The 144,179-nt window shown below is 37.5% G+C and overlaps 2 protein-coding genes across 3 annotated transcripts; one reads left to right on the top strand and one right to left on the bottom strand.

Annotated features, from left to right (window-relative positions):
* Positions 1–35,259: 35,259 nt before the first annotated feature.
* On the bottom strand, positions 35,260–47,939 carry LOC145989271 (uncharacterized). The gene is made up of 3 exons (XM_083124598.1): positions 47,785–47,939; positions 38,576–38,711; positions 35,260–36,141 (listed from the first exon to the last, which is right to left on the bottom strand). Exons 1-3 carry the CDS (start codon positions 47,861–47,863, stop codon positions 35,892–35,894), a joined length of 465 nt encoding a protein of 154 aa, XP_082980724.1. The 5' UTR covers positions 47,864–47,939; the 3' UTR covers positions 35,260–35,891.
* Positions 47,940–52,734: 4,795 nt separating this feature from the next.
* On the top strand, positions 52,735–128,100 carry LOC145989270 (ranBP-type and C3HC4-type zinc finger-containing protein 1-like). 2 transcript variants are annotated; one of them, XM_083124596.1, is made up of 11 exons: positions 52,735–52,837; positions 65,391–65,511; positions 67,530–67,649; positions 77,654–77,789; positions 91,393–91,553; positions 96,398–96,579; positions 107,972–108,083; positions 110,610–110,789; positions 118,179–118,265; positions 121,106–121,249; positions 127,284–128,100. In XM_083124596.1, the coding sequence occupies exons 2-11, from the start codon at positions 65,452–65,454 to the stop codon at positions 127,362–127,364; spliced, it is 1,263 nt and encodes a 420-aa protein (XP_082980722.1). In that variant the 5' UTR covers positions 52,735–52,837; positions 65,391–65,451; the 3' UTR covers positions 127,365–128,100. The 2 variants fall into 2 exon arrangements, with proteins under 2 accessions (XP_082980722.1, XP_082980723.1); XM_083124597.1 differs by lacking the exon at positions 52,735–52,837 and adding an exon at positions 56,723–56,741.
* Positions 128,101–144,179: the final 16,079 nt, after the last annotated feature.

Here is a 144,179-nt window from a genome sequence, read left to right as displayed (position 1 = left end):
TAACACTCCATCAAAGATTTGATTTTTGTTATTCAGCATCGCTTTTCTGCAACTTTTGGCTAATCGCGACAATCAGGATAAATGATGATATGATGAAATTGATGAAGTGACACTTGCAAAGAACACCAATGTCCAGGCCGGGATTCGTGACGTCGTAGTGTGTCACGGATGTCCGCACACCAAAGAGTCCGGCTTGACTATATTCATTAATCTGTCTGTCTTCGTGAGCCTAAACAGGAAGCAAGGCGACATTAAGCATCAAAATACGAGCAAATTAGAGACGTAATTCTGAAGAGGAAGCTCAGACCACGTGGGAAACTAGTTCATCGAAAGACCTTGGCCTTCTTGAAAGTCCTTTCCGCGAGAGCGGCGTCTGTTCCTGTTCGGAGCCGTGCGAGATGGTCGAAAAGGAATCTACGGTTTTAGAAAGTTTCCAACTGGACTAGAAATAAGGTCAGAGCATTACAACATTACGGATTATGTAATGGAGCCATTTTTTCTTTCTTTTAAGCAATAATCGCTGCGACAGAAAGCAAGGAGATTGAGTTAAAAAAAGAGGACGCACAAACCAAAAGACAAATTGGAAGTTGTGTTTTCTAGAAATGCTACAAAAACTCACACGAAGGTTCATTGTGACCTCCCCGATGGCATAGCGTTCATAGTGACTCGTCATGTTATAATCAATGTGTCACGGGTTTGATACCCGATAGACACACATAGTGTTTCGGATCCCACTGCAAACTGTAGGTCCAGTCCCGATTAGCCTATCTGTGCATAAAGTGGACTTGAAACTCAAGAGAAAACTCATTGATGGGATGGAAAAGGTATGAAATATCCTGGAAACTGCGTTCTTGCAGATAAACAAGGCTCTGAAGCCAACGATTAATATATGGTGTTGTGTGTTGTCAGGTGTTCGTGATTGTCCTTACGTTCCTATCTTATATGATCATTAGGGCGCGGGACTTTATCTTGTAACATATTTTTCATTTGGGTTCATATCTAATATTGGGGTGAGATCTTTACATATCTGATGAAAATCAGCCGAAATAGACAAACTTGACAAATCATATTTTGACTTATTTCACCAATTTCGCGTTTTTACAACATATTTCTTTAATTTTGTTGTAATAAGACATATTTCTGTAGAATTTCGTAATTCTCTCGCACATAATCGGTTATTTCATATTTTTTTCCTTCGTAGCTTTAGCACAACGGATAGTTCATATTGTCGATGGCAGGATATGGAAAGGCAGGAAGAAAGGTGCCGTCTTTTCTTAGTACAGAACAATAATAACCAACTTTTTTTATCCAGCCGACAATTGATACCCATGCAAACATTATTGAGGATAAATGTTCTCTCTCATTGTTGCACGGGAAGTAAAGAAGTTTCGTTCTCATTTCTTTGTCTTTTTCGCTTTTCACAAAAATCAGTCAAAAGTAAAAATAACATTCGGTACATTACAGCCCCTAGTCTACTCTATCGGGTATGGGAGAAATTCGAGAGCACTGTTATACATATTTTTGACTGTACTGGGAATATTTCTGCTTTTTTCTGACATATTTGTAATTTTTCATGACATATTTTCCAATTTATATGACATAATTACATACATATTTTACAGTTTTATACGACATAAAGTTCCGGTCACTAATGATCACCATCCATTATTCGCGGAAGAAAAAAAACTAAAATAAGCCAAATAAATTCAAACAAACCTGTAACATATCTTTCAGTCTGTCCAAATGAATCGCATCGTAAGTATAAGGGATTCGATTTGGATGGAATATCCTTACACTTTACATTTTAATTGTAAATACAAGACGAGACCGACATACTGCTCGAAAGAATCACCGGAAGCACCAGGTAGGTAGGGGGTGTTTGCGTGCGTGTGTATGTGTGTGTGCAGGATGTGATCCTTCAACATGAACAACTTTTACAATGATTAATTGATTGATTTGGTGTTTTAAGTCCACTTTATGCACAGTAAGGCTAATCGGGACTGGACCTATAGTTTAAAGTGGAATCCGAACCACTATGATCCCCCACCGGGTATCGAACCCGGGAGGCCCAGAAAACTTTTACAACGTGTAGAAAACATCAATACGAAAAACTTTTCTTATGTTAGTAACTTTTACTCTTCAAGGCCTCTTTCGAATGCTACCATTCTTCGAATAACGGCTTTTTCCATTCACATACTACAGCCGACTAACTAACTTTACTCTCTAGCCTTGTAAACCCGAAGGTTCATGGCTGCAGCAACACAAACCTTCCATCTGTCTGTATCCTGGAGCAAGATCAATATACTCTTTTCCATCCCTACCGATTTCCTTTAGGTTCATCTCAACGTTTCCTCTCCATCTTCGTCTTGGACTTCCTACTGGTCTCTTACCATCAGGTTTCCCAACAAATCCTGTAAAGTCTCCCATTCGTGCCACATGGCTGCCCACCTAAGTCCTCTTAATCATTCTAATAATATCTGGACATGAATACAAATTATGTTGTTCTAAATTATGTAACTTTCTCCACTCACCTGTCTCCTCGTCCCTTTTAGGTCCTTAATATTTTCCTAAGGATCTTATTTTCAAAGGTCGATATTGCTGCTACAACCACTTTTGTCTTCTTCTTCTTCTAAGAGAACCAAACCCATCTAGCTTAACCTAACCACCACAGATTATTTACTACCCCAAAAAGCTACCAGCCAATGAGAATGCTTGAAATGGTTGTAGCAGCAATCACTACATTTTCAAATACAAATAGGGCCATGTACACTACAGCTATACACTAAAATAGAAACATAACATTTAGATGCGCGTCTATTTATTGTTGGTTTTTTTTGTGAGAGGAGAAATTAGTGAGCAGTGGGTATTTTTAAGCGAGGGACTGTTCAGATTCTCATTAAAACTATGATCTCAGCCCACAGCTTCAGCTTCTGTTTAAGAGAAATGTAAAACGAACGTATGACGGAAAGTAACCACAGACTCTCAAACGACCAACATATTCGCTGCACGAACCCAGTCTGCGTTTTGCATTTCTGGTTTTGTAATGCGGTTTGACAGTTAGTGTAAAATTTACATCGACTCATCGCTTGTGGCTCCGAAAGAAATGCCATGCATTCGGAATGACATTTCTCATGTTTACATAATAGACAATCGTGCATTGTGCACTGTCATCCTACCTGCCCCTTCCCCCAAAAATAGTAGTGAATGAGCTCTGAAGAACAACGAGGAAGAATAGTGCAAATCGACTTAAGGGTACACTAACACTTTCACCGGCCGTTAACGTCAATACACAAATGTAAGTCAACCAATAGTCATGATTGTTAAATCTGATTTTTTAAAAAAACATGTATTGTTGCTCATCAATACGGTATAACGTAATTTCTGAGGCAGCTTTATACTCAACTACCGCATGGATTTCAATTATACAATTAAGTAGGCAAAATAGGCACTATAATAAACACAAAACCATAAAAGCACGAACTTGTAATAAATAAGTCCATATCAATAACAACCGGTAATTTCGTAATTTGGACAGAATTTTCAATTATTTACTTCTTTTACTCATTTCTACCTCTACGGTAATCGCGACGATGAGGACGAATGGTGAATTGGTCTAATAGGAAGAAACGTCATCTGAGATTCTGAGTTCGAGTCCCGAGTTGGATATGGATGTTTCTTGTGTGTGTGTCCCTGAATTGATTTTATGTGATTATCTCATCGTTGCGATTAGGGCAAAAAGTGGACGAAAAAAGACGTCAAGTAAGAAGAATACAAATACAATGACAACCTCCGTGGCGGAATGGTTAGTGTGACGCGCTACGAAACCAGAAGTCCCAGGTTCGAACCTTGGATAAGCCATAGGTGTATAATTGTGTTTGTCCATACATTCATTTCATTAGTTCATCGTTAATCTCTATCGAGGTGATACACCTAAAGCAGCTTTCAGATAGAAGTGACAGGCGACAACTGACATGCAACATGGGGAGTGGGAGGGGTGTCACACCGAAAGTGACCCAAGCCTTCTATTCCGTAAAAAAAGCAGAAAAAAAAGCATTTGCCGAGCTGCGGTCGTTGTGGAACCTGTTCAGTCCAAGTGACAAGCGACAAGTCGCAGCGGTATGAAAGGTTGCATTGATTTCTTAAGGTTAGTTTCCAAGTGACACGTGTCGCTTGCGGCTTGTCACTTCAGTCTGTGAGTAAAAAAACTACATGAAGTAACTAAAAGAGACTGGAATGTTAAGACCATGCCTTCCCAAGATTCGATCTCAGGACCTTTCTTTACTTCCTAACACGTTGCGCTAACCACTCAACTACAGAAGCTGGCAAAACAACCGAGTTCTTGCAGTGCAGGAAGAGAAAACGCCAACTCGCGGACAAGAAATCAAATTAAAACCTGCCACTCCGTTTCGAGAAAGAATACGGAACACAACTCGGATTATGTGCACAGTGTAATGGAGAGAAAAACAGATTCTGGAGAAAATCCACGTATGCATTTCACGAAACTGTGCGCATGTGCACAACGGAGCCGTTTCAAAAATCCGGAACATGTAACTTCAGAAGTGAGAGCGCTCTGGGATGCGTCAATATGAGAAACCTCGAGCGTTACATAATGTAACCTTCCGCGATACAGAACCGCAGAGCCCACAAGGAAATAAACATGCTACTGAAGGTCATTGCAAACGCAACCGATAGGTCACGCATAGAAATGAAAGCGAGGCGGGAACTTTCAAAGAAAACAATCCTTGCGTCAACAGGAAGAAATTGACTATCTCTTTCTTTGTCTTCGAGTTGTAGCAAAGAAAAAAAAAGTAGTGTCAATTGATAGCCAACGGGAATTTACCATTGGCTACAGACTTTTAAATGCCGCGTGAAGCCATTTGCACTTGCTTTCGCTACAAAAAATAAACCGGGAACTAGAAGGATCAAGTAAGGCAAGTTGAAGAAAACGATTGAAGAAGAAAAGTAATGAAGAAAGAAAAAGAAGAATCACACGAAAAGAAAACGTAACTTAAATAAAATACTGTAAATTTACAGTAATAAACGTTTCCCGCCATAAATTTTAACGTAATAGAACACGTGGGCATCAAGTAACCAATCAATTTCAATCACCCACTCCTTAGGCTGTTTCTTATTGGATCTTCCGCTGGCGCGCGTTTTAGAGTTCCAACGATTGGCGGGAACAGGAGAGTGATATTTTACAGACTATAGAAACGGCAGGAATATCGAAGTGGATGAGAAAAATCAAACTGTGAAAGTAAACTTGAAAGTCAAAACTTAGAGTGAGTAAAGAGAGGCAGAAAATTGTAAGAGCAAAGTGAAAATACACATAAACAGTAAGAACTTCAACAAGATAGATAAAAAGCGACATGATTATACAAATGTATTCGAAGCAGTGGCGTAGCAACATATCGCGAGGCTCCCATTTGAAATCTCAATGTGAATTGATACAAAATCTTTAGGGATACGTCAGCAAATTATCATATTTAAATAATAATAATAATAAATTACTGACGAAAATGATATTTAATAATTTCATTTACCCTGAAAATGTTTTTCTCTATTTCCCGGAAGCTGAAATCTGAAATCAACGCAAGCATTTAAATGCCTCACACTTGCTTCGTGGCAGTTGGAGAACTTATTAAAATCGAGAGTGCAAAGTCAACAGAAAGAAGAAAGTAAAAAATGTCCAAGCAAGTTTCCGTAAATGTTTGACGTGAGAAATACGGCGATAATTTTTCGTCCTTTAGGACCCCTTGAGGCTTAGGGCCCGCCTGCCTCTATGTTACGCCCCTGATTTGACGTATTCATTCAAATTATAACGCTTAACTAGAATTTAAAACCAGTTAAAAACAGAATGTCATTTTATTGGCCACAAAAATTAGCCTTTTCCATATTATTTTCACTTCCATTTATTACATTTTTTCGTATCAACCCCATGGGACGTGAAGCCCTTTCAGGCGCGAGGCCCCGGGCGGTCGCCCACTTCGCCCTTCCCTTGCTACGCCACTGATTCAAAGGTCACGCAGAAGACAAGAATGTGGGAAAAGAAAATTAAAATGAGAAGCTAGAAATATAAAGCAAATATCATAAGAAGCCAATAAATGCTAAAGAGTAATAAGATGTGGGAGAAAATATTATTTAGATGTAGAAAAAGCTAATTATACTATCAATAAAAATATTATTTGCATTCTTCTTATATTACGTCGCTTTTCTGTCTCTTTAGGCTAATCGAGACGATAAGGATAAGACGAAATTGACGGTGTTTCCCAAAGGAATGATCCTGTCCAGGCTAGGACTCGAACCCGCAACCTTCGATGGCGAGATTGTCCGCCGATCAAGAGAGAGAAAAAAAGATTGACCTAGATAGACACATGTTTCTATGATGATAAAAACACACATAGTTGTAGTAATGTTTTATTTTTTCCATTTCTTGCAATGATATCTTCAGCAAATTCTTTGAACTTGATTTCTAAAACGAGTAACAGTTAAGTGGTATTACGGAACGGTAACCTCTATCAAATTTGGATACAGAAGGGATACTCGTATGTTAGTAATATCCAGTTTTGTAGTTTTTCCATGCGAATAAATAGTCAACAATTTTGTTACGTTCTCCTAAATTTTCAAAATGGACGTGAAACTGAATTCTTCAACTGATTTTCACAGAAGAAAAACGTGTTGTCAAGAACAATACCACGGCGGTTAAACCTTCACCAAAATGTGGTATGGATGGGGAGAAAACGCTGGTTGGGGAGAAAACGTAGCATTACGATTATGGTACTATTATTTTACTTATTCTCTTTAACTTCTGATGGCGCAGAAAAACGTATGAACGGAAAGAGGACAGCTTGAAGATTTTACTTGTCGTAGGAAAAGTCGAAACTCCCATTTGACTAGCGGTAACCTGGAATTCACTCCCGACGAAGGTCAAACTCAGTACCAGCAAAGCGCAGTTCTGTCGTCTTCTACGTTCACATTCATATAAATTCTAACTCCAGTAACATTATTTTCAGTGCTTCATCCCCCCCCCAACATTCCCGCCAAACACATGTTTTAAAATTTTCATCCATGTACTTCCAACATTAATTTCATACACACTCATACCCAAACCCACACACCCTTACATTTTCTTCTAAATGTTTATAACGCTCAAACTTTCTTTATTTCATTGCTACTATAGAACACTTTATACTGTATACTCAAGTAAATTCATATCATTTTCCTTAGATGTAGCTTTTGTATATTTTTTACCACATATGGCATCGAGTCATTATTTGTATTAATATTGTTCTAAATGAAATGTTGTATGGCTTTATTGTAACCCTATTGAGATAAATAATAATAATAATAATAATAAAGTTGTTGCGTTAATTTTTCTCCACAAGGAAAGCATGGGATTCTGGATATTCATATTCATCATATTTTTCAAACATCGTGCCTTGCTTAATAATCAACTAAAAACAACACTTGCAACATGGGGAAAAATTCATAATATCTTATATACTCGGAGTTTTTTAGTAATAGCGCTCATTCCGACGATATTGAAATAAATATACATCTGGTACGGAACCGTTACTCTTCGCCTTAAGACCGGCGGTGTTTTGAGTGCAAAACATCTTGGAATGGACTAGAGAGAAATAGAGAGAAAATAGAGGGGGAGAGACAAATGAGAAGTAGGAAGATGAACGAAGACAGATTCATTCAGACACTCAATGAAATTGAATTATCAGAATGTTCGTAAGTATACTGTACAATTTTGTCACAACCTGATTAGTTTACTTGTCCCAATAGTGCTTTCTAATTCTTTCATGTATAAAATATATAAATCTTTGTCATCCTCTCTTGACTGTTTGTTAATCTCTCGCGTCGACTAGAGTTAAAAGTTATTACGTAATAAAGTTGCCGTTGCAGGTTGCTGAGCAACAGGTATTTACTTACCTACATGATCTGGCTTTCTTCAGGCCGCTTGCACAACTATATACACCTGACATCGACACAGTTTCTTGTAAGTGGTACTCGGCTCGGGCGTTAAGTGGTTGACTTTCGATCTTGCCCAGGTTCGAGTCCCGGCTTGGGCATGAGTGTTCACTGTGACTGTTCCGTCATCAATTTCATCACAGCACTCATCCTCATTGTCGCGATTAGTTGTAGAAAAGGATATCCTAAGTGGTTGTTCTTTAGTTCTTATCAATTGTACCACCCCTGGTTCTGTTATAATCCACGTGTTATAGATAAGTAATTCGATATTATTCATTGTTACAGATAAGAAAGATAGATTAATCATAATTTACATTGGGGTGTGTTAATTATCAGAGTTTCCTTTCGTCCGCCATATTTTGATTGATTGATTTGATTTTACTTCGCTTTTCTGCCACTTTTGGCTAATCGCGAAGATGAAGATGAGTGATGATATGATGAAATTAATGAAGGGGCACTCACAAAGAACAGCCATGTCCAGGCCGGGATTCAAACCCCAGATCCCTGGCGTCGTGTTACGATATACTAACCATTCCGCCACGGAGGTCGGGTCCCAATATTTTATCTTTCTACTTCAGTCGTTAGATCTGCGGTGATCCAGTGAGTATGGCATCTGACTGCCACGAGGGGGACTAGTGTTCGATTCTCGAGATTGGTGACTTCGGGTGGGACTTTCTCCCTGCATGGAGCGGCTCTGGGGTTCAATTTGTGAGGTAAAAGCAGCCGGAGCGTGGTGCTCATCACATCACCTACAAACAGCAGAGATTGTGAATGTGTGTGGTCTTACCTCCTCATACCCGCCACAGTGATCAGTCGAGTTCAGTGATATGCTCACAATCTCAAGTTTCTTAGTTCGAATCCCAGACTGGTTGTGAGCGTTGCTTTGTGAGTGTCCCTTCATCAATTTCTTCTAATCATCATTCATCTTCATCGTCGTAGTCTAAAGAGGCAGAAAATGATGTAAAAAAGTTCCCGTAAGTCTTCATCAGAAGACAGCCAAGTTTGCCAGCAGGTTCACTTTATTCGTCGGCAAGTTAAATTCGGACTGGCCCTATATACGGTAGTTTAAAACAGTGCTCCAAGTGCTGGGATGGTGGCATTGCCTCCCCCCCTACTGGAGCAACATGTTCGGATAGCATCCCCTTATTGTCTCCATGTCAAACTGTAGGCGCATCCCCCTAGATAACCCTAAGGCTCCATCAAACATAGCTCCTGGGGCCTCCGCGATGGGGCAGTGGTAGCGTCGCTGCCTTGTAATCAAGGAGTCCCGGGTTCGATACCCGGTGTAGGCACATAGTGGTTCGGATCACACTTTAAACTGTAGGTCCAGTCCCGATTAGTCTTACTGTGCACAAAGTGGACTTAAAACACCAAATCAAATCAAACCAAATATCGCTCCAGCCACCATTTTCCACTTCAAGCCTATAAAGTGAAGAGTGTGCACATTGGAAATCAAATGGATGAAACAGATGGGAAGAACGTGAAATTATTTGACGCCAATTTTCTTCTTCAGTAAGGATAAATGGTTAACACTCTCGCCTTCGGTGCAAGCAGTTCCGAGTTCGATCCAGAGTGAGAACCGTAAAGGCGCGAAGTTGATTCAGAGTAGCGAGAACAATTGGAGAACGAAAAAGCAGACTCCGGTCAAGAAGGGTAGATAACAGCGACGATGGTACTCGACCATGCGTCACACAACGAAAAGCTGTTTCGCATGTCTTGACCCTCAGAAAATTGCACGGAGTTTAGATGAAGAACATAAAACATGAAGGAACAGCCATGAACTGGTCGGAACTCGAACCGGTGATCTTCGGAAGCGAGATACTGAGTCGATCTCTCGCAGCACGGTATTTCGAGTGGTCGAGAACTCGAGGCATTTGCAACTCGAGATGGATCGTCCCGGTACCAACCCTTTGTACAACAGACAGATTCAGAATATATGCCTGTGCAAAACAAATAAAACCCACGGTACCATCAATCCTTCCGTTTGACAGTAGTGTATCAACAATGACAGCAGCTGCAATGTTCATTTGCCATTCACGTCAATGTACTTACCGTATGAGGTTATTGTCTACTTGCGGCAGAGATCGCTTGTCACTCCGCTCTTAGCAAACGCCAACAGTGGACTGGATGCTGTAGTAAGAGAACGTTCCTACATCTTGCCGGAAAAGCGACAAGATAAGTCACTTTTCCTTTTTTTTCTACAGCGGACCAATATACCTCCTTTCTTGAGTCCAACCCCATGACGGAGTGGGCCACGGTCATTGTCCATTACATAATGCATTACCCCCTTCCCCCTGTCTCCTTCCTGAGGAGGGGGCCATAATTGCAGTTGTAAGAGTACACTCAGGTCAGCATCGTCTACGTGAAGCCGTTCTCGCTTGTGATTGGCCGATGGAGAGCGGGGAAAATATTGCCAAATTCAAACGTTCGCCTCCTCCGTGCGCTGACATCGAAAGTGTTTCCTAAAGGCTCATATGGTGTGTGTGGCTTATGTAACTGCATCTCTCTCTCTCTCTCTCTCTCTCTGCTCTGCTCGAGACGGGGAAGAGAAGTATCTCCCACGCGGGGAGAAGTACATTTAAACTAGTTTCGGAACAGATTACGAAATTTCTACCGCCGCGTGGAAACAGGAGTACATCTGATGTTTAGAAAATGAATGTAAGCCTTGTTTTGTTGTGTGTGATTTCTTATCTATACATTTACAAGACATACAAAATACGTAGGTTCAAATTAACAACATAACTTTAATGCCTGGAAGCCATTCACGTACATCTTACACACTGTTACTATAACAACCAATCAATAACATGCTATATAATACAAATTCTTCTTCTTTCTCTTATCATGCGTCTATCATCTCCTCCTGGAGTCTCTTTTTTTGTTTTAAGTGCTGGTCTCACCGTATCTATCAGGAGGTCTCCTACGTCTATTCGATCTTCTGATTGGTGTGTGCCCAGCGTCTGTATATGGTTGGTTTTGGTTATCTCTTCCCTCTGCATCCTCCGGCTGTCCTTCTGGTATCGATTCATGGTTTGGATCAGGTAGATCTGTTGATGAGGGGTTTGGTTCACACTCACGTTTTCGTAGCCACCTGACGTGTACCGTTCGTGTCGATCCGTCGAACAACTGCACTTTATATATCAGGCTGTTGCCAACTCTAGACAATACCATTCCTGGTACATGCTTCGGAGAATTTACCTTCGGGGTCTGCACCCAGACTGGATCATTCGGAAGATATGCAAGAAAAGTTTTGTCAAGTCTCTTCCTCTCTACTCGGCCCCGCCGTGATCCAAGAAATGGTGGGCGATCCACTCGCCTTTCCCGTTCAGTCATATATTTATGTCTCTTGTATCGCAGTTGGTCACTTTCCCTTGATTCAACATCCTTATCTCTCATTGCCTGTGTTCGAATTCCAGCTCTCTCTTCTCTCGCCTTCTGGGCCAACTGCCTCAGATGCTCTTCTTTCTTCTCCTTTCCTTTCGGGTCAAGTTTCTTCTCCAGCTGTGCCCTCAAACCTTCACTTTCCGGTATTTTAGTATTAATATCTGCGTTATCATTTCGTTCGGACCCCGTATTTGTGAACAATGTGTTACATTGTGCTAACAGTTTTCTCCAACCCGGATGAATACTGTCCAGCCATGAACGTCCAATCAACGGATAACGCAGTTCTTCTTCACACAATATAACCGGCAATTTATACAATACATCATTCAATGATAAATCAACCAAGGTTTGACCTTTCAACTTTAACTTATCATTATTCACGCCTCGTAACGTTAGTGAAGTACAATGTGTTCGCCGATGTGGAAACAATTGTTTGAAAGACTTGTTATTAAACAGAGTAACCGTAGATCCAGTATCTACTTCACATTGTACAATTCGCTTATCAATACACAAATCAACTACGCAAGGTTCTGCCGACACAAGAACATTAGTGCCATCTATAACTTGTGCTCTTGGCTTGAAACTAACACTCCTTGCTTTTGAACGAGTGAGTGTTGCATCTTCCACTTGTGAATTGTCTGTGCTTGATGAAATAGTGCAAGTATTATCTTCTGGCGGATGAGAATCACTAACCTCAACGTGCAATAAAGACAAACCATGAAATTCGTTATGTATGTTTTGTTCAACAATAGCGTCTAAATGTTTAATATTAGACGTGGGTATTTGATCACTTGTAATTGTCTTACTCGCAACTCCACCATTATTTTTCCTAAACTTGCATTTTACATGCCAATGACCTTTCTTTTTGCAAAATGAACATATCGAATATTTTGCTGGACAATGTCCAAGATCATGTCTTCTGGAACATCTATCACATTCTTCGGTGCTTTTATAACTTCTATTCTGAGGATTGACAAAGTTCTTTTTGTGCGCTTGCGAGGACTGGAAACATGGTTTAAATTTCTGTGTCCCAGCAAATGCAACTACATTAGAACTACATTTCTTTTCACGATGTGTGAACATTTGTGTTTCCCGCTCAATTAATTCCATTTGAAGCACAATATCTTGACATTTTGCTGGAGTCAATGTAGGTTCAGACAGTAATTTCTTTCTAATGGCGTCAGACCGAACGCCTACAATTATTTGCTCTACAATGGCTTCCTGTAAGTACTGACCAAAACTACATTTAAGTGCTTGTTGCTTAACACGTACCATAAATCGTGTTGCATTCTCACCACTTTCCTGCGTGCATTGCCTGAACTTGAAACGTTCCACATATTTGTTTATTTTCTGGCCATAATGTTTAAGCAGGCTGTCTTTGAGGGTCGAATACGTTTGACGATCGACTGGTTCAGGTGCAAGGATGTTCTTCAACACTTTGAAAGCTTCAGACCCTATAACTGCAATCAGTATGGGTACCTTCCTGGCTTCATTAACATCATGAGCCAAGCAAGACTGTTCGAACCTCGTTAAATAATCTTCTATTTCTTCCGAATCTGGCCGGAACTCAGAGAATAAATTCAAACCGAACATATTCATAATTGTGGTCAACTAAATATCACAATATCGTAAACACAATCCGTATCACACTGATTTGAATTTGCCTTGTACAATTATTGTAATCAATACACAAACCGTGTAATCTTGGTTCTTACCGTAGAAATTGATCAAGCCGACACAATTTCTCCTTGCATAAACCTATGCTGGAATGATGATCGTCGCGTACTCTTCGTGACGTCTTCATCCATACTTCTTCTTACGAAGAATCACCAAGAATATCCTGTACGACTGCGCCATAGATGTAAGCCTTGTTTTGTTGTGTGTGATTTCTTATCTATACATTTACAAGACATACAAAATACGTAGGTTCAAATTAACAACATAACTTTAATGCCTGGAAGCCATTCACGTACATCTTACACACTGTTACTATAACAACCAATCAATAACATGCTATATAATACAAATTCTTCTTCTTTCTCTTATCATGCGTCTATCAATGAAAAAACCTATCTTTTTCTCAGTTGTCGACAGATATTTCCCTAGGCGTGGGGAATGTAGGGAATTTTCACTCGCTGTAGGGATGTGTTACTCTATACAAGGAAATTTTATTATGTTCATGAAAACTTTACTCCATATGGAAAATATTTTACTCCCTTGGGGGAAATATTACTCGGTGTAGGAAATTTCCAACCGACGCAGATATATTTTACAATATCAAGAGATATTTTACTCTGTATAAGGCAAATTTCACTCGGTTTGTCCCATCTGGGAAGTGTAATTTGGGTTTGGAGGTGTAAGGGTGAATTTAAAGCCAATACCCATAAATTGGGCCCTTATGAAAAATTTTAGGGGTGATAAGGAAATTTTGGAGGCGTTAGGAGAGTGTTGTGGAGTTGTTGCAGCGTAAGGTAGCGTCACGATTCAGGGATTTTACACGGTTGAAACATTTCTCAGTGCAAGTGTGATGAAATGGTCTCAGTCACGAGCTACGAAGCCGGAGGTTCTAGGTTCAAATCCTGGGTAATGAATGAACTCTTCATTATCTTTGCTCCCTCATCTATTTCATGAAATCATCATTCATCGTCATCTTCTCTAATAATCTATAGAGAACAAGAGGATACGTAATGTAAAAAAGGAAAGTGAAATTTTGCTAGGTGCTGTGAATTTTCCACAAGTGCAGCAAAATTTCTAAGTAATTCGAGCTAGAAGGGTAATGGGATTTGTCCTCAGGAAAGGGTAATTTTTATCTACTTTAAGGCAATTTTCGAGGAATATACATACCGTCAATTCTTTAATTAAGAAAGCCCCCTTCAAGTAGGCCCGTAGCAAGAATTTTATTTCGGGGGGGGCTTATCCCTTATCAACAATCACCATCAAAAAGACGAAAAAGTGTGGTGGTAGAAGTCCTGAAGATGAATTTCTCAGTACATTACAATTCATTAAACAAGATGTTTAACTCTGCTAAGGAAGTAAAATTAATTACAACTTTACACTATTTAAAATAAATATTTGTAGGATTTCGGGGGAGGCTTTAGCCCCCAAGCCCAATCCTTGACTACGTGTCTGCCTCCAAGGTGTGTGTGTGTGTGTGTGTGTGTATGTGTTGCATCAGAGGCGCAAACCATGAATTTTTGTCTGGGGGGGGCAAGTACCAGAATAAACGTACCAATAATAATAATAATGCTAATAATAATAATAATAATAATATTATTACTAGTAGTAGTAGTAGTATCAAAGACGTTATTACCCTCGTAAAGTATGCATTTGTGTTCGAACAAACGATTTGAATTATTTCCTCAAAACGTTCAATTTCACATTAATAATGGAAAACAAGCACACAAAGTATTTTTGAAAGACAGAAAATGCTTGATAAATGCATTTCGAATATCATTATTTTTACATTAGCATGTATAACTTTCATCGATATATGTTTCATATATATGCACCATGGAGCGACATGGACACTAAATTGTGTACGTATTCAAAGTTTATTTAATACATATTATATACAACATATATTATTTAAATACATTACGCAACCAATTCATCCATCTCACAATAAACCAACAGCAAAAATTACATAAATTGTCTCTCAATGTACACGCTTCCTTTCCTCAAAACAATTGTTCATGCATTTAAAACAAAATCAATTAAGACAAGTGTTATTTCTCTGTCTGGTGATTCCAATGCATTTAAATAGCAATGATGTATTGCGAGCGAAGCAAGGAAGAACATTTTTGGATCCAAGTTTCTTGGAGGCTGAAATCAAAATTGATTCAATAGGGCGCAAATAATTTCACGGGACGCCAATGCGTTCTCTCTTTTACAACTTTTGTGACCCCCCCCCCCCCCCCCGATGATGTAGTGGTAACATAATCTCCTTGTGATCAAGGGGTCCTGGGTTCGATATCCGGTGGAGGCACATGGCACAGTAATTCGGATTCCACTTTAAACTGTAGGTCCAGTCCCGATTAGTCTTTCTGTGCGTAAAGTGGACTTAAAACCACAAATGATTCAATCAATTTTACAACATATTTTCATTTTGACCGTTCGGCGCCCAGGGCCGACTCCCCCTAGCTACGGTTCTGAACTTAATAAAAATGAGAAAAGCAGGTAATGCGATCGAAGCGAGCAAGAAAAGTTTCCGAGAAGTATTTTTATTTGCAGAAAATTTGAAGTTGTGGGCGGTAATTGCCCCCTGCAGGTACACTTAGCCTTCAATGTTTGCCCCCCCCCTGCCCCGCTAGAACTCATTTCCGTCCAAGGTTGGGGGGAGCAATGCCTCCCCTGCACCCCCTGTGGTTGCGCCACTGTGCTGTATTGTTCTCTCCTCGACATGTCAGAGATGACTCGTATTTTGGAAGAGAATGTGACAAGAGTGACATGAGGTTTCTCACGTTGTTTGTCATGGAAAATGTTGCATAGAACAAGCCTTTCAAGCTATCAGGTAAAGATATATTTTTTACACCGAACAATATTACGGGCCTTGAAATGCTTAGGCATACAAAAGAGTTTCGTGTTACAGGTCGAAATCGTTTCCACATGCCTACGGTATTTCGGTACAGACAGTGCCAACGGTAGATATTTCAGAAGCTACAATTAGCTTAAATTAGCTGCGAGTCTGAGAAACGTATGTTCTTCTATTTGTTATGAAAGAATTATAAAAATTGACAACCAAATTCAGTGGCATAACCAACGGCATGGGTGTATCTTGGGACCTAACTCTGGGGTATCAGAATAGAACTTAACACGTTCACTGTATCACTGGTGATACATGTAAGCATGTTCCACCAAGTCATGTGTATCACCGGTGATACATGCTATTACAATCCCATGGAGCCGTGTGTATCACCTGTGATACGTATACATTTCAAGTCTAGCACGCCGCATGTATCACTGTTGATTCAAGCATTTATATAGTAACCCATTAGGCTACCTGTTTAGCCACGACTCTGGGGGATTGTTCGGTGTTCTTGGTTTGGCTGTGAGGCCTATATTTCAGGATATACACAGAAATGTATGAAGCACTGTTTTTAGTGGGAAAATGAAACGAGCATGCTTTTTAATGATTTATATTGTCCTAAACTGGTATACACTAGATGCTCAGAAACTATAAGTCTGTATTACATAATCAGTTTTCCCCTCTGAGTCCTTCAAAACATACAATACCTTGTAATTCGCTGCAAAGAATGTAAACATTCTTTTTACTGAATATAGATAAACGTACCATGTAAATGTTTTCCTCATTGTAAATACATAGAATACTGGCAGACACGTCTTATGACTGTAAATAACCACAACAATGGTTTACATTATTTTAAAATGATATAATTTTTTTCGTAATAATTTACATTACTATAAATACATGCTAATATTTCATGGAAATGTGTGCAAATAATTATGAGCCTTATAATGAAACAAATACATGTATGAAATATGGAAGCCATACCAGAAATTAGGAATAAGCTTTGTTGAAACATTCCAAACAAAAGTAAGGATGCCCCTCACATTGATCACAATATGTCGAGACCTGAGCAGGATTTTTTTCTTTTAGACTGATCATTCCTACCTTGCTTTGCAAATTTATAACCCATATTACATCTATCCCTAAGACGTTTTTTTCCAGGCCTTTCTGGTTTCTTCACAAGTAGGTGTTTCGTTGTCCTTCTTCTTTCAATGATGTTATCACCAGCTGTTTGTTGTACAGTAGGAACAATGTCATGTTTTCCAAATAGCATGTCCATTATGACTTCCTCCCGAAATTTCTTTATAGGTATGGGATCTTTATTTGAATATTCATTGTCTATACAAGAAATATGAGTTGACCAAAGTTGTTCCCCCACAGGATTTCTACCATATGTTTCCTATATCACTTCAGTGTTTTACGTAGAGCTGTTGCATAGCTGGAGAGCTGATCAGAAACATCTATGGAAGACTTGCCTTTGTTGTAATCCAACACACAGTTAGGTTTTCTTTTCTCTGGTCTGTTCTCAGAAGTTCTTTGGTAATACTGTCTGACTGGTTGTGTGGCCCGTACTTAGCATCAGCACATCTCTTCGATCTTTCCACTTCAAAAATGTTATCCCTCAGGATCTTCTTGACCATAAACTTCACCTTTCGATAGATTTTTGTTTCTCACTTGAGTAGGCAAATACTTCCTGTTCTTACGGACAGTCCCAACAAGATGAGTCTTGTATGCAGACAAAAATGTGCCAGTGGCAAGCTGGTATACCAATTATCGGTATATAGAGTTCGACCTTCATTGAGCAGTTCTTGCATTAGATCTAAAACTACTTTCTCAGGAGCTACCATGACTTGATTCGCATCTTTACCAACATACACTTTAAGGTTCCAAGTATAACTTCTCAGAGTACACAGTTTGTACAATTTTATCCCATACTTATATCGTTTTTGGAGGTTATACTGACGGAATGATAATCTTCCACGCCAAGGCATTATCGTTTCATCGATGCACACTGTTTGCCCTGGAGTCAATACCTCTTTATACTTTTGGATAAGTATATCCAAGACATTTTGAATTTTGTAGAGTCTGTCTCCTGGTGGACACTCAGTGTTACTGGAAAAGTGCCACATTTGAAGCAGTAACTGGAACCTGTTTCTAGACATAATGGATCTTGGAAGAGGTATGTTATACATGGGTGAAATTTTCCAGTAATCTTGTATGGATGATGCTTTTACTAACCCCATCCAACCCAATAACCCTATAAATTTCCTCATCTCAGACCTGTCTGTTGGCTCCCAACTATGCAGTCGAGCATTTGGCTGTACATCATCTGTGCTTGTAACACATTGTGTCCCATAAAGGTTTGTCTGGTCAACAAGAAGATCCAGTAAATCGTTAATGAGGAATGTATAGAAATAATCACTTGGCTTTCCCTCAGCTAACAACGACATTATTTTAGCATTTACACCGCCTGCTCCTGAATATGGAAATTTGGATTGATTTCCAACAGGATCACCCCAGACAATACGCTGGTCAAGTCGTCTGCTGGTCCCGCGCATGGGTGCGGCCATATTGGCAATAAACAACCAGTTGCTACGGTCGTTGCTAAGGTCGGTAACATGGCGTTGGCTATGGAGCGTTGCTGAGGTTTTGGAAAGATGAGCCGAAAACAATGAAGGAGGGAGGGTTAGCATGTAAGGAGAACCACTTTTGTAGTTTCAGATGCACAAGATAAGAAGGCATCGTCAAAGTAAGGGTGAAAGCAAGCATGAAGAAAAGAATATGATGTTAAGGAAAGCGATACTTAGATGTCGCACGTGTTGTGACTAGCACTTTTTCGAAAATTTTGCAATAGCTTTGTGTATGTGCGAAGAGATGTTTATTATCTTTCTTTCAGTGGCGGCAATTAGGGGGGCCGAGGGGGCAATTCCCCCCACTTTTGCCCCCGCACTATGTTAAATCTTATCTACAAAGGGAAATATACTGTCTTTGCCTCCCAGTTTTAACACCTTGCCCCCCCCCCCCCCGGTTTTGGAACCCAATCGCCGCCACTGCTTTCTTTATATTTACGTGAACCAGATTAAATATTTTACATAACCAATGTAGCCTCTATTCCTTTGTTACGAGCCTATTACGAGGGCAAAAGGGTTGAACACAACATGTGCCCTTTCCTCCGTCCATCATTATCTTGTTATTATTTCAACTTATCACTTTATCATGTTCTTTTATGCAAAAATATTAGAATGAAAACAATTTGTTGTAATTAATAATGGGCTGCCAAGCTGAAAACACCTTCAGGTCGATCAGTAGGCTCCAGGCGCCAGAAATGTATCCAGTAGCGTAACTAACATGCTCTGCGCCCCCCCCCCCCCCCCCGCGCAACTTTCAGTTGTGCGCCCATACTCGTCTAAAAATATACAAATATATTTCTTTTCTAAAATATTAATTCACGCCCACATTTATATTAGGTATATAAAGACATGAAAATGCATACATGTAATTTGAATCAATGTAAAAACTGATACGAGAGGTTAAGACAACAGAGAAGCTGTAAACAATTATATATGATAATTATATATGAAAACAGACTGTTATTACAAAAATTACGAGATTGTCAAAGATCATTAGCAGTCCTCTGCATTTTTTCATGGAAGCAAATTCTTTTGCTAGTTTTCGAACTCGATCGCTCTCACTCCTGGCATTGTGCTTCTCAAGTAATTTTTGATGAATTTTAACTTGGCAAATCTTCTCTTTTCCGTTTGGTAAAAATTGTAAGTAGGATAAAAATTAGCGTTGCCAGTGTCTTCTCTTGCCTGTCGTCTACCCTTCGGCTACGTAAACTATTCAGCTAATGACTTTTTTTTTTCTAATCTGGTAATCCACTTTCTACTTATGATTAACATTTTCTGTTTGCAGTTAGGGGCATAAAATATAATATGTTCGGTTGAAAATATATTTTAACGCCGAAAGTGAAGTATCGGTCTTTCTTAGTTTATCATTCTTACTGCGCCCCGAAGCTCGTGCGTCCCCACCCGCGCACCGCGGGGGTATTATTTACGCCACTGCATTTATCACATGTTCAATCTTTCGTTCAATAGTCCTTAATGCACACAGCGATATGCATAACTCGAAAAAGGGGTCAATTTCCAAGAAGCGGGAAGATAAGCTTCTAGGGGAGAGATTTCTTTCGTATTATCTCAATTCCTCATAATCTATAATTGGGAGTAAAATATTTTCGGTTAGAAATCGCTTATTTACGAGTTACGATTATTCAGAATTTCTGGAAATTCAAGAACACAATATATTTTGGAAAGTGCCATTCGTTTAAGATGTAAATGCGAACCTAATTTCCTGAAATAACAGACGTGATACACCTTTAGTTTACACATTTACTTTGGATGCAATAATAATAATAATACGGTGGAGGCACATAGTGGTTTGAAGTACAATTTAAACTGTAGGTCCAGTCCCGATTAGCCTTATTGTGCATAAACTGGACTTAAAACACCAAATCAACCAATCAATAATAATAATAATAATAATAATAAACCATTGTTATCTTCATATGCATTTATTATTCTTGTTGATATTAGTAGTAGCAGTACTCGTCCCTCGTCCCTATTTATTTGTTGTTGCTGTTCCGGCTATTGACTGAAATCACTTTAGACACTCCCAATATTACTACTACTACTATTAAAATATGTCAATGGCCTGACTACCCCTTCAAGAATTTCTTTCGACGTCTATGACTATGTACGTACAACACATGTGTATTCTTCCGATCGAGAAAATGCATTGTAGTTTTTGAATACCCATTAGTGCAAAGGCACGAAATATGCCTAACGTGCACAATGATTGTAATCATACGCATAGCAATAAGACTTATCTGACCACAGACAAAGAACCTTGCGACTTACGTTCATTTACCCGTCAGCAAGCCTGTGTAGCGGAAACCGAAGAAATCGTAAATTGCCGGTCACTTTCATGGAAAGTGCCTGCTTTAGTTCTTCCATTTCTTCTTTAACTTGTCACCTGTAAGCAATCTGTATTTTATGTACGTATTCTTCTAAATCTAATCTTTACAATGGTGGAAGATACATATTACCATTTTCGTTGAAAACCCCTGTCACTAAAAACAAAAGGTATCCCTTGCGGTCCGCTTCCAATACTCACTGCATGGGGAAAATACGGACAGCGCGTTGTATATTGCCAGGTATACTGTTGCTATGGCAACAGCGCCGGAAGTGACGTTCACTAGACCAGCGTATAGCACTAAATTCCTCATTATTTGGATTCCAAGGAGGAGGACCAGGAGCAACCACAGGAAGTATCTTTGGGGGAGGAACTTGACCTGGAGTAGCAACAGGATTTAGGTTAGTGGGAGGAACTGGATCAATTTGGGAAGCAGCATGAACAAGTGGCATAGAAACTTGGCTCGAAGTTACGTTATATAATAAATTAGGTATGGCACCTCCATAACAAGTCAGCGGAGGCTGTGAATGTTCCCCTTTTTGTCCAGGCTTGTCAACACTGAAAGTGGCTCTTCCACTCACATGGCAGGGAGATGAAGTAGTTTCCCCTTCTCTACCAACAGATGAACTTGCTCCAGGTAGTCTTGCTTTAGCTACATTTGAAGTCTTGAGGAATGAATGTTCTTGATCACTTACATCACTAGTATCACAGTCACTATCTTCAGCAGGATCATAGTCCTTATCCAAGTCTGAATCGTGATCCAAGTTTTCATTACTCAAATCAGACAGCAGAATATCTACTACAGATTGATCTGAATCATCACATCGTTGCAGGAACGTTTCTTCTAGCCATTACTGCTCACGTGCGAACAAAATTACAGAAAAGTATTATATATGCAATATATATACACTATGTATCACGGGTGATGCATGTGACACCATAGACAAATTACACTATTTCCCAATCCCAGTAGGCCACGTGTATCACCAGTGATACGTATTAAAGAAAAGGTCATAGACGTATTGATCATTAAAGTTATAAAAAAAATTTCAAAATCCACCAATTTCTACAATGTACCTGATCATTTCTGAGGCTTTGGTCTATGGGGACATTTTTGACAAAATAGGGTTGGCTGGGTGGGCTAAAATTTAAAAAAATATCCATGGCAGCCAATGTGTTAACTTCGGGGGTGCAGAATCAAAAAGTTTTCAAGGCCATACAAATATTATCCATATTTTGATAAATAACTGTTACATTTGCAAAATCATAAAAATTACTCGCTCCTTTGCTCCTCGGGTTCGAGGAGGTAAACAAAAGTACCACTAACTTGTACATTTTCATAAACCTCAAAATTTTGGGGGGGCAAGTGCCCCCAACAGGGATAGGGGGAGCCGGAATTAATATTAAAAAAAGGTTGACTACTAAAAATTAGGAGACATAACCCTTCCGTCACGAAAATCTTCGTAACGTCCCTGATCAAAGTAAGTTATATTCATATACGTTTCTGATTGTTCTCAATTATAACAATATCGATAATAATTGCGACTGTATTATATATTATTTGTGTATTGCTGTGGAGAAACTCCAGACTCTTTGTGGTGATCACTTTATGAAATGAATCTGCTCGAAAACAAAAAAAATTGCAACAAGTTTGCAATCTCATATCTTAAATATTATTCACTATAGTTCTTACTCCCTTATCTCGGCTGACGTAATAAGTTATCTATTGGGTCTGATATTGAAACTTCCAACAAAAATGTATTGTTAAATGATAGGAATACGAGTGTCACAGGGTCAAGGTAGTAGTAAATTAAGGTAATTATAGTAATTATAGTCGTTATGTAGTTCCATAAACATTTCGACATTTAACATGCATGCCTTCCCTCTTTCTTCAATACATATTTCTCATCCTGAGGGCAATGTAGGAAGTTGATTTATGCTGGTAACAAAAATCTTAATAGAAAATGTTTGATCTTTCTAACCTCTAGAGAAAGATGTATGTGCTTCAAAAAGTGAAGATCAGCCCTTTTTCAGAATTAACAGCCTAACAAAATGATCTCCCAGAGGTAGAGGTCATGCAGTAAGGCAGTTAGGCAGTTAGTGGTCTCTTACACGTAAGAGAGAGAAAATCGGAAAGGTATGTTGTAAGTTCTCTTTTGTGCTCAGCGGAACTTTGTATGTTTTGCCTTGTGAAACGTTGCTCTCAGAATAACTGTCTAATATCAAACGTTGGCTCAAGTAAAGTAAACGATTTACTTTTTGCCATGGAAGCAGGGGCGCAGCCACAGAGGGGCCATGATGGGCTGTAGCCCACTGCAAAATATTTCTAGCCCACACTTCTGACTACGAAAATAGCAAGAATCACACACATACAGCTAAAGGTTGATGGAAAGAGAGACAGAAAATGAGAACTAAATAGAGGGAGAAAGAATATGAAACAACAAAATAGAGACGAAGAGAGAAAGAAAGGCGAGAAAGGAAGAATTTGGTAGAAAAAAACTAGAAAAAGAGAGAAATAGGGGGAAGAAGAGAAATAAAATACGAGAACCCAGAGGAAAGAAAAACATAGAAAAATGGAGGGAGAATAGAGATAATATTAGTACAGATTACCACCCAAAGCAGAATCCACTTGAAAATATGCTGTGTCTTGAATCCACACGAATGAAAATTTCCGGTGACGCCCCAATAGGGAAGGGTTCATTTATGGACGTCTATCAATTCGAACTTAGGGTTCCTGGCTTCGCATTAACTTATGTATTGTTATTGACATTATTTATATCAAATTTTATGTTTAAATCCTGAACGCAGAGTAATATGAGAATACTTTAACACAAACACATGTGTTCTCCCATCCAAATACAATACCTAAGATAATTTCGATGGCACAACAGACCTCTGCGAGTCAAAGCCTGACTTTCGAAACCGGAGCCCGCTACTTCATCCTTTCAACACCGAATTTTTGGGTGCTCCTTCCGGATATCGAACCTGGACCTCTCACACCGAAGACAAGGGCGCTAATCATTTCGCGACGTGAGAGCCCCATTAAAATACAACACATACCTTCAAACATTATAAGAGTGCATTGCAAATTAAATACGTCATTCTTGTAGCACAGCAATTATACAGGGTGATCCATTTGGATATGGGGTCATTCCATGTCAAATCAAACAATTTTTAAAAAATTGGTTGCATGGCCATTTTAGAAAAAAAATCATTTTTAGTATATAGGTTTGTACATGTTTCTATATATCAAAACCAATGTTCAAAAAAAATTATTGTCTTTAGTTCTCCTGGGGCAGCCATTTTTCCAACATGGCGCATGGCTTTTTTTGTTCATGTAGCAATATACAGAAACCTTAATATCTCAAAAACCATTAAAGCTAGAGACCTGAAACAAAATTCATTTTGTAGCTAATGAAGTATACTTCCTATGATATTCAGGTATGTTTTGCTTGAAATTGCATCGTAAGTACGAAAACTATGGTGGAAAATGGGGTAACAATAGTTAAAAAATTGCATTTTTAAGCCCAATTTTTTTAATGAAGGGGTTTAGTCTAAGGCTTGATTTTTTTTCATGTGTAGACCTACCTACAGGGTGTCTGTAAATAAAATATCAGTGCCTAGAAATGCACCCCTTTTTTACAGCATGGGCTCAAACATGGCCGTACATTGAATTTTGACAGTTTTTGGGGTTAAATATCTCAGATGGCTCCCCTTTAATAATTCTCAAATTTGGCACATAGGAAGCCCTTCATGAACCTAACTCACAGTAAAAATCTCAACTTTTAGATTCAACTCGTTTTGGTCAATATGAGGTAACGTATGTCACCTAATTTCTGATGTTGCAAAGTAAGGTTAAACTACATCCCATACTTAAAATAATGAAGTCTTTTCTTTTTTTTTAAATTTGGGTTAAATAAAGGCTCAGCAAATATAGTAACATAAGGTTTTAATACTTGACTTACCATAAATTGAAATTAGAATTACAAATTTGCTGAGCCTTTATTTAACCCAAATTTAAAAAAGAAAAAGAAAATACTTCATTATTTTAACTATGGGATGTAGTTTAACCTTACTTTGCAACATCAGAAATTAGGTGACATACGTTACCTCATATTGACCAAAACGAGTTGAATCTAAAAGTTGAGATTTTTACTGGGAGTTAGGTTCATGAAGGGCTTCCTATGTGCCAAATTTGAGAATTATTAAAGGGGAGCCATCTGAGAAATTTAACCCCAAAAACTGTCAAAATTCAATGTACGGCCATGTTTGAGCCCATGCTGTAAAAAAGGGGTGCATTTCTAGGCACTGATATTTTATTTACAGACACCCTGTAGGTAGGTCTACACATGAAAAAAAAATCAAGCCTTAGACTAAACCCCTTCATTAAAAAAAAATGGGCTTAAAAATGCAATTTTTTAACTATTGTTGCCCCATTTTCCACCATAGTTTTCGTACTTACGATGCAATTTCAAGCAAAACATACCTGAATATCATAGGAAGTATACTTCATTAGCTACAAAATGAATTTTTTTTCAGGTCTCTAGCTTTAATGGTTTTTGAGATATTAAGGTTTCTGTATATTGCTACATGAGCAAAAAAAAGCCATGCGCTATGTTGGAAAAATGGCTGCCCCAGGAGAACTAAAGACAATATTTTTTTTTGAACATTGGTTTTGATATATAGAAACATGTACAAACCTATGTACTAAAAATGAAATTTTTCTAAAATGGTCATGCAACCCCCATTGGATGGTTTGGCATGGAATGACCCTATGGATAAAATAAAACATTAATAGAAACGTAAATGTGATAGTAGGAAAATTTTCGTGTTGGTGTTTTCGTGCGTGAAACATGGGAGTTTTGCTGTAGTGTGTTGGCAAAAATGAAGTTTGGACTGATTCCGCCTAACAATAAAAAATAATTATCTGTGCACTGAGCAAATATGTTGAGTTGTGTTTTTATTAGATGGTGCACCCCCTCACTGGGCACAATTGGTTCGTGATTTTCTTGACCAATATTTCAATCGTCGTTGGTGTGGCCGTGGGAGACCAATTGCTTGGCCTCCCAACTCCCCAGATTTAATCCCTCTCACCCCAGAGATGTTACACCAGACGTGGAATGAATTGAATCACCGTTATGAGTTGTGCAGGGTTCACAATGGAGGCCATGAAGATAACTGAAAACTGTACCAAACTGTTAGTAGTGTATAAAAATAAAAACTCCCACCTTTCAGTCTTTTGTATACAATATTTCAGGCAATTAGATTTGACCAAAAATATTTCACATCCATTTTATTTGTTCCATACCCAAACGGATCACCCGGTATATGAAAATCTCATCAACCGTAAATGTGTGGATTATACGTACCAATTGAGATTATATAACAGAGTAACCCTCTACTTTTATAAGTCCATTTTAAGCACAGGTAGGCTAATCGGGACTGGATCTATAGTGTTTAAATTTGGAACCGAACCATATGTGACTTCCTGGGATATCGAAACCGGGACATCTTGATTACAAGGGTAGTGGAGAGCCCATATATTTCTCTGCGATATATCCATAACGTAATTTGCTCATTTCATGTCGTTTTTCCACCCCTTGCATTAATAGCGGCGATAAGGATGAATGGCGTCAAAAAGTTTGTTTTGAATCCACTTTATGCTCAGATGGGCGAATCGGACCCGAACCAGCATCTTAAAGTGGGGGGTCGAAACAGGGAACGTCTTGTTACAAAGCGGCAGCGCTGTCACAATGCCAGGACCGAGGATGAACTATGATTAGATTGCACTGATGAAATAATACACGTTCGTGAACGCAGAACCCCCTATGAAGTTACGGATCGGGTTGGGCGGCTCCGTGAATTAGTTCCGGGACACGCCACCACGCGCCTCTCAAGTCGACTTTCCGGTTTGTTAATGCCACCGAGATGAAAACGTCAACGTGCATGCCTGGAGATCTTTACCCTCACAAGGAAGCGATCGTTGGGAATTATATAACAACAGCCAACTCCCTCTCGTCTTTGCCGGTTACGCACGCACACGATTCCAAAGAAGAAGAGGGGAAATGCGCGTCAGGAGGTTAGAAAACGTACGTGCAACCAGTTTTTGCTCCTCGCTTGGCTCTACAGGCTAATGGTTGAATGGGCCAGAGAAAGAAGTTGCGACCAAGACTGCGTGGAAAATTATGCTCCGAAGTAAAACAAGGCAAATTTAAATTCAGGAAATAATGGAAATTGGAACACCACATTGGCATAGCCATAACGAGAGAATTATTAAACTTTCTAGGCGGAAAGAAAATTCAAACTGCCCTGTGATCACTCGTCTATACTCATCGGCGTGCCCAGAAGGGCGCTTGGTGGAAGTTATAACCCAATCTTTAGCCCGGCCTTCCCTTTTTTTTATATAAAAAAGTGCTGCAGAATGTGTGCTTCCGAAACCGCTAGGGGTCCCGGGTTCGAATCGCGGCCTAGGCATGGAACTGTCCATTCATCAATTTCATCGTATCAGCACTCATTCCCATCGCAAATTAGCCAAAGGTGGCCCAAAAGCAAATTAAAATAAAGCAAATCAACCAATCAATATGCTGGTTGAGTTTGATGTGCAGAATGTACCGAAATTGCCAACGAAATGCTACTGTTGGAAAAACGTTTACTGAAAATATTATTGGAGGGGGTGAAATGGGTGAGTTAACGAGATTTTTTTATTATTTGTGCATGTTTTCAATAACAAAAAATTGCAGTTGGTGCTTTGCAATTTCCCTGCAATATAAGTCCAAACTTAATGTCTCCCGACCAGTGGCGGCGATTGGGGGCGGGGGGGGGGGTAAAAAAATCTTGTTCAAATATTTGAATCAAACATAGTTAAGAGTGTGTTTCATTTTTAATGTCTGTGACTGTACGTTGTATTTGTTCTCTTCTCGACATGTCGGAGATGACTCGTATTTCAGAAGAGATTGTATTTTTGTTATTGAACGTCGCTTTTCGCCACATTTGGCTAATCGCGAAGATGGATGTGATGACATAGTGAAATTAGTGAAGGGGCACACACACAAAAAAAAAAAAACATCCATGCCCAAGCCTTACCGCCCGGTGCTAAACACTCCGTCACGGAGATCGGCGGAAAAAGCTAACAATAAACGCTCAATGAACCTAGCGAGCACACCGAGAAGTCATTCCGCGCAGTTGTCAACTCGGCTCTTTTTGAGCCAGATCTGGTTCTTAGATCTTAGCTCGTATGTTATGACCATCTGCCGCCCAGATAAGGAAGGACAGTTTCTCTCCCTGTTACCATGAAAAACTGTCAGGGTGCTGCTGCTGCTGTCAGGTTACGTTTCGCGTCCATCGGGCACAGACATTTTTCAGTGTACACATACTTTGTCACCAGAGGTGCCCATCCCCCCAAAGTTGTTCATCAAAATCCCCCTCCAAAAAAATAAATTTTCATCACAATTCTTCCACATACACACACACGATATAGTTTGGATAAACATGCAGTAATTGACTTTTCTTTCAATGTAGATAATAAAAAAAATAATTTTCGAAGCTTTTCGTAAGCTTTAGACATCGAAAACTGACAGTATGTTACAATTATCCAGTCAGTCGTTGCACAGTAACGCATACAAGCGAAAAAAAATCATGCCTGAAATCATCCAATAAAACTAAGTCCGCATGGCGGAAGTTCAAAGCCGACTCCTAAATACCACAAAGAAAACACTAGACATTGTTTACCACTATAGGCCGAAATGCCAACAATCGAAAGGCACATGACATTCGAAACCTTTCATTGCAGTTGAAATTAAAAGACTAAAAATAGAAAAAGCACATCTCACTTTCATGTTTGCTGACATAAAACGTACAAAACTGCACAGGCTCACTGAACCTTATTCTCAACAGTTTGTCTGCTTGACAAACCCCCCCCCCCTCCCTTTTCCAAATCGATTCTCAAGACATAAGAATTGGTGTTTCACTTCAACCCCATCGACACGATCATACAGAAAAACTACTTAAAAACCATATTTAAGCATCAATAACAAGTCAATCAAACGAAACGATCCCCCCTATTTTTGTGTAGATATATAGAATTGGTGGCTAAACCGTAAAGTTTTGTCCCTCAAAAAAATTCCCATGACGAAGGCGCATCATAAATCCCCCCTCTGTGGGCACCCTGCTTGTCACCATTACGAACATACGCAAATCACTATTTATTGTCTGGTTCATTTCACCTTCGACTGCATGTTCATACATTATTTTACTATTTTTCTAGTAATTAGGAGATGTGGCGACGTGTCAGACGCCCATTTTTGGACCACTAGCAATAGTGTTTTGGTTTGAGTTGCTGTTTTAAGTCCACTTTATGCACAGTAAGGCTAATCGGGACTGGACCTACAGTTTAAAGTGAGATTCGAACCACTTGTGCCTCCACCGGGTATCGAACCCGGGACCCCTTGATTGCAATACAATGACGCTACCCCATGTATGTATTTATTGATGTAAGAACTTTCAAAAACGTTGTTCCTTATGCGAATGGTATTCGAAACTCATGGTTGCTGCTTTGGTAACAAATAGATCTCAAAGTTCTGGGTTCGAATCACGGCCGATTTGAAATTGTTTCTGAGGATGGAACACAGGCAAGGGTTTGGAAAACTAACCTGTATGTTATTCCTTGAATCCTGCCTCTAGTTCTAATTTACGTGCGATTTAGTTCTTTTTTGCTAATCGTATTTGGCAACACTGTCAATCGGTCATCAATATAAACGCATCACTGCTGTTGTAGAGTTCACGATCTTTATTGCTGACACAAGGAAATGGAAAACTGACATTTATTCAACTTTGACGGCTGACGCTGTTGTCTCGAAAAAACTATACAATCTACAATGCTGCCGTTAAAGGTAGTAAGTATCCTCATTGTGCTGATGATTACACAACTACCATTTTCACAGTTGCCGACCAGGACAGAATTTATTGTTATTATTTTTTCAATGCAAGATGAAATTCGTGCGTCACTGGAGAAACTTTCGTTTCGTAATGATATTCACACTCTTTCTGACAAAGCAAAGCTATTCAACAATAACCTACTTCTTTGAAAAGAGTTGTGCTGAAATTCTTTTTGGATACGGTAAACTTTACGACACGCTTGTGTCGAGTGTTCATGGCAAATTAAAAATCATAAAAGAAGCAGTTTTACAGGTTCATTGATATAATCTTTCGCATTGTTACATAAGTCTTAAGAAATGCTAGCTGACATCTTATTCCTTCTGATTAAGCAGAGGAGCACCTTCTTTCGAGATTCATCAAATTCACCTCCCCCCCACCTTTTTGGTGGCAAAGGAATTGGGTAAGGATAGAAGAGTTCAACAACATTGTTAGGAGAAAATAGCTACTAGCACCGAAATAATTTACAATTTACTTCACTACATATAGGCCCTATGTTACTTGTTTTGAGTTTGTTCATGTTTAGAAAAGTTATTGTATGCCATTGTTCATCGAGGCCTGCACAAGACCCGGAAGAAACCAGTCTGCAAGAAGGCGCGCCTACAATAATATGCAACACGCACGTCAAGCCCAGGTGTTCGACATCGCGCAATCGAGCTTCACTCCCCAGCTGGGCACAGGCCTCGATGCCTGCCAGTTTTTTTTTTTTTTTACCCCGATACTAAGCAGTCACGTGAGACTAGATATAGTTCCTGCAGGTAGGCGCAAGCACTACTGTCAGTGTTGCCAACGGCCATTATATTTCACTACGCATGGAGATATTTGAATTTATGGTAGTCGCAGGTGCCTTGAGGTTGTATAAAACCATTGGCGTAGCAAGAGGTCGAAGCTCCCCTGATAGGAGGAATTATCAGGATAGGAGAAGTCTCAGTTCTCCTAGGCAATATCAACTTCGGGATGCTGAACAGACAGGAAGGCATTCACCAGCCAGAGATGACTTGACCTCTGAACAGGAGGAAGCCCTAGAGACAACCAGGGACTTCCTGCATAACCAAACAACACACTCTAGTCAAACAAACTGTCTAGGTGCTTCGTTCCCATTTAGGCAAGGGGCCTCGGAAAAGCAACCACGAAGACCTATCCAGGAACTTAAGGTAAATTTTCAGTTGTCCGAAACAGAGGAAATAAATTTGCAAAGTGATCTGAAATCTGCACGAGCATCTAAGACCAGTTACAAATCACCAGCAGTGTCTGCAAAATTAATGGAAATACCAATAAATTGTGTAATTGATACCGGGAGCGAATGTTCGATTCTAAGTCATTATTAATGTAATTGTAGCCACAACCAGCCATTCTAAGTAATTACATAAATTTCCTGGAAGAATCTGACTGTTCATGAGGGACTCAAATTTGTTTCTTGCGGACGCATACTTTACGATTTTGTTACTCCACTGCGTCAAATATTTAATACTACAAGAACATTCAGACGTAACAACAAAATGAGATTCACAATTATCATTTAAGTCCTAAAATTAAAAATTAACTGCTACAATTAATGTGCAATAAAGTCAAAATTTCTAATTAAAAAAGTCAAATTAGCTGTATCAATTGATTACACCAAACAGTTCACACTTATGGAGCAAATGACTATCGTTTTAAGATTTGATGATGTTGAAGAGCTAGTAGGTAGAAATTTTGGGCCCATAGACAGGATTGTGGTTTAGCGCACTCTCTTCCCCCCGCCCTATCAAGCACAGACGTATTATAGGGGATATCTTAAGCAACTAATTTGGATATTGAATTGGCAAAATTACACCAGAGAGAAAATCTGTCTAATTGATTCATTTATTTATTTGGTGTTTTAAGTTCACTTTATGCACAATAAGGTAATCGGGATTGGACCTACAGTTTAAAGTGGGATCCAAACCACCATGTGCCTCCATCGGGTCAGGTATCGAACCCAGGACCCCTTGATTACAGGGTTGGCCCAGCCCACTTTCCCCACATGGGTTTTTCAGAAAAGACCACCTCGAAAGAACCCACAAAAAAAAACAGTCAAAAAGTTGTTTTTCTTACTGAAAATAATGTAAATTATTGCCTCAGATGCTTGTAAGGTTCTAAAATCGTCAATTTTTTTTGGAAAACTTGAAAGAAAAGGCTTAGCAGAACTTGTAATATTAAAAATAATGGATGTAGTACAAATCATAGGGTTTTTTCAGGCTATTTTCCTCAAATCATGCTAGAAATAGAATTTTGACAGAAATAAAAATAATATGTATCCAAGTAACAAAAAAGAAAAAGTATCAGACATTTTTAGATAAAACGTTTGCATTGATTGATGCAGCATAGTTGTACAAAGCTTATAATTTTGAAATGTGGTAGCACTTTCGTTATCAAGCACTTCCTTATTTGGGAGAAACCACATGTCCTTACTTGTGGCATAATTAAATGGGAACACTCTTTAAATAAATGTTCTCATTTCTCATCATAATGGGTTGCTTCCTATGCAAGATAAATGTTATTTATGTAGAAATTTTCAGCGAAAAATGCAGGCTCGACCAGGACTCAAACCCGGGTCTCTGGCATACCATGCAATTCCACTGAACTACCGAGCCAGCCTGATTTCTCAGTGGTAGATCAATAGCACGGTATGCCAGAGACCCAGGTTCAAGTCCTGGTCGAGCCTGCATTTTTCGCTGAAAATTTCTACATAGTATATCTCCTGTGTATACCTAATCTTCAATAAATGTTATTTACGTCTGGTTAGAAGCTCTATACCCATGTAAGTCATGCACCTTCATGATCAACCAGAATTTCAGTTTTTTCTTTTCTTTCTTACATTTTTTCAGGGTGTAGGTTACTCAAGTAAATGCAGTGTATGTGTATACTTTCATATCTTGATCGTTTTTGACATTTTCAAACAATTGCCTATAGTTTTCACCTTTGTGCATGAAACTTACAGGAGCATTACGTATTTGCACTTTAATTTGATAATAAAATTATCAAAATATGATGCATGATTTAGGGTGGATGGGCAGAGAGCGATAAGTCATCTATTTAGTGGCCATGATAACTGTTGTAAATCTAGAATCATTTAGTTAAATTATATCTGCAGCTAGAAAACTAGTGAGCAAAGTAGGACAATGTGTTTCAAGATAGTGGATGAAAAAATATTTTCCCCATGTTGCAGGCTCTATGCTATGCCCTACATTTTCGGAGGTAAAGCAATTAAACGGTCATTTTAGAGATTTCATTGGTCCGCAATTTTGCAGTAAAACTTTTAAAATAATATTCCATAGCTTAGGAGTGGTGGTAAAATCACAAACCTTGTATTTACGATAAAGCCTTTGAGTTGCAAGATATCTTGAAGGATTGGTCTCACATTGTATTTGAGAAAAATTAGTCATCATGCTTAAAGATAGTAGACAACAGACTGGCTTAACATGTCTTTTGAGAGCTTTAAATTATGCTCATATTTGACTTACATTTTCATAGATTAAGAAATACAAGTCTCAGCAACATTACAGCATCACTTGGGCTTTAAAGTTTTTAATATGAACTCTGTGATATAGTGTGTGTTTGGGACCATGATAACTGTAGCAAATTTTGAGGTTTTTAGCTAAAATTTATCAATTAGATAAACTTCAGGAATGATTTTGTTTTGCATTTGCATTTGTTCAAAGTGTTTGAAGATTATGAGAAGAAAAATGGATTTTTCATGTGCTGAGGTAGATTTCAAATTCTCACGACACTTTCAAATGCCTAAACTACATTTTTAGGATTAAGAAAAGAAATTCTTTTAAAAATTTTAGGGCATCACTTAAGTTATAGTGTGACAATAAATGTTTTGAAATATAGTGCTTGTTTGGGGAGCGTTGGGGACCAAATTGGGGGTCACTAATGTCTTGACCATGGAAAATGCCATTTTCATAGCAGCCAGATATTTTGGAGGATGTATAAGGTATTCCATTTGGACGAAATCGCCAAGACAATTAAATATGGCAAACTTATAATTTGGCATGGTTAATACGTGCAGGAGATATTTATGCTTGAAACACCAGAAAAATAATGAGAAAACCAACTGTGATAAACTGTGAACAAACTGTATTGAACCAGATTTAAAACATTGCATAGTACTTTTGGATTATTTAATGGTCTATGGCATATGAAATAAATGAGATAAAAAATGTGTTTGTAGCTGTAGCATAAATCATTCCAACATAGGCACAACACTACATTTACAAAATAATTTGTTTCATAAACTGAAGTTCAGAATTGACTATTCACGAATACTAAAAATTTGCTGCATCTTGAAAAACATATACTTTAACATGATTAAATTTGAGTATCGTTGCAGGGGGGAAGAAAGTACCGAACCTAATTAGTAAAATTAGAAGTCTCACTGTAAAAAAGTTATTGCTTTTTTTTCTGGGAAGAATGGTTCCGGCACTATTCAAGTTGATTTGTTGTGTTACTGCGTTACTTCTTAATGTGTTCATCTCAACAACTAAGCAAATTGTGCTATGTTCCCAAACGATGATGCATCCAAGTATACCTAGGTATATATTTATATACAAACACACATGTTTATTTCTCTTGTTTCATTGATTAATTTGTTGTATTTTACTTCTCTTTTCTAAAAACACTAATAAATTGCCTTGGTCAGCAACTTAGTGTTTTTAAATATGGAAACAAGGCTTAATTATATTACAATTCTCTTTTCTGCCACATTTAGCTAATCAGGAAGATGAGAATGAGTGATGATATGATGAAATTGATGAAGGGACATAACAAAAAATACCCATGCCTAGGCCGGTATTTGAATCCGGGACCTCTGGCATTGTAGGCATTTCTCTTGTTAAAATAAAATATTATTAGTCCTCACCTATATTAAGGTGCCAGTATAGAGTACCGTTGTTGACTGCCAGGAAAGAAAAGCACTGGTTATAACATATTTTGTACCCCCCCCCTCCCCCCTGGTAGTCTGATTGTTGGATACACCAAAGTATGTCTCTCCTCAAAGGTAAAGGTAAAGTGTTCCCCTGTGCTTAGCACCACACCATGAAGGCGTATAGGGGGTGTGGGGGTAACGCCCCACACTTTCTTGATCCGGTCATGAGTGGGGGTGATGTGATCAGCATCACGCCCCTGACTGCCTTTACCCCCCCCAGGGTTTCCCCCAGGTACCCATGTTATTCGATGCTGGGTGGGCGCTTTGTGTGAGCTTTGGGACCACTTGACATGCTTGGTCACCAAAGCATGACCTTAATATAGTTCTAACATACACCCGCCGCAAAATTACTTCGGACCTCATAACAAAAGCACAAAAAATACAGAAAATTCATGTGAAAAGCTATTATTTCGGATTCCATAAAAAAAATTCATTCTATGTCAAATATTTAGGCTTAGTTTCCACGGAAACCTTTCTAACAATGGAAAGTTGAATCTCACTTTTAGCCATTGTTGTTTCCATGGAGATGATTTGAAATAAATAATTACCTAATTTCAAATGCCCATATCTTCATTGCTAATTAAGATATAGAAATGATTTTACATGCAATGGATTCAGCTCGATGCCTTCTATCGGATTCCGTAGAAAATCTCATTGTTAGGACTTAAATTACTTCCAAAGTCTTAGTGATTCCATGCCAACGTGTATCCAAATGGTTCTGAAAAGTAAAGGCAAAATGACTCCATATGCATTCTTGCTGTATCTAATAGCTTAATAATAGCTTATCACATAAATTTTCTGTATTTTTTGTGCTTTTGTTATGAGGGTGTAATACCATCGCAGAAAATAGTGTAGGAAGAGTGGATACTTTTCACTCTGGTCTAAGGGTGTCAGCACTTCAAATCTGGTCCTCTCTACAGCCTATAAAAGGATTCCACATTGTTGTCAAGAGTCTCCATGGCCTGTAGCAGCAGGGTGGGACTTCTTAGAGAATATGAAAGAACTCATCAACACTACAGAATGATACACAACTTTCAAGTACAACAACCAACCGTGGTAGTAAACAATCCCAAACCAGTACATTAGAATGTGGTTCCAGTTTTAAAATAACACACGTACAAGATCTTAGGTTCAAAAATTTACTGTCACTAATCAAGATGCACAATCTCTCTGGATTTTCTCTAACATCATTTCTATTCTGAATTTCATAACAGGCTGTCCATGCTTTGTTTTCCTGGATATTTTTTTCTGTTTTTTCCTCCTGTTAATTACATATTGTTTCATTGCTTCCTCCTTCTCTGCTTTTCTTCTGGCTGCTTCCTCCCTCCTCTCCTTCTTCTGCTGAACAATCTTCTCCTGTATCAACTTTGCCTTTTGATATGGTTTTAACTTTGAACCACGTCTAGAACAAAAAGAAACACTTGGTTACGCTTACTTCCGTTGCATTCTCTTTTTTGTCACACCTTTTCTTTCTTCACCCCCATTCTTTGCCATATTGTACATTTTCTCGCCCCTATCTTTCAATACCCATAACAGTTGGCTTCTGATCTCCCATAACCATAGCCTTGTCATGTATGTCGTAAATTATCACAATGTTTGCTTTATTCCATTCCAGCTTAGGAATTGTAGCTTTCCTGGCTACGTGATTCGAACAAGGGTTCTCGGGTTACCATTCAGGTTAAGTCAATGTTAGCATCCAATGTTTCAAGCACTCCCAACATTGGATGCTAACATCGATGTTAACCTGCGAACACTTATCCTATTCATTCCAGCTGTGAAAATTATCAATTAAAAAAATAAATTTAGGCCCTCGTGGGGTTGTCATCCTACAGTGCTCCCTCAAGCACCACACTTCACCCTTTAGTCTGCCCATGCAATAGGGATATTAAATTTAAATAACATACTTGGGGAAACCTTTTAAGAGTTTCTACACACACACACAAATTGGTGACCCCTAACGTCATACTGTACTGGGATAACCACTCATGAAGGATGGCCAGAGTTTCTAAGAAATCGACGCCTTTCACCTTTGCAACTTTTGAATACAAGTTACCCGGTGAGCCCGTTAATAATTCTTAATTTCGCCGCTGGATGGCGCTGGAAGCAAGGGTTGGTGCACAGTCTCAACTGTTACGTCAGTGTGTTGCCATGACTGTACCTGTCAAAATGCCGTGGATGTGCAACCGAGTGCGAGTGATCATGATATTGGGTTTGTTTGGGAAACATGTTGACCTTCAAACCAAATAAGGAGCATGTGCAGCACGTCCTGCTTTTCTTGTTCAATCAAAAGAAAAACGCGAGTGAAAGCCATCGTATCCTTGTGGAAACGTATGGTGACAATGTCCTAACGCAAGACGCGTGTGTGCGTTGGTTTCGACGATTCAAAAGTGGTGATTTCGACTTGAAAGACAAAGATCGCCTGGGCCAGCCGAAAAAATTCCAAGATGCCGAATTGCAAGCATTGTTGGACGAAGACGATATGCAACCACAACAACAACTGGCAGAGAAGTTAAATGTTGGTCGCCAAACCATATCTGATCGTCTTCATGCCATGGGAAAGATCCATAAGGCAGGAAAATGGGTCCCACATCATCTGAACGACAGACAAATGGAAAAGCGAAAAACGGTGTGTGAAGTGTTGCTTTCTCGGCATGAAAGAAAGTGTTTCTTGCATCGGATAGTGACTGGGGACAAAAAATGGATCTACTTCGAGAACCCAAAATCCAAAAGGACATGGGTTGACCCAGGACAACGTTCAACATCGACTGCAAAACCAAATCGCTTCGGAAGGAAGACAATGCTGTGCATTTAGTGGGATCAGAAGGGTGTGGTGTGCCATGAGCTTCTGAAACCAGGTGAAACAGTGAATGCCGTTTGCTACCGTCAACAACTCATCAATTTGAACCATGCATTGATCGAAAAGCACACAGATTGGGCAACAAGACACGGAAAAGTGATTTTGCAGCACGACAATGCCTCATCACACACAGCGAAAGGCATCAGACACACCATTTCTGTACTTGACTGGGAATTCTTGCCCCACCCGCCATACTCACCAGACTTAGGCCCTTCGGACTGCCACTTGTTTTCTTCGATGTCTCACTCACTTTCCCAGCAACACTTCAACAATTACGAAGATGTCGAACAATGGCTTGCTGACTGGATCACCTCAAAATGTGAACGATTTTGCTGTAAGGGCATCCACAATTTGATGGACAGATGGGCACAATGTATAGCTAGCGATGGCGCATACTTTGAATAAAGCATTTGTTACCTTTCTCCCCAGATACACTTGTCTTCTTTCGGTTCAATTAAGAATTATTAACCAGCACACCTGGTATGTTTAAATTAGTCCAAACACCTCATGAGCTACTGGAAATGACCCCACAAGCCACCGGTACCTAGATATCAACAGTTTGGCAATCTCTGACATAGATTATTTGGGACGGAATCTTCAACTTTAAAGTGGGATCTGAACCACATTGAAACATGTTTCTTCCAGAAATCAAATCTGGAACTCCTTGATTATAAGGTGACAATGTATGCAGTATGTACTATCACATCCTCCAGAGTTGCTAGTAAATTTATGCAAGTGGAACATTATGTCATCCATAGGCAAAGAGTTACCAACGACTAACATGACACTAGAAACATTTTAATGCATATTTCACCTTTTTTGTGCTTATGCTTATACCCTCTGGTTATGAACGAACAGCACATTATCAAAGACTGAGACCAGTAGGTAATCAAATATTTTGTCTTCAGCAAGATGATTTCCATTGGTATATTATAGATATCATCACAGCCACTAGTAAACACAAATAAAATTTACGTACTGTTTATCTGCCAAATCAGATCCTTCTTTTGACTTTTTCTTAAATCTTGGAACATAGGCACCTGGATCAGTTTTCCTTAATTCTTTACGGTATTTGTGAAGAGTAGTTAACTTCTTCCTTTCTTCCCACTGCTGCACTGCAAAAATAACAAATAAGTTTGCATAAAAAAAAACGTTGCATAAAAAAATATACATTTCAACATATGATCACCATGCAATAACACAGGGTGGCGATATTGTATCTACCAATTTGATTTCGCAACCTGCCAGAATGAACATGCACATGTGTGGCATACCTACATCCGTGGAGAGTTGAGAATCAGGCAATTAGTACAGTGCAGACGCGGATTGTGGCGTTGGAAGCATTAAATGCCTATGTGTATGTGTATTTCATAACCATTTATGAGGTTGTGTTGTTGCATGTGTAGCTTGCAAAAGTTCTGGGAAACCAGACCGAAACGTCGCAGATAAAATCAAACAAAAACCACTAAAAATAACTGTGTTAAATTATTTTGCATGTACAAAAAGTGGTTATGCGAACCTTCAAGAAGAACATTATTAACCATTTAAAGTTACTTTAAGCACTCACCGTCTTTCTGTTGTCATTTGAAGTTGGCAGATACAATATGCGCCACCCTGTATTTTCAGACTGGACATATTTTGATAAAATGCTTTGATATTTTGCACAAAATTTGGAATGTTTGCTAAGTTTAGAACATTTTTGCAAAAAGCAGAATAAAATGGGTAAAAGAGCCAGCCATCAAACTATTCACAGTTTGAAGGACATGTCTGTTCGTATGAATGTTTGTCTGTCAAAGCATGAAGAAAAAAAAGGAAGGGAAAAAACCTGTAATTTGCAAAGTAAAGTTCTGCATATCACTTACTACTTCACATAGCAAGTCTGGTGTATCTCACATATAATTATGTTCATGTAAATGTAGCAAGTTCTGGGGTTCTGTTAGCAAAGCTTTTTCAAAAGTAAAGTACTTCTAATGCATACAGTCATCCAGTTGGTTACACAGTATACCAAATCTCCTCTGATCTCAGTTCCTATCATGTCATGATTTTTGCAACTTTATAGGAAAACTTGGAGCACATTTAAAATACTGAAAATGACCATGGAATAACACGTCATCACCACATGGCAGCATTTAACACATCATTTCTTGAAAGCCAGAGATGATATTTAAGTTGTTTTTTATAACTCAAATTTCAACACAATACAAATATTAGAAGTTCTCCAAAAACAGGTTAAATAGATTGGTTAAGAATTTTAAAGTGTGGAATACGTTTCTAAAAATTCTAAGAATGAGAATTATTCATCATAGAGAGTTGTGGAGGTTTGTTTTGTTTTCCATCAGTGAGATGGGAAAACAGGTAAACAAATAAAGGGTGTCTGGTTACCATGATGGCTGAAAATATTTACCTGGCACCTGAATTTACAAATTTATTCTAAAAAAAATTGATTCCAGTGGCGAAGCATCCTATGTGGCCTGGGCCAGGGCCTACCCTAATATATTTGTCTATTACGGATTATTTTATTACTTATAATTTCATTAAACGGCGCTTAATAAAAGGAAACTGAAATTCTACGTCTTCCGATAATTACTGCAAGTTTCCAACTCTGCTTGGAACTCGATCTGTGCATTTAGCGAAGGCCACCTGAGAGTCCCTCAGCTGGTCCCATAACAACCTATGTGATTCGTGCGGGAAAACATAATTTCAGGGGCACATTCACCTGTAACGTACACGTGGCAAAGCAGGCAGTGGACGCACAGAGCTTGTTGAAGCAGAGTTTCCAACTTTACATGGAAGATTCAGTGTGTGCCAGGAGCGGGGCACACCCTGCTGCTAACACATTGCGAAAATGTGTTGCTAACAGCTAACACCTCTAAACCTGGCCTCCTAACCTATCAACATACGCATTATTAGAATTCTAACTGCAAATAATGCATGTAAGTTGGTTACCAATATTAAGTTTGGTGCTTCCTGCTTTTTTAAGGAACCACTTTTCGTGAAGTGTTAGCTGCTGGATGTGCCCCACACCAATCTAGATTCAGAGAAGGAAATTATTATAAAATTATTACTTTGAGGAAAGGGATATTGAGGCGAAATTTTCTTTCATGATTAGTGACATAACTGAAAACGCGCTACTTTTAAAAGGGGGCAAAGTACAGTGCAAACGTATCGAGAGAATCCATGTTTCTGAAATTTTCTGGTCGGTATGTTACACAGAAAGGTATTTAGCATTTCATTATTTTGTAAATCGTATTATAATTTTAAAAAAGTTGCGTGTTAAAGAAGAATTATATGCATAAAAGAGTTAAAAACAAATAATTGACTGATAGATTTAGTTTATTTTACTTGGTTTTCTGCCATTTTTGGCTAATAGGAAAGATGAGGATGAGCGATGATATAATGACATTGACGAAGGGACACTCACAAAAACAAGTATGCTCAGGTGGGGATTTGAACCAGAGGTCCTTGTCGTAACATGCTGTTATAACCAATTCGCAGAGGAGTGATCCATTTCTTTAATGAGAGAAATATTTACGAGACTGTTATTGAAGTAGTAAATAATTTTTACAAGCAGTTAATATAACAAATGCAAGAGTGCTAGGGCCGGACAGAACGGATTTAACATTGGGTAACGCATGGTCAGAACACTGAGTCCCATCGTCATTGATTCCTGACCTTCGAGACAGAAGAGTCTGTCATCTCAGATATCTAATTGAGACCAGATTAAAGGAGAATCTGAACCAGTGCCTCCATGGGGAATGGAACCTTCTGCTTGTTGATTATAAGGCGAGAGCGTTAATCACTACATTATCCTTTTCAATTCATATCCCGACTTTTTCGAACAGCAGTACATGAGATTCAGGCAATATGTTATATTTTATTTTCTAGGGACTATATTTAAACATACTACTTTTTAAAACATTCACAGCTCATCCCTCCTCTGCTCCGTCCTGTGCCTACACTTCCAGAGACAGCACACTTCGAAACTGTTTGATTCATGTTTCGAGTTTCCATACAAAAAAAGTAACAACTACAGTATATGTTATTTTCCTGTAGTTATTACGGTTATTACACGCATAAGAAAACGGTTTTTCATTGTGATGTTTCAGGAGAACACACGTTCCCTTCATCAGACATTTATTTTCATTTTGACTTAAAGGGAGCGTGTGTTCTCCTGAAACATCACAACGAAAAACTGTTTTCTTATCTTTGTAAACTACAGGAAAATAATAATTCTACAATGCAAGCAATGCGTACATACAAGAAAAACAGTATATGTTGTTGTTCTTTGTGTGGTTTCTGTATTTTGGTGGAAAATCAAATATAAACACACTGCAGTTTGTAAGGATGATTGGGAGCTGGCTGATGTATGTTTGGGGTCTTTTAAAAATTTACTTACTTTAATCTAAACTTGTATTCATTGATAAAATACATGCTTCAAGGTTACATTTCAAATATACATGCTTCAAGGTTACATTTCAAATATACATGCTGGCTATTGAATTATTTTTAGTTTTGTTAAACCTGGTTAGGACATTCATGTTCACATTCCATCGAATACAGGTGCAATTAGAAGGAGAGGGTAATTTACTCAAGAAATCCAAAGGAATTTATAAAATTACTAGTTAGGTTAGGCAGAGCAGGTATGGTTCTCTTAGCAGTAGAATAAAGTCCCTAAATGCATTCTACTAAGGTTTTTGATTTACATCTACATTAATTCCCACTAGGCTATGATACTTACAGTTGCTTATCTATGGAAAATACATTGTCTATGGGACGTGCGCATGTTTGTGCAAGGTTAAGTTTTTAAGTTGTTTTTTCAACATAAAAAACTTTTTCAAAATCCAAACAGTGTTCATTAATTTAAGGAACGTTCAAATTTCGTGCAACAATGATTGCCAAAACTCTACGATAATTAGTCTTCCTGCTAGGAGAATATAAAAAAATCATAAAACAATCGGAACTTTAACTGATGCAGAAAGCATTAACTTATGAGGAGTAAAAATTTACTATTCCACAAATACCTGTAACTTCTTCGTTTCATCACATTTAACATTCGTACTTACCTATTTGCTTCGCAGAACATTCTTTAATGTGTATTCATGTTTTTTTTTATGAAAGTAATGTCAATTTTTCACATTACGAGTACTTCTTTATTTGCATTGTCTCGCTTGCGTATGACACAATATGGCACGTACACCTTCGTACATAATCGTGCATCGTGCTTGTGTTTTGTTGATTTTCATTTGTTATCCAGTGTTTCCAACCTTCGTAAACAAAAAACACTCGTGAAGAAAGCTGATGTAATTTATTATTTTTTTTCACAATTTTTTTTTACTTCTTTGCATTGTTTTATGAACAAAATTTTAACTATGCTTTCTTAACCTAACCTAACCTTGTCAGAAATGGTTTGTGGGGCTATCCGTGAATGGGGAATGACTTAAGATGACCGGACGGTAATGGTTCCAATTGTTTTATTATTTCTCCTAGCAGAAAGACAATTATTGTAGAACTTTGGAAATCAGTCACACGAAATTTGAACCTTCCTTAAAGTAATGAGCACTTTTTGACTCGAAAAAAGTTATTTAAGTTGAAAAAAAAAACTTGAAAATTACCTTACGCACTTCTCATGGACAAGATATTCTCGTAAATATCGCAGAAGCGTGGGAATAAATGTAGAAGTAAATTGGAACCTTAGTAGAATGCATTTAGGGACTTTATTTTAGTGCTAAGGGTACCAAACCTAACCTGCCTAACCTAACCACGCTAAAACTCCACAGTATGTGTTAACAGACGTACATCGAAATGGAACCATATAAAAATTGCATTCGTAGCATGATGAAATAGCAATAAAACAAAAGGAACTTGGGCCAAATTTTCTGTTTTACAAGCAAATATATATATTCCTGATACTACCACGACACCAAATTTAACTATGTTTGCCTAACCTAACCACACATCAATGGTTCACAATTATTTTGCAATTTCTAGACATTTCCGACAAATTTTAACTTCAGATTCGTCATCACGACACGTCATGTTCGTATTTCGGTACTACTTTACTATAGGGGTGACACGTATAAATCATTTATTTCCAACTTTTTTACATTGCTAACATACTATTCTGCATTGCGGAACATTTCTTTAGGTGAAATAATGAATTTCTAATGAAAATAATGTCTATTTCTTACATTTACGAGTACTTACTGTCAGCGGCGGCTCAAGGGGTAGAGCCGCCGTGCCATGGCACTATCCTCAGAAGAAATTCATACGTCGCCAAGTAAAGTTAAATTAATACATTGATAGTTTACAGACAAGGAGATTCGAATTTTGCAATTGGTCAAGCTGACGTGACGACCGCCCCAACCTTCTCACTGCATCGCCAGCTGTTTCGTTCGTACCCTCGCGAGGCAAGAGTCCGTGCCGTGGAAGAGCTGGCCTAATCATGGACCTAACCAAGTTGACAGACACACGTGCAGAGGGTTGAAGAAGTCTCAGCGAGGAACATTTCCACCATGAGCCGAGAACAAAGTGTCAGGGGGCGGGGTTAGCCCATAAGAAACCGTGCCAGTCTTAGCCTGGCCTGGCGAGGGAACTTTCGCAGTGTTGACACGACACAGTTGCCACCTTCACAAAAAAGTCGCTAAATACGACTGGTTTGGGAAGTAATTTCTGCCTACTTTTGGAGAAACGAACCTAATATTTCCAAAGTTAAATGAACATTTTTTTATAATGGATAAATGCACCAAGAAGGCCATCCAGACTTTTTTAAAAATATCCTATGATGATGTGAGTTTCCTTTGGCATTTCGACAATTTCTTTTCATAACAAAGATATTTTCGACATCCAGTTTCAATACGTGTGCATGTGGGAGGAGAAGGTGATAGGATTTGTTTTTTTTCTTTCCTCTTGTAATTTTTATATTTTTAGGGAAGTTTCCTGTAGTGTATAAAGATAGGTTAGTGAGTGAAGATGAATCGGATTAGTACGTTATTACTTAAACACATGTTGTTTTCCACGTTACCAAACGAGGACAAACATCTTGGCTAGTGGTGCAACCTCAAGGAGGGGGCGGGGGACATTGCGGAGGTTTTTTTTTCTATTTACTTGATCACGTTGGCACTACCCATCGTAGTTGCCGCCGGCCGCCACTGCTTACTGTTACTCGTTATTTCGATTCTGTAACACACATTATGGTGATAGCGTACTGGTTCATCGTGCGTTGTGAGTGTTTTGTCGATTTATGCAATGTTGCAACCTTGTTCACTGGAAAATAAACATACTCTCGTGACTGGATTTGAAATTATGCTAATACCTCACAAACCATTGACGTTAGCCCCACAAACCATTTTCTATAAGGTTAGGTTAGTTTAGGTCAGGCAAGCATAGTTAAAAAAAAAATACTCGATACGTCAGGTTATAGTGAAGACACAGCGAGTTTGAAACACTGACTACAGGATTTACGTCATCTAACACACGGAACATTGTGCTCTCGTGCAGAAAGCAAATGGTGGCAGCAGAAACAGTATGTTGGACAGAGATTTTCGCAGCAAACATCATGCATTCGCATTAAAATGGATCAAAACTACATTCACGGAATGTTTTGCGTAAGTACTTTCTCCTGTAAAAAGTAAGAAATCTGTCAACCCTATAGTAAGTGTTTTGCCTGTATTTTTGGTTGGAAACACAGACTGTTGGAAACACTGCATCCCAATGAACATCAACAAAACACAAGCACGACGCGTGATGATCTACCAAGGTATACGTGCCAAAGGAAATTGTCCGTCAGTGAATTAATTTTCAACAAAAAAATTAATTTCCGCTATCATACATTCCCACATGACAGAAAACACCTTCTAGGTGTTATACAATGCTACGGGAACATATTACCGTAAGTAGTTTCTTGTGTAAAAATGAAGGGTAACATTATAGTATAAGGGAAACGGATTTTTTCAAATTTACAGGAGAAATTACTTACGGAAATCATTTTCTGTAGTGTTGTGGAAATTCGTGAATCTAGTTTTGATCCACTTTAATACGAAAACATGTCTTTTTCTGCGAAAATCTCTGTCCGACACGCTGTTTCTGCTGCCGCCATTTGCTTTCTGGGTAACACTTAAATATACCGGAGATGGATTTCTTCAAATTTACAGGAGAAAGTACTTACGCAAATCATTTTCTGTAGCGTTGTTGATGTTCGGGAATGTAGTTTTGACCCATTTTAATACGCGATATTGCTGCTGCTACAAGCCGATGTTGTCCGTATATGCTAAATTAAACGAAAGGAGTGCTAATGGAACCTAACCTAACAGGCCTAACCTAACCTAGTAGGCATACCTCGTCCCCATGATGATTCGTGAGGCCATCATGAATTTTTGGGCTAACATCAATGGTTTTGGGGGCTACCCGTGGATGGTTTGTGGGAAATACGGAACAACGGTAAATTTCTGGTATCGGACAAACGGCTGAAATTTGCTAGTTCATTTAATTTGAATATTCGTACTTACGTATTCTGCATTGAGAAACATTGCTGAAGGTGGCATTTTGCTTATTTCACGGAAATCAGTTATATTTGTGACATATCAAGTAAGTTTTCTTCGTTTCTATTTGCCTTCGGTAACACGCAAAATGGCGGTCACAGTTTCACTACCGTACTCGGCATGCAGTGTTTCCACCCCACTGCACCCAAAAATACCTACGTATCCCCACAAACCATTGACGCATAGCCCCACGAACCATTTCCGGTAAGGTTAGGTTAGGTAGGCTCATGTTTAGGTTACAACAGTTAAAAATTGGTTTAGAAAAAAATATGCGTAGCCCCACACACCATTCTTGCATATCCCCACGAACCATTGACACATAGCCCCACAAACCATTTGCGGAAACGTGCCTTCTTCAGTTAGAAAAACACGTGTTTGGAAACACTGACCGGGATTACGTCATCACACATAGGCTACATCCACCTGGAAGTAAATGGATGCAAGAGCTTTTGTGCATTGGTCACATATTTATATCGAAAAATAGATGATTTACCGGCAAAATTCAATCAACGATGCAAGAAAACACTTCCCCGAACTTCCACAAGTATAAAGAAACTGCGGTACTATTTTACTATGTCAGAGACACCTATCAATGATTTCTTTTGCAATTTTTTACATTGCTAACATACTATTCTGCATTGGGGAACATTTATTTAGGTGAAATAATGAATTTCTAACGAAAATAATGTCTATTTCTTACATTAACGGGTACTTACTGTTGTTCCTTATTTCCCACAAACCATCCACGGGTAGCCCCAAAAACTATTGAAGTTAGCCCAAAAATTCACGATAGCCCCACGAACCATCACGGGAACGAGGTATGCCTACTAGGTTAGGTTAGGTTCCATTTAGCATATACGGACAACATCGTGGTGGCAGCAGCAATAGCGCATCGGAAATAGATTTTCGTAGAAAACCACATGCATTCGCATTAAAATGGATCAAAACTACATTCCCGAACATCAACAACGCTACAGAAAATGATTTGCGTAAGTACTTTCTCCTGTAAATTTGAAGAAATCCGTTTGTCCGATACGAGAAATTTACCGGAACAACAGTAAGTACTCGTTAATGTAAGAAATAGACATTATATTCGTTAGAAATTCATTATTTCACCTTAGGAAATGTTCCGTAATGCAGAATAGTACGTTAGCAATGTAAAAAAGTGCGAAATATATGATTTATAGGTGTTTCCCTTATACTATAATAGTACCAAATGAAGAAATCTGTTTGTGGAATAGTAAATTAGTACGGAAGGAAAATGTGAAAATACTACGATGAAACCCAACAATTCTAACCCACTTAAAATGTATAAATAGTAACACCGTAAGGACTTAGCAGTATAATTATGGTAGGAACACCAAATCTCACCCGCCTAATCTATTCATGTGAGCATATTCGAATAGGCTATATGAAAATGGTTATAGCGGACTTACAATCGAAACTTGTCCCCAACCCACATGTTATATGCACTATTGGACAGGTTTTTTTTTTCCAGTTTGTTTACTAGGTTCCTCTCTCTAAACGTCATCGGTGTGTCTGATTACGTATAACACGAAATTGATTTCTGTTAAGATTAAATACGAGGTGAAATAACTCGAAATTTGCCATGAAAATCGTAGTTTATAACCTGTTACATCCACGGACATACCTTTGTATTTATTACTATATTTCTGTTGTCGCCATTTCCTTTTATCAAATTTCCTCTTTGTAGGCGTTTCGTCTTCCATAATTTGTTTTAGCTAGAACAAATGATCTCTTGAATTTCTCTACAGCACTCCATAATTTTAAATTCCCAACACTCCCAACCAGGGCTGTTTCAGTCTTATGGGAGATTGGTTGACCGTAGTTAGTATTCTGTGTTTCTACTGTTCCTCGCGAACCGGCTGAAGTCAAATTCGTGTCCATATTCACGAACCTTTTCTTCTACTAAATTTTATTGCGAGAATGAGAGTAGAATACGTGTAATATTTACAAATAGTACCAGGAATGTACGTATTCTACAACTCTTTCATTTACACAATATTTAGTTTCTAATTTGGATAAGTAGCTTCATCCGGCCGACCAGTCTGTTTACATTTTGAAATTGTGTCGTCTGATTCTTGTCATTATAATATTATTTTGGGGATGCGATAAGTGTTGCCTAATGTAGTTAATGAAATCGTAATTTAACATTGTATGAAATCACTGCGTAATACGTATCAAAGCTTTTTTTCAAAAAGTGATAAAGAAGTATCGCCAATCGCGAACCAAATTCCGTTCATTTCATCTCTGTGGTACAGGCTTGCATTCAGTATCGAAATCGAACTTTCTGATTGTAATTGTGTATCATTTGTTGTTTAAAATAAAAACTCAGGAATTTTAATGAAATGGTAATAATATTATATACTGTTCTGTAAGGGCCAAGTTCCACGTGTATAACTTATTCTGTGATGTTATGCTTCTACAATAACTTATTTTTTAATTCCTCTCGTATTTTCTTGCTTGAATGGTTTAGGTGGACCAGGTTTGGTTCTCTTACTTTTATAATTATACACGCGCGGAAATAATCAGATAATTAAACCTAATGATCCTATCCTACTTATGATTCTGGTAATTATTTGAAAATAGTCGCAGCCTTTTCTATTTGTATGTAGCTAATGCTTAAGGATCATTTGAGGTAAATGCAACTTTGTATTGCAAGCAACATATTTTCAGTTACTATTTTCACCAAGTGGTCAACCTCGTTTTTGTGCAATTTTCACCTAAACCCATGATTCCTCACAATGTGGGAATTATTTTATAAAACAGTCACGTTCTCTTGTAAGATTTTGTTTTGCATTGCATGTTAGGTTCTATGTCTCAAAAAATAATCATCTATACCATGTGATATCATTGCTCTCTCTAAAAAGTGGTAATAATAATCTATAATCATCATTTTTAATTTGTGTTAAGCTCTGTGGTTAGTTGAGTGATTTAACTTGCAAAAATTGACAATGTGTAAAATATAATAGCATCTGTACTTAATAATAAAGGTACCAGTTTCATAGATCCGAGACACATTAAAATCAGATATTTTGTGTTTTGCATGGTTCGTACTTACCAATTGTGTATTGTGGAACATAGTTCAAGGTGCCAATATGCTTTTTACACGAAAACAAACACTTTTTCTACTAATTTATCTAAGTGCTACTGAACGCACGTAACGGTGCTATATTGCTTACTTTGTGAATGATATCGCTTTTTTTGTTTTCGAATATCAGTGTTTTCCAATCTTCACCGAAAAATACCTACTATTGTGTTCGTCAGGTCTGCAAATTGTACATTATGCACTGGTAGCTGACGGACAGACCCACGAACCATTCCGATAAGGTTAGGTTTGGTTAGGTTAGGCAAGAATAGTTAAAAAAAGGGTGGGTTGGAAACACTGACATGATTTCCCGGTCAAATAGATACCATGATGAAAGAAAATACCTCTACTAAGTTGGAAACCTTAGAGAAACTCATTTCCTTAAGTAGTTTCTTCTGTAAAAATGAAGAAATGTGTCTCCGATGTATGAAACTGTTACCATAATAAAAAAAAATGGTGAAAATAACTTGTTCTGCTAGTCTCAACACCTCATGAATGTAGTTGCACATTTTTTTTTATTTTGAGAATAATTACTGAAAATCATGGTTCCCATTGTGTGATTTGTTTTATTTTTTAGAAGCTATACAAGAGAATGAAAAGGTGTTTTCAGTACTGCAAACAACTGTGGGAATAACTTTGCAGTTCGGAGAAACCTTTCTGTGGGAAAAAAACAACACTTCAGAGTGTGATCATTTCCACAATTTATCTATTTTGATGAACATTTTTGTGTTCAGTAACATGCATGTATCATGATACACGCAGTACAGTAGTTACTGATATAACAGATTAATCAAGTCCAGTGAGATGTATGAAAGTAAGTAGTCTCTGCTGCACACTGTACTTCATTAAATACTAGTTGCTCATGTTATAAAACTATGCGTAATAACTACAGAAAGGAGGTATGGAGTAGCAAGGTCCAATATGAATTTTTCATTTTTGTAATGGTGCTCGTATGTCCTTAGGAAAAAGCAGCCAAAGTTGATAATTAAGTCATGCATTTCTTAAGGTGAGTACATTAAGTACATTATTTTTGTTTGTTTGCCATAGCGTCGGTCAACTTTATTTTTTCAAAGTGTACTCTCATTTATGTGGTGAGCATTCTAGCATGTTGGCTACTGAAATGTTAGTGTCACCAGGGAAACTATGTTACCCATTGGGCAATTCCCAGTACATAGTATTTGAAGATGAAAATGCAAGAAGATGAATCCTACTGTACGGCACTGTAGAGCATTTATTTAATTTCTAGGAATTATCCACCTGTGTGCGTGTTTTATGCACACATCAAGATAGAAGAGATGCAAATGCAAAGTCCGGTATGGGACTTGGACGTGGGAAGTGTAATAAATATGGCACTTCTCTGTTTAAGTCTCGTATCAGCTGGCACAAAGTTCATCGTGGAAGGAAATAAATCAACATTTCTTCATTCATGTTCAGCTATTTAGTAAATGATGAGTATTTGGTTTTTAAATAAGCTGTTTTATGTAAGAGATATTGTAGATATCATTTTATATATATATATGTGTGTGTGTGTAGATATTATTTTTGTTAATATTTTCTGTTTTTTTAAAGTAGAAATATCAATTTTCAATATTAGGGGTTTTCATTCTTTCAATTGCTTTAAATGCTGAAAGAAGTCTTCAAGGAACAACTATTAATTTTCCAAAGTATATTTTCATACTTTTCTTTCAGTGTAAAAAGCATATATGTATAGTAGGTGCTGCTGCACTTGCTACAATAAGGTATGAAATTTCGCTTCAACTTAATGGTCAGTGTCATGACAGTAAATTTGTGTTAAAAGGCTGAACCTTTTCGTAGCATTCAACCTAGTACTTTTTATTTATTTGATTTTTGAGAAAACTTCCGAGCATTCTCTTGGTAATTATTATATTGTTTCTGTGCAGACTAACCTATTTCTAATCAGTGCCATAAGCATGGGCGTCCACAGGATTTTTTCCAGGGAGGGGCAAGTAAGGCAATTTTTTTTTTCCAGGGGGCAAAGGAGATATATTTTCCCCCATAATAGTGATGTCCCTTCAAAAAACACTGCTTCAGTCTGAAATTATCATGTTCTTCAACGCCCTTATAATAATTAAAATAAATTATTGACTGAAATAAAATTATGTGTGAAATATATACCTTTTGTCAGACATTCATTATCCAGGGGGAAGGGCGTGCCCCTCCCCCCTTTCGGACGTCCATGGCCATAAGGTATGTGAACTGATCCCTGACAGTATTGAAATTTTTATTATCGAATGGAGCGTAGTTGCTGTAGGCAGTTATTTTTTTCGTTTTAATATGTGGTAAAGAAAATGTTTTATTGATCGGTGTAATATCTTGCAATACAATCCTGTATAGCGGAAGGATCAGTCAGGATTTTTTTTTTTTTTTTTTTTTTGCAAATATGGATTAGCATGACATAAATCGTTCTGAATTATTGTATACGTATTTCATTTCTCCACCCAAGAAAAAAAAGTCACCTATTTTAAGACTGTCATTTTCGTATGATGAAGAATGTTTTTAAAAATGCCTTTAGAGGAAATTATATATTTCCGCTTAAAGTAAGAGTGCAATTTCAGGAAGTTTTGGTAATAGTACGTTTTCCATATAATTTTCGTATACTTTTATTTTTGTGATAGAAATCAATTTTAATGCGAAAAGTTTGTACTTAAACGAAAACATTGCATATAATTAATTTCCGCCACTTCTAACTACGTTTAGTCAATTTGCGCGTATAATTTATTATACGCGCGAATCGGCTGAACGCGGTTAGAAAGTATCGGAACGCGAATGGTACGGAACACGACAGTGTTTTGTCGTTTCGAGCAATCCGCGAGTCCTTGCGCATAGCGTTCGTCTTCTGTTTTTTCCCCGACGGTGCTGCCGTCGGTGGTCGCGAGGAAACGACCTTCCAGTGCCGCCATACTGTCAACCATTTTTAACCCGCAGCTGTAACATCTTGTAGTAGTATGTCTATGCTCCCAACCACTGTCAACTTCAGGTTGTGTCTGTGTCATATGTGTCTGTTCTTGCGATTCGTCCCGCAGTTCCACATTGTAAGTCATACTATTTACTTTAGGCTAGATGATTGTGTGATAGTGCCCAGTTTAATAAACATGAGTTATGTTTCGTTTCTTCCTCACTTCTCACATTCTAAAGTAAAATATGATAGTTTTCAAATAAATCAATGTTCATTTTTAATGTCTATAGCAGTGAACAATTAGTAATATCCTACACATTTAAATGTAGTAACAATGTTGCAAACAAGTCCAGTACAATCACCAAAAAGTACGTCGTAAAATACTAGAATAAAAAAAAGCTGATTAGGGAAATTTCCCTTTTTCTTCAAATACTTTTAAAAAGGTATGTGTAATGGGAGGTCTTAATTATGCCAACATAGTGAACATTATGGTATAATATGAACAAGGGTAAGGTAAGTACTAAGTGGATCTTTTTTTGGGAGGAGCACAGAATAGAACCATGTTTTTTGTTGATGTTGATAGAATCATCACCATACTCATCACGGTCTCTGCTACACAAGTTATCGTCGAACTCGTCGTTTAGGTAACATTACGATACTTTCTTTGGTAAAGGAAAGGTAAGCGATTTAATAGTAATAGAAATGTATTTACTGTTGCATTGAAATTTTGTTTAATATTTTCTAAAAATTCGATGGACGAAGCAAACGCTGTGAAAGTTAAGTTGCTTCATTTTGTCACAATACTGAATGGTCCACCTGCGTAAAAAATATTTGTTGTTTATATCACAGAGTGTAATTTTACGTACCTCTAGTAAAACATCTTCCACGTAATTTTGACATTCGTAAATTCGACTTGGATAGTTAGATTTTGAAAAAATGTTTCATGCGTCATTTTCTTGTAAGATTTTAAAACTACCTTCATTCGTTATTTATTGAACTTTTCGGCTTCATTTTTAATGTACGTACAGGCTTGTCAATCAAGACATTCTTTTAAAATATTCTATGTTTAAAAAGAAACATGTTTATACATTTTAAAATGTAGAACAAAACCCCAATAGGTCTCACTGCAGAACATGGGCTGCTTTTTTTCCTCTAAATAGACGAACAAAATTTATATTCCCTGAAAGTACGTACCTTCTACTTCCATTTTCCGGTGTTACTTTTCCGTTGCTGTCATTTGTTTCGGGATCTTCCTCTCTCCAAAGAGTTTTGCTACCTTGTGTTCTGATGTCAGACAAGGAATGCCTACGAGGTTAGGTTAGGTTCCATTAGCATAAATACAATGAAAAAATATTCTTTGGGTTAAGAGAACTAAACCAAGCTAGCCTACAATAAAAATGCTTTTTCCCGTGACGTCAGAACACGAGGTTGCTTAAGTGTTGTGCGATAAGTGAGGCCCTTCGTTTCTCGGAATTCAAGTGATTTGTCGCTCCGGATTCCACCCACACACGCACAGTTTCTTTCGTTATTTCAGACGAGGAATGCTTACAAGGTTAGGTTAGGCCTGTTAGGTTGGGTTCCAATAGCATTAAAAATGTTTTTCCTGCTACTAAAAGCAATGCATTTCTCTATTCCTTCACGTCCATAATGTTTACGCACAGTTTCTTTCATTATTTCGGTGAGGAATGCCTACAAGGTTAGGTTAGGCTTGTTAGGTTAGGTTTCATTACCATAAATACAATGACAAATTATTATTCCAGCAAAGAGAACTAAACCTAGCTACCTAACAATATAGGCATTTTTTGCTTTCACTAGATTTGTACAGGAATGTGCGCCACCATGTTACTTTTTCCTTCCAAGAGCTCCCAATCTGGATACGTAATTCTCGTGTTTTTTTTTAAAGAAAAACATTTTTCCGCACCTTCAAACTTACTTTCCCCGATTACTAACCACAAAACATTATCAAAAAATTATGAACCGTGTTCCTCCTAAGCACCCCATATTCTGCAGTGTTACCCTCACTAATTGAGGCCTCCTAATCACGAATATAAGGAAAATTAGGAATGACTGAAGATGACCGGACCCCTCTCGGATTTTCTTCATATTTGGAATACTCACTAATTGAGGCCTCCTAATCACGAATCTGAAGTTAAAAGTTGTCGGAAACGTCTAGAAATTGCAAAATAAGCTAAAATAAGGCATTATTTTTTGGAATGGTAGCCGTAGATTTTCGAGAAATTTTTTGTTTCACAAGCAAATATATATATTCCTGATACTACCACGACACCAAATTTCAACTATGATTGCCACACGTCAATGGTTCGCAATTATTTTGCAATTTCTAGATCCTGATACGACCACGACATGAAATTTTAACTATGTTTGCCTAACCTAACCACACGTTAATGGTTTGTGAGACTAGGGCCAATGGTTCGTGGGGCTAGCATCAATGGTTCACATTTATTTTGCAATTTCTAGACATTTCCGACAAATTTTAACTTCAGATTCGTCATTAGCAGGCCTCAATTAGTAAGTATGCCAAATATGAAGAAAATCGGAGAAGGGTCCGGTCATCTTCAGTCATACCAAAAATAAACAAAACTGTGTTGAAAAAGAATCGCCATTTTGTTTTCATGATGTGGATATTGTGTTGAAAGTTGATTGTTTCATGTACGTAAAATTTACGTAGTGCTACTTACACTGTAAGTGTGTTCTAGGGTTAAAAGGAGACAGTGTAAGCATGTTCTAGGATTAAGAAGAGGGGGGGGACAGTGAGATAATTAGTGTCCTTGGCAATTTGTTGGTGCATTAGGATTTCAAGATTTATTGTTTTAAGATTGTGCTCGAAGTGAGGGATCATGGTATCTCCGAGCTAGAAAAAAGAATCTTGCCATAACCCCCAGTTAACCTCAAGGCTTGTCCAAACATCCCCTGGCTAAGAATTTCCACTTCAAGTACCGTATAAAATACAAATATGTATTTTGTGTATGGTCAAAAGTATCTGATGCTTTTCATGTACTTCTTGTGGGACAGTAGATTGTGAAATATTGAATATTTTTTTTTCTTTTCTGGTTAATTTTATTGTAATAAAATTGGTATACATGTTCCAGACTAATGCTGTTGGTATATGGTGAGCGTGGCACACTCACATACAATTAATTTTATTGTTTTTGTCATTTTTTAAAAAATATTTGGACGTTAATCATATTGAAGATAGTTTATAAATATGTATTGCCTAATATATATCACTTATAAGTTAAAACTTTTCTTATTTATTCTATTATAACAAAATTTCATTCTTGTATTGCAATGTTACGGATTACCTATTATGATACCATGCTCTGAAGTGCTGTTGTTCATCCGTGACAAATATCATATTCCAACGTTCATTTAGCCAGAAGTAATAGCCATAATAAGTGATTGGAGTCAAATAAAATAACTATTGAAGAATCAAAACCGTGATATAACATGAATTTAGTGCCCACAGAATTAAAATATGTTTTCTGAAAATCGTTATGTGATTGGTATACGTGTGAGCATGGTGATCACAAAACACGGACTGTCATCAAAATGACGTGTCTGCACAGACTGAGAGTAATGCCACAATATGTAACTAGTATCATTTAGCCATAGACGTTCCAAATTACAGCTACACAAGGCCAGAAAGTGCCATCATTAGTTGGTCCTGAGAAACTTACAACTATATCCCAGGGTGAGCACCGCGCTCACACTATACCAACAAGGGATAAGGCATTGAATTAAATTACTTATAAAACCCAATATGTGTGAAATGCATTATGGAATTGGGTGTTCATTTACATGGGCATCCGGAAGTGGGGTCAAAAATGAAAGTCATCCAAAAATTATGTATTTCACACATATAATTTCATTTTAGCCACAATAATGTGTGTTAATTATTGCATGAACATCATAAATTCAAATTTAAGCAATATTTCTTTAGGGAACAACACTTTTGTTGGAGAAAATGTGCCTTGTTTTTCCCCGCCCCCCTGCAAAAAAATACCTTCCTCGCCCCTCCCTAGAAAAAATCCTGCGGACGTCCATGTTCACTTATAGCACACTCAGGGCAGAGAGCTTCGGGTATTTTCCTTATGCCTCATATCAAAAACTTGGTCATGCTTACAGAAGTAGATGTCAGTTCTGTTCATTGTAGGTTATTGACTTTTCTCAAATTTTCTGTTGAGTGGCGGTAATAAATAATTTTGGAGATATCCTTGTGTAGAAATCTGTGTTTTTTGAGTAACAGAGAATGGAAAATTCCCAATTGGTAACAAATTTGGAGAATGAACCACGAAATTTTCAATTATGATGTAACGCTTGGTGAATTCCTGTGTTGTGAATGAGAATGTTTGTTGTAACATAAGATATTGTGCAGAAGGATGCCTGGCTCTATTGGTTATATGACATTTGCTGTAACTCTTGCTGTTGCTGCTATTGACTACATCACTTTGATACTGTTGTCACTATAGTTGTTTTACCTGCAGAAGCAAGTTGAAAGTGCACTGCATGAAACCTACAGCAAGATTTTTTCACAATTGGTTTGCCTAATGCCTTGGTTGTGGTAAGTGCATATTAAGCACTATCTTCTTTGAATCTGAACAGAACCTCCCAGAAACCATACAGTCAGTAACAAAATAACAAAACCAGCACTTGTAGGTCAGACAAATTTCGACACATTTTCAGAAAGTGAGTGTTATTAGTAGAGCTACAATTTGTGTCATTACATATTCTATTCCTGGTACCAGTAGTATAAGCCAGAGACACAATAAACTCGTTTGTTTTCAAATAAAAATCATTGCTACTTACCTCATATGCATAGCGGAAGATTTTTCAAGCTGGGGATCACTTTTTTTCCCATGAAAAAAGCGTTATTTTTAACATTATAATCATTTATTGGTCGTTGCTAATTCGGCGCGCAAATTTTGACTCACGTTGTCTATCGTCAGCTGATGTGCAGTGTTTCCAAACTTATGAACTGATAAATGCCACACAAATTATTCACAAAAGGTTTTTAAGCGAAAATTGAGGCTAGACTCTACGTCCTTATCTGCATGGTGATTGCTTCTTTGCGTTCGTGGTGCGCGATCGTTGTGCGTCACCCGGCATCTCTTCGGGTAAGTACCTTTTTCTTTTTACACTTTCTGTTCACGATAGCTCCACTATCCATTCACGGGGTTGAGGTATGCCTACGAGGTTAGGTTAGGTTCCATTAGCACTCATTTCACCCCTAAATATGTGCTTCATCATCTAAAAAATTCCTCAGTATGTTCAATTGCGCATATCCGGACAACATTGGTTTTTCTCGATTTACTCCTTCAGGAAATTTTTGCTCGCTTTGGGATTTACGTTGTTGAATTCCTTATAAAATAAGCTTTCCAACAATATATCACACGTATTCCTTAGGAAAAGGACGTAAAGTAGAGTCTTACCTTACATTGAAAAAAAAAAAAAACTCGCTCACACGTCATCTTGTAAAACTACCGCGTGGTTGCTACACTGTGAGGGGATTACATAACCGAACGCACGGAACATTTGATTCACGTAGTCGACGGTAATGGCAGCACGAGCTATCGTACAACGGAGATGCATGATTGACGAAAAATACCTTATTTACAGGCAAAATACGTTGCACGATTCTAAAAAACAATTTCCCTGGCTTCAGAAAGTCCCCAAGAACGCAATTCCGTAAGTACTTTCTCGTCTTTTCTCCTGTAAATTTTAAGAAATCCGTCTCCAGCTTATACTACCGTTACCCTATTCCTTTCTAGATACATAACTTGAACACAAAAATGTTAATGAATTATGTAACTGACATCATTTTGCATAAGTTTTATGTTACATATTTTTACATATTTGCCAGGATAATACATATGTTACATATTTGCTAGTTTACATAAAAACAACATATTTTGGCAATTTTTCCCCTCTTGGTCTTTTTTTCCTATATTTTCAATCTCTGAAACATGAAGAAAATTTGTATCTCATGTGATGTCATATTTTTTAATCAATGAGATGGATAGGGTAGGTCGGGGTAATTTGGGGCAGTGGGGGTAATATTTAGAAAATTTGAATTATACAAAACCTACTGTGCAGAATATAATCACATTTTTACAGTTTGTTTGTTCTAATATTTTGAAGACCCTCACTTGTAAACTATTTTCTAGGCTAACCCATCAAACTAAATAATAATAATAATAATTCTGGTAAAACTGGACAGTGCAGTTTCGAGGGTCAGTGTTTAACTGTGCTCACAACCATACAGACAACACCCAGAACAGTTTTCACTTACACACTTTTTACATTTGAGGGTTAACCTTCAAGATAGTGTTGTTTTCCTGTGGTAGGCCCATTACATTTTGTGCAGTGAAGAAAAGCTAAAAATGGGTAATTTTGGCAGTGTGAAGTGGAAACTGCTGGAAGAAAACATGAACTCTTCTGCTTAATTTGGTTTTCTAAAGTTAGAAGTGTAAATTTGATTCTCATTTTGTACTTAAATTTGAAGTTTAGTTAAACAAAATAGAGCTGTAAAATGTGCCACATTCCTTTTTCATATAGGCTTAGTACCTACACGTTTATCAGTTCATGAATTGCTAGTAGGTCTAACATCCTTTTCTGGCATTTAAGAATATGTTTGGTGTCTAGTTTGTAAGCTGTTTACATCACAATGTTGTTAAAAGTTTGAAATTATTATTTCATAGGTTAGGTTATTAGACACTTCTCAATAATTTCTTTTGTTTGTCATGAAAACTCATGGAAGAAAACCCTTATTACGTAAATATTTTTTACTGTCTCACTGTAAGCACATAAATGACAATGAATAATATGAATTGATGTCTTTTACTGTCTTTTTGCCCACAATACCCTCAGGGACTGAACTACAGAGGTGAAAAGTACAAAAATTGAGAAGTGCCTCACATTTCCCCAACCCTGGGATAATTTGGGGCAGTTTATAAAACAGTGTACAGAACATTTACTGTGGAACCTTAAAAACCAATCAGAATGTACTCTCTGACATTCCAATATATAATAGAACAGAAATGTTACTATTAGCTATCAGTCTCAAAGGTATTTCATTTTTTTTTAAAAAAAAGTGGTGAAAATTGCCCCAAATTAGCCCAACGCACCCTAGTCCTTACGGTCACCTAAAATTCACTGCCAAGTCTATAGACAGACTGAAAAAAAAAAACTTGAACTGTTAATTATCGAAAGATGATGGAGTTTCTCTCCCCTCCCCTTTCTGGTTACATATTTTCGTTTTGGTTTTAAGTTTAGGCAAAGCACCTAGAAACTTGGCATCGGTGGACAAGAAAGCTACTTTCCTGAATGTAGTGAGTTACACAGTGTGTTCCCTTGTACAAAAAGTACAAAAGTAGCTATGTATTTTCATTCGATTGTTCTTTGTATAGATGCTTTTTTTTACAATTTGTTTCAAAAGTTACGAAGAGCTTTATTTACAATAATTTGCGATGTGAAAAGTAATTAATAGTTGACAAAATTGGTTTCTTAAATATGTGCACGTTGCTGTGCTTTCTTGAGTTTATAAATTTGATACAAATTTTAATTTGAACAACATGTCTTTTAAATTACATTGAATATGTTCAAATAAAATAAATATGTAGCAGAATTTGAAATTGCTTGGATACTCAATTATTATTATTACATATTCTTTTGCTAATACATATTTAGGTACATATTTTATCAATTATTGTTACATATTTATGTACGTATTTTGTACTTTGTTATTGCATACAAATCTGAGCTCTAGTTATCAGAGAAGAACAGCATATTGCATCACTAAGCTAGGTTTGAATCTTGGCATGGAAATTTCATTGTGCTTTGTTCCTTCATGTATTTTATCAATTACAATTCATGCAGCTTAACTTTGTGCTCTTGGCAGCTGCGAGAACCATCAAATTATTCGCCAGGTTACTACTTGCTTATCTTCCCATTGACAGGGTCTTGACCACTGCATGTACATGGTTGTTCTTCATCAATAGCTGTCAATACAATGCTTATATTGTTGTTGTGTTTGTGGGTATTCAGATTGTAGCAGTTCAACTTCGAATTCTAGGAAGATGGTATTAATATGCAAAAATCTTGAAGTTTTAAGACAAATCGCCAAATATAAAATTCAGCTCAGGATGCAATAGGTTAATTCCATGTCAAATCAACCAGTGCATAAACCTTTCATGTCATAGATTTGGCTAAGTTTTGGTATACATGTTTCTTATCATCTGAAATATAGAATTTTTTTATTATTATTATTTTACATGTTGCCTGTTTTTGAGTTATTGAATTTTGAAAATTGGCAAAATTGCACAAAAACTGCTCACCGCTGAAACTTTAAATACAATGTGCAAGAGACCTGTTTCAACTATAGGACTGGGCATAGTCTCATTTTAAAGTTAAAGCTTATGAGAAGGGTTTTCATTTGATATACAACATGCTTGGTTTTTTGTGAAAAACAAATTTTGAAAGGTTTTCAAAATTTTATTTTACAATTTCCAAGAAACTAAATTTTCAAAAAATTCTACACATATTGGTACACATCTACTGAAGGTTAAGTCAAAATTTGAAGGTGGTATCTTTGGTATTATATGAAAAGTGAATTCCTTTCAAGACCAAAATGAATTAATATTGAAATTATTATTGCTTTAACCTTTTGGGACCCAAGCGTCTCGAGATACCCAAATGTAACCCTCCCGGTACCAAGTGTCTCGATTAGAGACGCTGTGTCAAGGTCGTAGTTTTACGTTATAACTTTTCTATTTTTGGCTAGAATTTCGATTTTTTTTATATTGTTCCTAACACATGTATTTAACAGAAATGTTTTTTTGCATTTTTTTTGTCTTCATGAAAATGGAGGGGAAAAGGGACTTCTCTTTTGCGTCTCTTTTCAAGGTCAAATTTTTGCCAACAAAGGAAGACCGGCTTTGTTGTTCTAAAGCAATGCTTTTCACTCCCTCCTGTTAACTGCATTCGAAGGAAGCTTGTTTATCAGCATCCGATGTCAAAATGAAAGTTTTCAGTGGGGGTGCAAGCAGGGGGTGGGGGTGGGTGGAGGGGGAAGACTGGTTGTTGAATCTGCGTTATGAATATGGAATTTCGAAGTGCGCTGAAGGAAACCTTTGTTTTTTTTTAGCACAAGTGTCCACAAGTTGCAACAGGGGTTACCCTGCATTGTCTAAATATAGAATTTCAAGCAACTGCAAGAATCGGCTCTCATTTTTCACTGTGTTCTAGCTTTTCGTCTGTGAATGTTGTGCGTAGGTGTCGTTTTGTGCCCAAGTTCGAGGACATTTTTTGGGTGAAGTGACAATTTTTTAAAATAATATTTGCGCGTTTTCTCCCTTCCCCTCCATATATACGCCAAATTTGCACAAATTTTGCATTTTGTGCATTGTGACATTTTTTCGGGGGAGGGGGCGGGGGAAACACCATTTTTTTTAAGAAAAGTATTTTTGAGGGGATTTCCCCCTCCATATGTACGCCGAATGTGCATAAATTATATATCGTCTGCATCTGTGATTCATTCTGCGTACAATGGTATATCTTTCATATCTCTAGGGCATTTAGTTTCTGAGCTGTAGTCAATTCAATGTAACTCTGCATTTCACTCAATTCCAAAGCTTGAGACAGTGGCGTACAAGCCTTTCGTTTCAGGGGTACAACTCGCATTACATTGGTCATACGGCAATGATGCAAATATTTTTCTGTTTCTTACATGCCAACGATAATTTTTATGTGCATTTTGAACTTTTCGTATCCCTTTTTTTCAGTGGGGCAGGGGGGAGAAACCCATTTTTTTAAAAAAAAAAAGTATTTTCAGGGGATTTCCCCCCTTTCCCCCTCCATATATACGCCGAATGTGCATAAATTATATATCGTCTGAATCTGTGATTCATTCTGCGTACAACAGTATATCGTTCATATCTCCAGGGCAAATAGTCTCTGAGCTAAAGTCATTTCAAGGTACCGCTGCATTTTGAAGCTTGAATCAGTGGCGTGCCGACCATCCTTTTGGGGGTACAACTCAAGTTACATTGGTCATATGATAATAATTCAAATATTTTTGTGTTCCTTACATGTCAGCGATCATTTCCATGTGCATGTCGACACTGTCATGTACTTTTTTCTTGAGGGGAGGGTGGGGAAACCAAATTTTTTTCCCCGAAATTTTGGAATTTTGAGAGTTAGCCCCCTCCCTCCGCCACATATATGCCGAATTTGCTTAAATTTTATATAGTCTGAATCTCTGGTTCATTCCACATACAATGGTATATCACTCATCTCTGTAGGGCATTCATTTAATTGAAACTCTGCATTTTGCTCAAAATCAGCTTGGGCATCAAGGGGCTTACATGTGAAAATGGCCTTGGGCACCAAAATTTTAAACTGCATTAAGGTTTAGATGTTTGAGAATGCATTTAATTTATACATTTCACCAATAAAAGTTACTAGCATCTGTAGCCTACATGCTTCACAGAGAAATGAAGTAAAAATTTGCTAAATTTTTAAAGCTTTACACACATACCACACTTCTGTTAATGCTTTTCATGCATTCAGGCTACGTCATTATACTAAAGTTTTTTTTTTTCCATTTGTTAACAGACACCACAAAAAGCAGTGGCAGAGCGTGACCTTTCCAACAGTGTAAGCCTATCATGATGAAGGTTATTTGGTGTGCTTATTTTTGGGCTGACATGGTTAGTGATTTATCCACACACATTGACCCCTCCCCCCATTTTTTCAGAACACTTCCCTGGAATTAAAAATTCTGGATAAATCCCTGGGATTGGTTCTTTCTTTGCTAGGCTGTGTATCTCCTACATTTCAACTGATAATTAAGTCAGTCTTATTCCTATCACAATGAGTAGTGTAACGAGTGTTAGATAAAATTAATAGTAATAAAGACACGAAAACAGAAGGAGACAGAAAAGTGCTGAATACTTTTTACAACCGCATAACCAAGTATCAGATTCGTACCCTGAATCACAAAATCGGGGCACTTTATTTTTCGTTTCTGTTACTATGCCTGCTAGAGAAGGAAGGGGTGGGCCTACCTATATCCACAAGTTTCTTCTTGGCAGCAAAATCCTTTCTGGATAACGGCATCTACAACAGGTTCTCCACCCCACCGCACAATCACACTAATTTTATTCCATAATGCATTTCACTATCACACAACAGCACAGGGCCGACAGTCTGCTTTCAGTAGATGGAATTTGCAAAAGCAATACCTTGACAACAAGAACGGGAAACAAAAATAAACCAGATCCAAAATTGGTCACTGCTCAAAGCAGTGATCTTTCGGACTGTGAGGATAATATCCCTTTCGGATATAAATAAATTCCCTCTCTTGCCTTAAAATTCCCTATATTTAATAAAAAAAATACAATATTAATTATAAAAGAAATGCTCAGTAATTGTAGGGACATATCCAGAAATTTCTATCAAAGGATATGTAAGTGCTTTCTTAGGATTATTTTCCTGTAGTTTACGGTTATTACAAGAATAAGAAAAACTATTAGCTTTCTTAGGATACTGTAAAAACAAATCTAGCACCTAAAAGATCATAAACAGGCTTTTCGAACACTGTTCGAAGAGTGTTTGAATCATGGACTACGTAATTAATAATATTTGGTTCGCATTTGACATGAGATTTGTAAAATTGGTTCAATCTTCAGCTTTCATTAACATTTATTTATTTATTTATTTATTCACTTTTTAGCTCAATTATTACCAGCTGAGTTCATACATAAATGGAAAACAGAGATCTTAATATTTCTGATGTTTACGCTCTCCTATAAGCTAAAAACAGAAACAAGAATTTAGCACATCAATGTGTATCTAGTTTTCCCATATCCCGCTCATTTTTAGGTTTCTCCTTTTCCCCCTTCCTGTTAGGTTTTTGCTTCAGAATTCCCTGTTCCTGGAAAATAACCTCCTTGAAGCACCACCGGCTCAAATTTCCTTTGCAGTCAACCATTCACACCCGACAACGCTGGAGCCCCTCCTCTTGCAGGACCTGTCTCTCGCTGGCACATATTCAGTGAAGCCAACCTAAGCATAATGGTGCTAAATCTCACACAAGTTTAAAAAGTCATTTGTAAGTTGGGGATATAAATAAAACAAGAAGGCTATTTTTCGTTGTGGTTGAATTTTCTCAAACTTTTCACGTATAACGTCGAACCCTTGCCGTTGGTTGAACCATTCGAATTTATGTTTTTGTTATAAATTAATATTAATAATATGAAAATCACAGAACAATTTAGTAGTATGTAGCATAATTTCGGAATTTAAACGACACCATGGATGTCCAGAAAAGGCAAGGCAAGGAGACACTTCCTGGAAAATGAATGTCAACCATTTTCATACATACTGTTTCATTTCAGTCACATCAAATTGTTAATTATTGTAAGGGCGTTGCAGAAAAATGTCAACTTCAAATTGAATTAGTATATTTTGAGAAGGGAAATATACCTAGTTTACCCCAAACCCTGAAAAAAAAAATACTTTGGTTAATCCTCCCTGGTGAAAAGATATACTGCGGACGTCCATGAACAACACTTTTTCTAAACATGATGTTTGCAATGCTGCTGTAAGCCTGTGGCCGTAGGTTTACAAACCTAGGGTTTGGCCCACTCTTCTCCCTATATTCCTTGCTCTTCTCCAACCAGATACGGTAGGCACTGCTCCTTCGCGGTCAGAAATTTGTAAGGCAACATTCAGACGGCGTACAACTTTCCGCAAGCAGAAGGCGGGAGTTTCAATGTGCCCCCTGCTGCTGAAGTGTTGCAATCTAACAAACAGGATCTCGAAGACTGGTATCGGGCCGAGTTGAACTTTGATGTTTTTACGAATTTTGCCATATAATTACATACATTTTACTAGAACTAATAAAGTGTAAGCATGGCTTACATGGACGCTCCACACCAAAAAACTTCTTATTTCTATGAAATCGGTTCATTCTGAATATTTTAATCTAAACTCATATCTAGAACCTTAACTTTTGTGTGTAAAATGTTACACACTTAATGCTGGATTGCTCCAATGAATTTTATTTTCAATGGATTAGTTGCTAAAGTACAAATTTGCTATGGTATCACAATGAAGGAAAGAAGCATTTATTTTGTTTGCTATTTAGATATGCTGCATTGCCCTATATGGAGCATATCTTATATGCACTATTATAACCTTGTCTTTCCAGGTAAAGCAACTTATGCATACTGTTTCCACAGTAAAAGCAGTTTAAAAAGTTTGAGCAATAAATGGCAGAAAATAAGAAGAAGAATGATTGTTACTTTTATTACTATTCTACATGTACAAAAGTAAGTATTAATTTATTTTTAATTGCTCCTGGTTTATTTTTATGCATTGCTCAAAGTCAAGTGGATATAATTCTCAAACTATTAAGAAGTTTACATTGTCAAGCTATTATTTGTAGGGCTGAGCCAATACCATTTCAAACTGATACCGTTACCCACCGATATCGATACTTGAAAATTGCAATAAATATACGTAAGTTGTTGAATAACTGATCAATAATAGTATACAAATATTCTTATTTGATTATATACATCAATTTGCTTTAGAATATTAAAACATTACACCAGAATATGAAAATAGATGCTATGTAATCACAAAATCTGCAAAGTTTCTGCAAAATAAAAAAGTTTGAATTTTGCATAATTTTCAGGCCTTATTAGGCTCCGTGAAAGTGTGGCATGGCATTTTTTGCAGACTAAAAATGCCAGAAAAGTATCGGCTGGTATCGGTGAATGATACTGATACCACTGGAATCGGGATATGTATTGGCTCAGCCCTAATTATTTGTATTAATATTGTTTATAAATAAGCATTGCATGGCTTGCCTTCTTGAATGTAATCCTAACAAGACTAATAATGATAATGCATGTCCTTACACAGGTCCACACTATGATGTTTTTTTTCATAGTGATGTTCTCTTGCTACCCCAGCCAGCTACGAACTTCAGGAACCTTTCTGATGATGTGGTTCTAATGCTTCGATGCTCAGTGGAGCCACATTGTACAGTGGTTGGGATCCTACTTTAAATTGTAGGTCCAGTCCTGATTAGCTTATGTGAGCATGAAGTGGACTTAAAATAATGTTTAAAAACCTTGAGAATGTTTTCTGTACATTCTTTTCCATATGTGTGTGTGACAGAAAAACTGAAGGTACAATGAGGCCCCTGGCCATCCCTCTTGTCGAGAAACATTCATCCTAACTCAGCTCTTGATTTAACAAATCTGCTTCAAGTGCCGCACTCTCTGTTATGTTTTACAAATATTGTTATTTTAGTAGTATGGCATATCCTTGTTTAAATATGCAGCTTTTAATCTTCTTGGACAGCATTTTCGTCTTTGCAAGTCCCTGTCATCCATGCTAGGAAAAGGCAGTGTTTAGTGAGAACTTACAAAATAGCCAGAAATGCTAATGCAGTGAAAACTTTTTAATTCAAATTCTATATGAAGGGTTTGGGGGTAAAACATTTTAGTCATTATTGAGTGAACTATTGTGTTTCGTTTTCTAGAAATGTCTGCCACATGGAGCTGGGAAAACCTTTTCTCATCTGTGCTCAACAGGTTTGCAGCCAGTGGGAAAGACTTGTCCCATCCATCCACTAAACCCCACACTTTCTTGATCCGGTCGTGAGTGGGGGTAATGTGATCAGCATCCTGCCCCTGACCACCTTTACCCCCCAGGGTTTCCCCCAGGTACCCATTTAATTCGATGCTGGGTGGGCACCGGGGCCGCTTCCAACGTTAAAAAAGTTCCCGGATTTGAACTGGCCGGGGATCGAATTCGGGACCTTTAGCATCGTAGTCAGACGTGTTACCGACTGAGCCAAAGTGGCCATTAGGGTAGGCAACTTTATTTGCTGTTCCTCAAAACAAATATACCTGCCCATTTCTTGTCAGATGTACCTTGTGTGAAGGTGGTAGATTCATCTATCTCCTCAAACGGATAACTGTTTGCTTAACCTCCATAATTTTTTTATTCTAGTTCAACACCTATCTCGGTCCTATGATGGCATAGTGGTAACGTAATCAAGAGGCCCCAGGTTCTGTCCCCAGCGAAGGCACATAGTAGATTGGAATCCATTTTAAACAGATTAGCCTACCTCTGAATAAAGTGGACATAAAACAAATGTCAGGTTGCAATTTTCAGCAAATAGACAATTCTTATGCTTATGTAACGGAATGTTAGGGTTAGGTGGTAGAGCAGCTTACGGCTGAACCTTGCCAGCTAAAAAAAGGAATTAGTATTATTATTAATATTTGCTTACTATTAAATATATTTTTTTTAATTATTTTTTTTTATTTAGGGAGACCGCTGTCAATTTCGACATGAACCTGCTGCTTTAGGAAGTGAAACAGTATGTACATATTGGAAACAAGGAAAATGTTTAAAACCACAGTGTACTTTTCGTCATATGGAGTTAAAAGTAAGTTTTAGCAATATTAAATTTAGATTGATCATTGCTAAAGGAATGGGTTTTTTTTTTATAATTTCAGCCAGGCAAAAGAAATTATATGGGTTAGTGGTTATTTAATTCGAATATGTGTATGTATTATAATAGAGTCAATGCCAATGCAAATCAATTGTAACTTCTATTTTATATGGTAGGTGGTACAATGTTTAAACACATCTTCCACCATCTTTCTAATTCATTGTACAGTGTATGCTCTCACTGGCAGTCATAATAGTCTATTTTGATGTATTTTGTAAATTTTTCCTCTGTACCTTGGACTTACAGCTTTGTTGATTCTTCACCACCTCTAGCCTCTACACTAACAACCAGTGGCGTACGCAAGGGGGGGGTTACCGGGTTTAAACCCCCCCTTGAGCTTTTGAAATATTATGGAAAATGCTGTAGAAAAAAATTAAAAATGGCTAATTTATCACAGTCAAAGATCTGCGACAGTAATAATAATAATAATAATAATAATTTGAATTATTATTCCCATGCAGTATGAAGAAAAACACAACATTCCAAACACAATCTAAGCGGCCGCAAAGTTCAATTCTGCAATTTTTTTTTGCAAAAAGTCGTGCAGTGACTCTCGCGAGAATTGTGAAAATTCCTTGCTTCGTCCTTATTGCAAACGTTCTTCCCGGTATTGATTTCACATCCCCTTGTGAACTCTCAAGTGATGCTGAGTCTACATCCACATCATTAAATAATGTTAAAGAAGTCCTTTGTGAATCACCTAGAAGTGATAAATGTGTTGGAATGTCTATAAACTTACTTTTCAACGAAAACATAGACTCAGTGGAATTTAGCAACATGTATTCTCGCGCTTCATCATCATCCTGGGTGAGTTCCATAGGTAAAGGTAATGTAAATTCCCCCGTGCATATAGCACCGTGCCATGAAGGCACACATAGTGGTGTGGTGGGCCCCAAAGATTCTCGATCTCGAACTATTTTGCAGGTGATGTGATCAGCACCATGCTCCGGCAGCCTTCATCCCCCAAGGTTGCTCTCAGGTACCCATTGCTATGAGGCTGGGTGTGGTGACAAGGCTGGATAAATTCCAACCAATTCCGGGAATCGAACCCGGATATCCCAGGAAGTTGTCAGACTAGACCAGCGCGGCTCCTTGAATGAGTTTCATATTCGATAATTTCAAAAAATTTAATATATTTGCTTGTTTTTATGGATTTTCTTCACACTTAAAATGTCTCACTTATCATATACAAATAACCGTTGACTAGACAATTATTTTTAAACAAAAGAAATGTAATTTTGTTCTATTTCTTTCATAAATAGCAGCTGCATTAGTAGTAATTATTAGTAGTAATTAAACTAATTAATTAATTAATTATAAGAATTAATTATTATTATTATTATTATTAATTAAAGTATAATAAAACAATGGTAATGTGAATTTGTAGAAAGTTTTCGAAATAACACCCCCCTTGATGAAATCCTGCGTACGCTACTGCTAACAACAAAATCCTTAGGTACAACAAAAGTACCTTAAATACCATGGATAGTAACAGCAGATGGTTACAGACGTATTTTGTTTTTCTCTAAACTCAATACCTTTAGATATGTTTTTTCTAAGTGCATATTTACAAAAAATGTTAATTTTGCCCTCTAGGTAAAGAGATTCCTATCTCAGTGTAGCCAGTCCTTGTACTAGACAGTAATGACTGGCCACACGCTTGGTCCCTACCTGACTCAGTGACCATTGATTTCATGATTCAGCACCAAAAAGTGATTAAAAGGTGTGTGTGTGTGTGTGTGTGTGTGTACTAGGGATGGACAATATCGGAAATTTGATATCACAATATATCGTCAAGAAAATATCATTACAGACAATACGATATTTTACTGTATCGTGATACCAGTGATATATTATCTCCATGATATATATCACCAAATATCGTGATGATATATCACTGACATGATATATATCATTAAAATATCATGACGATATATGGCCAACACAATATATATATAACCAAATATTGTGACGATATATCGCCAACACAATATATATATCACCAAATATCATGACGATATATTGCCTACATGATATATATTTCCAAAATATTGTGACGATATAGGATAATTTCACTTGAAATCACCCAATTGAAAGACAAAAAGTTGCTTCATAATTATGAATTTGCTTCATTTTTTTTACTGATAAATACGTGGGCCAATATGACAAATATGTAATATTAGACTTGTCCAACAAATATTTTGAAATTTACGAATTTTTGAAAACTTGAAGATTTTCAGAAATTGGGTGGATGAACGAAGGCACCATGTAACACAAAACATGTCATATCTCGGAAATTATGTGGAGTATTTTCATGATTTAGGTATTGTTGGAGAGGAGAAGGACAGTCCTAACAGAAAATGACTATATTACCACTCTTACCTACTCAGAGTATAGAAATATCTTTAAATAAAGTTGTATGTTGTGATGAAAAAACACTCCACTTCTGGTAATTGTTTGATGAGGGAGTTCCAGGTCTTACCACAATGAAAATTGGTACATGGCAAAATCAATACATGTAAAACATAATATTTTAAAATCAAAAAGGTAATATTTTACATGGTAAAAGTTTCACAGGTTTCAGTATAGAGTGTATGAACCAATTTTCCACTGGCATACATCTATATTTTTGACAAATGGCCCTAAGAGACACAAATTACCACTAATATGATCAGCGGCGGAACCAGGATTATTCATCTATGGGCACTTACGGTGTGCAGAAAGAAATTTAGGGGTTGCGATTTTGAAAATAAGGAAAACATGACATGAAACATGCATGCAACCTTTCAAAATGGGGGGGGGGGGGGAGGCAGGTACCAAAAGGTGTGGGAAGCAAGGACAGTGTACTTTCCCTTGGTATATAAGGTTTAGCATAGTGAGGGGGCAAAAATATCAAAAAGCGAGGTGCAACTGCATCACTAATCGCCGCTACTGATTAACATAAATTAAAGTTTTTGGGAGCAAAAATTTTGGAAAAAAGTGTGCATTATACACGAGTAAATACGGTATATGTGTGAAATATATAACTTTAGATTGACATTCGTTTTCCAGGTATGCTGCCCCCTTCCCTTGCCCTCCCCCTGAACGTCCATGATGATATGTATTAAGTCTTCTACTCCAAGAAAGTGGTCATACATAGTATATTATACCTTCCGTCTGCCACAAGACAAAACGCAAAGAGCACAGCAACTGTGTCGTCATCTTGAAAATCCCTTTTGCCGCACTAGTCCCAACAACGAACTATAAAATTTCTTCGTGAACATTGGGCCTCTTCCTAACAGTTTGTGAAAAAGCTTGAAATGGCACATTTACCAGACATGTTACGTGGAACAAAGACATAGAAAGTATTAAGAAGAAAGTTACCCTTCATGCTACAACTCACATTAAATAATTTCCCGAATACGACCTGGTGATACCTTAAAAGCAGCTGAAATTTTTGCTCCAGTGTAAAGAACAACAAGTAGGCGGAAAACAAACCGTTTATCAACAATGCAAAAAAAAAAAAACGTAACTCACATTAAGCTATAGGCAATTATCAAAAACCATGAACAGACCACTTGAAGAAACAGAAGAAGAATAAATTCATTACAAAAAAAAACGGCCGCTGATCTTTACAGAGGCTGCCGCCAGTACAGAAAAGTATCGGCACCTCTTTCAATGCTTGCCTGTTGCATACAATAAAAACTGTCTTACTTCAGTACCCATCATTCGGCGCTCAATATGACAACATGACATAATATTACATATTAATGTTAGTGTTTTCAGTTGAACGTAGGGGGTGCTGAAGGGTGTGCGGAAGCTTCGTGCCCCCCTGGTGCCGCCCCTCAATATGAGTACACATAATATTGTTAGAAATGTTGAATAAGTGGAAGAAGCATTACTATGATGTTGATCCACTTTTAGTTCGTAGAAATTGTATGAAGACCAGAATTTTTGTCCAGAATGCATATGAATACCAAATGTTCCAGCAATGGTTACTGATAGACGCATGATAAGAGGAAGAAGAAGAATTTGTATTCTATAGCATGTTATTGATTGGTTGTTATAGTAACTGTGTGTAAGATGTACGTGAATGGCTTCCATGTATTAAAGTTATATTGTTTAATTTGAACCTACGTATTTTATATGTCTTGTGCATCTATAGATAAGAAATCACACACAACACAACAAGGCTTACATCTATGGTGCAGTAGTACAGGATATTCTCGGTGATTCTTCGTAAGAAGAAGTATGGATGAAGACGTCACGAAGAGTACACGACGATCATCATTCCAGCATAGGTTTATACAAGGAGAAATTGATCAATTTCTACGGTAAAAACCAAGATTACACGGTTTGTGTATTCTTTACAATAACTGTACAAGGACAAATTGAAATCAGTGCGATACAAATTGTGTCTACAGCGTAGATAACAATAATTGTACAAGAACAAAGTTTAAATCAGTGTGATACGGATTGTGTCTACGATATTGTGATATTTAGTTGACTACAATTATGAATATGTTCGGTTTGAATTTATTCTCTGAGTTCCAGCCAGATTCGGAAGAAATAGAAGATTATTTAACGAGGTTTGAACAGTCTTGCTTGGCTCATGATGTTAATGAAGCCAGGAAGGTACACATACAGATTGCAGTTATAGGGTCAGAAGCTTTCAAAGTGCTGAAGACTATCCTAGCACCTGAACCAGTCGAACGGCAAACGTATTCGACCCTCAAGAACAATCTGCTTAAACATTATGGGCAGATAATAAACAAATATGTGGAACGTTTCAAGTTCAGACAGTGCACGCAGGAAAGCGGCGAGGATGCAACACGATTTATGGTACGTGTTAAGCAACAAGCACTTAAATGTAGTTTTGGCCAGTACTTACAGGAAGCCATTGTAGAGCAAATAATTGTAGGTGTTTGGTCTGACGCCATTAGAAAGAAATTACTTTCTGAACCTACATTGACTCCAGCAAAATGTCAAGATATTGTGCTTCAAATGAAATTAATTGAATGGGAAACACAAATGTTTGTACATCGTGAAAAGGAATGTAGTCCTAACCTAGTTGCATTTGGTGGGACACAGAAATAAAGCAGGTTTCCAGTCCTCGCAAGCTCACAAAAATAACTTTGTTAATCCTCAGAATAGAAGTTATAAAAATGCCGAAGAATGTGATAGATGTTCCAGAAGACATGATCCTGGACAGTGTCCAGCAAGATATATATACCGAAAATACAGCTCAGACACCCTAACCAACCACAATCAACCCATCCGCAAGCAACCCAGCCACAATCAGCCTCCAGCGCCCAATATAAATGGTTTCCCTTCCCCTACCATCCCACCACTTCCAATCGCGTATCCAAAGCCCTTCTCCCATATGGCATCAAAGTACTGGTAAACTGAACAAACAAACAGCACTTCCTCTCCACCCTTGATAACCCAGGTGTATACGATGCAGAGTGTGAACGCAAGGCACATTACATCGGCAGGTCCATCAGATCTGTCAATGAAAGAATCCAATAGCACCTAGCAGATGCGAAAAAAGCCCAACCCACTACTGGTCTTGCTAAACATATCATATACAATAGCCATAAAATTCAAAAGGTTCAAGTCAAACACACTGCCCACTCGCTCCTAGACACCAAAATCAAGGAAACGCACGTCATAATGCACTTCCCACACGAGCTAAACATCGATAGCAGGCAAGCGCACCATACTTGGATTCCCCTACTACAACAGTTATCGCCCGGAAACAGCAGATGACACAGACCAAGATGTACAGTTAACAACAGCGCACCTAGCGGCAGCCAGAGAACTACAAACGAAAGACGCACGCCGAGCAACAGTACAGCAAGTTTCAATGAGGATGGTGGTAGTGGCCACTGAAATTAATCTATAAAGAAAAAACAGCTTCGCGGATAAAAGTGAGTAGTAGTACATTCTGAATTTGTGTGTTTACTCACTAAATATATTTACTGTTTAAAAATTATCATAAAAAACTTACGTGAGTGAGTATAATAGTCGAAACGATCCTTGCAGACGACGTTTCGCGAAGCTGCTTCTTTAGGTCTTCTTGTCAGTAAATAAAATACTTCGTCATATATATAAATAAATCCAGGATTAGGTAAAAAAAGGATCTTGGGAAATGGAATGTAAAATTACATGATGATAAAAGTGCCATATAGGCTACGAGATAATTCTAAAAGAATGGTGCACACATACTACCATACAGAATGACTGACTACTGTAGCGTACGAGTGCTACATCCCTTCCAATGTGAACTCCAAAGATTGCGAAGCAGCGTGAGTCACTTCCGGCGTGACAAGGAATTTAACACTCTTCATTGTTTTTTCCCCATCGTTTAAACATTTTGATCCATGTTTCATCCAAGTTGCTGTCATCCCTATTTAGTTTTTTCCCCCTATCAACACAAATATTTGCAGCCTCGTGAACGTTCCTATCGGTTGTTCATGAACTCAATCCGGAAGTGACTCTAACAATACCTAAATCATGAAAATACTCCACATAGTTTCCGAAACATGACATGTTTGTGTTACATGATGTGTTCGTTCGTCCACCCAATTTCTGAAAATCTTTTTAAATTTTCAAAAATTCGTAAATTTCAAAATATTTGTTGGACAAGTCTAATATTACATATTTGTCATATTAGACCAAGTATCTATCAGTACAAATAATTTGAAACAAATCCATGACTATGAGGCAATCTGCTCTGGGTAATTTCGCATGGAAACACCGTATATCATCTAGTTGATATCACCTGGACTATATTTTTTCAATATTGCGATATATCGTCTGGATGATATTGTCCAACACTAGTCTGTACCTTGTTTCCCGTATCAATTGTCTGACTAAAATAATATGGAAAGCAAATGTATAGATTAAAGAAAGAAATCAGTATTTCTGTTGGCTCATTGTTATGACTAATATTATTTTTCTGTACTTTTTTAATTTTTGAAAGAGGGAACCCCCTAAGAATGCTCACCTCCACCTCCATACTTGTGCCAGCTTGCTTAGAATTTACCGGGTACCCCCAATTATTTTATTTTTTTCATTTTATTTATATTATAACATGTGTTACAATAAGTATAAACAAATTTTCTGCACTAGAAAAGTTTGCAGAAAATATCCCAGCCTCTCAGAAACTACGTACCTTACTCCAGTGGCGGCTGGCCAAGTGCAACAAGTGAAGATGTTTTCACCTAATTTTCAAATTAATATTGACATTTTTCATTTGCTTGTTAAATTAAACTATTTCCCAGCAGAACGCACACGATAATACTCAAATAATATGCTGCTCGGCGCTACGCACGTGAAGAGTTCGTCCCAACCCAAGAGCAAACACCGCCAGGTGGCGGAAAACTTAGCCGGTTGTCATGGCAACGGTGACGTCACCTAGCGTTGGCCTTGAACGGGTGTCGCCTTCTAGATGAAGCAGTTCTCTCGTCGGAGAAAACATTGCATCCAGTGGTTGTGGCAAAATCTTTGCGTTCTCGCGAGATCTTGTTCCGCGTGTGTGTTTCGCGTTTCCTATCGTGTGTTGTGTTCATGTGTTGAGCTGTGGTTTCTACAATGAACCCAGTAAATGACTTAGTGTGTAATTTGTTGCAGACACCATTTTGGACGGATGAAGACAAAAAAGACGTTTTAAATTTGGGGGGGGGGGGCACTGGCACTTACTATTTGTTTTTCATTGCCTATAAATATACTTCTTCACCTGTTATTTTAGGCACGAGCCGCTACTGCCTTACTCTAATTTATTTGTCATACCCATTCAAGCACTTATCATATTTGATACCAGTTTGTTAATACAGTCATTGTACTCAATTGATTGCCGCCAATGTATTCAACCATGTAGTGAAAGCTTCTATGAGTTCATCAGCCATGACAAAGTGCTTTCCGGAAAGAAGGAACATTCGACTGTAGCAAACAGCACACTCACCTACGCTCTCTCAGTTTTAGCTAAGCAGCGAGACAGTGCAGACTGTATGTGTACGTGTACGGTATCGAGATGTGTACCCTGAACATGTGCTAAAAAATTGAGAATCCTGCTAAGTGTCAGGTGCAGAGTGTGATAAGGTTTCTGAATGCGAGAAAATTTCATGCCAGTGTAATTCATAAGTAGGGTTTGGTAGTTGAAGACCTTAAAGTAGTCAAAAAAGACCTATAAAAAGACCTAAAAATATCAAAAAAAGGACCTAAAAACTGAAAAAAAAGGACGTATAAATGTGATCCAAATTAATTAATAACTTCAGTTTTAATTACATATTTAATGAATAAAAAAATACAAAACTCTGGTGGTATGGAACACACAGTGCGAAAAAACTGAAAGCTTCAAAACAAGAGAAAGTTGCCACTTACAGCATGGCCTTCCAGACAAATTACGGTTAAAGGACCTTGTACTGTACCTGCTTCAGTCGTCCAAAAATATATTTATTTATTTCTTTTTTTTATTTCTTTACTACAGAAAGAATGTTTAAGAGGGGATGAAATGATGATGATTCGAATTGAGAATGGGCAGTAAAAACGTAGTCGAGAGAAGGAGAAGTTGCTAAAAGAAAAGCCGTTACGACCTAAAAAAAAAATGCTAAAAAAGGACCAATAAGCCAAAAAAAGGCAAAAAGGACAAATAAAACCCACCCTTTTCTGGCATACAATGACCCAAAATGAATATATATTATGTTGGGCCTCGTCTTCGGACACTAGGAAAAAAATGGATTTTTCTCAACTTCCGAGTCCTAGTGATAAGGTTTCTGAATGCGAGAAAATTTTGTGCCAGTGTAATTCATAAACAAATAATTGAAGTGTACTGTAATGCCATGATGCATCAATTGTGAGAAAGTCTGCATCGCCAACACGAAGGTGAGCCCTACACACTTCATTTGTTCTTTGTGGTTCACACAAAAAACTTTTTTTATGGATGACCCTTGTGTATAAATATACACATATATAAAAATGCATTACATACATATTTCTAAATAACCTAAACTTACGATGGCCAGTCTAATTAGAAGGAATTAATAAATATTATAAATGATCAAGTAATGATCTCATATCATTAGAAGTTCCATCCTCTTCCTATGCGCAGAATATCCCATCCTTGCCTGATCTGTTCTGTCCTGCTACTTCATTGCTCCAGCTGTCTATCAAATATCTTCGGTCCTTGTGGTGTTTTCTGATTTTCGCTATTACATTCTGTAAAAATGTCATCTCCACTGCTTGCGTCTCACTTCTGTCATCACCAAATCATTTGCTCCACATGTAATTATAGACATGTTGTATGTCTTGGGTTTCATAGATACATCTCTCTTTTTCCATGTAATTCTCCTCACACTTCTGTGGCATCCAGTTCCCAGTTGTCCTCGTTTACTTATCTGTGCCCTGGATTTTCAAAAGAGGGAGATATTATGTATACACTTTGTAGTAGTCAGTCCTCATTTTGTCATATTTCCCTGCCTTTGATGTTATTTTTTTAGGAATACTGAGCCAAAGGGGGATATGACCACCACCACTCATGGGCACACCACTAAATGTATGAAATGTTTTACCTGTACAACCTTCCTAATTTCTAATATTTTTAACACAGCAGTCTCCAACATGCAAGCGCTCCTGTTTCAATAATTATCCCTGAAGAAGCCAAGTGAACTTGGCAAAATATAGAATAACAACATTACAATGGCCATGGTAGGTATCTTTTATTATATGCTTTCTAAATATTTGAAACCCTCCACCACTTTCAATTCCTCTCTTCTTAATGTTCTGACTTCATTTTTGTTGCTATTAACACTTCAGTCTTTTTGGATTTTCACATTCCAAGCATCAAGCTGTTTCTATACACCGTATTCACTGTCCCCCCCCCCCCCCCCAGAGTCATAGCATCGCTTATGCCTTCTTCCGCACTTTTGTTTCATAATCCTAATTTTTCTTTATTTTAGAAAAAGAGGAAACAAATTCCTTGTTACTGGGAGAACCAGCCTAGTGGATGCCAAAAACCTCACTGCCCATTTCTCCACAGAATTCCTAAGCCTTCATCACCAGTGCCTCTTCCAATGGTTGTGGGAGCAGAAGGTGGTAAGTAGAAGTTTTTGTTTCTTTCTATTTCAGTCTTCTACTTGGAGTTTCTGCAACAATGAGAGTGAATGATGATAAAATTGATAAAGGGACAAGCACAAAGATACATGATGCTTTATCCAAGGTTTGAACATGAAACCATGGCATTGTATTTACAGAGGAAGAGAAAGTAAAATGAATGTTTTTTCATGTCCTGATTGTATTGGAAAGTATGTTTTATTTTTTAAACATCATTTGGCTCTCTATGTGAGCTAATCAGAATGACAAAGGTGAATAATGAATTGATGCTTTGGAAAGGGGACAAAGAAACAACCTAGGAACTCTAGCTCCATAGTATATTAGGCTAACCACTCTTCCATGGAGAATAGTGATACCAGTGTTGTGAAACATTCTTAAAGTCTCGGTATTCAATATCTAGTGGGTGCAAATTAAATTTTTTTATAATTTCTAATTGCAGACTCTGTGCGGAAATTACATTTCTGTGACAAAAACTTGTATTTTCACATCAAGAATGTAGTATAATCAGATGGCTTGAACTTGTCATTCTGTAATGGAGATATCCAGGGCCGGCGTTAGCCCTGGGTGGTGGCAGCTGATGCCACTCTCTTTCAACCCCCCTCCCCAATCACCATCATTATGCAGCAACGGGAAATTGAAAACCAATATATTCCTAAGTAAAACATCAAACTATGAAATAAATAATGAGACTCGTTACCAGAGGGCTGCACAACGGCCAGAATCGCTTACTAGGCCCGCCTGGTTGGTCGGGCGGGCAAGTAAAACTATATACCTGGGTTTTGACCCGTCAAGCATCGAAAGCCCACGGGTAACTGGAAGGCCTTGCAAGACGAAGCTTGCTTATCTTCAGCGAACGCTCATTCCGGTTTTGCACCGTCTCCAGATACATGAGTCACGCAGTCATCGTTGCCAACTTTTATATTCTAAACTCGTCAAGGAGCACTTAAAATGTTCATCACTTTTATCAATTTGAAATTGCAGACATTTATTCCTTGCTAGAAAACATTTGTATCGCTCAGAAATACAAAGTAAGAGTCTTGAAATATAACCTATATATTATTTAATGAGTCGTTCTTTGTTTCCTCATTTCGAAGTTTGTAGGATGTAAATGTCACAAACCATGGCTTAAGTAGAAAATATGGAAGGACGCACATAAAATGTCAGTGCTTGATAGAGCGGGGGGAAGGGAGTGCGCTAAATCACAATCCTGTCTAGGGGCCCAATGTATCTACCTACAAGCTCTTCTACACAATCGGTTTCAACATCAGCAAATCTTAAAACGATAGTCATTTGCACAATAAATGTGAAATGTTTGGTGTAATCAACTGATACAGCTAATTTGACTTTTTTTAAAATTAGCAATTTTGACTTTTTTTTAATTAGCAATTTTGACTTTGTTGCACATAAATTGTACCAGTTAACTTTGAATTTTAGGACTTAGATGATAATAATAACTGTGAATCTCATTTTGTTGTTACGTCTTAATGTTCTTGTAATATTAAATATTTGACGCAGTGGCGTAACAAAATCGTAAAGTACGCGTCCGCAAGAAATAAACTTGGGTCCCTCAAGTACAGTCAGCTTCTTGCAGGAAATTTACGTAATTACTTAGAATGGCTGGTTGTGGCTGCACTTACATTAATAACTATACAAATCGATGCTCTAACTCTGAATTTTCACATATTACAACATATCTTTCTTTGACATTTATGTATTCAAAAGAAGAAAATACAAATACTTACTTATCCCTTCCCCCAAACAGAAGGCGGTACAGAGAACACTGGAAGTTAGTGTAGAGCTATCAAGGAGAAGAAACTTTCCTAAAGCACTTGATTTCAGATTTAAGCACATTCCTGAAACATAGAACTTGATCAGGAAATTCGGAAGATAAATCATCTTCGTGCCCGTTACAGAGGGCAATAGCTGCGTCTGAAGTTGTAGGAACGAAGGAAGAACTGCTAATATTATCCATACCTTTCTTGAGTTTAAAATACCAGAAGCATTTAAATGCCCCATACTTTGCTCCGTGGCAGTTTGAGGTGCTTTACCGTTAACATATTAAAATCGGGTAGGCTATGCAAGGTCACGACACAGAAGAAAAATGGATAAAATTGTCCAAGCAATTTTTGCGTTGATGTTTCACATGAGAAATGAGAATTATTTTGACTTTTTCGGGGCCCCATAGGCTTAGAGCTCCCGCCCGCCTCTGATTTGACGTATTCATTCAAATTATAACGTTAAACTAGAATATAAAGCCAGTTAAAAAGGTCTTAATTTTATTGCCCACAAAAAATAGCCTTTTCTATCTTTCTCACTTCCATTTATTACGTTTTTCGTATCAACCTCATAGGACGCGAGGCCCCTATATGCGCGAGGCCCAGGGTGGTCGCCCACTTCGCTCACCCCTTGCTACGTCAATGGTTATACAACCTCAAGGCACCTGCGCCTAGCAGAAATTCAAATATTTCCATGCGTAGTGAAATATAATGGCCGCTGGCAACACTGACAGTAATGCTCGCCGTCTACCTGCAAGAACTACATCGAGTCTCACGGGTCTTCTTAAGACCCGGGTAATAGAAAAACCTGGCAGGCATCGATGCCTGTGCACAACTGTGACGTGAAGCTCGCTTGCGCGATGTCGAACACCTGGGCTTGATGTGCGTGTTGCATATTATTGTAGGCGCGCCTCCTCGCAGACGGGTTTTCTCCGGGTCTTGTGCAGGTCTCTGCTCGTTACGCCATTTTAATACTATTAAGCACAAAATAATATCTCGCTCGACCACAGTTAAACTTTAAAAGATGCGACACTAATTTTACATTATTATTATATTTTATGAAAACTAACTAACACTTACTCACTCACTCACTCACTCTCACTCTCTCCCCCTCCCTCCCCCCTCCCCTTCATATGTTTACATGGAATATTTCCAGATCTCCACATGGGTCATCTGAGGTCTGAATTCTTTCCTGCGTTGTCCCCGCATAAATCGGCTCTGAGGTTCATCGTACCTGGGGGCAACCCTCTGAGGTAAGGGCAGCCAGAGAGTGGTGCTGATCACATCACCTCCAAGATTGCTGAGATCGAGAATGTGTGTGGCCCTACCCTCACATCCTGTAAATGTAGCTTGATGACATGGTGCTATATGCACAGTAATATTATTTAATGATATGCATGTAATATTATTTTTCGTATAATGCTATCTTGCATAAAATGGAAAGAAGTGTGTTTCCGACATGATTGACAGAAGATAGTATTATTATAGTATTTATTAGCCTTAATTTCCCAAGAAAAAACTTTGTTCGCCACTTGCCACGGTTACCGACAAAGTTAATAAATTCGAAGTTCTACACAGACATTAGGTGCAAAATCATGACCCTTTATCAGTTTAAGGTCTCCTTTGGTGTAATTGTTTTATTATACCCGAAAACACTTTTAGTTCATCTTTTAATTCAGTAGCCTTCATGCTTTCTAATATCATAAAAAAATTGAAAACTTACTATGATGTTTAAGCTGCTCAAATCTTTCTCTTAGAGCTAAAATAATCGTCTAGGACCTGGTAATAAAAATCAACTTTGTACCATTTTTGTGGATCTTCGAAAGTTTCATCATACTGAAACTGATTCTTCTTTTGAGTTCGGCCCTGTACAGTATTGCCTATCTTTGGATCATGTACATCTAAATTCGATGCCAATTCTTTCTCATCAATCGGGACTCACAGGTCGCTGCCCCTAGATGCCTCCACGAGTGGAGAGAGGAGGCCGTCCCAAGTGGCGCCTAAGAAACTTTGAAACCTTCATCACTCCTGCTTTTTTTCAAAGCAGTGATATGTTTGCAAGAAATCATCTAACACATCGTAGATTAATGTTTTGAAGACATTTGCTCATTACATTACGTGAAAGTCATACCATATAACTAGTGAGCAAAGAAATGTAATGCCACACAACTGGTTTGCAATACACTGAGCTTCATGTGCGATCATTTGAACAGTTTTATTGTCGCCACTTATTTTAAGGAGCACATCATAGACCTCTGAGTTAAGGCATTGAATCTGCTTTCCCACCTTGTGGCACTCAGTGGTTTTAAAGTGGGTTAGCATATATTAAGTTACAAGTTATATAAATATAATACTTACAACTTTCAAGTTTTCAATAGGCTTATTTTTTTCTTCTCTTCAAATTTTGCTGCCTTGAAAATTTGTCACTCTGGGCAGTAGCACGGTTCGACCCCCCTCCTTCTGCCAGCCCTGCAGATATCACACCGATGGTAAAGGTAAAAAAAAAGGTAAAGTGCTCCCCTGTGCATAGCACCACGCCATGAAGGCGTATAGGGGGTGTGGGGGTAACGCCCCACACTTTCTTGATCCGGTCGTGAGTGAGGGTGATGTGATCAGCATCACGCCCCTGACCGCCTTTACCCCCCAGGGTTTCCCCCAGGTACCCATGTTATTCGACGCTGGGTGGATGCCAGGGCCGCTTCCAACGTTAGAAAAGTTCCCGGATTTGAACCGGCCGGGGATCGAACCCGGAACCTTTAGCATGGTAGTCAGACGCGTTACCGACTGAGCCACCGCGGCCACACCGATGGAACAAGAGAAGTATGTTGCATGTCACTTGACGATTTCATTGTTTGCAACAGTTCTTTAATTCAAAGACATTTTACAATTATATTTTGTTATTTAGTTGTGAGCATAATCTGAAAAGAATGAAGAAAATTCTGTTGTGCTACTCTGTTTAATTTTGATGTTATTTTGTTTATTATTCGTTACTATAGTGACTGTAAAATTTGGTTAATAGACTAATTTTGTTTTGAAAAGTTATTTTTAATTTAAAATATTGCGACAAACTGCTCCACACCGGGGACAGTTGCAATAAATTGGCGACCTAGAGCCAGGATTCGAAAATTGTAAGTTGATAAGAACTGAACTGATAATGCTACAATGAAGAAAAGAGAAGTTCCTTATGTGCTTCGAAGTAGTGTGTGCCTTCAACTGGATCTCAGTGATGTTGCTGAAGTAAGCAACGAAGAGGACAATTCTGGTAAGCAAATGGAGGATTTACTCTGTTGTAAGGACAGATTTTCTGACACTCGCATGATTGATTGCACGTCATGCAAGAAATGGGAACACGTAAATTGTAGGGGTCTTACAGTTATTCACTGGGTAATATTCAGCTCTATGAAAGAAGACTATTACTGTAAGGCATGCAAACCAGAATTCAATCCATTCACTCTAAAATCATACTTGGATACAGTAAATCCCAATATTGACCAAATTTTATCTGCTTTTCACTTGAGTTTGGCCCAACATGAGAATAGGTTGCAAGACAAGTTGCTCCAGAATACCGAAACGCTGGAGAATAGGTTACTTCAGAATACTGAAGCTCTGGAGAATAGGTTGCAAGACAAGTTGCTCCAGAATACCGAAACGCTGGAGAATAGGTTACTTCAGAACACTGAAGCTCTGGAGAATAGGTTGCAAGACAAGTTGCTCCAGAATACCGAAACGCTGGAGAATAGGTTACTTCAGAACACTGAAGCTCTGGAGAATAGGTTACTTCAGAACACTGAAGCTCTGGAAAATAGGTTACTTCAGAATACTGAAGCTCTGGAGAATAGGTTGCAAGAGAAGTTGCTCCAGAATACTGAAGCTTTGGAGAATAGGTTACAAGATAGACTTGATCAGAACGCTGAAACGCTGCGCGAAAGTTTACAAACAAACTGTGAAGTTTGGGGCACAAAATTGGTTAGGTTGCAGCAAAGTACTGAAAAACTGAACGAAGGACTCCAACATGTAGAAAATAAGTTGCAGGAGGTTTCTGATTCTTGTCAATCAGCTAATAGGTTACTAAATGAACGTATAAATGATGAAGTAACTTTATTAAATTCGAAAGTCAGTGATCTTGAATCAAAACTAGACCATCATGATGATGAGTTAAAACAACACTTATCAAACCAGTTGTGCCAACATGAAACTTCTATAAGTACACTACAAACAAATATGAATACTACTCAGGTAAAGTTGCAAGAATTTGATTCTATGCTTAAGGATTTAAATGAGAAATGCATTAACTTAGAGCAAAGCGATGTTATTTGTACTAGTATGGTTAGAGACGTTCTACAACCAGATAAAGAACTAAGTAATGATGATGCACTTATTAATGAACATAGGCACATAGCATGCCAAACTGATACAAGATTAAATTCTAAAATAAAGCATGTTGTTTTTAGTGAACACAATAAATGCGAAACATTTCATACAGGTTCTTCTGGCTATGATACATCTGATGCTGAAGTGAATTCTGTAAAGGAAAATGTAACCAAATTGTGCAAGGGCAAATCTGCTCACAATAAAAGTAGAAATAAATTTGGTAAAGCTTCCACTTCACAAGGCAAGAATACATATGCATTGCGGCATTGTGTTTTAGATAATACTGAATTTACTAATAGCAATCCTACTGTTGACACAATCAATTGTACATGTTCACTAAATAACCATTCATGTCTTTCTTCGTTGAACAACTCTTTACTGTATGATAATAAGCACGTACATACTTGTGATATTGAAAATAATGCACCTAGTTCTTTATGTGCTACAGAAACATCAAAGCAAATTTGTTCTACATCTAACAGAAATTCAATACCTTCTAGAACTTATGTTGCTTGTGATAGTAAAGACAATTTCACAGGTCTTGAAACTTCAGTATGTGATTGCCAACGTCAAAGTACATGTCATTCCTTAATCCATGATCAGTTTCCTGATGACTTAAATGTAAATCATAGTCCTTGTACTAGAACAAACTGTACTTATAACCCGATGTGGCTGAATAATGATTCTACATGGAATTCTTATAATCAGTCTGATACATGCTCTAATAGATTTTCACGAGTTAGTGAACTTAGTCAATTGCCACGTTTTGGAGGAGATGTTTCAAAACAGTCTGCTAGAGAATTTATCGAACAACTAACTACAATGTTAAACATAATTGGTGTTCCACCCAAGTATAAATTATGTATAATTCGTAAGTGTTTTTATAATGTAGGCGCTTACTGGTTCAACAGTGAAAAGAAGAGTTTCATTTCTTATGAGGACTTTGTACATAAATTTCTTGATCAGTTTGCATCTAATGAGTTATTAGAAAGTCAGTTGACATTGTTACGATCAAGAAAATACAACCCAGCTTCAGGTTTGTCATTGGAAGCATACGCTTTAAAAACGTATTCTGCTTATTGTAACCTTGTGGAAACTCCAAACAAAGTTGAAGTAATACAGATGATTTTGAAACAGCTACCTGAGTCAATTTCAAAGAATGTGGGCTGCCATAACATTACAGATCTTAAGCAACTGACGCAGAAATTAAGGACTATTGATTTGTATTCGAGCGAAAAGAATAAAAGTTTATCTTTGCCCGGTGATAATACAGATTCTGATGACAAGGCTAATAAGAAGAGAAGTTTCGACAGACCAAAATACTTCGTCAGGCAAGTAAATGTGGAGCGGAATTCTTATGATTCTACAACACAGACCGAAAATGCAGGAATCAATGTAAATTATCGCCCATCTCCCAGAAGATTTGAACGCAATCCCTCAAGAAGGCAGTTTGTGAGGTCTGAAAGAATTAATAATAACGTAAATAATTCGAATTTCAGACTTGGCAATACCCCAACATCTGATAACAGAAGATATAGTAGAACTGGAAATTACAATGAACAACCAATAGAGTATGGTAATGCATCTCATAGTTCACAGGAAAATGGTGTTACAGTAGGCAGCACCAACTTGCAGCGTAATTCTGCAAATATGGAACACCTAACTCCGACTGCTACTACTAACACAAGTGCACATTCTTCTAACTACAGGGAGGTTATTTCAGTCGTTCACCGCCAGAGTGACGGCCGTTCCGCGGACTCTTCATGCAACAGGTCCCGGCAAATTGCGTTCAGGAAGTCCGTAACAGAAACCGCTTGTTTTGTAATGTTTCCACTTTTCACAATTACAGTTACAGTTACAATTGAAATAAGCACGTACCTTGTCGCACGGATGCAGGAAAAGGTGTCCTCCCAAATACAAATATTTCTGGCACCTTATTTCTGACATCTAATCTTAGATTAGTCATCGCTACTTTATTCTCAGTTGTCGCGACAGCGCCTGCAGCTTATCGGGGGTTGGGTGAGTTGTCAGCCGCGAGAGGGCGCTTCATACTGCACGTGTCGGCAGTGATGCCAACCGTAGGGACATGTCCCTACGCATAGGGACTTTTCACTAAATTTCGCCCGCGTAGGAACGTAGGGACAGATTTTGCCAAATGAGGGAAAACGTAGGTACTTTTTTCAATCTTGGTAAATTACATTTTATGAATTAGTTTATCTGGATACTTTAGCGAGGAGGAGAAAAAAGAACTAACTAACAGATCTCCATCAGAATTTTGGAACATGTTATTGGTTACCAAAAACTTTCAAGGCAAGTTCCTTTTTGAAAACATTTCCACTCTCGCGAAAATAGTGCTAACATTGCCGCATTCTAACGCGGAAACGGAAAGAATATTTTCAATGTTAAGTGATACAAAAACAAAAAAGGGAAATAAAATGGGACCAAAATTGTTAAAGAATGCAGGAAATACAGCATCACCAACCAACATCTATCTCTTCACAGCAGCAGCATGTATGACTTCAAATAACATAATCAACAGTAAACGACTCAACGTTATTCATTAGGGGTGTGCTGGATTCTTTACTTTAAAAAGTCGTTAATTCTCGACGTTTTCTGCCTTGTAAGTTTCTGAACTTATCGAAAGTTGTAAGTTTTTATTCTAGAAATGCAAAAACAATCACTTAAAGTGAAAATGACTTGTAAAATTCGAGATTTCCAGTGCTTCGGGAAATTTCGAACATTTCCCGTCCAGAAAATTTTCCGACTTGGTCGGGAAATTGCAAATTTTTCAGTCCCGAATGTCGGGATTTAAAAAAATTACCGTCCCGATCCCGTCCCGACCCAAAAAATTCTGTCCAGCACACCCCTATTATTCATTAAGGCAAGAATTTACAATACCGGACCCTTCTGTAATTTCTATGCTACGTCTTATACTCACGAAATAATTATTCGTGATTATTTGTCTCAAGTTAACATGTTGGGGTGAGGGGGAAAAAATGTTCATTAACGTGTAGAAGTTGTAAAATAAGCTTTTCAATTCTCGCAATGATTCTCCGTATACAAGTATGGTAGCCATATTTGTTGATATGAACAAATTAAAATTAGTTACGCTGTCTACAGCGTTGCCACACTGTTGATTTCATACTTGGAGAGCATGGATCGTGTAAGAATGGCGGAAGAGAACAGTAAAAAAGTTGTTAATGTTGTACAGATTGTTAGGTGGAGTGTGCAGGAGGATGGCTGTGGGCTAATTAATAAACTTATGGATTTCAGTATATTGCCCAAAGAACGTGCTTACATGTGACAGCGACAATCACGATGTAGAAGAACTGATTTGATTACAGGTAAATTTGGCAACAGTACATCAATCATAAAATTGCAGGATACGAAAATGGCGTCTTCGATGATGAACGTTTGCCGTTAAAGTGCTACGAAAATAATATTTTTTATCGGTTCGTAATCACAATTACCGCAAAACCATTCAGGAATAGCCCCACTGACCATTCTCGGTAAGTTTAGGTTAAGTTAGGTTAGGCAAACATAGTTAAAATTTGGGCTCGAAAAAAACATGCACGGGTAGCCCAACAAACCATTGACGGATAGCCCCACGAACCATTCAGGTACGGTTAGGTTAGGTTAGGATAGGCAAACATAGTTAAAATTTGGGGTCGTCGTAATATCAGGAATGTATATTTCGTTTTTTAAGTATTGGAAACACAAAATCTTCCGGTAAATAATAAGCAATCGTGCCGATCGCGGACCACTCAATGTCACTTATTTTGCAATTTCTACACGTGACCCCCCAAATTTTAACTTCAAATTCGTGATTAGGAGGCCTCAATTAGTGAGTATGCGAAATATTACAAAAAATCGGGGAGAGGTCCTGTATTGTAAATTCGCTCCTTCATTAATTGTGGAAGCACCGAGCAGAAAGATTTGGTAAGTAAATGTGTATATTTTATCTTCTGTTTGCATGCTCATGAGGTGTTTTTTTTTAGTCACTTTACTTGGCGTAGGGACATTTGGTCAGTTGTAGGGACATTTTGACTACGTCTGTAGGGACATTGCCGAAAAATGGTTAGCAACACTGTCGGCTACCAGACGTCAGTGTTCGTTCATGTTCAATTCTGTTCATTTATCAGTACGCGTGTTGCTTATACTGTGTTATTGTAATGTGCTTACTCGTGGCCAGTGCTTTATTGTGTGTTAATTGTTATTCATTCATTACTTATGTCGTTAAACAAATATAGTCTTGAACATAGAGTTTTTATGTACGATAATTACGTGAAAACGAATTCTTGCAGAAAAGTGGTCAGGGATTACGATAGACAGGATCTCTTGAACCTAAGAAATGTGTTGTATTGCTGTTGAAGGAAGTCATTTTCAACATCTCTTATAACACAGGAGGTTAGTGATCATCATTATTATTACTTTTAAATATCATTTTACGCTTTCGGTTTGCTTTATGCGCCGGGATGCTGTCTTCCCTTTCTGTCAACTGAGGATAAAGTAGCGATGTCTAATCTAAGATTAGATGTCAGAAATAAGGTGCCGGAAATATTTGTATTTGGGAGGACACCTTTTCCTGCATCCGTGCGACAAGGTACGTGCTTATTTCAATTGTAATTGTAACTGTAATTGTGAAAAGTGGAAACATTACAAAACAAGCGGTTTCTGTTACGGACTTCCTGAACGCAATTTGCCGGGACCTGTTGCATGAAGAGTCCGCGGAACGGCCGTCACGCTGGCGGTGAACGACTGAAATAACCTCCCTGTACTTAAACAACTAAGGCAGGGTGATATGCTCCGATTTACCTTGCCACAAATAAATGCAAGGGAGCTGGATGGTAGAGTTAATAACCCTTATTTAGTACATGTTAAGGAATGTCTGAAGGATTATAATAAAATTAAATCTTTAGGCGTTACCAGAGATAAAGTTTTATCTGTAGCATTTTTATTAGAATGGTACGATTCTGAACCAGAGTGGATTATGTCAGAAAACGGTACTCCAATACCAAAAATTGAGAATCCAGAAATACAAGGTAAAATTGCGGATCTGTCTTTAAATTGTTTAATTGATACTGGAAGTCAGTGTAATTTATTAGATTATAAAATCTGGACAATTCTAAGTTCAATTATACCAGGAGCAAAATTGGAACAATTAGAAGGAATACAATTGGCTTGCTTTGCAGGAGATCAACGTATAAAGGTAATGGGTTTCAAATATGTAACAGTTCAAATAGCAAATGAGTTTTTCCACATGGGACTGTATATTGTTAAACAGTTACACGCTGATTTAATTCTGGGTTCGCCGTTTTTGTGGCAATATAAGGCGATTATAAATTACAGCAACGCAACTGTCATGCTTTCGAATTCATTAGGTCAGGAAATAATTACTCCGTTTTTAGTGCAATCTGAAGAAAGTCTTCCGTCAATGAAGGGAATAGTATGTTCTTGCAAATTACCAATTTCAACCACTTCACAAATTGAAGGAACATCTGACATCGCTTCGGAGGAAGATATTCGGCGTGCAGCGTACATGAACAATACTCTTCCATCTGATTGTTTGGATCAGTTATTTCATCTTCTTCTCGAATACCAAGTTTTATTTTCTGACAGACCTAAAAAAGCAAATGTGGAAGCTTACGATATACAATTGGATACTGATGTGCCAATAATAGCACCCACTTACCCTGTTCCTTATGCTAGACGGGATGATATGGAAAGAGAGTTACAAAAATGGCAACAGTGGGGCGTTATACAAGAAAGCACATCTCCCTATAGGAATCCACTCCACATAGTCCCAAAGGCGGGAGGTTTATGGAGACCAGTGGTCGACTTCCGTAAATTAAACCAACACGTAATTTCTCCGATGTTGCATGTTGAAATGAAGCTGCTGCTATGAGATGAACTGTTGCTGTTAATTGGTTCATTCCCAAATTGTATGCATCGCTTGTCACTTCATTGTGTAATTTCCCCAACACGTATACATAGTTCATTTTTAGGCCACTGGTTCATGTGTGTATTTTCCCAGCACTCATTTTTTCACCAATTAATGCGTTTCACAATTATTGCATAGTCATGCATTCAAGTAAAAAAATATAGAAACAGGATTCACCCGACACACTATTTTGTGGGGGATCACGAAGTAAACAGTTGAAAGAATATATAGAATTGACCTTTGAATATTTTATTAAAAATATATGCAGGATCATTACAACCAGTATGACACTGGAAAAATAATGAAAAAATTGCACCACTTTCAATACTCATATCACTTTATAGCTTTGAAGTTATGGTGATTTTTATTTCTCAGAATGTGGGCAAAAATTGACAATTATTGATTTTTCAACTATCAATAACTATGACACTACTTAATCAAAAAATTTAGAAATTTGCAGTTTTGGTTCACTCCATTGCTAATTTAATCTGATACTACAATTTCCAAAAATAATTCAAATTTGGTTGAATTAACATAGAATAACCTTCGGGCCTTTCATTCTGCTTTAAGCACACGAGAAGTACAGTTTGATCGAGTTGAATTATTTTGAAAAAATAATAATGTACACCAGAAGTATACAAGTGTTCATATATGCCACCTGGCTGGCTGAGTTGAGTGGTTGATTCACAATCCAGGCACTGAAGACCAATTTAATCATTTTATATGTAATACATCGATTTGCGCGTGTGTGATTGAATGGTTGATTGAGTTAAAAGTTTTGGGTGCTTGGGTACACATGGCCAATTTGCACCCTTCTAAATATATGAGAAAAAGTCCTCTTTATAAGACACTTACTTTTAAGTTCAAAAAGGGGTGTAAAGAGCCGGTTGACTCTTTAAGGTTAAAAGTGCAAGTTGTAAAGGGATCTGCGCACGACAAACACAACACATTAAATATAAGGTGGGAATAGTCCTCCTCGCTCTTCTCAAAAAGATAAAAACATTTTACTAAAACACTGTCATCATCTCCGAACATGGATCAGAAAATGCTGGGAAGGTTAACACTCTGCCTGGGGAAAGTAAAATATGACATTTGAGAATGTTATACTGAAAACTTAAAACACCATTACATACACGACACATTGAAGGGCCCAGCCCTTGCTGCAAATGACCATGGGTGTGACCAATTCAATTCTAAGATGAGTTAACATTACCTCTCTTTTGCCAAGAGGAACAGTACAAAGAATGCCATGGTGAGCTCGATAGCTTGAAGTTCGTTAGCATGAAGCTTGTTCCCTGTTACCTCATCCCACTCTTCCTGTTAAGAAGGAAGCAACGGGAAACATTGTGTAGGTCCCTGGCTGGCACAAGGTGGACAATTGCCATTTGCATCAGCTGCTTTGATTACCAGTTTATCGTCATTTTTATGTGCATAAACCATTTTATTTTGAATCAGCAACACAAATATATATGTGTATATATTGTTTGCTTGCTTCTAGGTGCTACTTCAGTACAACGTCAGGTCACGATTCCTACGCGGACAACATGTGCATATTGCGCAGATGGTCAAAATGGATTCTGTGTAATAGAACGTGAATATGAAGAAAACCAGAGGGAATTTGAAAGGCGGAGACAGGAAAGACAAAGGAAACTGCAACAGGTAAAGATTTGTTTTGAATATTGGGTGGTGCATATTGTATCTACTAATGCCAATTAGTAACCCTGTCCAAATACTGGTGTGCATGGGCAGTCAGTCTTCCATTGGTTGGTTCAGACATGAATCCAATCAATGCTGGAGTTCATCTGAATAAGTTCCATTCAGTAGATGCTACAGGCAGCACACCGAGAAGCATCAGGATGCTAAAGATTCTGCTGTGTTACTCTGGTGATCCTCATTGGGCCTTTCAGTGCCCATTGCATCTACATGCTCAGATGAACGCCTCCACTGCCACAATTCATATCTGAACCAGCTAACGTTCCTTAAGAAACTGATTGAAAGACTTGCAAGTGTCTAAGCATGGGAGATCCCTGCACATATGTGCCTGCGTCTGAATAGATTCAACTGACATTGATATATGCTACGAGGGGAGGCTGATAAGTATTGAGCCTTACCCAGAAAAAATTTAGCTAGGAAGCTGTCATTTGAAGGGTGTACTGGTCAGTTCTTCTATATGTAATGGTGCAAAAATCAACTTTCTATGATTTTAACGTCCCTTTGTTCTTCAGGTTCAAAAGTAACCACTCATTTGCAGCATTAGTTGCCTCCTGAACACTCAAAATCGTTGTCTCTTTAGGTGTTTTTCAGAAGGGGGAACAGATGATAGTCAGGCAAATAGGGTGGATGGGGCAACACTTGACAGCCTAAGGTGGTCATTGTTTCACCTGCAGTGTGTGGCGAGGCATTGTCATGCAACAGGATGACTGACGCCTTTGGAGAGCTTTCCCCAATTTTTCTGAGGGTGCTGACATTTTTACTTTGGACCTGAAAAACAAAGGGAAGTTAAAATCATAGAGTCACCTCCCTTCGTATATGTTGTCTTTACTAAATCGAGACGAGGCCAATACTTGGCGTTGAGACCTAGACCGATGTTTACAAATTGTGGTGAGATCTACAACGAAAGTCATTTACAACTCGAGACCGAGTCTTTGCCAAGTGTCGTCTCGTATCATATTGATACTATCTCTATTCTTAGGCACACACAGGTAACCTGCAAGTTCTATAAAATAGGAACATTACTTTTTTTATTGGGTGTTGCACTTATTTGCTTTCCATGATAACTAGAGGCAATCTCTCATCATTCACCTCCCAAATTCAGCCCTGCGACGAGCACTAGACTTGTTACCATAAACACAACCTTGTGCTGAGTTAACGTGTACGTAAGGAATGCAACAACACCAATCAAACTCACTTCTTTTCAGTTCCTGAGTTAGTGTGGTTAAAGACTACAGACTTCATTGTTTTATTGGACTCCTATTTTCGCCACCAGAGAACAACTCCATTCTCTGATTCTCCTAGATAACTCTACAATTCAATTAAAACTTCAAGTTGAAAGATTTAGATGTGTCTGTATCGATATTGTCAATATTGATATCTTCGATATCATCAATATTGATATTATCGGTATCGTTGATATTTTTGATACTCGATATTGATCATATTGAAAAATCGATATTACATACAGCCCTAGTCCAGCCCTGATTAACCTATCTGTGCTTAAAATGGACTTTACTCAAGCAAGAAATAGAAATTGTGAATTTTTGAATTTTAGGATAGAAATTGGAAGACATAATGATGGGTAGTGTTATATAAAGATGCTGGACCTCCCAGGTGGAGTAATGGTTATTGATGTCTCCTTGTAATCAAGAGATCCCACGGTCAATTCCTTGTAGAGGTAGATTGCAAGAGGGGTGGGGAGCAGGGACAGTGTGCGAATTCAGTGGAACACATATATATTTTGCGTGGGTCGAGAGCTGGCACATACTCTTGAACTGCATGTTTCGAGCCAGGACATGCTCAGACATCAACTCATGGGCAGTGTTGCCAGCACTGAGCCTGCCAGCGAGCCATCCAGCAGTGGTTGGGCCAGGTAAGTGTGGAGAGATCTTGTGCTGTATCTTCTTTACCCCTGGCCAGAAACAAGTTGCAGATGTCAAGCCACACATTGCTTGATGACGCCAATAATCCCAAGTGAAAAATGGAGTTGTGCATTAATATATATTTAAAATGCATAGGAACAGAATGAGGAAAAGTGCCTGAAGGGCAGATAAACAAAAATATGTGAATTAGGAGAGTAAACACTTACCACAAATGAAAAATTGTTCCTATATTTTGCGGCCGAGGCATATGATCATGGAGTAGAGAGACAGAGTACTGAAGATGGCATCAGTACATTGAAATACCCAGAAAGAACAGATAGTTGATGGGTGTTGATGAAAAGGAGTTTATGCCAGTGTTTACTGCATTTTGGTTGTGGGTGAGGTTCATGAGGACAGGGAAGGGGGTAGGGGTTGAGTCCAGGGGATATAGTGGCATGCATGCCTGATATTATTCATCTCAATAGTGTTACAATTAAGCCATACAACATTTCATTTAGAACAATATTAATACAAATAATGACTTGATGCCCTATGTAGTAATAAAGAATATACAAAAGCTACATCTAAGGAAAATGAGATGAATTTACATGAGTATGTAGAGTGTTACATAGTAGCAATGATGTAAAGAAAGTTTGAGTGTTATACATATTTAAAAGAAACTAAGGTGAATGGGGCGGGGAATGCACTGATAATAATATTACAGAGTTAGAGTTTATAGGCATGTGCATGTTGAAGATGACAGAACTGCACTTTGCTGGTACTGAGTTTGACTTTCATTGGGAGTCAATTCCACGTTACCCTTTCCCATGTGCATGGGGGTAATAGGTGGATAATGGCCACATGGAAAAAGTTGTTAAATGTGGGTTATGTCTGTTGTTGTGGGTGGCAACAGTGAGCTCAGAGGTTTGGGTGTGTGTCTACTCCATGATCATGCAGCTCGACAACGAAATATAGGAACCATATTTCATTTGTGGTAAGTGTTTACTTTTGAAAATGCATATTGTAATGCATATAAGATGATAAATTCAGAGAGCCATACCTCCACAAGGAAGAGAATAGGGGCAAAAGGAAAGACCAAGATGCCAGTGGAAGGAGCAGATGGTGGAGTCTTAAGACATTATTGAATTACAGTGGAAAGAGAGAGGAGTGGTGGAAGATCAGAATAAGATAGAAGGGCTTGACTTCTATGCACATCTGGCTATAGTGTAGAAACTGTGAAGGATGATAATTAATAGGGAACGAACTTTATGTGCTAAAAAACTCAGAAATATTTTTTTTTTATGTGTCATAAATGTTGAAAATATGTGACAGAAATAAAAAAAACATTTGGTAACAAAAACAAAATATTACATGCATTTTAAACACCTGAAATCAGTTTCTAAATGCTTACCTCTTAGCGAACTATTTTTTGGAAGAGTTGCAGTGGATCACCATAGTTTTTTCCAAATTCTCGATTGTAAATCTGTGACGATTATCTCTAAAAAGCATCTTATATTGTGAGAAAGATCGCTCCACATCACAAGAAACAATTCTTGCATATTTTAAGCATGAAATGTCACTAACGCTGAAGTTTTCCAAAGCTTCCTCTTCCTCTACTTCACTTTCCAAAACACGTGCAATTTGGCACAAAGTTTGAAAACCTTGGTTTTTCCCAAATATTTCTGTACATTTAGACATTAGCACTTGTGCGTTAGATCCAGTGAGTTCTTTCAGTTTCGTTTCTACTATACGGACTTCACCCATGGAAGCTGCCAAAGTATTCGCGAACGATTGAAGCTTTCGTATGGAATTAGAGATAAAGGACAGGTTTGTTGAGATGTTGAGCCAATTCGACTTTTAAGGAGGGATCCTTCAACAGTTCTTGCAGAATTTCTATAGATGATGCATCTTCTTCGTCAAGATCATTTACAACAGATACAAAATTTTCAAAGTTCTGGGCATAATATACAGCTGCATCCAACCAAGTGTCCCATCTCGTAACTACAGGTGTAGGGGAAAGGTGAACCTCAGGACATTTTTGTTTAAAAATGTCTATTCTTCTAGGCGACTTGATAAGAACTTTCTTCTCATTTGAAACCAGTTTATCGACATTGGCATAAAGAGCTCTTATCTTTTCACATATTCTATGCAACGCATGAGCCACGCATGTAACGTGCACCATTTTGAGGTAGCTAACGGCAAGGCCTACTGCAGCTTTTTTCATGTAAGCTGCAGCATCTGTCACGAGGAGAAGAACATTGTCAAATAGCTGCATTGCTTCGTTAAAAAGACTTGGTATCGTTACATGTGTAGCCCCAGCTAGCTCTCTACACACTAGCAAATAATTTTTCGTTGAGACAGTTTCGTCATTATTTAGCACTCCCATGTAGGCGAGGTGCCGGAAGTCTGCCAGGGAGCATGTTCAAAGACAAAACAAAGCTAGCACTCTCAATATGAAAGAGGTGCGGAGAATAATCATTTTTCCTTCAAGGATTTCGAGGTAGCTGAAGTCAATGAGCAATTTTATGTATTTAAAATAAAAAATTGCAAAATATGTATTTACATACGGAAAACTGGAAAGATGTGTTTTTATGTAAAATAAAATTTGCAGTGTTGACATATAAGGCTATGATCAGAATTTTGGCAAAAACGAGGGTCTCTATCTTATCGCAGAAAAAAACATTTATTTACCTAAAGTTCCGTTCCCTAATGATGAAGTAAAAGTGTAGGAAAGAGACAAGCACCACATATATGCTACTACCAAGTGCATAGCATTTCTTCACTCATTTGCAAATACATGCTGAATGCATATTCATTATATGAGAGTTTATCTTTACAGTTGCATATTAATTTATTGACTTTTGTGAATTTTATTGCTTTCAAGCTTTTAAATTAGATAATCCAAGTGACTGTTATTAAATTTTGCAGATCAAAGCTCATCAAGAGCAACAAGAAAGGGAACGCAAGCTTGAACAATATCTTCAGCTAATCAGCCTGGAGAACATTGATGTTGTTGTGAACAGTGAGACGTTTGAATGCCCTGTATGTTTTTCCGATGTGTCAGTTGGGTTAGGAGTTGTGTTAAGAGACTGTCTTCACACTTTTTGCAGGTAAGCAAAAAGCATTGTCGTTCATGGGGATCCTGTACAAAAGTTTTTGTCATGCTAAGAAATTTAATTAAGCATTTGTATTTGAGTTGTTCAAATGCCAATATTTTGGGCTGCATCAAACTTTATTTTATTTATTATTATTATTATTATTGTTATTTTGCATCTATAAAACCATTCTTTATGTATAAAACTGAATATTTTTCTCATTCGTGCATTGTATCAGTGTTACTGATTGAAAATACAGTGAAACCCCCATTTTAAGTTCCTGAATTTTACATTTTCCTGCATTCATGTTCAGTTCTACATATCCTTTTTGCACTGATAAATTTACATCCATTTATTTGGTGATCAGCCCCCTCCCCTATAGTGTGTTGAGTGAATCCTGTTTTTTTTTATCTTTGCATGAATTCTCCACTATGCAGTAATTGTAAAACAGACTAATTGGTGATAAAATGAGTGCTGGGAAAATACACACATGACACTGACCCAGATGAAAGAAAATTTGAAATATATCATACTAAAAGATGTGTAAGTTGGTTTTTTGTACGATAAATTTCAAATCTTTTCTGTCATCTGGGCATTGATTGAATAGCATATTGATTGATTGAGTTGGTGTTATGAGTCCACTTTATGCACAGAAAGGCTAATTGAGACTGGACCTACAGTTAAAGTGGGATCCGAACCACTATGTGCCTCCACCGGCTATTGAACGTGGGATCCCTTGATTACAAGGCAACGACAATACCACTGTGCCATCGGGGAGACCCAATTGAATTACGGGTCATTCCACGTCAGTTCAACCAGGCCAGGGAACCCACCATCTCAGATTTTTATGAAACTTGGTACATTCAATCCTTCCATGGTGGTAAGAAACCACATAAAATTTTTCGCCTCTAACTCATCTGGTTTCAGAGTTATGGCCTCTCGAACTTTCAGCCAACTCTCGTTTTCCTTCATTTCCGAAGCCCTCATTGAAACCTGCAGCGCTTTACAAAAAAAATTCTATCTCGCTCACACATGATTCAATTCTTTTGAAATTTCACAACAATATTAACCAAACAATAGGCATTTCAGAAATAAATATGACATCACATGATATCAATATTTTAGTAAAACAAAAAATTAATAAAAAAAATATTAGCAGGATTTTATTGCCGAAAACATGCCTTGCTAAAATTTAAATTATCATTAAAAGGGAATGAATTAATACCAGCATAAGTATTTTTAAAATTAACCTGGATATGTATTCTAACTTACCCAGCAATAAAAGTTATGGTTATTTTATTCCTTCTATAAATATAATATACTTATGTCTGATATTTGGATGAAATGGCTTCCGGAGTATTAAAATATTTTGGTTAACTCAAAATTAATCAAATAATGTGTTATAAATTAATCAGTGAAGCAAACTCGAAATTCTACACTTTTGTTTATTCTTTGAGCATTGTTGTCTTATTATTTCCTTGCTTATTTATAAAATAATTTATCCATATATAAGCAAAATATATATGGTTCAAAAAAATCTTTGTTTAATGTTGTGTTCTTTGTAAGCAGCACTCCTGTCACTAAAAAAGTGTATTTTCTTGACATGTGAAAAATTTTCTTTCAGAAATCTCACGACTATTCTTTAAATTTTGTAAACCATGTTCACATCATGCTTCAGGTCATTAGATATGATGCAGTGTGATGAAACAATCCTTTCCCCAACAGAGTTCTTACAGTAGACTACCACAGGATGTACAGTACATGACTCAGAAGTCCAGTGGTAACCTTGGGCCTCATCTTGGATTGTAAAAGATGGGATTGTTTCATCACACTGCATCATATCTAATGACCTGAAGGATGATTTGAACATGGTTTACAAAATTCAAGGAATAGTCGTGAGATTTCTGAAAGAAAATTTTTCACATGTCAGGAAAATACACTTTTTTAATGACAGGAGTTCTGTTCAATACAAAAACAAATATAACTTTCTCAACTTGTGTCTGCATGAAGAGGACTTCCAGCTAGAGGCACAATGGTCATTTTTTGCAACAAGCCATGGGAAATCAGAATGTGATGGAATTGGCGGAACAGCAAAACGCTTGGCACGAAAAGAGAGTTTACAGAGACCATTTGAGAGACAGATCACAACAACAGGATATTTTTACAATTTCTGTGTGGAAAAAATTACAAATATTGCATTTCACTTTATTGAGAAAGGTGAAGTTGATTCAACCCATTTGACACTTCAAAACCGGTTTACAGATGTACAAACAGTTCCAGGCACTAGAAGTTTCCACAATTTCAGACCTCTGGATTCTGCAGGCACCATTGTGGCTAGAAGAATCAGTCAAGATGAGACACGATCTCTCACATACAGTCTGAAAAACCGCCAATCTTTTATTGTAACCGTAGATGAACTCTTTCCTGGATGTTACATTGCTTGTAAGTATGATCAGTTGTGGTATTTTGGAATGGTATCTCAAGTGAATGAAGATCAAGGAGATGTTGTTGTAAAGTTTCTTCACCCCCATGCTCCTTCCCCATCATTCTATTGGCCAAGACATGAAGATACATGTGCAGTACCAATTCCCCATGTGCTGGCTGTTGTTGATCCACCAGAAACAACATCTGGAAGGACATACCACTTCTCAGACATCTGCATGACATCAGTGCAGGAAAGAATCATACATTTGGATGGCAAAAGTTTCTAAGTTCAATGGACAAGATAATCCAACGTGTCAAAGTATACAACTTGTGTCACAAAGTAAATTTTTGTATATGTTGCATGCACATATATGGAAAGGTTAAAAATATATATAGGCAATGTATGGAATATTCAGTAATTTTTAAACCTGTGTTTTGGTCAATCACATTTAAATATCTATATGGATAAATCATCAAACACCAAATGTTGAAGCAGGAGAGGATACCATAATAACTGATATTGTTCAATGATGATTTCATATTAATAAAATAATATACAACCTTAGTGACAATGAAGTTCGACCAGTCACAAATATAGGAGTGTGTTGTGAAAGAAGGAGAACACATGCATATGCTGAACATATTTTATTCAGCAGGCTACATGGAACAAAGGAAAACATAAATTTCCGCTGCAACGCAGCAATGTATGGTGTCCACACAAAATAAAACATTTTCGTCCATCTACACGTGACACTGAAGTTTGACCACTGTTAGAGGGGATCCTGTTTACCATGGTGTGACGCCGCCCCGTCGGCGAATAACTGTGGCAATGCATCGGGGCATGCTGCGGACGAGTCGTTCAAGGTATTCCACATCGATGCGGTGCCATTCCTCCTGCAGGCAGGCGATAAGAGCAGTCTCTGTCGTGGATCCCCTCTGTTGCACACGTCGCTTAAGAACACGCCACACATTCTCAATGGGCGAGAGGTCGGGACTCGATGGTGGCCATGGCAGAGTTCGCACGTGATGGCGAGTCAACCATTCTCTTGTCAGCCGCGCTGTATGAGGCCTGGCATTGTCGTGTTGAAAGATGAGACGCCGCCTGTGGAACAGGTGCCTTCGCACTGTGGGAAGATGCCGCTCCAGTATGCGTGTATAGGCGTGTGCATTCACAATGCCCTCACGGACGTGTAGTGGGCCAACCACAGATGCCGTCATGCATCCCCATACCATCACTGACGCAGGTTTCTGTACCCGACGTGCATAACATTTTGCTTCATTCTGTTCCTCCTTCCGACAAATGACTGTTTTCCGTATTTTCCCGTACACAACATTGAAAATGGATTCGTCCGTCCACAAAACCCTGTTCGACTGCCGAAATGTCCATCCCCGGTACATTCGTGCCCACCGTAGTCGATTGCCTTTGTTCAACATGGAAAGGAAGGGTTTACGTTTCGCCTTGTACACTCGGTAACCGCATCGCTGTAGGTAACGGCGAATGGTTCTGGTTGACACTTCAATGTGAAAGCGTTCTCGAGTCCACAGTCGTAATTCGGCCACAGAAACATGATTGTTGGTCTGGATATAGCGCCTAAATATCCGTAGGTCACGCACGCTCAGCAGGCGTTTTCGACCGGGGGCCTTACCTGGCTCTGTAGTACCCGTATTTTGGTGGTGTTTGGTGATGCAGTGGACGGTTGACTTGGGTAAGTTCAGTTGGCACCCTATTTCCCATTCATTGAGTTTATCCCGTTGGAACTCCACCACTCTTCTCCTCACGGTGTTGTCAATAGGTTTGCCCCTGGCCATGGTGATGATGCACTGCGGTTCCTCGGTGCACAGCACGCGCTTATATACGGCGGACTCCCTTATTGTGTCTGTGACGTCATGCTTCCGTCGAATGCGCCACTATCTGGAATTTTTCCGTATGGGTCTGGTGCATGGTCGAAGTTCAATGTCATGCGTATAGTTCCCCGTTTTCGTTCTTTACGTGACCTTGGGTGCAACATGCTGGGATCACGATTCTTGCCTGCTCACACGCCTCCTCGTACACACATGCGTCACTTCTGCGGGTCACCCATTCCACCGCCTATGCCTCTGTGCATTTAATCACGTATTCCTTTCTGGTCGAACTTCGTTGTCACCAAGGTTGTAAATTATTATTATTATTATTATTATCATTATTGTCATCTTCATTGCTATTCTGTCTTAGGTAATGTTGACATATGATCAAACTGCTGCTTACAAAGAACACAACATTAAACAAAGATTTTTTTGAACCATATATATGTTGCTTATATATGGATAAATTATTTTATAAATAAGCAAGGAAATAATAAGACAACAATGCTCAAAGAATAAACAAAAGTGTAGAATTTCGAGTTTGCTTCACTGATTAATTTATAACACATTATTTGATTAATTTTGAGTTAACCAAAATATTTTAATACTCCGGAAGCCATTTCATCCAAATATCAGTCATAAGTATATTATATTTATAGAAGGAATAAAATAACCATAACTTTTAATGCTGGGTAAGTTAGAATACATATCCAGGTTAATTTTAAAAATACTTATGCTGGTATTAATTCATTCCCTTTTAATGATAATTTAAATTTTAGCAAGGCATGTTTTCGGTAATAAAATCCTGCTAATATTTTTTTATTAATTTTTTGTTTTACTAAAATATTGATATCATGTGATGTCATATTTTTTTCTGAAATGCCTATTGTTTGGTTAATATTGTTGTGAAATTTCAAAAGAATTGAATCATGTGTGAGCGAGCAGCTGCAGGTTTCAATGAGGGCTTCGGAAATGAAGGAAAACGAGAGTTGGCTGAAAGTTCGAGAGGCCATAACTCTGAAACCAGATGAGTTAGAGGCGAAAAATTTTATGTGGCTTCTTTCCACCATGGAAGGATTGAATGTACCAAGTTTCATAAAAATCTGAGATGGTGGGTTCCCAAACCTCTTTTTTTTTGGTTGAATTGATATGGAATGACTAGTCAGATGTTGTGCACACCTAGTACGCCATCGGGCATGACCAATGCTGCCAGTACACCTCATAATTTAAAAAAAAGACATACTTTTTTATGAGTATGCCATAAGTAACCCCCATAAAATCGGCTGCAATGCATTAAATAAGTAAATATTTAAGTTCTTTCATCAATTTGATAAATACCCACACAGACCATTGATACACATCAAAAATTTTAACAAGTGACTCCACAGTTGCCTTTACACCTTGATTTTACTTCATTCAAAAACGTTTTTACACCTTAGCAACTTCTACACACTGAACATTCATGTAGGGCATGATTTTCTTATCTTTTTGTGCAAAAGTTACATACATTCAAAATGTCAGTTGTGTGACTTTCCAGACACATGAAAATACATGTTTTGTTACAGAAAAGTTTTTCAGCTTGTTTCCCTGAAAAATGTAAAATTGAAATTTAACGTAGTAGGGCCAAGGTGATTTTAATATTTGGCATAATCAGAAAGTATTTTCTGTTTTATTAAATGACAACTATCTTAATATACCTTGAATATTTTAAAGCAAAATTCTGCTAAATTTATACATATAATTACACTGGGATACTATGGTCTGTCTGAAAAGTCACGCAACCAAGACTTTGTAACTTTTGTACAAAAAGTGATAGAGTCATGAGAATTACTCTGGGTATTAACTTTGTCTATGTGGATATTTTTGAATCATTAAGCTCTACATGAACATTCGGTGTGCAGAAAACGTTAGTAAGTTACTCCCAGTGATCAGAACGCTACATTTTAAAAGTAGCTTCGCTACAACTACAGCTACTCTTCCAAAATGTAGCTTCGCTACAGCTACAGCTACATTTACCAAGAAGTAGCTCGCTAAGCTACTCCTGTTCGCTACTCGCTACTTCACTACTTTTTGCACTACTTCTGCATAAAAAAAATTAAAACAACGATATGGGTATTAAAAAATCTCCTATTACTGGTAAATAGATTCTGTTATTCATTATAATGATTCCAGTCATTCGATAATTTTGATAGCAATGTTACTTCAGTTACTTATTTTTACTATAGTTTTTAAGAATACCATATCTATGCAAGTTTCATATCAATTCAAATTTGATATATGAATATTGCAATTAGGGTGTTACCCAAAATACATATTTATTACAACTATACACAAATAAAATTTGGTAGGATTACGTATTTATGTTCACATGAACATATTTTTTTTGAGAATAAATATTTCATTTTTTATAGACTGATATGAAATCAGCATTTTGAATGAAAGTACCTGGAGCCCTTTGACTACAAAAGGGCCCCAGGTTCGATACAAAGGAGAGTCACATAGTGGTTAGGATCCAGTGTCGATCAGATTATCTATGCATAAAATGGACTCAAAACAAAAACTAGGAAAGATGCCAAGTTGGAAGGATGAGATCCTCCTGCTCCTCCATTCTCCACACTAACACTGCTCATAATTCATCATTCTTCCTCATTCTCACAAAGCGACTATAGATAAGAGAATAATTAAATAAACCATTTATCCTCATTGTCATGGTTGAGAGAAGTGGAAGAACAGATGAGGAGGTAAACAGAAGAGGACAAATGAATGGTGGTGGACTATATCAAAGTGTTCGAAGATTAATATGGAATAGGGATGTACCTATGAAATGCAAGAAGGTAATATGTAACACATACTATGTGCCAATAATTACGTATGGAGCAGAGACTTGGACAATGACAAAGAGAGACAAAGAAAAGATGCAGGCAGTGGAGATTAAATTTTTAAGGAGTCTTTTGAGGAAGACTAGAAGGGATAGAATAAGGAATAAGGAGATCCAACAAACAGTGCGGGTGGTGAAGCTTCAGGACAGGATAGATCAGGCGCAGATGAGATGTTTCGGAAAAATGAAGACGATGGATGCAGAAAGACTACCAGTAATATCTTACAATTCACAAGGAGTGGGAATAAGGCCAAGGGGGAGACCAAGATGTCGGTGGAAAGAGCAGATAGTGGAGTGTTAGGAGACAAGATTGGAACACTTGGAAAGAGAGGAGTTGTGAAAGACCAAGAAAAAATGGAGAGGCTTGACTTCTATGCCGACCCAGCCAGAGGCAGGAAACAGTGAAGGATGATGATGATGATGATGATGATGTCATGATTAGCAAAAGTTACAGAAAAGTGTCGCAAAAGTAGGAGAAATACATAAATTTGAAAGAAAAGTCAATAACTCGTACATACTTTTTGCAATATGATAAAATTATTGAGGAAACTGTCGTGTAAACCTGAGTGTTCTAAACGTATTGTAATTTTAAAATTTGTGAACAAATACTATCGCAAAAATAATTGTAATTCCAGAAACTCTATCATTCTTGTAACAATAATTTCTTGCTGGTGAGATCTTATATACTGACCAGTGGCGTGGCGTGGATTTTTAAAAGTGTTACCGGTTATCAGTAGGACATTTAAGGGAGACTTGGTCCCCACCTAATGCCCCCCCTCCCCCAATGTCTTCCAAGTAGTTCATATAATATTAATCTGGTACGTATGCAATTCAATACTAGATTTTGGTAAAGTTATTAATCAGGAAAAAAAATGTTGACATAAGGACTAAAGTGAAATCGCAAACATTGGTTGTTGACACAATAATACGTAATTTGATACTTACAGAAACATCGAAGGCTACTTACAGAGCAGATCAATCCGACTTTGAAAATAGTTATATGATGCTTGGATCCCGGATTCAAAACCTAGCTTGGGCATGGGCGTTTGTGATGTCTATTCATCAATTTAATCATGTCATCACTCATCCCCATCTTCGCAAATTAGCCAAAAGTGGCACAAGCGAAGCAAAATCAATCAAATCAAATCAAAAAACTTCTATGATGCTGTCATAAAGCGAAGTTTTTCATTTGAATTTGAATTTTTGGGTGTGTCATGGTCATGGTCCATGTTATCCACATCTGAATTCAACACTTTTTTTTTTCACCCGAAAATAGAGTACATGGCCAACAAAAGAGTTTCGACAACTGCACACATCCACATAACCACGGATAGTCGTTATACCACAAAACATTGAAATGTCGGCCATATCCAGCAGACGACTTGGTTTTTAAATCGTTCAAAATAGGCTTTGGCCTCCCTTTCGCCACAATTTCGATTTTTTCTGCAAAATAACGAACCGAAAGATTGCTTCAAAATATCTTCTATCGCACAATTACACACACTGTTCAGATAGGATGAACCCGCCACCTCGGAACTCGGATCAAGCTTCATTAATTAATTGACAATGGCCGAAAACAACATAAAGACGAAAGACACCAGTCACAAAACTCCCACTGCACAGTCTCTCCCACAAACCGTTGTTTACTTTTGTAACACGTGAAGCACCCTCCTTGCCCCCTCCCCTCTCAGCATCGGCCCTTCCCCAATATTTCCTTCGGAACCTGCAAGAAGTCCAGTTCTACTAATGTTGCCATCTTAGTTCTTTTGAAACCAGATTTGCCCAAATCGCAAAACTTTTCGTTTCAAATAAGACGTATGTAGAGTAGATGTAGTCTTCATCTGTTTCCTAACTACTCCCACTCCCATGTTTCGCTAAATCCACTGAAATCTCATTTCTGAAACCACTACTATTTCATATATTTTACGTCCTTTGCTACCTTAAAGGCTTTCGCTTTATAGAATAATCCTGATGATGAGGATGCATGGTGAATTATTGAAATAAAATTATTATATCTTTGTGTATGTAATTATTAATTTTTATAATTATGTAAGTAAAATAATAACAACGAACATTGAAATAACCATTTCTTGCTGAGGATTCGAACCTGCGACACCTGACACTTCAGAGCGTGCTAAGATAACAATCGGGAAATTATGCTTGTAAGTATTGTTTTCACCCAAAGACAGTTCTACCACCTCAGAAACATTGCTTCAATCCGAAATTATTGCATTCCTGCGACAACGTATGTCAATCTCAATCAGTATTATCAACAATTATCACAAATTCCTGTAACCGAAATAATATTATATGTGTGAAATATATAATTTTAGGTTCACATTTTTAGAAGGACAGTGGACCCCTTGACCATACCCATCCCTCTCCTCTCCTTCTCGCCCATGATGTCGAAGAAGGACAAAGAGGACTTTCATAATCGCTGATATTTAGTGTAAATACAAAATATCACTTGGTAGTTTGCTTTTGCCCCAGTGTGATTTGATTTTTTAAAATTTTGATTTGGCGATTTAAGTCCACTTCATGAACAGTAATGCTAATCAGGACAGTTTAAAGTTGGATCCGAACCACTTGTGCCTCCATCGGGTATCGAACCCGGAATCCCTTGATTATAAGGTGGCGACGCTACCACTGCGCCATCGTTCCCCAGTGTGACTGGACACCTTCAGAGTAAGATAGACCCGATTAGGCAACTTAGCTCTTTTCTGTCAATTGAATATGGCAACACTGGTATGTTTCCGGTAAGGATCACCGGCAACTGCGTCGGCTAAACAGTCATGACAAAAACCCGCCTCCTCCTCCCACGGTCAGTCTTTGCCGCAACCCGAAGTCTTCCTTGCGTGGGCTCAGGGCCCTTTCCTCATGTTGCCTGTGGAGGGTACCGGATCAGTCCTCCTCTTCACTTTTGCCGGTGTCAGAAAAAATGTCAGTCTGCAATGTTTACTTTACGACAATATTACCAGTTTATGTACGTAATAATATTTTAAGACTGGTTCTTCAATTCTTTATATTTTGGTGTTTCCTGCGGTAACAGTGACTACATGCACGCCACGCCTCTGATACTGACGATGATCAATGCTGTTAACGTACTGAGCCATTTATTGCTGGCACTATTCCCTTGTCAGTGCAGTGGAAATTCTATCGCTCGTTTTTGCACTGCAAGTTGTGTCTTACACTGCAATTAATGACATTTTGGTCTCTCTTACACCATGAATATCCACAGGATTTGTTCCAGGGCTGACGCAAATGAGGCACTTTTTTCCAGTGGTGCAGCAAACGAGGCATGTTTCTCCCCAAAATAGCGATGCAGCTAAAAAAACGTAGATGTTAGCAGAAATATATTCATATATGTAAGTTAGTTATCTGGATATCTGAATTCTTCAGATACTAATTAAATAAATTATGCAGATATCTATAATCTACAATCTAGATAATCTGTATCTCCATGTAATAGACTGTCTTTATGAACCTCCTGCAAAATTAAGGGTTATTGTCGATTTTTTGTGATGCTGTTGCCACATTCAAAATTCACCTCAAAATGCCGAGAGAAAATGTAGTTGTAGCGAAATTTTCGCTACAACTACAGGAATTTTGTAGCTTCGCTACCGCTACAACTACAATTTTCAAAATGTAGCATCGCTACAGCTACAGCTACAAATTTTGTAGCTAGCTACAGTAGCGACGCTACAAGTAGCTCGCTACTTCTGACCACTGGTTACACCCCCTATATGCCTCCATGGCATGGTGCAAATCACTGGCGAGCACTTTACTTCGTTTTAGAAACAATTGATTAAGGCAGCTGTGGATTTACTTGGAAGACATTTTCAATGTGTATCGATGGTCTGTGTGGATTTTTATCGAAAGGATAAAAGAACAAGAAATGTTTACTCATTCTATGCATTACATATGATGTTATGGGTTTTTATTGCATATCACAAAAAAGTATGTTTTTCGAAATGCTGTACAGAAAGATGTGTTGGTTGGTTAGGTTTTTGTACAGGAAGATTAGTGGGTTGGGTTTTTATGTGATAAATTTCATCTCTTTTTATTTCATCTGGGCACTGATTGAATAACATAGTCAGATGTTGGGCACACGTGGTACTGACCTCTGGCATAACCAATATTGCCAGTACACCTTGTAATTATTATAACATCTTTTTCCTAGCACTGGAAATTAAATTGTAACTGAAGTTCTAAGGATGCAATGTAGTAATGTTTTTTCTTATGTTCCTTCTGTTTAAATTTTAGGCCTTGTCTAGTAGATACTATTAGATTTGCAGATGAACCAGAGGTGAGATGTCCACATCGTGATGCTGACTATGCTTGTGATAGTATTTTGCAGGATCGAGAAATTAAGGCTGTAAGTAATGTTGAAAAAAAAATATTTAATAAATGTAACTTTTTGAAATGCCTATTCTGCCCTCACATATTTACATATTTAATTATTTTAATTTATTGTATGTTAATGTTACCAGAATAAACCACAAATACTCTTCTTTGCTCTCTTAAGTTTGTTATTAAATATAAGTGTGTGTGTGTGTGTGTTTGTTCATATACTTCTACAAATTTCTCCAAGCATAAAAGAGAACAAATAAGAAACATTTACCGTATATCACTGCATAATCGTTACAGATTTTAAATAAAAGTGGGGTGCAACCATTATGTGAAACTTTTTCTTTAAATAAAATGTTATGGTATTACTCAAACTTTAAAGTGATTTATTACCATGTAAATTGTCTTTGGTGCAAAATTAGGATGTATGGAATACTTGTAATATACATTAAAATTGAATAGTCCAAATTGACACACATGATTTCCTTGTGTACACTTGAGAAAATTTACTACAGTGTTGCCAAGTATGGACTTACAAAATGTAATCATTTTTGTTATACCATTCTGCTCCACTACCATTTGTTTCATGATCTAACAAAACGTAAACAGCAATATCACAACAAATCTAACTGTATAAACATTAATACACTTGTTTTTCTTTTCCTTGTAGGGTTTTCCGGTGGCATGGTGGTAACGTCATTGCCTTGTAATCAAGGGGTCCTGGGTTTGATACCTGGTAGAGGCATATAGTGGTTTGGATACCACTTTAAACTCTAGGACCAGTCCCGATTAGCCTTACTGTGCATAAAGTGGACTTAAGATACCAACTCAATCAATCAATCAATCTTTTCTTTGTATTTCAACTGTACCATACATTTGGCATCAAGTAATGACAAGGATGGCCATCTGATGAATTAGAATTAGAATTAGAAATTCTTTACTCATGGGCGAAGTTCAGCCTGTGGCTGCTCTACCACTGTTTGATACAGTGGGAACGTGATGGAAACAACAAGAAATGTGCCATGCCTCAATTTTGCCTTTGCTCCGAACTAATCAATGAGAAAGTGTGTAATGATTCAATGATATGTTTAATGCTTGTAATGTTTTCTTTTTATGTTTACTGCTTCCACTTCTGTGTATGATTATTTGTATTACAAATAGTGATGTTGGTAGGAAAAGGCATAACCTGTGCTTATAACAAGTACCGTACTTTGTAAATAATGTAAATAATCCATGCACATATTGTCTTACAACAACTTTTTTTTTTTTGTATCTAAAGTACATTTTTTTCCACCTAGCTATTTTGTGTCAATTTTCTTCCCTAATCCACACATTGGGTATGTTTTGGAGAGTAAAAAGAGGCCAAAATGTTATTTTGTGGGAGGTTTTGGGGTTAAAATACAAAGTACATAAATTCTGATTAGAAATTAATATATCAATCGTTTTGAGACAATTTATTCTCAATGGGTGTTATGTACCTCCTGCATGGGCAGTGTTCACTCCTTAGATGTAACTGCCTTCCTTCCAGATGTATCAATCTTTTCCATACTAGAAAACTCATGATCTTAGAATCAACTTGCCTGTCTTTGTATTTTTCCCCAAAACTTCTAAAAGACAATCTTTGTCAGTTTTTATTCGAGTCTGTGTTCATACCTGGCATTGAGCTTTGAGATTTTCTTTCTTATGTTTCGGTGTGCTAGGTTAGTGAACATTCCATGATTGATACTTCATAATTGATGTGAGGAAAAAGTTGCGTTACCTCAGGTATTTTCACATATATTTGAACACAGTGATTTTTCTCTTCAGTTTGTGACAAAGCATCACCTTTGTTGTATAATAACTACATACTTAACAGTCCTGAACTGTTTTTATTATTTTGTTAAACTTTTGAGGGAAGTAGCCCAGGGCAGTGCCTCCAATTGTTTACACTCCAAAGTAGATGATAGATGTGACTGATGCATGCTTCTGTTGAAAAACGGACGTATAGCAAAAATAATAAATATACAGGGTGGTTATGAATGATTCCAGTGGTTTAAAATATCACAGCATCCTTTGTGTTCAATGTATAATCACAGTTAATCTGCAAATATACAGTTAACTACATTGAAAACTCACAAATGTTTTTACAAGTCCTCTAGGTGCTCAATGTGACTCTCCTGTGGTGGGCTGGCCACGTAGCATGTGTTCAGAAGTGGTGGCACAAACAATGATCCTTTATGCAACCCAAACAAAAACAAAGTAACATGGGTTCAAGTCATGAGGGCATGAGGGCCAAGAAATAACTCTTGTCTACCTTCTTGACTTTTAGCATCATACAATCCTGACATCTCTACTGGTGGCAGATGGAACTACATTGCTGCCAGGATATTCAAACAAAATTTCAGAGATGCTGTATAGCCAAAAATTATTCTGGTAAAAAGACCACTGCAACCATTTGTAATCAACCTGTACTTGAGGGAAAGGAAATCATGTGCAACAAGATATGCCCCTGCATGTGTGTTTCCTGAAACCATTTACTTGTGTAAGAAATCCTTTTTTCTTTCTTTCTTTTTAGCTGGCTCCATCAGATCTCTATGAACAGCATCTAGAGAAGTCTATAGCTCAAGCAGAAAAGAAAATCCCAAATGCATTTCATTGCAAGACTCCTGATTGCAAGAACTGGTGCATCTGGGAGGAAAATGTTAAGGATTTTCTTTGTACAGCATGTAAAAAGATAAATTGTTTGCTTTGCCAGGTAAGACAAATTTTGCGTATTATTTTTAACTGTGTCTTTGGTTATTTACTTCTATGTTGGCGTCTGTTGTTGTGTGGGAAATAGGCACAAATGGGGTTCGGGAGGCATAATGTCAAATCAGTCAGTCTGGTTTGAATTAAATTTCCTCATTACTTGTTGCTCAGCTCAATCTTTTATAAGCTCAGGCATACTTAGTTATAATGGCAGCATTTATTCATGTTATGGAACTTTAGATGCAGTAAACTATTATGCTAATGTATCCACATACCTGCACTTTTGGTGTTGGATTGATTACCTTACGATTTGGCACACACAAGAGATAAAAATGTTTAGCCAAAAATACAGGCTAAATAATGCAAATTATTATTTATCAAAATTAAAAATATCAGAGATTTATATAAAGGTATAAATGAATTTAGAAAGGGTTGGCAACCTAAAGTAAACTTGATAAAAGATAAAACGGCAATTTTTTGGCTGACCCAAGTTATATTTTAAATAGATGGAAGAACTACTTTAATGACCTTTTAAATGTTCATGTAGGAGATAAATCAGAAGTAAATGAAGTCCACACAGCAGAACCTTTAGTTCCAGAACCTAACTTGACTGAAGTTAAAGATGCTATTAAAAGGCTAAAGAATAACAAAGCACCTGGCATTGATTTAATACCAGATGAGTTAATTAAATATGGTGGTAATTCGTTAATATGTCAAATTCATAAATTAATTTGTTTAATATGGAATAAAGAAGAAATCCCTCAACAGTGGAAAGAATCCATAATTGTTCCTGTGTTTAAAATGAACTGCAATAATTATCATGGAATTTCTCTACTCAACAATATATAAAATATTATCTAACATTCTTTTAACAAGACTAACCCTATATGCTAATGAAATTATAGGTGATTATCAATGTGGATTTAAACGTAACAGATTAACTACAGATCAAATTTTTCACATCAGACAGACACTTAAAAAAAGTGGGAATATAATCAAAATGTCCATCAGCTATTCATTGATTTCAAAAAAGCATATGATTCAGTCAAAAGAGATAAATTATGTAATATATTAGTCGAGTTTGAAATACCTAAGAAGTTTGTTAATATGATAAAAGTATGCACCAGTGAAACAGAAAGTAAAATTCCTGTAGGTGTTAATGTATCTGACAAATTTACAATTCATGATTGGTTAAAACAAGGAGATGCATTCTCTCCATTGCTCTTTAATTTTGCCTTAGAATATGCTGTTAGGATGGTAAAAGAAACTAACGAAGGACTAACGGTGTGACTCAGTTGTTAGCATGTTGTTAGATGTAGACTTATTAGTTGATGATATAAATACAATTAAGAATAATGCTAAAATATTTTTCAAAGCAGCTAAAGAGATATGTTTGTAAGTTAGCAAAGATAAAACTAAATATATGCTTACAGGCCAAAACCAAGTGTTAGGTAATAATCAAAATCTAATTATTGATAACAACTCGTTTGAACCAGTTTCCAAATTCAAATACTTAGGAGTAATACTAACAAATGAAAATGATATTATAGAGGAAATAAAAAGTAGACTTAATTCAGGAAATTCATGTTACTTTTCTCTTATAAACTTTTGTCTTCTCGTTTAATATCTAAGAAACTCAGACACGTGGCATGCATGTGGTAACAACAAAATATAAAGAATTGAAGAACCTGCCTTAAAATATTATTACATACATAAACTGGTAATATTGTCGTAAAGTAAATATTGTAGACTGACATTTTTTCTGACACCGGCAAAAGCGAAGAGGAGGACTGTTCCGTTACCCTCCTGCAACATGAGGAAAAGGCCTGAGCCACCGCAAGGAAGACTTCACGTCTCAGCAAAGACTGTTACGGCTGGAGGAGGAGGCACTTATTTCCATGCCTGTTTAGCCGCCACAGTTGCTGGTGATCCTTACCGGATACAGATCAGTGTTGCCATATTCAATTGACAGAAAAGAGCTATGTCGCCTAATCAGGTCCATCTTACTCTGAAGGTGTCCACTCACACTGGGGAAAAGCAAACTACCAAGTGATATTTTGTATTTACACTAATTATCAGCGATTACCAAAGTCCTCTTTGTCCTTTTTCAACATCATGGGCGAGAAGGAGAGGACAGGGATGGGGATGGTCAAGGGATCCGCGGTCCTTCTAAAAATGTCAACCTAAAATTCTATATTTCACACATATAATATTATTTCAGTTACAGGAATTTGTGATAATTGTTGAAAGGGTCGATTGAGATTTGACATACGTTGTCGCAGGAATGCGATAATTTTGGATTGGAGCAATGGTTTTGAGGTAGCAGCACTGTTTTTGGGTGAAAACATTACTAGAAGCATAATTTCCTGATTGTTATCTTAGCATGCTCTGAAGTGTCAGGTGTCGCAGGTTCGAATCCTCAGCAAGAAATAGTTATTTCAATGTTTGTTGTTATTATTTTACTTACATAATTATAAAAATTAATAATTACATACACAAAATAATAATAATTTTATTTCAATAATTCACGATGCATCCTCATAGTCACGATTACAATTATCCTATAAAGCGAAAGCCTTAAAGGTAGCAAGCGACGTAAAATATATGAAATTCAAGGGTCCTTCAAGGTTGACCGGGACTTTTATTTCTGCAGAGGAAATAGGTAGCAGATGAAACACCAAACTATGTTAGTTTTTCAAAGTATTCTCCGTGCGTCCCGAGGCACCGTTGCCATCGTTCTGGCAGCTCCCGAATTCCTTTGGCGTAGAAAGAACTTGGTTGTTGTCGTAGCCACTGGAGGACATCGCTCCGCAGTGCTTCGTCTGTCGTGAATTTCTTCCCTCCCAGATGGTCTCTAAGGGGTGCAAACAAATGATAATCACTGGGGGCTAAATCCAGACTGTAGGGGGGGGGGGGGGATAGGGCAGAACTTCCCAGCGCATATCGGCCAGAGTTGTTGTTGTCACATTGGCCGTGTGAGGTCAGGCATTGTCATGGAGAAGAATGACATTTCCAGACAACATCCCAGGTCTTTTCTTGCGAATGGACTTTCGTACAGCACCACTCAACAATGTGGAGTAATACTGGGCATTAATCGTGCTCCCTTTGTCCAGAAAATCCACATGGATAACGCCCTTCATGTCCCAGAAGACACTTGCCATGATCTTTCCAGCGGACGGCTGCATTTTGCTTTTCTTGGGGGGCGGGGAACCTTTATGCCGCCACTCCATGCTGCGTCTTTTGGTCTCTGGGGTTGAATTGTGCAACCATGTTTCATCACACGTGATGATGGATTGCAAAAATTCTTCACCTTCTGCTCGAAACCGATTCAGAAGCTGTTCACAGACCGTCCTGCGTGTCCACTTCTGATCGAATGTCAGCTGGCGGGGAACCCACCTTGCACAGATTTTGCGGAAGCGTAAGTGGTCGTGAATGATTGTCTCAACACTCCCGACACTGATTTTCACCTCGGCAGCAATATCCCGCACTGTTACTCTGGTTCTCAAGAATCATTTGCTCAACACGTGCGATATTGACTGGTGTGACTGCAGTCGGGTGAATGTGTCCATGCGCTTCATTTGTCACCAGCTCCCATCCTTCGCGAAACTGCTCACACCATTCGTACACTCTTGTCCGCGACATCGTTTGTTCACCATACTGTGCTTGCAATCATCTGAAAATCTCAGCTGGTTTCACTTTCTCCTTCACGAGAAATTTGATTACACACCACTGCTCCACAGCCACAGACACACTGTTTGCCGCCATGTTCGCTGCAACTGCTGCGCATGCGCGAAATACGTCATGCCGGGCGCTAGTTACTCGCGAAGGAATACATTACGTCACCCGCACGTTTCATCATGATCCGGCTATTCATCGATTTTTTACGTACGAAAATCCCGGTCAACCTTGAACGACCCTTGTAGTAGTGGTATCGGAAATTAGATTTCTGTAGATTTTGCGAAACATGGGAGTGGGAGTAGTTAGGAAACAGATGAAGACTAAATCTACTCTACATATGTCTTATTTGAAACGAAAAGTTTCGCGATTTGGGCAAATCTGGTTTCAAAAGAACTAAGATGGCAACAGTAGTAGAACTGGACTTCTTGCAGTGTATTTCCGAAAAAGAAATATTGGCTATTGGGGAAGCACCGATGCTGAGAGGGGAGGGCAAGGAGGGTGCTTGAAATGTTACAAAAGTAAACAACGGTTGGCAGGAGGGACTGTGCAGTGCGAGTTTTGTGAGTGGTGCCTTTCGTCCTTTTGTTGTTTTCGGGCATTGTCAATTAATTAACAAGCGGTGTTAATTACTTCGATGTTTCTGTAAGTATCAAATGAAGTATTTCTTTTTTAGGCTAATGTTTATTGTGTCAATAACCAATGTTTGCGATTTCACTTCAGTGCTTATGCCAAAGTCTAGTCTTGAATTGCAGTCATACCAGAATAACATTATACGAACTACTTGGAAGACATGGGGGGGAGGGGTGGCATGAGATGGGGAGGTGCCCAAGTCTTAGGGCTCCTTCCTTAAATGTCCTACTGATAACCGGTAACACTTTTAAAAATCCCACGCCATGCCACTGAAGAAACTAAAAGTTAAAATATACAGAACAGTAATTTTGCCTGTAGTATTATATGGATGTGAAACTTGATGTGGCACGAATGGGAGAGGAAAGAGGAGTTTACAGGATTTTTGTTGGGAAACCTGATGGTAAGAGATAGGGACAGATGGAAGGCCTGTGTTGCTCCATTCATGAACCTTCGGGTTTAAGAAGGCTACATAGTTAGTTAGTTTAGTTCAAAAATACAGGCTTGACCAGGACTCGAACCTGGGTCTCTGGTGCCATTGTTCTACCAACTGAGCTACTGAGCCAGGTCTTTCAAAGGCAACAGATCTCTTTGCGATAGCACTGTCAGAGATAATTCTACACATATAAAACAGCGAGAGGGAAAAATCTGGCAAAGGCAGGGCTGCAGGGTTTGATTCCTGGCAGACTACATTTTTCACTAAAAATGTATACAGTCCCCATGGGACATTGGAGGTTACGTAATAATGAAATCAAGCAAAGTTAAGTAAATGCACCAACAAACTATAGTGATAGTTGACTTTTCTCACGCACACAATGAAAACTATTATAACTACTACTACTCTCATTCTAATATTCTGTTGTATTTCTTGAATATTTTACAGCAAAACTCTGAAATATTGATACATATAATTGCAATGGAATCCTGGTCGAACCTGCATTTTTTGCGGAAATTTAGCATCGTATTATTTACATTAATCAGTGAGCAAGAATAAAATTCTAGGTCTTCATAGACTTCAGGTTGATAGAACATTTGTTTTCAGCATGGGTAAAAATTCCATCTCAGTCCATGCTTAATGTTTATTATCACATTTGTTACATGCCAGGTCTATAAATAAACTTCCTGTTACTCCTTTGCGGAGAACACAATACGTTTCAGCCTATTATGAGGCCACTTCAGATGTGGGATGCACCTTAAGGCATTCAATGAATTATCATAAGTAGGGCTCAAAAGTTGATGACCTAGAAAATGTCAAAAAATGACTTGTAAGAATGACCTTAAAATTATTTTGAAATGACCTAACTAACTAACTCTCTAGCCTTCTTGAACCCAAAGGTTCATGGCTGCAGCAACGCAGGCCTTCCATCTGTCCCTATCCTGAGCAAGATCTATATACTCTTTTTCCATCCCTACTAATTTCCTTTAGGTCCATCTCAATGTTGTCCCTCCATCTTCGTCTTGGTCTTCCTACTGGTCTCTTACCATCAGGTTTCCCAACAAAAATCCTGTAGACTCTTCTTTCCTCTCCCATTCGTGCCACATCGCCTGCCCACCTAAGTCGTCTTGATTTAATCATTCTATTAATATCTGGACATGAATACAAATTGTGTACCTCTAAATTATGTAACCTTCTCCACTCACCTTCTCCTCATCCCTTTTAGGTCCAAATATTTTCCTAAGGATCTTATTTTCAAATACTCTTAATTTATGTTCCTCTTTTAATGTAAGGGACCAAGTTTCGCATCTATATAATATTACAGGCAAAATTACTGTTTTGTATATTTTAACTTTTAGTTTCTTAGATATTAAGCGAGAAGACAAAAGTTTATGAAGAGAAATGTAACTTGCATTTCCTGAATTAAGCCTGCTTTTTATTTCCTCTTTAATATCATTTTCATTTGTAAGTATTACTCCTAAGTACTTGAATTTAAAAACTGGTTGAAATTACTTAAAATTAATTTTTGATCTTAAAATGAAAGCATGATTTTTCATAAATTACAAGAGAGTAGTTGAATAATTCTATAAAACCTGTTTCTCGTGGTTTAAACAACTGATGCAAAGGGTAAAAGCAGTTAAGTGCTATTGTAGTTTTCTTTATTTTTTTACTTCCAAGGTTGCATAAAATACACCACAAGGCTTTTCTTTATAAGTCATTCACCTTTCAGAGTGGACCTTCCACTATACAGTAGTCGGCCAGCATCTGAAAAAACATTTATGTTTCGGGTAGATCAGATTATATATTTTTTTTATATTGTGACAAATTGTACTTCAAAAACACAATTAAAGCGATAATAGGGTCTAGCAAGGGGACCTGAAAGTAGGCTTCACACACAGTATTTTAAATTTGCTGGAGCAAAAAATAAATTTGCAACAATGCATTGCCAAACATTTCACTTAAAAATAATATTGTGTTTATTCATTGGTCCTATTTTTGATTAATGGTGAATTTGCTAAAAGAACCATGTCAGAAAATTTAAATATGTAAGTTATGTTAGCAAATACATTTAAAGTTCATGAAACAACAGGGGAGGAGAAAGAAAATAATCCTCAAAAATGAAGAAAAATGCAGCAAGAAAATAGTGGAAAATGACCTAAAAGGCCAAAAATGGAAAGAAAAAAATTGCTAAATAATATCAAAGTTTTCTGGTTCTAACTGAAGGGAAATGAACTGATGTCAGGTTTAGCATTGCTTTCAAGGCTCAGAAAAAACATCATTTTTCATCAAACTTCCGAACTCAAATCATAAGCTTATACAGTCAGCACTCCATAAAACGTCCACTAATGTTAATTCCACACAGTATACACTTGCAAGAGAAAACTCTCATTCAAGCAAAAGAAGTATTAATCTTGAAAATATTCCTTATTCTTTTACATTCACAAAATTATTCATTTCAATCAACTTACATCATCTTTCCAATCAATAACACATCTCCTAGCAACAGAAACAGAAACTTTTTAGGTTAGTCAGTAACTATTCAAACAAATTACAAAATTGCTTCACACAAATTATTACTTCATATTCTGACGCAAGTATTTCTTTTAATATTTTGTATTGGGGCGTAATACATTTTAATGGAAATTTTTATTCCAGGCTATTCATGAGGGAATGAGTTGTACACAACATCAGGATCAAATTAGACAACAAGCTGAGGGTCAGCAAACCAAAGCAAAGCTTCTGGTAAGTGTGGCTGTAAGTGCTGTGTGTAAAAATATTTGATACAATATCTGTGAGGATTCGTATTCAGAAGGCCTTTGGTTCAAATCCCACAACTGGAATTCTGGCTGAGCTTGCCCATTATTTTCATTAGATGTGAGTGATAGGGTGATACCCTCGGTAAAGGCCAGAGAACTCTCTCCAACGTCCTTCTTACTTCCCTTTATTCTCAGCTCCTCTTAATGTTTAACCAACCTAATCTGAATATCACAATATAAATTACAATTTTACTTACGTTTTTTTGCGAGTATGATACGTTTTCTTCAATTACGACGTTTCAAGAGATAACTTCTCTCTTCTTCAGGTTTCGGTGTTATAAGCAATTCATAAAGTCATAGCTTCGTCAAAATATTTCTTCCATAGTCAACAGGATCAAGGGTTAGGTTAGGTCACAAGGGAAGCTCATTGCAGACAACTTGACTGTGAAATAGTGAATGGTTTTTAGAATTTTAAAGGATTTTACAGTTTTTAAAAAAAAATATACAGGAGGACAAATAAGTTTGTATAATAGGTTTTAACTTAGGCAAACGAAAGCTTTAAAGCAGGTAAATTGTCAGTGTGTAATCGATCTTCCTATATTTTTCCCCCGCTCACATTTCACCTAACCCTTGATCCTGTTGACTATGGAAGAAATATTTTGACGAAGCTATGACTTTATGAATTGCTTATAACACCGAAACCTGAAGAAGAGAGAAGTTATCTCTCGAAACGTCGTAATTGAAGAAAACGTATCATACTCGCAAAAAAACTTAAGTAAAATTGTAAATTATATTGTTAATCTTGTGAGTAATTTGCACATAGTAAATATGAACGTAATCTGAATATGAATCTTCTCATTTTTTTGGTAAAAATAAGTTTTATATTAAAATATAAAATATAATTGTCCATAACACAATACTAATTTTACCACAACAACTCGAATAAAACCTTGATAAGACGAATTTTTGTACAGTTTATGGGATGCCGTTCGAGCTCAATAACTCGAAGGTAGACTTTGAAAAATCTCCATGTGTTGAAGTTAAATTCTAACCACCTCTATATCTCGAAGTTTTATTCATAATTGGGAAAAGAGAGATGCAGTAAATACGGAGAAACTAGTACTCACTTTTATCCGCGAAGCTGTTTTTTTTTTTTTTCGATTAATTTCAGTTTCCACTGTCACCATCCTTGTTGGAACTTGCAGTGGCAGTCACCACTGAAATTAATCGAAAAAGAAAACAGCTTCGCGGATAAAAGTGAGTACTAGTTTCTCCGTATTTTGAAGTTTTAGTCGCACAGACCTCAATAAGTTGAAGTCTAGGGTGCGTACGTACCATGTCAGGTGATCAACAATCATGTCGGGACTTGAACTCCCACATCCTGCTGTGTATGTAACCATCATTGTTAATGTGCTTAGTGTGTGTTGTAAACTTTAGACCTGTATAACTCGAAGTCGGCAATTTTGGTTCTCAATGACTCGAACCTTGTTAAGTCGAAATCCTTGATACCTCGATCTTTTTTATTTTTCCCCTCAAGTTCGAGTTATCAAGGTTCCACTGAATATATACCTTATAATTCATTATTACTAATTTTTCACTTACTAACTTCTAATTAGTTATTTACTCATTACAATAAAACTCTATTAACCAACCTCTTATTGATTATATTCTATGTATATTAACAACATTAAATGGCATTCTGGCTCACCAGAATGGGTTAACAAATTCAAATGTACATAAACTCAAACAATATTGTACTACCATTTTTTTTTTGTTTATTTTTGTATTATATATTGAATATTTTAAAATAGGGATTGGACCAATTAATCGGTACTCTATCGGTATCGGCCGATATGGGCATATCGGTGTATCAGTTTATCTGCAAAATTACCAATTATTTTACCGATCCAATATATCAATAAATATCTGATATTTTAGAGCAAAATTCTTCCATTTTGTTGAAATTTTTATGGATAATCTCCATGCCATACTTTCTAAAAAAAAAAGTAAATGTCTAAATATGCAATTTCTTTTTCACTGCAGTCACCTTGAAACACACATTTATTAAGGAGGTCATTGAACCTTTCAGGTTCTTCAAGGACCATTTCCAATTTTATATCGGATCAGTAGAATATCAGTTATCGGTATCGGTAAATTTTATATCGGTACTTTATCGGTATCGGCCAAAATTTCATATCGGCCCATCCCTATTTTAATTAATAAACAGAGAAAAAAAAACAGGAAAATGCAGTTTAAATTCAAAGAAACTGACAACCTGGTACATTCAAAGACACCAGGACAAGAAACACATACCCTCAAATGTATGTATGCCGGTGGTCTTACTTTGTTTCCCCTTCCTCAACCAAGGATCGAACTTGCTCTTCTACTTTATGTTCCTGTACTTTACAACTTAGATATCTGTGTAGGTTTATAATGTCCATGGTAGAGCATTGCCATGGAATACCAAAGACCAAGGTTTGATCTCTCATGCCACTGTTTTATTATTATTATCTTCTGAGTGTCATCAGCCATTTTATATAACTAGTTCAGTTGTATTAGTTCCCACAATCGCAGATGTGGTCAAATGTCCAAAGATGTCCAATAGCAGTGACAAGTTGCAGTATACTTGAAGTGGATATCATAAACTTGATGAGAGTGTAAATTGTGGAAGCTGTGGAGAGATCAGAAGTTGTCTTGATGGCTCAGTGGTAGAGCATTGGTGCGGAATGCCAAAGAACCAGAGACAAGTTCTCTAGAAAAATACATTTGGTAATTTCATTCTCTTAGTAAAAATTTATTTTAAATCTACAATCTCATCCTTTCCAGGAAATGATCGAACGTGGAGAAGCTATGAACTGTCCAACGTGCCAAGCTGTTTTGACAAAGGATATTGGTTGCGATTGGCTAATCTGTTCCATGTGTAGAACAGAGATTTGCTGGGTTACAAGGGGACCAAGATGGGGTCCAGCTGTAAGTACTTATTTCTGATATTCAATTTTACTTATTATTATTTTCACTGATTCAAGCCAGGATGGTGTTCTGTGTCTTGTTCCTTCATCAGTTTTAGCAAATTATTCATTCATTTTTATGAAGCAATCCAAAATGATATTCATCATTGTTTAGTAGATGTTCCAGTACATTTTATGTTCATGTGCATGCTTACTTTGTAGTATTTGACTCGTTTTATGTCACTTTTATGGTACTTTTGTTTTTGCTAATCATATCTGCTCAAGGCCTCCCCAATGGCACAGTGGTAGCATTGTCGCCTTGTAATCAAGGGGTCCTGGGTTCGATTCCCAGTGGAGGCACATAGTGGTTCGGATCCAACTTTAAACCGTAGGTCCAGTCCAAACACCAAATCAATCTAATCATATCTGCTCAAATGTGCAAATGTGTATGGCTGATGAAACAAACATTATTCACCCATTTCAGTTTCATTAGGCCGAATATTCAGGGAATGTACATGTGCACAGTTGAAGAACTCTTCTGTGGGACAGGATGTAAATTAAATGGGGGAGGGGTGTCAGATTTCTCTGCAGTAGACTTAAGGATCCCTGGCAAAGTGAGAAATATTCATTCCTATCGGGGATGATCCCTCCCCCCAAAATAACATAACAGTCACGTTTATAACACATATAACAGTTGGGCTGAAAAGTTCGTAGGCTGACTCATAGATGGCGTTACTAGAATTAAATCCATGTGATTTTTACTTAGTTCTAACCTTCAAAATAAATTTCACAGCTGCCGGATAATTAGTTCGTGAGATATAGCATTGTGAGTGTAGCAGCTTTTGTTATTGTGAAAAAATGGATGAAAAATAATTTCGTGTGTTAATAAAGCATTGCTTTTTGGCAAAAAAAAATACTGTTGAAGCCAAGGCTTGGCTTGATAAACATTATTCGGACTCTGCACCAGGAAAATCAACCGTTGAGAAGTGGTTTGCTAAATTTAAACGAGGCGAAATGAGCATCGAAGACGATGCACGCAGTGGACGCCCCAAAGAGGCTGTTACCGACGAAAACATCAAAAAGTCCACAAAATAATTTTAAATGATCGTAAAGTGAAGTTGATCGAGATAGCTGAGACCTTAAAAATATCAAAGGAACGTGTTGGACATATTGTGCATGAATATTTGAACATGCAAAAGCTGTGTGCAAAATGGGTGCCGCGCGTTCTCACAATCGATCAAAAGCAACAACGTTTTGATGATTCGGAGCAATGTTTAGTGATATTCAACCGTAATAAACACGAATTTTTCCGTCGATATATTACAATGGATGAAACATGGCTCCAAAACTACACTCCAGAGTCCAATCGACAGTCAGCCGAGTGGACTGCACGTGATGAACCGAATCCAAAGCGTGGAAAGACGCAACAGTCGGCTGGCAAGGTTATGGCATCAGTATTCTGGGATGCGCATGGTATTATATTCATCGATTACCTCAAAAAGGGCCAGACCATCAACAGTGATTATTACATAGCGTTGTTGGAGCGTTTAAAGGATGAAATCACGAAAAAACGGCCCCATTTGAAGAAGAAAAAAGTGCTGTTTCATCAAGACAATGCACCGTGTCACAAATCAATGAAAACGATGGCAAAATTATATGAATTAGACTACGAATTGCTTCCCCATGCACCATATTCTCCAGATCTGGCTCCCAGTGACTTTTTCCTGTTTGCAGACCTTAAAAGAATGCTCCCTGGAAAGAAATTTAGCACTGATGAAGAGGTAATCACCGAAACTGAGGCCTATTTTGAGGCTAAAGAGAAATCGTACTATAAAAATGGCATCGAAAAATTGTATGACCGCTATAATCGTTGTATCGCCCTCGAAGGCAACTATATTGAATAATAAAATCGAATTTTGTCAAAAAAAATATTTTTTACTATGTTAGCCTACGAACTTTTCAGCCCAACTGTTATTTTGTAGGGCTAAGCTAATACCAATACCAAGCTATCATTCTTGGGTGTGTCGGTCGGATTGTTGGATTTTTATTTATCAATAATTTTTCAGCTTTTTTGTCTTTCACAGGGTTCGCAAAATGCAACACAACACTTTCACAGAAAAAGTATGCAAAATTTCAAGTTTCATTTTATTTTGCATCACTTATTCATAATATGTAATTCTTGAATATTATAAGCAAGACTCTAGTCAATTGATTGTAATAATTGGAGTGGAATACTCACCCACTGATATTATTCATTCCTTATTTTGGACTTAACAGCTCTTTTGCCATTTTTGTCCATTGCAGTATACATATAAAACCTTCCTTACTCCCTCACATTTTAAAATATCGGTCTTTCTCTCCTCTATTACATAGATATTAGATTAAAAAACAACCACAACAAAAAAATGTTCGCCTTTACAATTGTATGTTACACTTCCTTAAAAATGATAACAAACTTTAACCAATCCGCACATCTCGATTAACAACCAAACTTAACAATTGTTTTGGAAACGAGCTTTAGATTATATAAAGTTTTATAAAAGATATTTCCCTCTCTCTATTATATTTTGAGCATTCAAGTATTATATGTTGTGCATCTGCACTTTCCCAGCCACATTCACATTTCTTATTGTTCATTATTCCAATTTTGGATAAATGTTGCCTAGTACACAAATGGCCCGTTCTCAGTCCATTAATTAATACAACCACTGATATTAACCAATATTTGAACAACTTTTAATTGTTACAATTTACAAGCATTGCTATTGGTGTGGTATGTGTATCAGTGGCTCAGCCCTAACATTTTGTAAAGTTGTTCATGAAACAAGCAACTTTCATGCTTTCAGTCATCATAAGTACAATCCCTGACATATCATCGGACTGTTGTTAAAACTAAGAACATGTGCTGTACGCAACATATCTGCCTGTGATACTGTTGGGTAAATAGAAAGGAATCTCGTTTCGTCATTCACACAATAAACACTTGAACAGCAAGAAAGAATTGATGAACTGTTTTTGAAAATTCATACGTAGAGCTCAAGTTTAATGACAAAGTGCAACAGTGGATCAACAATCAAATTTCAGTACAGCCAGCAATGGAACAGTAAATATTTAGGAAAGATATCAGTGTTAGAAAATGAATAATAAATATTAATCTTAATATTATTCCTCAGTTATTGTTGGTAATAATAATAATAATTGTGAGTTTGAGTTTTGGTTTCAAGTCTACCTAATGCACAGAAAGGCTAATCAGGACTGGACCTACAGTTTAAGTGGGATCTGAACTGCTTGTACCTCCACTGGGTTTCGAACCTGGGACCTCTTGATTACAAGGCAACGGTCTGCCACTATGCCATCGAAGAGGCCAAATAAATATCATTGTAAGAACAAATAACAAACTCCATGACCCAGTAGCATTCTGCAGGCAAGTGCCTACCAAGTGGCTTTTACATTGGTGATGCATGGTTAGTGCATCGAATCCCGTACCTCCTGTTTTCTAACTTTTGAGGGTAAAGTTTGAATTTTTTGTTGGCTCCCATAGAGAATCAGACCCAAGACCACTCTATTTATCTGCTCCGAATTGATTGACTGATTGTTTGATTTTAAATTATTGCGTTCGTTGGCACACATGGCTATTTTGCACCCTTCATTGAGCTCCGAAAGGAGAGCCAATATCCTTGCATTCCCTTCAAAGTAATAAGTTTTCTTTGCACACTGTCAGTGGGTTAATTATATTTAGGAATTGTACTAGTTCTATGAGACAGGCATCATGAACCTCGTGAAGTGCTGGGATATAGGCCTGAACCGGGGAGGAGACTATGTTGAGAAGTAGCGTATGAAGTATTCTTTCATGTGAGTTTGTTTGTATTCATCTAATAAATACCTACTGGAATTTACAGGCTTTGTATTCTTTTTTTCTGATCATCCCTTGTAGCTTTCCTGGTGACATGATTCCAGCAAGTGTTCTCATGTTACCAACCAGGTAACCCCAATTTACCTTGGCTGGTAACCCGAGAACACTTGTTTCAATTATATTTGTAAATTGCATAGAATTTTTAAAGTAGAAAGGAAAATGCAACAAATCGAGATTTCGTAGTTTCCCTGTGTCAGCCATAATGATATTTTTTTTCATTACCACAGCAATGCCAATGTTGCCTATGTCCTACAACCTATTGCAGACAAAAGCATTATTGAACATAATAAAGATATATATGGATGATACATATTAATTTTAAAATGAAATAATTTATTCTGTTGGATAGTCACACTCAACAATGAAAATGAATGAGGTATGACGTGAAATTGATGAAGGCACTCACAAAAATATATGAGGCTGGGGCTGAAATCTGGAAGTTTCAATGTGCTCAGTCTTCAAGGTGATTTGTGCATACTCAGGTTGTTTACCAGTCAAGAAATCAACAAGTAGGTCAAGAAAGTCAAGAAATTATACTTATGGTCAAGAATATTTGCTATATTTTTCACAGTTTAGTGAATTTACATTGTTATAAACCTGTACTGGAATTTGATAAAATTGAATATTTGGAAATCCAAAATTGTATTGAACAGTGGCGCAACCACAATTTTTTGTTGGAGGTGGGGGGGGGGGGCAAGTACCAGGATAAACGTACCAACAAAAATAATAATACTAATACTAAATAATAAGAATAGTAATGGCATTATTATTATTACTATTATTATTACTACTAGTGGTAGTAGTAGTAGTATCAAAGACTTTATTATCCTCATAAATTACGCAAAGAGGGGTAGAAGTCTGTACGAAAGCATTTGTTTGGAACAAACGATTTGAAATTTTTTTCAACACAGTCAGTTTCACATTAGCTAATAATGGAAAACAAGCAGACAGACTGTATTCTTGAATGGCAGAAAGTGAATGATAAATGCATTCCGAAGATATTTCTTTTTGTACATATGTAACATGTAGAACTTTCATTTACAACATATGTTTTACACATATGCAACATGGAGCGACATAAAATATGAAAATACATATGCAACATGCTAACGTTAATTGTGTACGTTTTCAAAGTTCATTCTGCAGCCTACATATATACAACACATATTATTTAAATACATTACATCACAGAAAACAATTACATTGCATGCGAAGCGAGCAAGAACATTTTTAGATCCAATTTTTGCAATTGAAAGCAATATTGATTTAATAGAGCACAAATAATTTCACTGGATGCCATGGCATTCTCTCTTTTTCAAATATTTTCATTAAGGTCGCTCGGCATCCATGGCTGACTCCCACCACCCCCTAGCTATGGGTCTGAACCTGAGGATACCGACATAAGCAAGCGAAGCGAAGCAAGAAAATTTTGCAAAATGTATTTTAATTTGCATAAGATTTGAAATCGAAGGGGGCAATTCTCCTCTGTACCCTCCCTGCAGGTGCCCTTGGCCGTCAATGTTTGCCCCCCTAGAATTGACTTCCGTCCAAGGTTGCCCCTGCCCCTGTGGTTGCGCCACTGGTATTAAGTTGTGGTTAATTTTTTTTTTGCTTTGAAGTTTTGTAAAAACATTAATGTAATGTGGCCATTCCCTATCCAGGATGAAGTCTGAAGTATTAATTTTTACATGCATTAATAATTAAATTAAATTGTTAAAATACAGCTTCAGTTTTCATCTTAACCAGCCTTGTGGTATGGGTTTTTCATTGAATAAAAATATATATTTTCTTAATTTCCAGCTATACCTAAGTAGGGGGCGATTAAATCCATGCTAAGAAAATGGAAAGAAAGGTCAAGAAAAAGTCATTAAGAAGTCAAGATTTTTTTATTTCTTATTTTGGTAGACACCCTGATACTTGTAAAAACATCCAATTCATGAAAATTACAAACAACCGTAGGAGAAATGATGAAAATTGGGTTTTTCCAGGATAACTTATAAGACATGTCTGAATGTCAATGTTTCCAATTTTTCGTAAATTTTATTTGGTTTGTTAGTAGTACCTTTTTAGTAATTGTTGTAATATTAATGTTTGAAAATTTCAAAAATCATATCCACTTTGCTTATCATCATTATTATTTTAGGGTAAAGGTGATACTTCGGCTGGCTGTCAATGTATGGTCAACGGGAAAAAATGTCATCCAGTTTGCAATAACTGCCACTGAAATATGAAGCTCAATATGAACTTTTAAAATTTTGTACCAAATTATAACTTTCTAATCAATAGTAAGACTGCAACATGTGGTAAAGTTTTTTTGCATGCAAAATAATAAAATGCCTTCTTGTTTCAAGAATTTGTGCCTGAGCAGATATTTTGCAGTATTACTTGAATCTGTATGAGTTACTGATTTAATTAAATGCCAATTTCTTACCAACACGTGTGATATTGTTTTCATATCTGCATTTATCTTGCTATGCCACACAGAGAATATGTATGTATTCTACTTTTTTATTATGCAGTTTGCTGTGATTTAAATGTCCTAGTGTTACAGTGGAACGTCGATTACGTTCTTCAGGGGACAAGGATAACTTTATAACATTTTGCTGTATTGGGACCATGAGGATAGAATCTAATGTCGAAAAATGTAAAATCCAGAAACATAAAAAAGAACATTCAGAAAACATACTGTGCCTTGCTTATTGATAAGCATAATATGAAATTTTGTAAGGGTCCATGTTAATGGTGTGTTTTGACATTTTATAAGGGAACAACACATGAATACGAGGTCAGGTATATGATATTTTTACATAATATGTTCTAAAAGAAAATGACATTTTTACTCTCTTACGAAATTAAACTTTTTAACTTTGTAAAATTGCATTTAAAGAAACAAATGAAACAAGGTGTTTGATGTAAAGATCAGTAGTAAAACATTTTTTGTATATATGAGAGAGGATGGTCTGAACTATATAACAAATATATATATATATATATATATATATATATATATATATATATATATATATATATATATATATATATATATATATATATATATATATATATATATATATATATATATATATAAATATTTCGAATACATGAAATTATGTAAGTGGGAAAGGGGAAGGAGAGCCAGAAAGGCAGTTAATATCAAATTACATATTCATTCAGGTACACTTACGTATCTGATATTAAGAAATGAATTAAGTTTTGCAGCATTATTCAGTGTTAAAAGAAAGGTGCTATCCAAGATTTGGATGTATAATCACTTGTTTGAAATATAACATGTTTATAATTTGATTCAAAATTATATGCCTGTAAACATAAACATCATGGGGTCTTACAACACGCAGATGTCTCATAAGCTCATTCATATCTTCAGACACACTGAATTATAACTCCAGTGGGTCTCCCTGGTGATGTAGTCTTGACGTCACCACCTTGTAATTGAGGGGTTCCAGGTTCAATACCTGGTGGACTCACATAGTGGTTTGGATCCCACTTTAAAACTGTAGGCCCGGTCCTGATTAGCCTTACTGTGCATAAAGTGAACTGAAAACTCCAGTGCCTCTAAAGATATGAACAAAAAGTTGCTAAAAAACCAGTGGTGTTGTGTTGTAAACTGTGCTGTTTATATTTATAAGTACAGGGTGATAGGAGTTGGACTGACAGTTTGTAAAAGTGTGTTTTTATAATATGGTAAGGAGTAGCTAGAAACAAAAACATGCATTTTGAAGGCAAACTCGACAAGTTTTATTGGAAGCAGTTACATCTCAGTATAATAGCTCCACATAAGCTACGTTTGTTGCACAGAGAATGTCCAGCCTGTATTAAATCTCCCTCCACATGTTCTGTAGCATCTGAGGGGTTACAGAAGCAAGAGCATTCTGAATACGGTCCTGCAGTTCTTGTAGATCATCTATCTTTTGGGCAGAATACACCACATCTTTTATGTACCCCCAAAGAATGAAGTCCGGAGGGGTAACATCAATTTTCTGCAGAATGTCAATGGCAAATGAATGTCTTTTCGGCTTGTCATCTGGCTTAATTTCATACAACAGCTGCACCTTGTATCCGTACAAACGTAACCTTTTGTGCACGACTTCATAAACAGTGGATCTTGGAATTCCTAGCTGCCTGCTCACCTCCCGTATTGACTTCCATGGGCTCTACATGCTTTTTCCTGAACCAATGTCATTTTTTTGTTTGAGCGACACTAGCGCTGCCACCGTTAGTTGCACATGATTGAAAATTTGCTGAAACAAACTCACAAATTTACTATTGCTTTTGCAATGCTTTGCTAACAAAAACCTCAAGTTTGTTGAAATGTAATACCTATTTACAAACCGTCAGTTACAAGCCGGACACCCTGCATATTGCAAACAATAATGTCAGGTAAGAATATCTTACTTCCTCTATATTTTGATTATGTTGGCACAAAGTGTAAAATGTGGAAAATATATTCAATGTTAAATATATAGGTAAGAAATTATATTGTCGTTGATTACTTTTATGAAAACAGTGGTGAAAATGAATTTATTTCTGTACTGAATGCATTCTAGAGTATTTTCTAAGTAGTATATTCCATATATAGAAATGCAAGTATTGTATATGATGTGTGATGAAGTAGCCTTTATTTCATGGTACTGGTAACCATCAATGCACAGGTCTTGTGCAAAAAATGTATTTTTTTTATATTTTTGGTCATTTACCTTCTTGGTAATGGATGCTGCTGTACATAGTTTGAAAACTTGGTCACTGAAGGTGTCAGCAAGTAAGAAACAAAGAAAGCCCAGGGGAATGAAGTGTAACATAGGTTAAGTACCCTGCATCCTTAGAAATGTGGATAAAATATGGTTGTAAGCCTATTATGTAAAGTTGACAAACCCAAAGATACTAAGAATAGTCTGTGCCATGTGTGAAGTAACCAAACTTAACCGAACCAGCCAGACTAACCAAACTTCAGCTGACCTATTTTAAATAAAACTAAAGGCCGAATCACACAAAACTGGATTTCCAGTAGGAAATGTGGCTGGAAGGCTTTCTGCTAGACTGGTTTAGGTGACTAGACAGTGTTCTAATTTCAACTGGGTTCCCTGCTAGATGCTGTGGTAACAGCCAATCAGAATGAAAATTTGGTTATATGAAGATAATCTGTGATTTGGCAAGGAAAATAGTAATTTTTTGTCTGTAGTTTCTGGGTGTTGGCTGTGTTTGTTCACCCCTCGATAAAAAAAAAATAACAGAAATTAGCTGCATTTGTGATCATTAATATTTAGGAATTTATCCATAGCAATAAGATTTGCACATGACAGATGGGATTAGCCAATAACGAAAATCTTTATTATTACCAGTGTATTAAATGTTTGACATATTTAGTTGAACAAAATATATTTTTAAATGAATGAATCCTGCGAATCTCATGTATGAATACCCCGAGTTCATTAAAAAGCATGTTGAGTACACCTTTTACCATACTTTCTTTCAAGCCAATTTCTCGCCTGTGCGTTTCTTTTTCTTCTTAAACATTTAATTTTGGCAATTGTAAGGAAAATAGCAGCAGTAGCAATGCTCCTGCAACGTTCTTCCTCAAGTTGCTCGTTCATCTTTTTAACTTGCCTGCTCTGCGTAATGCCGTGGGGGAACAAAAGTCTACCAACAAGTATTGTAACGCATATCACGTGAGACGAAAACTAACAGGCAAGAAAGTACAACACCACCAACTCAAGTCCAACTGGCAAATCTAGCTGGAAATAGAGCCTTGTGAGATTCAGCCTTAATTTGCTTCTTGTACATCCTGGTAAAAAAGTAACATAACCTAACCTCACCTGCTGTGGTCAAAACTAACCTAGCTGAATATTGTATAACAGCGTGGCTACTCTCTGTGAATTCCGGGAATTCTGCATGAATTATTGGCTCCGAGAATTATGCGTGAATTTTTCTCCGTAGACATGATAAATTTCAACTTTTATTAATCCATCACATTGAATTTATACATATTTATTAATGCCCTGAGGCAAGTTTTTCACAGTTTTAGTAATTGAGGAAGGAGAAGGAAGAGAGAGCTTTTCTGAACAATCTGACAGACGGAAGGTTATTGCGAGAATTCTTGAAGTTGATGGGTAAATTTGAGTTTGAAATTCTTATACAGTTAACAATTTTTCCTCGATTAATATATCCTGTAACATTTGTGACTTGTGTTTGTAGATGTATTTCGAGTCTGAGTATGTGAAATGACAAATGCAAACTGCACACTTTGAGTTAAATATATATACCGTTTAATTGAATTGAATTAGAATTTTGGATACATTGAAATCACACAGACCCTTTATGTTGTTAATATATTTGTGTGCGTGTGGCTGTGGATGGTGAGAGGTGGTAGTACGTAAGGCTGAAATAGAGAAAACATCTGCTTGTACCATTGAATTTTTGGAAAGGTTGCCTTGAAAACTAGGAATTATACTTGAATTTTATCACGGTCCACCCTGTATAATCAAACTATACTGCTGGACAAAAAAAACCGGACACTTGCATTTTTTGTGATAACGCAATGGGTCGATAAAAGCTCTGATTCTAGGGCTAACTAAATGTTGCAGAAACTGAATTAAGTACGAATGCATAAACAAAGTCCGAGCCTATGAATGGTGCATATGGTACTACATGATCTGCCGAACATTCTGTAATATACCTGCGAGCTGTCATTGCAATTCAGATGTCAAATATTAAGGTGTCCGGTTTTCATTGTCCAGCAGTATATAATGAACCTAACCAAAAGTAGTAATCTGTCATAATATATACACTCCTCACAAAAAGTTTGGAATATTTTTACATTAGACAATAGGTGATAGACAATGCCTTGGAATGCAACAACACATGGTATCTGTCTGGTGAACGTTCTCATCTTTTCGCCGACATATGCCACCATGCCTACCACCTGGTGCCTAATATAATAATATTCCAAACTTGTTGTGTCTAATATAACAATATTCCAAACTTTCTGCGAGGAGTGTATATACATTTTCCTTATTTCCTTTAGTTTTGTCTGCACTTATCCTCGTCGGCTTTCTAACAAGGTATACACAATCAAATGCTAAGAAGAAATTAATTTCCATTGTATTTGAATTTTGCTTTTATATTTGTAATAAATGTAAGAACATTGCAAACTTGTTGAACTAAGTCACAGTCTAATTTTGGAAATACTGGGTTGGTAAACTTATCAGCAAACAGATTAACCAGTATGTCATCATTAGCCAAGAATCACCTTTAGTTGATCCTATACCTTGTAAACAATATCAGAGTGTATGTATTTAGCAGAGAAAAATTATGTAAAATGGGAAAAGCAAAACTGAATGAAATGGGAGGTAAGGTAACATGGTTCTCTAAAGTGTAATATGTTCTATCTCTATGTGCCTTCATATTATGATAATGATGACAACTTACCCTAAAGTGCTATTAGAAATCCATCCCAAATTCATTGTAGAAGGTTGTGCTCAGTTCAAAGAGTAACTTGTATTGAAAATAATTTTCCTTTAACTGTACAAACAGTTCAAGGCAATGTTTCTATAAAATGCCCATATATTATAATTGTTTGCAAACGTCCATGATACCACAGTGTTCATTTTGTGAACTTTGGCTTGTATACGACAACAAACTTCTCTATGTTCTTGTGAACATGCATCTTTTTCAAAAGAAATATGTTTTATACATTGAAACAATATATAGTAGCTTAACAAACAGCTTTTAAGGTGGGATAATTAAAAAAGGCAGAAGTAAACAAAGAAAAATTGAAATTCAAAATTAAATATGACAATGTAACCATTAATTCTCTGAATGTTAATGACAATCATTATCATTCAATGTTAATTAAACATTTTCCATTGTCTAGTGCTTTTAACTTAACATACAACAGAACTAGTATAAGTAAAAACACTAGACAATAGGTAGTGTTACAGCGACTAGAATAACGTAGTGTGGAAAACTGCATGCTTCTGCGCTCTCAGGCTGGTTCCACTCGAAAATGATCCGCTAGAGGCGCTGGTGTTGACCCCGGTGCTTGGTGTTCGACTGCTTATGATGGAAGTAAATGGAGTTCTCGCTGCAACGTCTGATTCTTTTACATGAAGCATTTCTATGAATGTGATAATTGCTATGATATTTGGTACAGTGGTCGCGAAGATATTAACAAACATTCTAGATAGTCGACCACGTCCTGTTATCGTCATACTTTCGTTAATAATACGGGAGAAAAAATGTGCGTGGAATGTTCTTGGCAACTAAATTTTTGTGTATGAATTAGGTTCATTATTAGTATCAGCATCATCATCATCATTTCTTTTAAAGATATACACATTGAAGCATTTGTATTTTTGATATTTACTGTCTCTTTTCTTCCGCTTTAAACTAATTGCGGCGATGATGATAATGATGATTGCATGAAACGACAAGAGGAACCCCACAAAACTTTCTTAGTGCCATCGACATGAGTGTAAGGCAACTTTCAAACCAATGGGACAAGCGACACGGGATGTTCACACTGTCACACTAGTGACACACACTTCCAGACTGTAAAATAGCATTCATTGCACATGAGGGTCCAAACAGCAAACGACACGTTCATATGGCGTATTCGCGTGCTACTTGTTACTTCGGTCGGAAAGCTCCTTAAAGGAAGGGTGCTGAGACCGAAGCGACGTGCTACAGGGGGAGTTCCCAACTAAGTGACAAGCGACATGGTGCCTTCAGTCTATTAGCAAGCATTGCTTGCGAACAACAGATAGGCGACACGATAAACTGCACATTACAACAACAGATCTAGGCGACACGATAAGCCACACGTGTCGCTTTGTTGCTTCTGCGTCGCTCAAACTGGGCCATTTCCTCAATAGCTTGCAACATGTTGCCGTGGTTTGTTGTTCGCGCATACGCGATGCAATGAGTGTCTTGCTTTAGGGAGATTTCGCACCAAAGCGACACGCGACACTTATCGCTTGAGGTTTTCACGAACCGAACGCTGGCCTGTGCTTCCCCTCATGCTGCTACGATGTGAAATGTTGCTCGATTGGCTCCTTTCCAAGCAACATGTGTCACTTCGGTATGAAAGTTGCCTTGGACCGAATGACCCGTGTTGCTTTGGTGTGAAATCCTCGTATCGTTTGTCGCGTGTCGCTTTGGTGTAAAATCTCCTTGAGGAAACGGTGCAGTCAGAGCTTTTGTCCCTACGGTTCGAAAGGCTGCATTGACATCCGACTGCTCGCTTTCAAGCGACATTTGTGGTTTGTCGCCTCGGTATGAAATATCTCTCAGGATACTATTTATATTCTAATAACATAGAAAAATAAACTCTAATACACAGTCCAAGACCTGATGTCGGGAATCACATTGCGATGTTTCTTCTTGTGTTACGCATGCTATTTATTTATTAATTTTAATTTACTTTTCTTTCCAAATTAATGCCATTTCGTGACTGCAAATCACTCCACAAATATAACTGTTTCCATCAATTCACTTACCGCCTTTCTAGAGAAACAAATCTACACAATATATTCCAAAAACTAGCTAAGCCGCATTACTTTCATAACAAAATTAGCACCTGGGTCGATCGCACTGCCATCTACTTGTCATCGTCTCGGGGAACCAGTTTCTTGGGTCGTTTTCCACACTACGTTATTCAAGGCGCTGTAGTAGTGTTCAGTTAACATAAAGCTGTTTTTAAGGATTTCTCAATTGTTGTGTGTCATTATAATTGTTTATTAAGTTTGTGTACAGTGAAACCTCGATTTTATGTTTCTCAGGGGACCAAGCTAAAAAAAACTTAAAATGCAAGAAAAATGTAATATCGAGGAAAAGTTGTTGGGACCATTAAGATTGAATGTATAACGTAGGAAAATGTAAAATCTGGTAACATAAAATTGCAGTTCCCCTGTATATTGTTTAAATGTTTTAACAATGCATCTCTTGAAAAAGATGCACATTTGTAGCATCAACATGTCAGGATACATTGCTTTGTTTCTAGAAAGAAAGGTAATGCTTCAAAGTCAATCATAAGAACTACTGCTGTACATTAATATGTAATTATACATTCATACATATATATGAAAAATTATTGGGTTTTATTCTTGCCTATGAAGAAAAGGCATTGGCGTGGCATATATGTATGCCTCATATTTGTGCACCGCTAGAAAAAGCACACATGTTATAATACACACACACACACAACTGAAGTATGGTGTATATGATAAAGCTTATGAAACAAGAAATTAAGTTCATGAAACATTTCTGTTATATAAAGTACATTTCTTATGTATTGATTGTAATTATTTCTGAGAATTTATCACACTGAGTCTAGATTGAATGTAATTCACTTTGTACAACTAACCTCGTTAAACTTCCCCATATGCATTAAATGTCTTTTATTTTAAACAATTGGTTTCACTGGGTTAATTTGTCTTGGTAAAGGGTGTATTTGTTCTCACCTAATCTGATTATTTTGGGTAAACCTACTAAAGGTAAAGGTAAAGTGCTCCCCTGTGCTTAGCACCACGCCATGAAGGCGTATAGGGGGTGTGGGGGTAACGCCCCACACTTTCTTGATCCGGTCGTGAGTGGGGGTGATGTGATCAGCATCACGCCCCTGACCACCTTTACCCCCCAGGGTTTCCCCCAGGTACCCATGTTATTCGATGCTGGGTGGGTGCCGGGGCTGCTTCCATCGTTAGAAAAGTTCCCGGATTTGAACCAGCCGGGGATTGAACCCGGGACCTCTAGCATGGTGGTCAGACACGTTACCGACAGCCACCGCGGCCACCCTACTACCTACTAAGAATATGAATTTATATTATTAATATAAACCAGAGCTTGTATCTCAAAATATACAAAAAAGACAACCTTTTCTATTTTTTTCTAGCAGGTCTGGCTCTGAAAGGGTGAAGTCCTAGAGCATATATAATGTTTGGGGGATATTAATTTGAAAGGTCTGAATATCGTAAACATTTTGTCAGAGTCAAACACCAATAGTAACCCCATCTAGTTTGCTGCACTTCTTGACTCTCTTTGCACTGAAGCATCTAGTTGGTTACACGGTGCAACACTGACTCATCTATTTCGTCGATTTGGTGTATGTTTATGTGGTGCATGCTAACTAATGAAATGAATGTTTGAAGCAGCAGACAGGCATTTGTTGAATCTTCTGAACTTGAACACAACTTTTTGTCTACTTGGTCGAACGTCATTTCCTTGCACCCACCAGCCTGACACCTGCTGGTGTGAATGTGACACTGAATGTGAAACAGTGCAGCAAACTAGGTGGAGCTAGTGTCACAGTGTGAAAATTAATTAGCAATTTACAAGGGTTGGATAAAAAGTAATGCCAACACTGCTGTCCCGTGAAAGGGGTGAGTCACAGCGCCACAAGCGTTTCGTGGCTGATAAAGGAATGTCAGACGAGGAAGTATAGTGAGTGGGAGCGATTGTATGTTATTCAGTCAAAAACAGCAGTGCTCTGAAGCAGAGGACGAGAGTGCAAGCACCCTAACAATATGTTTAGGCAAGAAGAACAACGTCTCTCGGGCAGACGGTCAACGCAGCCTACTTCTGCACCTTCTTGCAACACCACCTTCATCTCCCATTAAGAAGGAAGCGACGGCACGGTGTCCCATCATCCTGCTTGACAATGCAAGGTGTCACACTGCGAACAATGTGACGGCGCTCCTGCATAACTGGTAGTGGGAGGTACTGGAACATCCGCCGTATTCACCGGTATGAAACCATCTGATTACAACCGTTTTGTCAAAATGAAGGAACCACTGGGCGGGAAGCACTACGACACGCGCGAAGCCATCATACATGCTATAGGGCGGTCACTGCGGGACATCGACAGAGATGGATGCGCTGACGGTATACGACGCCTTCCATACGTGTGACAGAAGATCCTAGAGATGAGGGGCGATTACTTTGAAGGAATGTAACACGTGCTCCTCTGCCAATACAGTCAAGTACCAATTATATCAGTGTTGCCATTATTTTTTATCCAACCCTTGTATATCTTATAAGGGCTGTGAAAACTTGGAATTCATTTTGTCCCTTTCGAGTCCTTACTCTTTAAACTGGTTCTAATATCAGAGTTTATTCTTTGATGTACCAAAGATGCAGTGTTAATCATATTCAGTCATTATTCATAAATCTGTTGTGTCAAAGTGTAGCTTCTCTCTATGGAATATTTTTGAGTGAAATTTGATTTTTGATACAAACTCAAATTATAGCATTTTGTAGGTTTGGTGCATATTACTCACAATTCCAGAACATAAAGGACGTTAGAAACTGTACTTACCTATGCGAGTATGTTGTTCCTATTTTCTTAGAACTACGTTTCGGAGACTAACTATCCCCTTCTTCAGGTTCGTATGAAAAAACTAGGTACTTAACATAGTAAGGTAAAAAAAAAAAAAAAGGTAAAGTGCTCCCCTGTGCTTAGCACCACGCCATGAAGGCGTATAGGGGGTGTGGGGGTAACGCCCCACACTTTCTTGATCCGGTCGTGAGTGAGGGTGATGTGATCAGCATCACGCCCCTGACCGCCTTTACCCCCCAGGGTTTCCCCCAGGTACCCATGTTATTCGACGCTGGGTGGGCGCCGGGGCCGCTTCCATCATTAGTGTCGAAATTTAATAAAAGGATTGTGGACAAGGGTTGGTGTGGATACATTTAAGATATTATATCCCCCCCAGACGGAAAGAAAGGTGACTAGGGAAATACCGGAAAAACAGAATGGAGTATATTGAATAGAATGTCAATGTGGGAAGGAGTACATAGGACAGACTGGTCGAAATATGGGTAAAAGATGGAGCGAGCATGAAAAAGATATGAAAGAAAAAGTTCCCAAAACAGGCCTCTCTGAACACATTTTGGAAAGCGGACATAGAATTGCCAAAAAGGAAATCATTAGAAAGGAAAAGAGAAAGTTAGGAAGAAATGTGTAGGAAACAGCTAATATTTGTGGAGGGGGGAAGAATAATCTTAACAGGGATGAAGGAAATTTAGAAGTAGGGTGGATCAATTTCCTCAAAAAATGGGATAAAGCCTGTAAGATTGCACCCAATATCGGTTTCCACGTCACTCCGGAAGTTATCCAAGCTACTCGAGAAGAACGAGAATTTACGTTGGATTTGTAACGTGATTAGGGGAAATAAGAAAATAAAGGGGGAGGAAAGCGTTCATGAAGGAGTGACCTTCATATAGATTAGGAAGCACAGTTGAGCAGGAAAGGCTGTACCTGCAAGTTGTATATAGTGATACACAGGTTTTTATAATGTTTTTAACATGAGAATAGGTTAATTGTGCAAGTTTTTAGTGAACGATGAGCTTTTTAAAATCGTCTGGGGCAGGGATATAATATCTTAAATGTATCCACACCAACCCTTGTCCACAATCCTTTTATTACATTTTGACGTGGTGTATGTTAAGTACCTAGTTTTTTCATACGAACCTGAAGAAGGGGATAGTTAGTCTCCGAAACGTAGTTCTAAAGAAAATAAAATAGGAACAACATACTCGCATACGTAAGTACAGTTTTTAACGTCCTTTATAAACTCAAATTTTCATATCATAGTGTCATTCTATTGCTGAATGGGTAACCAATATGAACTGTTCTTTTATTTATATTAAAGTATTTTGAATGTGTTTCGATTAATTGTGATAAATAATTTGGTAAGACTTAATGGAATTATTTTTTGTACATGAGATTGAATAAAGTTATCAGAGCATTTTTTTTTATTCTTGCCTGTATTGTACTCGTTTTGAATTGTACTTAATATGTGATTGACATGTGTCAACATATTTAGTATGTATGAAGTTATGTTCTGTGTTTTTGTTTTTAAGGTTTATTGCTTTTATTTTTAATTTGTGTCAATTGCATGTGTAAAAGTTAGTTAAATTCAGAATGTAATGTGTCATTTTTATGTTGGTTAAAAATGAAGATTATTAAAAAATTATATTTCTCTTAACAAGATACCATGTTTATTTTTATCAAAATACACTATCATGCATTAGCTAACCAACCGTACCCTACACTAGCCTAACCTAAATCTAACATAACTCCAGATCCCATTGGTATCCCATTTTTAAATTTTGTGAAGTTATTGAGGAAATCTTTTTTTTTTAAAAGAAAATCACAAGACCTGTTTTTGAGAAAATTGGTACCAAACGCCTTCAATTGTTTTTTTTTTACCCTGACATGGGTATGCAGTATCTCATGCGAGAGAGTTCTTCAAGACCTTTCCAACGCCACATGAATCGCTTCTAGATGGCCAAAATATTGCAATTTAAAGGTAAGAAGATACTGAAAAAATGGTATAAATTGCACCCCTGTGATTTCGTAAATACAAAAGATATTTTCATATTTTCCTCGGTGGTTCTCTCAGCATGCCAAATTTCAAAACAATCAAAATATGTGAGGTTGAAAAGTGCTTCTTCATTGGTTGATTTCATGTGGAATGGCTCCACTGCATATAAAGATAAGTGCCTGCAAAGATCGACTTCCCTGGCACTTTACATCCAAAAACAGATCTTATCCAGACCACTTGACGATGTGTAGCCTCTGCCACCGATAAATAATCCTACCAGGCACTTTTGTTATATTATAACTACACGTATTGACAGGATGTGTTTGGGGATTATGGACAGGAGAAGAGGGAGGTGGGTGGGGAATTGCCAGGCAAAAGTTCGTCATGTTGAATTGTTAGACTACTTGTCACATCAAGTAATTTATTGTGAGTGCTTGTGTACACTTTCTTGTTTTGTGTAATTTCTGAAGAAGTTGTTTGGGGCCCCTCTTGCAATGCTCAACATGAGCAGAGGAGGAAAAAAAACACAAAATGCAACAACTATGTGTGAAGCACTGTGGAGGAAGGCCCACGAGTGAGTAATGAACTGCCAGCCCTTCAATCTGTGTTGTGGCTGCAGGCAGTAAATTCTGACACCACATGAACAAAATTTTAAGAAGACATTTCATTAGTTTGCTGAAAGAACTTGAATTTCTTTATACATGTGTATGTTATCATTAGTAATGAGTGTTGTATTTGAGTACAACGTTATAATTGAAAATTTGTTGTCAAGAGAATGGGAAGCAAAGCAATGCTTATTGAAAAAACTTTCAGATTAGAAAACAACCCAGTCCGAGCAACACATGCAGCCATAGGGATTTTTTTTTACAGGCCTTGATCATCTTTATCAATCTTTCTCTCTTCTCTATCTATCCTTCTCCCCCCTTCTCATCTTTCATTTCATTTCATCTATTTTTGTATCAAGCTCTTCAGTTTCTCTCTTCCTTTCTTCTCTCTGTTCTCCTATTACACTCTTTACTTTCTTCTCTGTTCTTCTAATAGTTGTAACACGTCCATGAGTATACGAGGGCCATTTTTCTTGCATTGGCAACACTGTTGGTATACACTTGTCAGTCAGTGGCGGTCCTTCCATGGAACAGAGGGAACAGGCTGTTCCCTCCTACTTACGGCGCTTTTGGGCTATTTAAATTATTTAATTAATAAGAACACTTTTCTCTCGAAATTAACGTTTCCAAAAGTAACACTGAAGAAAATCTTTCACCGTGGCTGGACGTTTGTTGACGTCATCTACCCCCAACGCATCATGGTTCTCACCCCATGCTCTACCATGGTCTCTTAGTATCATGCCCTCCACTGTCTGAAGCCGAGTATTTCCGACCACGCGCGAAGGTAAACGATTCCCACGGCACCACGGAAGCTGAACACTCTAGCTGTTCCCTCAGAGAGATATTGCAGATTCGCTTTTCTTCCAGTTTTTGCTATGTGCTGAAGTTTAATCGCGTCACAAGTGATACATTTGAGTGTAGAAAGTCTATAACTTCCTAATCTCGTTGAGAACTTGCGTCTGACATTCATAACGAACTGGAAATATCTACAGTCTAAGCGTCTGCTAAATGCCTTGGCTAAACGCTGGGAAATAGCTTCCGAGGGAACAGCTCACATCCACCTGTTCCACCAACCCCAAAACCAAAGTTTCAAGGCATGCAGTGGCAGGACAAGAAGCGAATGTTGCGAGTGTTGTATGATCAACCGGCTGAGGACGAAAGCCTTTAGTTCATTCAACTTTGCAGAAAATACAACAAACCAACACATATTCTAACTGAATTAAAAACTAAAACGAAATCATACACAGAGCATTTTCAAACGAGTTACTACAACTCTGTAAATTATTAACTGGATATTCTACCAGTGGCAAATTATATTGTTATCCTTGTTTAATCCTGAGAAGGGAGTCTGGAACAGGTCGGGTTTTGTCACATTAACAACTTCTACTAACAGGGTGGCTACTCACCTGGAATTTCTTGAATTCCGGGAATTATGCGTGAATTATTGGCTCCGGGAATTGTGCGTGAATTCTGCTTGAAATTTTCTCTGTAGACATGGAAAATTGCAACTTTTTAAAATCCCAATTGCATTGAATTTATACATATTTATTAATGACCTGAAACAAGTTTTTCACAGTTTAGGTTTTATTTTTATTGAGGAAGGTAAATAAAGCTGCGTGGAAAATAAAACAGAATTCTCTCAATCCATTTGCTTTGTTAGTGTTCTCTGAAGAACAATCCATCTGATAGACTGAAGATTATTGCAAGATAAAATATCTTGAAGTTGATTAGGTAAATTTAAAATTCTTATAGAATTAACAATTTTTCGTAGATTACTATTTCCCGTAACATATGTGACTTGTGTTTGTAGATGTATTTATAGTCCCGAGTGGCAGTGGCGTGCCCAGGATTTTTGTAAGGGAGGGTTTACCTATACTTTTTCTCGGTAGTCCGCCCTCATTTTGTCATATTTTCCTACCATTGACGTTCCTTTTTTAGGAATATTGGGCCAAAGGGGGGGTATAACCCCTACCAACCCCCCTTGGGCACGCCACTGCCGAGTAGCTATGTGAAATGACAAATGTAAAATCCGCGCCTTAAATTATATATATGTACCGTCCAAGTGAATTAGAATTATTGAATTCATTGGAATCGCACAAACCATATATTGTTAATATAAGTATTTGTTTGTGTGTATGTGTGTGGGTGGTGAGAGACTGTAAAACCTTAGTTTGAAATAGAGAAAACATCTGATTGAATTTTTGTAAAGTTCACTTTGAAAACCGGGAATTATACTTGAATTTTATTATGGTCCTACAGCAGCCACCCTGACTAATCTAGCGAACGTCATGAAAAACCAAACCATCTGTGTGCCATTATTGCATTGAGGACGTTTGAATTACAAGAATACTCAACTCTATGAAAAAACGTCAACTTAATCTACGAATAAAGAGATGAAACAGGTCACGACAAAATATTATTTTCTTTCTCTGATGACTCACAAATTTATATCAAATTTTTCTTTGTTGCGCATCAACAATTTTATTTTTAATGTTTTCTTTATATTATATCACATTTGCTTTAAAATTATTATTGTCATATAATTTTAAAGTGCCTCATGTTTGTCACTTCTGACATTTCAATAAGGGTTGAAGTTTACTTGATCTATTGTATTATATTAAGACACCCATGCGATGGGGAGCAAGTGCAGGTGACCTGTTCCCCTGCCTGATTTATCACCGTACGCCACTGTTGTCAGTTGTCTCTGGGACAAAAGACGATTGGGTCTTGTTTAGTGTTGTACTATGGATTGTGTGTAGGTGTTCCAGTTTGGTGCTGAATAGTACTGTTGTGTGGTAGTTAGAAGATGTTAAAGTGAATTGTTTGTATAATACCGACATGAACAATGTTCACACGTGAAGAACAGTGAGTATTGATCAAATTTCAGGTTGCACGTGGAAGGAGTGCATGGCAAATTCACAAGGGAGGCATATGGGGACCACCTCAAGACAAGGCTCTATCCTTATTAACAAAACGGAGGAACCCCCGAAAGATTCCCAACCTCCACCTGCATACATGCGCTTATCGCCCTGACAAATTTAAATCAAAATGGAATTATTGTTCCCCCATTTTTCTTGTCTTCTTTATTTTTTTAATTTCATTTTGATTTACAGTAATTGATTATATTGCAATATATGGTGGTATGGATTATTTGTGTGTGAAGTTGCTGGGGTAGATTCAGATATTTGGTTTTACAATACAAATGTACTTAAGAGATACATAAAAAGAATATATAATATTTAAAAGCATAATACGAGGGCTATTTTTTTTTCAACCTCTGATGGCGCCGCCAGGTGGCCCTTGAAGGGCTAGGAAGCAGGGCATGACACAGCATGATTGCCGCTCCCCCCCCCCCCCCTGCCACTACCACCACCACTGCCAAGGCTAACACTTCAGTTGAAGCTGAGGGAAGGGCACGTAAAGATGTCTGCTACAATCGACTCTCCCGCTAAGTGCGAGGTGCATATGTGATACGATTTCTACAGGCAGAGGGGCACAATCAATGCGGCTTCATACAGTGAGACAATGCGCAGACTACGCACAGCCATCTAGAACAAACAGAGAGGCATGCTGTCTTCAGGCCACTGGGAAGTGTTTGATCACCCTCCGTACAGCCCAGATGGAGTGACTTGCACGTTTTCCCGGCGATGAAGAAGTGGTTGGAATGACGGTGCTTTCACACCAAAGAGGAGATTCGAGACACCATGCAGACCTGGCTCAACAGACAGGCGGCACCATTTTTTGCAGAGGGTATTGGAAAGCTGCTGCATCGGTACGATAAATGTCTGAATCTTCTTGGTGATTACATTGAAAAGTAGATTATACATGTACGTAACTTTTGTCAATAAACCCATTTTCCTATTCACTGTGGTTTTGATTTAATGCCCTATCGAAGGTTGAAAAAAAAATAGCCCTCGTATGAAGCTACTTCATAATTAAACAATATTTATCTAAGAGGTAAAGAGGGAGAAGAATTTTGATGGGCCTGTAGAGATTACAGAATGGTAGGAGTTTATTGAGAATTTCCTGGAAATTAAGGAAGTATAAGTTCCTGGAAACATCAGGAATGGAAGGTTGTGTAGTTGTAACTGTATT

The sequence above is a fragment of the Lepisma saccharinum genome, chromosome 6 (assembly GCF_977018435.1).
Source record: "Lepisma saccharinum chromosome 6, izLepSacc3.1, whole genome shotgun sequence".
Classification (NCBI taxonomy): domain Eukaryota; kingdom Metazoa; phylum Arthropoda; class Insecta; order Zygentoma; family Lepismatidae; genus Lepisma; species Lepisma saccharinum.
The sequence above is the reverse complement of the archived record's forward strand: the minus strand, read 5'-3'. Positions and strand labels throughout refer to the sequence as shown.

What these genes read in the sequence shown, in the direction of transcription:
- LOC145989271 (XM_083124598.1), bottom strand. Translation starts at nt 47,863, where the DNA reads ATGGAAGACGAAACGCCTACAAAGAGGAAATTTGATAAAAGGAAATGG. An exon ending in ATATAGTAATAAATACAAAG is followed by an intron (nt 38,712 to 47,784) that starts GTATGTCCGTGG and finishes TTATTTTTGCAG; the next exon opens with TGCAGCAGTGGGAAGAAAGG. An exon ending in TCTGATTTGGCAGATAAACA is followed by an intron (nt 36,142 to 38,575) that starts GTACGTAAATTT and finishes TTTTTGTTCTAG; the next exon opens with ACGTGGTTCAAAGTTAAAAC.
- LOC145989270 (XM_083124596.1), top strand. Translation starts at nt 65,452, where the DNA reads ATGGCAGAAAATAAGAAGAAGAATGATTGTTACTTTTATTACTATTCT. An exon ending in ACTATTCTACATGTACAAAA is followed by an intron (nt 65,512 to 67,529) that starts GTAAGTATTAAT and finishes TTTTTTATTTAG; the next exon opens with GGAGACCGCTGTCAATTTCG. An exon ending in GGTTGTGGGAGCAGAAGGTG is followed by an intron (nt 77,790 to 91,392) that starts GTAAGTAGAAGT and finishes GCTTGCTTCTAG; the next exon opens with GTGCTACTTCAGTACAACGT.